General features: G+C 33.9%; 1 protein-coding gene across 1 annotated transcript; it reads left to right on the plus strand.

Annotated features, from left to right (window-relative positions):
* Positions 1-9,668: 9,668 nt before the first annotated feature.
* Positions 9,669-92,755, plus strand: Tis11 (Tis11 zinc finger protein). The gene is made up of 2 exons (XM_088236974.1): positions 9,669-10,222; positions 88,257-92,755. The coding sequence occupies exons 1-2, from the start codon at positions 10,163-10,165 to the stop codon at positions 88,878-88,880; spliced, it is 684 nt and encodes a 227-aa protein (XP_088093100.1). The 5' UTR covers positions 9,669-10,162; the 3' UTR covers positions 88,881-92,755.
* The last annotated feature ends 51,424 nt before the right edge of the window (positions 92,756-144,179 follow it).

The raw sequence follows: 144,179 nt of genomic DNA on the forward strand, positions 1-144,179 counted from the left end.
TGAGACACAGAGAAGCGATGAATATTCAGCGGTTTTCTGAGTTGGAAACAACCAATGAAGACTTGTGGCTTAAGCTAACCTACAATGACACGATTATTTTTATCTGTGTGGTTTATTTTCCACCACAAAGTACTGTAGAATCTTTTAAATTATTTTTTGATAAATTGTTATGTAATTTACATTTACTTGTTGATAAGCGTGTCATTGTGTTGGGTGATTTTAATTTGTACTCTGCACGAGGGGGGGAGGTGGATACTGACCTTTCTTTCCTCTGCTCTGTGCTGAAACTCACTCAATACAATGGCATTCTTAACAATAAGGAACGAACGCTAGATTTAATTTTCTCAACAGTTCCGATATCCATTTTTCGAAGCGAGTCTCCTCTCACTAAGGAGGATGCTTATCATCCTGCATTGCTTTTTCAGTACAAAGTTAAATCTCTAAACACACGCACCGCCGTTCCCATAACGCATATAACATCGGAAAGGGGATGGGATTTTACTAAAGGTGATTTCCGCTCCCTTTATGACTCCTTTTTTAATGCTGATTGGGACGGCATAATAGATTTAACTGATGTTAATGAGGCTGTTCATTATTTTTATAACACTGTTTACAATTGTTTAGATATGTGCTTTCCGAGGAAACACCCGGCTGTGAGTAACAGGAGATATCCGAGGTGGTTCTCTCGTGATATTATCAGTGACATCAGAAAAAAACACGGATACCACAAAAAGTGGAAGTCTTCTGGTGATCCATACTACTACTCTCTTTTTAGTAATCTTCGAACCGAGGTAAAACAGAAAAGAAATGCAGCCTTTGACTTTTATATTTCCGATATCGAATCAAATATCTTGCGAAATCCCAGTGACTTTTGGAGATATATTGGCTCTAAGCGCCGGGATGGAGGGATCATGGACTCCATGACCTGGAAATGTCAAGACGTTCAAAATGTGGATATTGTGAATGCTTTTGCTAGTAATTTTAAATCTGTTTACTGTTCTACTCCGAATAAAGAGGTGCATCTAAATAAACAAAGTTCGTCTCAAGGCTCGCAAAATATTTCAATAGATTATTTCAGCGAAACTGATGTCTTCAAATCTATTAGTTCTTTAAAGAACACTTGTTCACTTGGTCCCGATTTTGTTCCAACCGCTGTGCTGAAGAGTTGTGTACACATTTTCAAAAAACCACTAACTGTTATTTTCAATCTGTCCTTAAAAACAGGTGTCTTTCCGGAGTTATGGAAGATCTCCAAAATTTCTCCAGTGTTTAAAAAAGGGAATAAAACATGTATCGAAAACTATAGGCCGGTGGCAATTTTATCTGCTCCTGCAAAGGCATTTGAATGGTTGATATATCATTTTGTCTATCCCCAATTAGAACCATTCATATCAAACGAACAACATGGATTTCGGCCTGGGCGTTCAACCAATACAAATTTGATGGTGTTTACGAATTTTGTCACTAAGTCACTCGACAAAGGTGCTCAAGTAGACTGTTCGTACAACGATTTTTCCAAAGCGTTTGATAAGGTAGATCACCAACTTTTGCTTCTGAAACTTCAGAGGATTGGCTTTAGCGACATTCTTCTGAAGCTATTCACAAATTATCTTACAGATCGTAAGCAATATGTGTCATATGGACTGTATCAATCTGAAACATTTAATACCTCTTCAGGGGTTCCTCAAGGATCTAATTTGGGACCATTGTTATTTTTAATCTTTATAAATGATATTGGTAAAGTCATAAAATTTTGTAATTTTCTCTTATTTGCTGACGACCTAAAAATTTTTTGTGAAATACTGACTTCTTCTGATTGTATTAAACTTCAGTGTGACATTCAAAATATAATTCAATGGAGCAAACAAAACAAATTGTTCTTCAATGTTTCCAAATGTTTTGTAATGGCATACACAAGAGCATCCAAAACAATATACTATCGTTATCTCATGGACGGAGTAAGACTTGAAAGGGTTTCAACGTCCAGAGATCTCGGGGTGTTGTTTGATGCTCAGTTATCTTTTAATCTTCATATAGTTAATCTATGTAATGACTCCCTTAAAATGCTTGGTTTTGTTCTTAGAAATGCCAAGATCTTTTCTAACACTCAGATTTTGAGGACATTGTATAATTCCTTGGTAAGAAGTCGTTTGGAGTTTAGTTCCATTATTTGGTCGCCACATGAGACTCGATACTCTTTGATGGTGGAGAGAGTGCAGAAAAAATTTCTGCGCTATCTGTACCTTAAAGAGTGTGGATATTATCCTTGGCTCTTCCCAACTGACTTTTTACTGGGAATGCTAGGCTATCAGTCATTATGGAGGAGGAGGGACGTTCATTTGGGTGTTCACTTTTTCCAGGTGATCGGTGGTCGCATACATAACTCAGAAATTCTGATGGATGTAGGTCTGTTCGTACCTGATAACTATCTTCGACAAAGACAGCATCGATTGTTTTACCTACCGCGATGCAGAACCAACCTGCCAATGGTTATGCCGGTTGGTAGGGCAATCTTGCTACTTAATCGCATCGCCTCGGATGTCGACATATTTCACGACAGTGGGCCTTCCCTTAGGAAAGCACTTTCTAACATTTAATTTTTCTTTTTACATTTTGTTATATTATTTTAATAACATAATTATCTACTGTAATTTGTGATTTATTATTGTATTTAGAATGAATTGGGTCTTTTTCTGTAATGTTCTAAATATCTGAATAAATAAATGAAATAAATAAAATTACCCGAACCTTAGAGACCCATAACGGTTCATTTATGGTCGAGTGTTTGTGATGGAATAATAAAAGACATGTTATTTTTTAACTCATATTTAAGAAGTAGGTTCTTATCGCTTTATTTTAAATTAAAGTATTTTACATTTAAACATATTTATAACATTTAAAAATATTTAGTACTTAGTGAATTCACCTTTATTTTTTATAACATGTAAAATTCTATTATTTAGAGAAGCGTAAAGCGAATCTAAAATTTCTGATGTTATTTCTTCTTCCCAAACTTGAATTAGGTTTTTTTTAATTCCTCAATGTTTTTTGATTTTTTTTTCCCGACTTTTTTTTTCATAATCGCCCATAAATTTTCTATCGGGTTCAAATCAGGGCTATTCCCGGGCCACGTCAACGATTTTAAGCCAATTTTCTCCTTGAATTCATTGATCTATAAAAAAACAATAAATTATTTATCATGTGGTCACAAAATGCATTTAAAAATATATATATTTGTACTCACAGTGCGGGCTCTATGGCACGGCGCAGAATCGTCCTGAAAAATTGGGTCCGCGGTATACTGCGTAATGTCCTCGATTGTTGGAATAATATGTTTTTTTAACACTTTTTTGTACTGAATGGCATTCATCGTACCCTGTACAAAATTTAGAGGTCCTAAACCGTATGCTGTCATGCACCCCCAAATCATCACGTAGGGTGAATGTTTAACGGTTCGAGTGACGCACGACGGATGATATATTTTCCCACGTTTTCGTCGAACTATCTTTCTGCCGTCTGGACCAAAAAGGTTGAATTTTGATTCATCAGAGAAAAAAAAATTTTGCCAATCCTCCAAGGTCCAATTCTGGTGCTCTTTCGCCCAATCCAGTCTAGCCTTCTTCATTTTGTCCGTGAGTAATGGTTTCTTTGCGGGACTCCGTGCTTGGAAACCATGCTCCAACAGCCGCCTGGACACTGTTTTTACTGAAAATGTTGATGTGCTGGTAGACTGCACCTCTGCGTGTATTTCAGGTGCCGTTAAAAATCGATCGCGCATAACAATTTTTTTTATTAAGCGATCATCTCGGGCAGATGTCACGCGCCCCCGTCCGCTTCCTTTTTTCCGTTCTATGGATCCAGTTTCTTGGATTTTTTTTAATAAAAACCTCACTGCACCTTCTGAATACCCAACTCGACGAGATATTTCACAATTAGATATGTTTTCTTGCGACAATGTGATTATTTTGGATTTTATCGCAATCGACATTTGCTTTGCACTTTCCATGATTGTTGTGTTATGTTCACTCAAACGCGGGTAAAACAAGACTGTTGAGACATTTTAAAATGTAAATATTGTAGAAAGGTGACACATAGTGTCCTTAATTTATTAAACAAAAGAAAGAGGTATCGATAAAGGATTTCTTAGAAAAAGGGTTCAGTAAAGTCAAGGGGCGCGGTAGCAGGTAAACTCGTAATTTTTTTTGTCTTGCGGTGTATATCTAAGAAAATATGAAGGTGGGTATCGTAAATATGGTTTAATATTTTTTTACAATGTTTCGAGTGCCTCCAAATGTTTGCAGGCAGGCTGGATTTCCTCCTTAGGGAGTTATTTAGATCCAAATTTGTTGCAACAGAGAGGGAAAACATTTTAGAGAAGGGAAAACGAAAGAAAATTATTTTCAGGCGTTGCCTAGTAGGTGATATGGTTCAGCCGGATGAATCTCGCCCACATGATAAATGTTTCAGCTCTTTTACTTCACAAAAGTCAACACATGGAAGAGTTGAGGAAATGTGGATGTTCAAACACGATTTGCACGTCGAAGGGATCCGGCAAGGCACAAGAAGAAGAAGAAACATAAGCAGAATGGTGAATGTTATATAGTGCGTAAAGTGTCCATTTGAACAGGCCAACGGCAGGTCATGAGTCATGAGCCCGGTAAATGCCTAGAATTCCATTTTCTCTTCTCGAAAATGTGTTTCCTGTCTGTTGCAACAAATTTATATAAAAATTTATATCTATCCCTAAGGAGAAAATCCAGCCAGTCTGCAAACATTAAGGCAAACATCGTTGAATTAACTACCTGGTAAAAGAAGAAGTATAAAAACTGGAAAATTGTTTTCAGGCGTTGCCTAGTAGGTGAATTGGTTCAGCCGGATGAACTTCACCCACATGATCAAGGTTTCTGCTCTTTTACTTCACAAAAGTCAACAGATGGAAGAGTTGAGGAAATGTGGGTGTTCAAACATGGGCAGAATGATGAATGTTACACAGTGTGTAAAGTGGCCACTTAAACCAGCCAATGACAGGTCATAAGCCCTGTAAATGCCTAGACGTCCATATTCCCATCTCAAAAATGTTTTCCTTTTCAGTTGCAACAAATTTAGATTTAAAAAAATATTTAGAAACTAAATAATCTGTAAACGTTCTCCTTCGGTTAACATTAACGTAGTCAGCGAAATTATCCGAATTGTCTCCATTTGCACTTTCACGATTTTCACGCTTGCCTGATGATGATTTGTGCTATTTTCTAAGTCATAGCATCAAACCTTGGATTTGCGTATTGCCCAGAGAAAAAATATTTTCTTAAAAACCGCTAACTTCGTTGGAAATTGGAAATGGCTCCGAAATTGAAATATTTCTTTTTTTTCCATCATCATCATCATTTCGTTTTCGCAACAAATGGTCATAGGGCACTGCATTGGTACAGAAATTGCGGCGTATCTTGATATTTTTTTGTTACATAAAGGGAAGCTGATCAGTCTTACGCTTCGGGTACCAGTATAGGGACTATGAAATATTCTAGTGTAAAAACACCTTTTTTTTTACTTAAAAAAAATACAGTATTCTCGAAACTACTGTCGGATCTTTATTTCGTAATTGCGAAATTACATGCGTTACTCTCGTTATTAAGAGATTATTTTCTTTTGTTTGCGAGAAAGAAAGTTTAAATTGGTGCATATTCCCTTCTCAAAAATGTTTTCCCTCTCTGTTGAAATGAATTTATTTGTGAATAACTACTTAGGATGGAATTCCAGCCAGTCTGCAAGCATTTGGACACACTCAAACATTGTTGAAACAACAAGCTTGTTTGCTTTTAAACCGGTCGGTGAAAAATAAATATTAGTGGTTAAAAACAAAGTTGTTTTATTTTTTATTTATTTTTTTAACATAACATTTATTCATCGAAATCAGTAGTACATAAATGGCTAACCTATGAAGAATTGGTCGATGGTAACTTAAAAATGAAACGCAGGGCGTATGTCGATTAAGGCTATAGTCTGGTAAAACGCACGCAAAATGAGGAAATCATACGATTTTGCCATTTTAAAACGAATGTTTATTTTAATCGCGCAACAAAAATATTTAAAAAACCATAAATTAGATAAAAACAATACTTTTTAAAGGTATTTCTATTACAAAGTATACTTAAAAGTTTTATGTAACTAAAATATAATTACTTTTAGACCGGCAGATTACGTCATTTCAAATTCAGACTAAATTAAGGTTTCTGGGATTTCAATAAAGACTAAGTATTGAACTAATAATCACTGTAATAATTTAAAGATAATAAATTGAACATTAAAGTGGCCGAAACAAACTATAATTTTTTTGTTTTTGAAAAGAAATACAAGCATTTTAAATCACATACATTTTTTGACATTTTCCTTTTTTTCTTCGTAAAATTATGCCTTCGGTAATACCAAAAATTGAAATACCTAAAAGTAATTGTATTTTAGTTATATAAAACTTTTAAGTATATTTTTTAATAGAAATACCTTTTAAAATTATTTTTTTATCTAATTTATGTTTTTTTGTTATTGCGCGATTAAAAAAAATCATTCCTTTTAAAATGGCAAAATCGTATGATTTCCTCATTTTGCGTGCGTTTTGCCAGACTACAGCCTTAACGTCTAATTCACGTTCTCATATCTCCGTAGACACCTCGATCGCTTAAATCAACCAACTCGTTCCGGAGATACGACTGAACTGAGCGCGCGCCGTGCCCATACAAGCCCAAATTTCGGATCGCAAAAAATTTCCTGTGGTCAATTAAATGGGCTATCTAGTTATTGTTTTAGATATTCTGTAATTACAGTTTTTGTACGCCTGGCCTTCGAAAGTACACAAATATTGGTAGCGGCAAAACTTTACACAACACCGAGAACAAACCATAAGATGTTTATTCGCATTTACATAAAAAAAAATTGTATTAATATTCGTCGACCCTGCGGGAATTTAACCCGGGAACTCAAGCACGATAGGCATACTCGCCAACGATTAATCTACGGGCGGACATATCTATACTCGATTTCATTTTTCAGTATTTTTACCTAAGAGCCGCCATCGAGTCGAAAAATCTCGTTCAAGGGTGAAATTCTAAACGCTCTCGCGGCCGTAAAAAACACTTTTATGTCGCGGATTTTGTATGTAAATACGCGAGATAAAAGTGTTTTCTACGGTTGCCAGAGCGGTTCAAAATAGCACCGCAGAAATAATCACTGACGGATCGGATTCTGATTTTGAATAATGCGTAGTATCAAACGGGATATTCAAAATTATTGTCTTTTAATACCTATCATTATGTCCAGATACTTTTTATGATCGTAATTAGGTATTATAATAATTATATTGTTTTCAATACATAATTGATTTCCACAAATACCGTTATTATTTATTAAAAAATACTTACGCACATCTCAAAATAATATCTAAAAATAAATTTAAACACTCACTAATTTGTTTAGTGTCATAGATATATTAATTAATTCTATACAAAACACACGAAAGGGTAAAACCTATATAACTGGGTATATTACATAACAAATTTTATTGACTAAAAGATCTTTAAAAAGTATTGTTTTTATTACTATCATGGACAACTTGTACAGCGCCATTTTTCAATATAATACCTCAAGCGCACTTTACAAAGGGATTATATAGAAAAATCAAATTAATTGAAACCTTTAAATTTGTAATTTAAGTAAAACAATTTATTTTGTTATCACATGCTACGTATTTATTCAAATGATTGAAAGAACAAGTGGGTTGTAAGTTTTTCCGAAATATTACTTTACTCACACAGCCTCGCATTTGCATGTTGGTGTAGTGAGTGTCCCGACGAAGATACGGGTACGTCCCGAAACCGGTAGACTAGAAAAAGTCGGCAAGTGGATAGATACTAATATTAACTAACATTAGTTAAAATGTGTGACTACAATGTCAATGCTTGAAACATAAATAATATGGTACTTTTTTTTTTTTCAGGAAACATACATTAAAATTTAGTTATTTATTTATTTTATTATGATTATTTTTTTTGCATTTTACAACAGTTATACCTACATTAGTTAAAAATACAAAAAAAAATTTCATTTACACAAAAAAAAAACTCACAAAGGCGTGGCCTGTGTGTACATGATTTTATAGAACTCATAATTAGACTTAATTTTAATGGACCAATAAAGTTTCCATATTATATTATATGCTAAGGTTATTAACTAACTATTTTTATTTTTTCAAGTACAGTAATAAGGGAAAAAAATATAACTGAAAGCACTTTCAAAATAAAATCGATGTAAAAGAGTTATGTTAAAAGTATCTAGTTAGTTTGTAGAATTAAAATGATAAAATAACTAACTAAAAGTCATTCAAAAATGCATTAGTATATTACAATATTTGAGTGTGTCCAAATGCTTGTAGACAAAATACTGGATTCCTTTGTCTTTTGTCTCCAAACATTTGGACAAACTCAAATATTGTAATAAAACCAATTGGTCCAAGAAGAAGTTTGAAAACTGAAAAAATATTTTCAGGCGTTGCCTAGTATGTGAAATAATTCAATCAGATGAATCTCTTCACAACAATAAAGGTTTCAGCTCTTTAACTTCACTCAAATCAACAAATGAAAGAATTGAAGAAATATGGATGTTCAAACATAGGCAAAATGGTGAATGTTACACAGTGTGCAAAGTGGCCACTTAAACCAGCCAATGACAGGTCACAAGCTCTGTAAATGCCTAGACTTCCATATTCCCTTATTTAAGGTATTTTTCATCCCTGTTGTAATTTGTTAATTTAGCATTAGTATATAATATACCAAATATAAATTAAAAATATTATTATCATGATAAATTTTTGAACACGTGTAAAAACAACATTAAATTTTAATTAGTATGAATGTATTATTGTTTTTTCTTTATATATCCTATGTTTTTATTTTTCTTTTTCATGTACTCGTATTTAAAATTATACAAACTCCTATGAATAAACAACTAAAACAGTGTAAGTCACTCTCCAAGCACAAGAGTCTCTTTTTTTGGAGAGTTACAGTTAGAACATTTACTAGATGTGTAAAAGTAGATATGTTTAGAATTTCACAAAAACATGTACTTTTTATGAAATTTAATAAAAAAAAAAAAATTACTTATAGCTTTCAATTTTGTAATATGATACCTTAGAGTAATAATTATGCTGTGTTACTTTATTTTAACTTTATAATTACTCTAAATATAATACCATAATACGGAGCTTTGTAAAATTAATTTTATACAATATTTTTACGAGTTAAAATTTAATTTAAAATATTCATTTTGTCTTCAATAATGCTAAGGATTTATTTTTATGATTTATGTGGGAATGGTTGCTAAGTTTTTTATTGTAGTATTATGGTATCTTTATTTAGTAGTAACAGATTATTTTTTTCTAATTTGTTCACTCACATTGTTTATAAATCATATTTATTTTGATTGCAATATTATAATCATATTATAATGATATTATTTGAACTGCAGCTAAATAATGCATAGATTTATGATCAAATCATAGTTGATCCGAACGTGGTGCACGAACGCTTCCGAAGTTGCCCGAGGCTACATTGAAAACGAATCTCAATACGCAGCGTGCGATCGTCACAAGACTTCGCTCGGCGCTCCGTCGCTCAGCGCTCAGTTCGCGAGAGAGCTTGATACGGAATAGTTGTGCGGTCCGGCGTAGCAGCGCAATAAGGCAAAACAAACTCGATTTTTTAACATTTAGAAAGCAGTTTTTTTCGTTGTATTTGTCATCCTCACGCGTTAAACGAGAGAGAATATTCAAATCGCTGGACGAGACGACTGGCCGTAAAGACGCGCGCTGACGAAAAGGAAAAAGTGTATATTAAAAAAAAAATAAACATTCTTACATTTTGCCTTTTAGTGAAAAAATTGTGATGTCTATAATGTGATTTCACCATACGAAAGAAAACCGATTTGTTTCCGTGATTTTGGTAAAGGACCAAAAACAAAAGGAAACTGTTGTCCGAATCTTTTCTGTGGTTAGCAGTTTTAGCATCCTACTTTTAATTATACAAAAATAAAACTCGTGCAGTTGGTTTCGTGCTTCAGTGCAAATTATTTATTATCTATTTCTTCTGACAATTCTGGAGCTGAACCCGATAGTACCATGTCTACCGCTGTCATGCATCAGTCGGCCTTCTGCGATTTTGGCGAATTTCTCATGATGGTAAATACAATTCACTTAATACATATTAAATAAGTATTTATTATGGTTCGGGGAAGAAAAATCGTCGATAGAATTGTACAAAACTGTCGCAAATTCGAAAAGATGGCCAGAAGCCGGTAATATTGTTTTTGCGCACACGAGAGGTTTGCAGTCTGCTGTCACCAGTCGGATTTATACTATTTTAATAATGTTACAAAAATTACAATACAAAGCACATACGAATCTACAATCATTATTTAATTAAATGTTGATTTTAGTATTGTCACATTTTATTTTGCAATTGACAAATGCGTTTTAGCGTCATATCGCATGCTGTGAACTGTCATATTTGTTTTTAAATTTGTCACTTCAAAAATCCTAACAATCCTGTTTTCACTGTAAACTTAAAAAGTACCTACCTATTTGTAATATTAAAATGTTCAAAGGCCCGGTTGTTTCATCATTGTCTAAGTAAAAAATTGGAAGTGATGTAATAATTTTGAAAAAATATTCTTTTTTTTACATATTTTGTTTTATTGTTCCTTCTACTACTGTTCGAACAACCGACCCAGAATTGTTTTTTTTAAATGCCTTTCGCGTAATCAAACATTTCGAATTTACAACCGTTTTCACGTGCGATTCCTCCGAATTTGTGTAGGTGGCACCACTGCTTGCGAAAATACAATCATAACCTACAAACTACACTTGCCTGTTAAAAAAAAATATATTTCGATCCTTTTGTAGGCAGGTAGGAGGACCTTTTCTCTTGTTCATTTTATGGGTACGCATTTTTTGCTGGTATAGAAGGGTCGCATATTCGAGCACCTTTTTTTTTTCAGCGTCCATTGTGATTTCCTTTTAAATTAGGGATTCGTTCTTACGTTTTGCGTTATATGCGAGGGAGATGTGATTTGTATAAATTTAATATAGCATTATAAAAGACGGTTATGTTATTGTTGTTGGGTTATATTGAAAACGTGCAGGTACCTTTTTATAAAATCAGGTGTTCCTAAAAATTGAAAAAGCTACCTATTTATAAAGGCAATACTGCCCCGTTAAGATTATAGGTCGTATCTGCTAAATTGCAAATTTTACAGTACATACTGTTTTATGCTTTGTCAAGCTGAATTCTTTTTTTAAAAAATATTTCATACTATCATATTTTTGTTCCACACCTAATGGTGCATAGGGCACTGCGTTGGTACACCAATTGCAGCGCATCTTGTTCCTTTTTCTTTTCTTTCATGAAGGTAAGGTGATCAGTCTTACGCTTCAGTTACCCATCCGGGGACTATGAAATATTCTAGTGTGAAAACACCCCTTTAAATAAATATTTCATATCAACGATGTTGAGAATCGAACCCGAGACCTCCTGCATGGTAGGCAAACGCGCTGACCATTAAACCATGAGGTAGTTTATTTACTAAAGAATATCTCATATTTGAGAAGCAGAAATGACTTGTTGGTAAAGTATATATGTAAGGCTGTCGAATATCTATTGAAAAACATAACGCAAAATCGATATTTTTCAGATACGACTTTTAGGCTTTGCAGGACAGAATACATGATGTTGTATATTTTTTTAATCTAATATTGGCAACTGTTTTAATTTTTAAAATTATTTATTATCGGCTAATGCCATGTATTTATCAATAAATATAACTTAAATGCACTTAATTACTGATAAAAATATACACCTCGAATATGCACCTCCATTAATTTGTTTTAATTACCAGATTATTAAATCATTATGTAGTTACTGTTTTTCGTGATATTTACAATCTTTACAATTTTCTTTGCCGATATCAAAAAATAATTATTTTAAAAGGTTGATTCGAATTTATACATCGGGATAAATAAAAACTTAGGTTGTAGATATTAAAAAAAACGCTAAGCCCGTAAAAAATATGTTACCACCACGATTATTCATATTATTATTATTAAAAACGCCTTAATTATATGCACAAAAATATTACCATGGGTAGAAACTTAAAAATGATATTTATGTTGTAAAAAAATACGCTGTGCACCAAATATTTTGTGCAATTTATTGTTGATGCACGCCTTGATAAAGGAACGGCTTTGTTTCGAAACCAGTCGTTAACCACACTTATTTATAACTTATAACTTATTTATTTTTATTATGGATGGGTGTATTTATTAGTAATTTCATACAACTTTTCCGAAAGATGACACGAATAAAACGTGTTTTATTTGTAAGATAATAATATTTTGTTGGTATAATCAATTATTAATTATTTATTTATTTTGAAACGTACTACGACATAGGTAAACATATTATTTATATTACTCTATCAACGTTTATTTACGTTTTTCTACAAAAAACATTGTGAATAAATATTTTTTATCTGAGTAATTACTTAAGTATGATTCGCGTTTTTTATTACTTGTTTTGTAAATGCGTTTGTGGGCAAGTTGTCTACAAATATACTATAAATATACGTGCCTGTTATACGAGTTTAATCTCCTGACGAGATAAGATAAAAAATATTTTGTAATTACCTTTTTTAAGAATGATAAAATTTCAAAAATATTGCAATTTATAATTATTTGCATCGTTTTATAAATTGTCAGTGTTACTATACTGTTTTGTTTAAATCAACAAAAAAAATATCATCATCATCATATCATAGGGCATTGTATTTGTTAACCAAATTTACCGTATTTTGATCACCTGTTACATTAAGATAAGGTGATCAGTCCTACGCTTCAGGGACCATTCCAGTGACAGTGCAATATTGCAGTTTTAACCACCTTTAAAATAATCATCATTCCAATATATCAATAATTTAGTTATCGCTAAATATATAAATTATTATGCTGTCAAATAATTTAATTAATAAATATAGTTGCATTAGTAATTATAACAAAAGGATTAAAAACAATTTAATGTAGTTACTATTATTATAGTGGTCAGCGCGTTGGCCTTCCATTCATTACATTTCGTTAGATTTGTTTACGATAAAATATAAATTTAGTATTGTTCAATCCAATGCAAACGCAACAAAGATATAATAAATAATTACGTATTTTACAACAATACCAAAAAATATATAAACAAAAAATATATGTCAATTAAAACTTGTAATACAATAATAAACATCAACAAAATGACTCGCCTACAGCGATACTTATTTTCGGAATCTCTAAGTTCAGTCATATCACTCCACTACTTCGAAAATTACACTGGCTACGTTTTCCACAGAGGGTGGAATACAAACGGTTGGCTTATGTATAAATCACTGCACAACTCTGCTCCGGAATATCTAAGAAAGCTTTGCATTCCAGATGAATTAGCTGACAGGCGTCTTACGCTTAGATCAGCTACGTCTACGACGAGAGAAAAAGTTATTATACCTCTACGCAAACAGCGCACTAAATTCAGTGAACGCGCATATGCGGTCGCAGGCCCCGTGGCATGGAATTCTCTCCCAACAGAGGCGCGAGGCTGTGAGAGTGAAGTGATGTTTCGGAAGAAACTTTAAAACCCACTTGTTCTCTAAATCATTTGAATAAATTAGTAGCGTGTGATAACAAAATATATTGTTTTGATTAAATTACATATTTAAAAGCTTCTCTTACTATCTTATTTGTTATATTTAACATAATTTTAATTACTGTCTTCAGTGTAAACAATTTGTTTGGTGTGTGCATGGGTGTCCTACACTAATATACAAAGAAATTATCAAACAAATTGTTTTATCAATAAAATAAATTAATATTGAAAATAGTGCTTAAAAGGCACTTGAATTTAACCACCCTTTCGATACAATACACACTTTCATATAACAGGTGTTTCATATAAGAGCTTATTCAGGTATTTCTATTTCTCTTTTGTGGCAATTTTGAAAGAACAGGTCTCCGTTTTTAATTTCAATAATTATATCTTAACGTCATACGTAACACGTGAAATAAGGAAAGTAAAAGCGTTTTTATAACTTGTGTGTTGTGTTGTGTTGTCCCTTGTCCGTAAATACTTAAGTAATATTATGTTATTTCAAAGGCAGGTTTTGTATACTAGCTTCGCGTGCTGCTGACAGTTGTCTATTGATTTGTTTTTAGCACTGCGACAGGCCGAGAGGCCAAATTGCAGCTGTGAATTAAAGTTAAGAACCCCATGCATGAGAAAAATAACATTTCGTTGCTTAGATTCAAAAGGACCATTACTACAGGGCCTATGAACTGTCACTGGCTGTTTTTTTTTTACACAATAAATAAACACAAGTGATAAAACAGAGTATTCAAAAAATAAAGAAAAATTACATATCAATGAAATACATATTAATAGTAAACAAAATCCCACAAAGGCATGGCCTGTTCGTGGGTATACAAGAAAATGTTAATGAATTTTTGCTCCTATAATAAATAATGGACCGTTATATTTTTGTGTAACATAAGAAAGAAAAAATAAAATACTCTGTAAAAGATTATACGGTATTTTTTTTTTGTATAGTTATTAAAAAAGGAAATAAAAAATATTTTAAAAAAAACACAAAAACATTCCTTATTAAAGGGCAACAAAATATATTATAGAAAAAAAGAGTTCATATCTTTTGTTTGAATCCTGGATAGTGCATGTTTTTCAAATAAGGAAAATTTGGAATCAATTAAATATTATCAGTAAGAAAGAATAAATTTTTGGGCCTATAAAATATGCATGTCTCTGTGCGAGCCTCGTTTTACAATGTGGTATTTCTAACCCACGATTCCTTCTTTGACTTGATCTATTTGAATTACTTGTAAATAAATTTTGGGTTCTTAAATATATATTTTAAACATTGTAAACAATATATTTGTCTTAGGTTTGTTTGTTTAAGTGGCCACTCTACACACTGTGTAACATTCACTATTCTGGCTGTTTGAACATCCACATTTCTTCTATCCGTTGATTTTTGTTTATCTTAATAACTCCCTAGGGGGTGAAATCCAGTCCTTACCTACAAAATTGGACAGACTCAAAACATTGTTGATATAATTTTTGCTTGTACGCACGCACAATGATTTATATGAAAAAGTTTTGTTACGCATGCATAAGCGAATATTATTTAAGATTTGGATGGACTGAACATCATACTTACTTTTTATTGATCTGTAAAATTTTTGAATTAGCTTATTATATAATATAGCTAAATTTTACTTCATTTTTATATTTTGAACATTAAACGCCCGTAGGCTTTTAACAATTCAAATTTGCTAAAACTATGTTTAAAAATATACAATAGAAGTGATTCAAAAGTACTTAATTTACTTTTTACAAAGTGTAATTTAATATTTGAAAAAATGATACCGAAAATAAAGAAATTTAAAATAGGCACACATATTTATGAAAACAATTATATAAATGTTATTTTATTAATATAATAATTAAGTAGCGAAGGAGTGACTAATTTAAACATTGTTTTTACTGATAACGTATTATTTTTTCATCATCAACATCATTCTCTTTCCGCACCTAAGTATATTTTTAAACAGAAATACCTTAAAAATATATTGTTTTTATCTAATTTATGTTTTTTAATTTTTTTATTATTGCGTGACTTAAAAAAAACATTTGTTTTAAAATGGCAAAATCCTATGATTTCTTAATTTTGCGTTCGTTTTACCAGACTACAGCCTTACCAGATATATCCGGCTCAACGATAATAAGAAAATATTTAATTTTAGCATTGAAAATCGCCAAGTCAATGCCTTAAATATTAAATTTAAGCTTATTATCATCGTTCACGGTTGGTCTAAACGCCATAAGCTAACGACAAACCACATAATTGCTTGCGGGAAATGGCGGATTTCCTTCCGGTCTCTCTTTCCTACTTCCTAGTTGGGCGAAAGCAACAGCGATCTCCGAGGTCTGGTCTCCTGATACATTATGGTGTCCGGTACGATGATACGCGGTCCGCGAGGCACTCGACCGGACGAGATGTGTCTCGACGGCCACACTACCATAATAAGAGTCTCCAAGGATGTAACAATGAACCCGATCTTGCGCCGCATCGCGATCAACCACACTCCTCATAAATATTCACGCTAATATTATATTTTTCCTATCCGAGTGGACGAAGAATAAAGATATTTATTAAAATGCCTTTTATATATATAAACATAAACATAAATACATTTAAGTTAACAGTGTTGTATTACAAAATTATGAAATAATATAATAACAACAAATCTGTACATATTCGTATTACACAGTTGTTTTATACATTATTCTACATAATAACTTTGAGATTTTAATACTTGACATACTTAGGTAAAAAAAATAAAAAAATATATAATAATAAAAATAAAGATAACGCAGTATTTAAATTTATTTCAACAGAGAGGGAAAACATTTTTGAGAAGGGAATATGGAAGTCTAGGCATTTACAGGGCTTATGACCTGTCATTGGCTGGTTTAAGTGGCCACTTTACACACTGTGTAACATTCACCATTCTGCCCATATTTGAACATCTGGACATACGGTTTCGGTTTCGGCTGAAAATCTTGTTTCGATCGGTCGCTTATGCTTCCAGGTTCGATTCATGACGTGGAATATTGATTTAAGATCTCCTGTAACAAAAATGGTCGAGATACGCTTTTGGCGTACTAATGCAGTATCCTATGCACCACTGGGTTTGGAAAAGGAATTGACGATGATAAAATACTTTTTTTCAGCATCATAATTTCATTATCCGCACCCAGTAGGGCAAAATGCAATATTTTACGTCCACCGAATCGAACCTTAGGCATGAGCGGATGCGCTAACCGCTACACTACGAAGTGGATTTATCTTCACTTGATTCCCTATTTCAGAATTCTTATCTGAGAGCAGTATCGAGTCGAAAACACTCGTCCAAGATTTTTGTTCTATTTCACACACAGAACTGTATTATTTTATTATAATTTTTAAAAAAAAGAAAAAAAGAAATATTTGCGTTCTTATAATTTACCCAAATATTAAAATTTTGGTGGCCATTTTCAACGAGTTGTAAATAACTCACTTTTAGAAAATGGAAATCAAGTTGGGGTAGAGTGGGGTTCGAACCTCGGACCTCTGATCCGTGAGTCCGCAACACTAGCCACGGGACCACAACCCGATTCAAACGATTCAAATAATGTACTTACTAGTTATGTAAAAGAAATTAGATTTATCTTAATTGAATTTTGATTTGAAATCGACTGTAACATGAGCTTTTATAATGTCATATTTGTTACATATTTCAACTAAAATGGAGATCTTTTAGAATAGAATATGGTGATAAAATTTCCACGGCTTATAATCCGGGCGGGATCATAAAATCACAGCGGGATCCCGAGATTGGAAGCCCTGTGTACACGTAAAAAAATGTCCGGTAATTATTTTTTAAATAAAAAAATAATATGTTCGGATGAGAAAGGGAAATAATTGTTGATTTACTTCTAACTTATAAATAATTAATCGATTACATATGTTTTAATCCCAGATGTTGTTAAATGGCTGTCTGTACTCAGACATTATCGACTATTTTCATTTATTATAAATATAGAATTTAGCACGGAAGGAAGCCTTTTTATCACGCGTATTTCCGTTTCTCAATAATAATTAAGTATGAGTAATCTTCTGTATTCCTAATAATGAATCGTTCACAGAAAATTAGTTACTTCAGGCCACCGATTGCAATAAGGCGGTACAAAATTTATTGGCATTTGTCGATATACATACTTGCGTCGAATATTATGCCCAAAATTGATTATTTTTAGTATGAAATTCATAGTGAAAACTGGGCCCGTGTTTAAATGGAAAGTTTACAGATAAGTTTGATTTTGCTTTATTGACAATTGAAGAGGCCCAAGGCCGCGATTATAAACGCTCTCTTCATCGGTACATATTGAGACTGTATAAAGTAAAATCGATATTTATGTGCGAAAATGTGTATATTTGTATGAAACTTTAAGATATCTTCGTCGGTAACCTATAACTGAACACGTTTAGAAGAAAAAATGCATACATATTCTATTTTTCATACAGAAAACTGTTTAATAAGATAAATGTTAATTTCCCATTGGAATATAGGCCCTGGCATAACGAAATAACGAATTAACATAGTTAAAAAAAAGTAAATTCTCGCATATATTAAAATGTTATTGAAAATTGGAATTAATAGACAAACTTCGTCAAATCTCTTGTCGTCTCGCTGTAATACGGGTCCAGAGGCGCAAAAGTTATAGTGCTCACGAATAATTTATTCGTAAAAATCATTTCCTTTAGTCATCTTCAAGGTCAGCCATTAACCATTAACGAGATCCGCCTCCGTTTGCTGAACTTGTAAAGAAAAAAATCTTATTTCATATGAGTAATATGAAAAAACTTACCTTTTTATGAGAGGTTAAACTGAGTCACACATCTGCTAAGTCATACAAATTTTATTTATTTATTTATTTAATAAGGAAATCATACAGTCTTTATATAAATACAGGATACAAAAGAACAATTAAAAAAAGTAAGACTAATTACAGATTTCACACTAATTTATTATGAATGCAGGAGGAGAGGGAAAAAATAATAATTAAATTCTAAAAAAGTGAAAATATAAATATTAAATAAAAAGTACATAAAAGGGAGAAGACATTGTATAGCTCCAACTCTACTTTCCTCCCTCTCTATCTGCTTCCATGAACATTTGTATTTCTTAGTAAAAATTCACAACCAGCAATAATTAATTGCAGGTATTCATATGAATAAGTATAAATTAAGATTTGAAATTAAAAGTTTAAATTAAAATCAAAAGTAAAAGTTTAAATTAAAAGATAAAATTTAAAATCAATTTAAAAGTTAAAAGTCAAAAGTCAAGCAGGAGATAAATTTAAAGTGTCTGTAACAGATCTGATAAAAATATGGTATTTACAATGTAACATGTCGATGTCACTAAAACTGTCATTATAGGTAATCTGTATTCTTCAAAGAGTGCTATTTTTCATATAATTAGTCATTGAGTTAGGAATGTCGAAGAGTACAGATTGACGAGTTCTACGGACAGGGACTCGATATGAAATGCCTCTAACAATTTCTGGGCAATCAATTAGGAAAATCAAATTAATTTTAATCATGATACCTGGAATATAGGTAAAAATAAGGAAAATATCATTATGGTAATAATTTAACAAATCATTGCCCAATAGATTATAGGAATCGTTATGTCAATAAACAATTACCATACTTATTTATTGTGTATGCAGACAATTGGTAGAATTCCATATTTAATTTGGTAATGTATCCAAAATAAAACAAGTTAATTGGATTATAATTCTATTTTATTTTTAGATATACAGAGGGTATATTGTGACGCGTTCCGTCTTGTTAGGACATTTTCAAACAAACTAACTTAAACAATGGCGTAATCTGCCGGTCGAAAAGTGATTATATTTTATTAAAGTGATTATATTTTATTTATACAAAACTTTTAAGTATATTTTTTAATAGAAACCTTTAAAAATTATTGTTTTTATCTAATTTATGAGTTTTTTATATTTTTATCTAATTTATGTTTCAAAATGGCAAATCGTATGATTTCCTAATTTTTCGTGCGTTTTACCCGACTACAGCCTTAAGTATACCAATAAAAATATTTAATAGATAATAAGGACGTGTTTTTCTCTTTTTTTTTGCCTTTCGTTTATGATGAATGCGTTTTTTCTACAAATTAATGAATCATGTGATGTAATTTATTGCAGATTTTATCCTCAGTAAAAACCGCTACAGTCTCAATAAAACTATGTAAGGAGGAAAATTTTATCATAATTAAGAATGATTGATTCTGATAAACCTTTGTTCGTGTAATGTAAAACTACAGTTTTTTCGAATTAAGTGGGTAAGTAGAAGCCGGTTAACATTATGTTTATACCTACTTATACGTAATTATGTATTATCTTTAAAGTCAGTTTTGGTTACGTTTTATTTTTCAATATTTCCGGCGTTAGTAAAGAGTCGATTGGAATACTATGTATCGGTTGGGGCACCAAACTACTCGATTCACATCCGATCGATCTGAAACAATCAATAGAAAGGGTACAAAATTAAACAAGAGGGATCATTTGCATTATAATTTATTGCTTTGTTTCCTAAATACATTAAAGCGTGATAGAAAACTGTTTGATCTGGTCAATGTATTCAAAATCTTCAATAATATTTTAATCGGCACCTTGTTGTCGCAAAGGATAACTCTTAATGCTCCATTCAGAAACACGAGAAACTTTCAAATATTTTATTGTAATATGAGCCGGACAGTGTCTGGATTCAATACATCGAATGCAAAACCTCGGCAATGAATTTGCAGACCATATCGATATCGGGAATGTGTCACTTCCTAAGTAGAAAGAGATGATAATCGCAATATTTCTGGCATAATACCTTGTTTTATTATTTTTATTTATTATCATATTTATATACATAAAATTATACATTTATACAGTGTTGCATTGACTATCTAACTAGGGTTATTTACCCCGTTCTAAGCCAGTAAACAATATGTATTTAAGAAACAGTAATCAATACATAGAAAAATAAGGAAAGGTATTAGACATAGTAAAAAAAAATCATGGTAAAATACATAGTAAAATACATAGTTTAAAAAAACAATGTGAAAAAACATAGTAAAACATGTATTAAACACGTATTTAAAAACCCAGTAAAATACATAGTAAAAAGAGAATACATAGTAAGAAACATAGTAAAAGACATATTAAAAAACATATTTTAAAACCCAGTAAAAATATATATTTGAAAATGTACTAAAAACATATTAAATTACATAGTAAAAAGAAAACCCATAAAAAAACATTAAAAAATATGTGAAAAATTAAAAAACGTGTATATGCAGTAAAAGTTGAAAAATTCAATCAATAAAGAACTAAAAACAGATCATTACAATTCAAATTAGAACATGTGTTGGCCATCTCACAGCCACTATCAACCCTTCGGACTCTGCGACCAATTTTACTGAGAAAAGTAGTCAGCGTATATTGGTCCATCATACTCATTTAGTTGTTCATAGGAAATAGGGACTACTGACATTACAACAATAACCAATGCACCAAAAAATTATCAAAAATTCAATTTATTTGTACTAACGTATACAACATATACTATGTATGTGAGATTTATAAACTTAATATGTATCTTGTATTTTATTATTGTTTAACTATGTTATACAATTTGTACAAATTGGCTACGGCCGTTAGTAAATAAATAAATATGCAATCAATTAAAAAGCTATTCAAATTCGTAGTAAAATTATTATTTTAGCATATTTGTTGCAACTACATACGTAGATACTAACTATGCACGACACTCCGATTCCGCGTTTACATTCCTTAGCCAACAAATTAACTTGTTAAATAGACATTTTGAATACAACAATTATTCATTTTAAAACGTTCTTAAATGCATTGTTTAAAACTAATTAGGTACTAAAGTCGCAATTAAACTTTATTTTTGATGCAATTCTTTCTCTGTTTTTGATGTGTGTTATTACTATTATCTTATCTCTTTCTGAAATTATTTTTCAAATATATTTGTTTTTAACATTAATAGCATTTTTTTGGTTTAAATTCTTTACAAGTTATTTACAATTTGCTTTTTAATTCTTACATCTTTCTTATATCCATCTTTTTTATTGTCAAAGTTTCACTTTTTATTTTGCATTGCAGCATGCTTTTTTGTTTATTTTTAAAATTTTTACTTACTATGTTTGTACTAACGTGTTTATTTTTTTATAAATGCCCCTTGGGCGTATGGTAAAATTAAATAAATTTAGTAAGATTGAAATTTTTTTTTTAAAAATTAAAAAAACAAATTTAATATTTATGTGTAGGTGTACAAGATGCTATTATTGCTTCGGTTCGCGTATCTAATTTATATTATTATGTCATTTGTAATTAGGTACTTAGTACGTTTTTGGTTACAGTGTATAATTAATAATTGTATTGTATCAATTAAAACCAGTGTAATCACGCCACTAAAGTAATATGAGAATTACACATGTGTTGACCAATTATATAAAGTGGTATAAATAATTACTAATTACGAAATAATTAGACTTTCGCACTTGTAGTGAAATGTCATAAGAGACAGTAGAGCTGCCTTTTGTTACGCTAATTAAATTACTAAACGATATATTTATGTATTGATTCATAATTAAAAATAACCCGATTACAGTTCTGTGTATGAAATAGAACCAGCACCCTGGACGAGTGTTTTCGACTCGATGGCTGCTCTCGAGTAAAAGTCCAAATAATGAAATCTAGGGAAGATAAGTCCACCTCGTTGTGTCTCGTCGGCGCGTTCGACTACCATTCTTGAGGCGCTGGGTTTGATTTCTAGCGGAGTGGGTGTGAAATATTGATTTTAAAGGATTTTTAAATCGCAATATTTTATTACTCCTGGACTAGCACCTGAAGCGTAAGACTGATCACCTTACCTTCATTTAACGGATGATCGAACTACGCTGCATTTTTTGTACCAATTTCAAATTTATTTATTTATACATTACAAAATGAAATATCTTAATTCATACATAAAGAAATAGTTAAAATAATATGGTAAAATTAATAATTAATATGTTTAAAAAGTAAGAGAATCTTGTAACGTAAAACTCCCCCAGAGACGGGAAAAATGTCAATGTCCAAAGTAATATTGTTCAACATAAAGATAGCTCTTCCAACAGGCATAACCATTGGCAGGTTGGTCCTGTATATTGGAATGTGAAACAGTCTATGCTGACGCTGTCTAAGGTAATTATCCGGAACACAAATCTAATGCTCCGCATAATTTCAGGGTTGTTAATAATGCCGCGCAACAATCGAAAGGAGTGCCTAGGTTAATACACATTCCTTCTGGTCTTCAAACTGCCGTAACCGAGCATACCCCGGAGGAACTCGTGGGATAAAGCCATGGATAATATCCGCACTCCCTCATGTAGAAAAACCGAAGAAATTTCTTCTGAACCATAAGAGAGTACTCCAACTCACACGGTCCCCAAATCATCGAGCCACTCTCGAGTCTACTTCGCACCAACGAGTTATAAAGAATTCTCAGTACTCGTGTACTACCAAAAACCCTAGCAGTACGCAAGACGAATCCTAACATTTTTAACGAACTACTACAAACTGTTTCGATCTGATCATAAAATGTCAGGGAACTGACAAAAGTGATGCCTAGATCTTTAACCTTCGAAGTCCGCATAAGATTCTGGTCATTCGTTCTGTAGCGGAAAAAAGGCGTTTTGTAAGCCCTGGTGAAAGACAGAACTGGGAGTTTTGAGATATTGAACAGTAATTTATTTCGTCTGCAGTGTCCTGTGCACCTTTGGGTGCGGTAAGGGGGCTGATGATGATGTAATTTAGCTGAAAGAAGCCACATAATTTGAACTGTTCACTGTCACCATATACTATTATAGTCGGTTAGGAGTAGTGAGTAGGGAGTAGTGACGCCAAGATGTACGTATTTGTATAAAACATCGCATTTATCTTCGTACTCTGAATCATAAAATAAAGTGTTGATAATATTATTTTGTAGGTATGTTCTAGAATGTTTTTATCTTGTTTTCTTTTTTCTCCTATTTTTAACGCGAATAACTCATTGTTCGTATACTAAAGATAATTATTTGTTCAACTGCAAGCCGTTGAATTTATTGTATTGTTTGCTTCGTTCGTTTTTATTCCGAGCGTGTTGTACGCTGTACGAAATACCTGACGACTTCGCTCGCTTTGTTTACGGCAGGTACTCGATAACTCGACACGGCCCACTCGAATGTTTGCGTTCCGATTTAGAGCTGGCGAACGGAATATGTAAATGTGATTCGATTGTTAATAAACTCACCCGAATGCGAGATTATTACATTCCAATCTGAAGTTGATCGAGTAATTAAAGATGATTTTATTTGTAACTCCGAGTCGCCTTACCGACCGATTCCCCCGCCGCGCGCCGCCCTCCCCGGGCGGCGCCTTCCCCTGCTCGCTCCGGGTCCTGACCAATATGGCCGCCGGAGCTGAACGCCGCACTCTTAATTGTAAACCAGTCTGTTGGCTTTTTTATTGCGCTCGAAAAACCGCAGTCACGGCTTTGCGGTCCAGGGCTCACGAACGCTCCCTCCCCTCCCGCCGCTCGCGGACTACGGACATTCGGGAAAACATGACCCTTCGGTAACCCGAACGAAATGCGAGAAAGGGAGGAGAGAGATCGTGCGAAAATATCAAAACGATTCTTCGAAATCCCTCATTGTTTCTTTCCTCGTTTCCTTTGTTTCGCCTTCTCCGCTCTTTGGGAGAGTCAATATCGTCGTTGTATATCTTCAAAGGCCCTTTCCTCAACCTTTTGTTTTAGGTGTCTGTCATTAGCGCGTTCGCGGTGATCTAATCTATTAATCACCGAGATACACGAGGTCTGTTTCGAATAAAACGCGGATCGAAGTCACGATAGTTTATGACACTGATATCTTAATCGAATGGAAGCGTCAAATATCCCCGGACAGGCGCGTTCTGCGCGAACTCGTCGTAAAGGAGTTTTACTGGTCCGCGGGGTGCTCACCTATCCGAATGCACGCAGCCGGGAAACCTGATCCCCGAGTAATTGCGTTTCTCGGAAAGGTAACTCGTAGCGGGCACTCGGCTCACGCGTGTGACTGCCGCGGAGACCGGAGACCTGAGACCGACCCTGGAAGCGGCAGGAAGAACCGGTTCCCGTTTGGGCGCTCAGCCCTGGACCTGTATAGGCGTAACAGGTAGCGACTGCTCCGCGATAAAAATAAAGCAATTACCGACGGCCACGAATATTTATTATTCTCACAATGCACCCGCACTCGACCGACAATTGCCGTTTTTGTTGGCTGCTTTTACTGCATATCGAATATCGCACGGTCTCGCTAGAACTTGGCCGTTTTACGACAATTTCGTATTTTTATATCGTCAGTCGTCACAGCTCAAATATAAGGCAACTGCGCCTTCTTGCTGTGGTCACTCTTACGTTTCTCCTTTGTATTACCAATAATGGCGATGCTGGGCGTCTTAAATTACGGGAAGCCATTGTGGGGGTCATTCCGGGTTCAGTTTATTATGTTGGCATATTGTTCATCGTGGCTTTATTAGTTGACTTTGGTTAAAATCACATTCTCTCTTCTCTCTCCGTGTCCTCCGTTGTCGTCCCTCGCTTCACGGGCGATGACTTCAATTTTCCAGCAAATGGCGTGTGTTTCCGAATCCCCGGCGATCTTGACCGAATTGCCAAATCAAACATGCTCGTTTCCTGTCGCCGGATTAAAAATATTAATCGCCAATTCCCGCGCAGAAGCGAAAAATAAAAGTCATTCGGTAAAATAAATAAAGAAGCGTAACCGCGAACAATGGCGACGATCCGACACGCGTCAGACAATGCGGTGTCCTCCGAAGAAATCAAAAGTAATCTGGAGGCTAGCTAGATCTCGCTGTACGAGTATTTCTCGCAGGCCGACTGCGGAGTAAGAGGCGAGTACCTAACCCAGTACTATTATTCTTCGGTAAGCCGGTCAGGCTCCACCGACCGCATCACCGTCGATTTACTTTACGCCTCGAATATTGTCAGCTCTTCTACGGTCTGTAGCGTACTTTTACGAACTTTAGCCATTTCTTCTTCTTAATTTAACGAAATAATCGAAAACGAAACGGTTGATGAATACTCGATAAACGTTTAGACTACGAATACAAAATATTTACCACGTGTAATTATTGTATTGCGCGTTACACGCTCTCCATAACAACATTAGAACAACCATATAAAATCACCCCAATTTTTACGTGGAATTTTTCGTTCAGCGTTATTTATTCGTTTATTGTTATTTCCATTGATTGCTTTCTGTTAAACAATATGCAAACGAAAAGCCTAATAAAGCGAGAAATTAATTTGCGCAAGCCAAACGCAAGCAAACTACCGCGGAAGCATTATTGTATTTTTTCTTTATATCGTAGTATGTACGTTTTGACGTAATCGTAAATAAGCGCCACTCGTTTTGATATTTTACACAGACAAACAATAATAAGATACATATATGTTTTATTATCTCATGCACGATCATATGTTGATATTTGATCTAAACTTTAACCTGTTTTGAGTGTTCATGCTCATCCTTAACTCGGTGAACATATTAGCACGACCGGCACGTTTTATGATTTTATTATTTTTTATGTTCATTATTTGTATCCTGGTGGTTACTCAATCAGCCGATGAATGCACCAATCACGATTCTCCGATATTTTTTGTCGCGTCCGGGTCACTTTTCAACCGTTTAATTTATTTCAAGTTAATCGGAGATTAACTATTTGATGTTATCAGAACGAACGCGGGAATATGTATGGAGTTGCTCATAAAGCGTCAGATATCTCGAAACATTTTTTAAATTAGATTTTTAATGCAAACTTCATAAGAACCCATAAATTTGTAAACATATTGTTGACATTTCGTAGATTACGTAAATCGATCAATTAGACTAATAATACTTTCAAAACGTCTTAAGCCTATCTAAAAACCATTAGTTCTTCAACGAATGATATTTAAATTAACCTCATTTTGCAATAATTCAGTCTAATAAGCGATACCTGTAATTTTTAGGTTCATTTCTACAGAATGGCGCCGGCGATAAAGAAGGGCTTATTTCGAAAAACCACAGCCTAATGTCTCTTTGTTCTAATTACGAAATTCAAAATTCACCTTGTATTTTGTAATGGCCACAGTGCATGGGCGCTACTTTGAAACTTTATAATTGTTCCAAAAAGATGTTAGGAAAACTTTTGTAAAACGGGGTAAATTGTTCAAAACTAAATCTATTCATTCATTCATCATCACATTTGCGTAATTCAATATTAGAAGTAATTATATAAAGTTAGAATCTATTTGTGGTGAAAATATTAACATGGCTGGTTAAGTTAGTTACATTTTTTTGTGTCCGTCGTTGAAGGCAGTCATCCCCATGCCCGCATTACTCTAATGACATTTTAACACAGTTGATTGTTAAGTCTGCCAAACCAGTTATTTCTCTGAGCGATGGAAAAATACAGGACGGGATGTGAACGGGTGATCTTGAACGTTTAAACTGTACAATACTATTTTTTTGTTAAGTTAATTGACATTTAATAATGTACCGATAGAAGAATGACCCCACTCAGATATATATATTTATATATAAATATATATACCATTTGGGTGTCATGATACGTAAAGTGGACAACATTGGATTGACTTTTAACAATTCATATATTATTTCTAAAGATTAAGATCTATTTTCTTACTTTAAAAAAAAAAAAAAATCTTTAAACTATTATTTATGTTTATTATTTTATACGTATATTATTATGTCCGTACTCTTTTTATTTGATTATTAATTCAAACTAATGACGAATGAACTAATTAACTTTATACGCTTAAATTTTAATTCAGTGTTAAACTATAGCCGTCAGTAACATGCTTATTACTTACTACATACTGATCAAATTTATTAGGTACTTAAAAATATTACAATTTTGCGTAGAAAGCGGTCTCTGGATAGCCATTCAGGATCGGGACACAGATGTTGAAAGCAAACGCTTATTTTTAAGCAATAATTTTCCCCTTTTCAATATCCCTATACCCGCTTCGCTTGCTTTGAAGAGTTCAATACATAAGTAACCATAATATTATTATGTACGCGCGTCTGTATAATAAAATCTCGTCACAAATAAAATGTATTGGTACCCCGGGGCATCCCAACGAGACCCAACCGCATGCCGAGTAAAGAAGATTTCGAAAAAAGCAACAATTCGGGAAGATGGCGCAATTCGAAGCAGTACGCGAAGACTTGTTTTTTTTACTCGTTGTCCGCAATATATGGTCTCAGGATGTCTCGGTATGGTCGTTGCGCGCATGCGTGGTCTCGTAACACACCAGTTAGGCAGGTTTTGTCTTTGTTGACGCTGTCTCTGGTGTTGAGACAAGACTCGTTATTTTTTGCGTATTACTTGATTTTCGGATCGACAAGTCGCCATCTTTTTTCACGATAAAATTACCATAATTTGATAACGATTTTTTATCAACTCCTACGCGTTTTTTTCCGCACGAAACTTGTGCTATCACCATCTTAAATAAAATAATAATAACATGTGGATCGTATTAGTTTTCCACGTTTTTTTCTTTGTAAGGTAAATAGCGTGCTTCCTGGTAATACTTAAACTCGCTTCGTGTTTGTATAAAACGGCTCTGAGATTATAATTATTGCTCGAATTATATTGATCGAATATTGACGTCATAAGTAAAATAGCCGCATCATATAACAATATAATAAAATAATTTTATATAAGTATATATTATGCTGTTGCGCTTTTCAAGTCTAAAAAAAATACTAGAAAGCAAGCAATCGAATATCAATAACATCTTCTTTCTTCTTCTTATTCTTCAGCCTTATTCTCTCCACTGCTGGATAAAGATCACTTCTAAACGTCTCCATTCCTTCCTATCACCCGCCTTCGACATTCACGTTTTACCGGCTATAGAGGCAATGTCGTCGACCCATCTTTTCTGTGGCCTTCCAACACTTCTTTTGTTTGCCCACGGTCTCCACTTTATTATTCTGGGTGTCCACCTGCCATCATTTTGCCTCGCCAAGTGTCCTGCCCACTGTCATTTCAATTTCGCTGCTCGATCCATGATATCCACGACTCCGGTTCGGCGCCTTATTTCTTCATCTCTTACTCTGTATCTTAGACGTACACCGACAATCTGTCTTTCCATGGATCGTTGCGTGTATTTTAATTTCTGGCTACTTTTTTGTGTTACAGACATGGTTTCTAGTCCGTATGTTGTCACCGGCAATATGCACGATTCATATACTTGTCTTTTTAAGCATATAGGGACTTATTTATTTTCAAAAATATATTTTACTTTGCCGAAAGCAGCCCAACTTAGCCCAACTTAGCCCAATTCTTTTTGGTGACTCCGCTGTCTGGTTATCTGTACCAAGTTTTACTTTGTGTCCTAAATATATGTATTCATCAACCACTTCGATTTTAGTATTGTTAATGAAAATTTCTCGTCCTGTTGGACTCATAATCTTTGTTTTACAAATATATTTTTTTCCAAACTATAACATAAGTATTAGAAATAAGTCAATTCCTTAGATACGAACGGTTGGAACAAAACTGGAAATAAAAAAATATTGATGCAAAAAAATAATTTTACCAGTGTTATGACGTTTGTACTCAAAATAACATTTCGATTACTGGATATAATTCAATATTGGTTGTACTAAACAATGAATAATGTATGCTCTGAACATATTTTTATAATAATAATTTATCTACGATGGTTTATGTTTTTATGACGTTTGTCTCGACTTGTTTCAATAATTATTAATCAATAATACATATTTATATTGCATAATAACAGCTGTTTCCACTCGTAAATAACTTCGTGACTCCTATTTTTATTAATTGGTTCTATTCCTCGCCCGAGTCTCAGCAAACAACCATTCATTATTAAATTACATTGAATTTACTATATCTACTTGAACGGTATATTAACATTTCACGCATTCAATAAATACAAATAGCTCGGTGTTAAAGTGTACATGATAAATATATTTGTTGAGTATCTGTTATTGTTGTTCTTTTTACAATAAAATCAAAGTATTACACCAATGCATGAGTTGCCATGGAAATCTGATCCGAAAAGTCTATAAAAACACCCAAACAAATTTTTAATTAAGTAATATATGGAAGTCAGTAGCGGTCACACATCTCAACAGGAAAAAATGCGCAACGGTTTGTCATGTTCATAATACTAGACACTCCAATAAGGATCAGAGAGGAGTTAATACTTTTTTGGCTCAAAGGCAGCAATACTATATCGGCCCGAGGATATATAACCTTATCCCGGATTCATGGAAATGTGGTGGGATTGCCAGGCTGAGGAAGGTGTTGACTGCATTTTTAAATCTGTATTGGTCAAAGGGAGTCAGAGAAATTGTGGTCCGATGTAGAAAAATGTAAGTTGATTTCTTGTTTTACTAGTAATGACTTAGAATTTAGAGTTTTTGATATTATTTATTGTAAATTTATTATCTACTTTAAAGACTGAAAAAGCGCACATAATAAAACTGTAATTAGTTTTTAATATTATCATAAAATACATCATTTACTGCCTTAGAACGGGGAAGCTATCCCTAGTTAGGCTGTTAAGATGAACCACCAGCAAAAATAAAAAATACGTATGTTTACATTTACTACTTAATTAATTTGTTGTATTAATAATTCATCGTAAATTGCTGTAATAAATATGTAAAAAATAAATAAATTCATGATATTTTTTTTTTGTAAATTATCCTTCAAAAATGTAAATAAATCATTATATAATCAAATAATTCGCGATCCCGCGGTGTAACGGCTAAGACAAGACGTTTGCTCCAAAAACGAATGGATTCTGAGTTTGTTTCCCCGAGAGATCACAATAATAGAACGTTTGTTTTGTGCTGTGTAATTTACAACTAAGGGCATCTTGGCCTATATTGTTTAAAAAAATGGTCTTTAGATTTTAACGTTCTTTCGGATACTGATGACTTTTCGAACAGCAATATAGCGTCCAACATCTAGGCTGATTTAAGTTTTATTGTATTTCTACTGTACCGCAGTTTCCATTTGCGCTTTTTTACGGTACAAAACTTGGACAAGTTGGCAAGATTTGTCAAAATATGTAAACTGCTGTTTTATTCAATAATAATCATGTGTCTTCGTTTTCTTTTCTAATTATGTTGTAAGATGTTTTTCTTAACTCTTTCCAAATGCAGTTCGTTCCGCTATATCGATGTTTCAAAATGGAGTCGCATTTTCCGCCAGAACGAATTGACGATTTTGCTATTGAGTATATTTTATAACGTAAATAAAAAAAATATACTAAAAAAAATTAAAAATATAATAAAGAAAACAGAAATGGAACTATAAGTAAGAAGTAATCAACTGCGTTTGTTTTTACTGCCAAAACAAATAATTACACTAAAAAAATTAATAAAAACATTGAACACACTTTTTCATCATTTTATTAAATAATTATTTGATTTCCTTTAGTTTTCCGTTTGGTTTCATTCATAATCAAGTATCTCCGTTTTACTATAAATATTTTAACAAAATATCAATCAACACAAACATTGTATTCAACAAGTATTTTAACAGAGACACATAACCTTTTTTGGGAAGGTAATTTTGAAATTTAGGCAAGTATCGGGCCTATGACTTGTGTTTAGCTGGGTTAAGTGAGCATGCTTACTCCGCATGATTTTGTTAACTTTATTTTATAAATAAGTAAACGCCAATGAACAAAACATAATAAATGATTTATTGTTTGTATATCTAACAATGCTTATTTAAAAGGGTGTTTTTACACTAGAATACTTCATAGTCCCTGGACTGGTACCTGGCGTAAGTAAGTAAAACTGATTTATTTTCGTACTTACTAAAACGTTCACCGAACATCGGAAAGATTGTAGCCGTTTACCACTTTCGTTTTCAGTGGATTCGGGTTTCGTGCTTACTCCTGGCTGCGTTGATGTCGCCCGGGTCGCCGACCCGGAGTCTGATTTAATTTACGTTGGGTAGTGTAGGTATAATGTGTGTGTGTGTGTTATGTATTATCTCGCTCCTTTCTCGCGCATGCGCTTATGCACGGTCCCTCATATGATATAAAATTTCTGCATTATCAAATTTATTTATCTTAAAGATTTAATTACTGAAAATTGCATTTGGACTTAACAAAACCTACCAAACCGCTTAATTTGTGGAAATCAGTAGTATATACACATATTGTTGGTTGATTAAAAAAAAAACATATGATTGTGTCTATGTAAAATTGTGTATTTTGTGCATTAAATAATAAATAAATTAATAATTTCATTATAGAACAAAATTTTGATAAACATATATATTTTTAAGAAGTAAAAATTCACTAAATTACTTACCCGATTACTTGAAAAATGTGTATGCTTATTAAAAATATTTATTCTTTTAAATCTTTTTTTGGACCCTGGACGAGCGTTTTAGACTCAATGGCTACTCTCAGGTAATAATCCTGAAAAAAGAAGGTGAGTCGAGATAAGCCCGTCTACCGTTAGCGCTTTTGCCGACCGTTCACGGTTATTTTGATTCCTGGACTGGCACCCGAAGCGTAAGACTAGAGTTGGTGTAGCAACGTGCCCTATGTATCATTAGGCACCGAAAAGGAAATAATGATGATAAGGAATTCTTTGTTAATTAAAGCCTAAAATTTGTTTTTACAATGTGCGGACCTTAAGAGGCCACAAGACCTCAAGAACGGATCTGGGTAAGCGGAGGGGGCATTAAATATTGACTTTTTCTTGTTATCTATAAAATGGTCTCCATCTCGGTTGAAATATGGAAAGGCCTGTTTCGAAACGCCAATCTGGCGACGCAACACGCTTCCCACGCGTTACTATCGAGAAACGAACATACACTGTACGACAATCGTAATTACAATCACTCGTTACCAACGCAACGTAACACTCACTTATCGTGACGAATACCGTGAAATTTATTATAAAATATTTATTTATTTTCTATTTTTATTTATAATAACTCAAACAATAAACGAAACATAAGGCAGTGGTACAATAATTATTATACGATTTTTGAAGTTTGGATAATGTTCATCATCAACGGATCAACGTACAAATATATATATATATATTTTTTAATGAACAAGCTTAATTCAATGAGGAAGTTCAGTGGTTTATTAAAAATATTTTTTCAGGAGCATGTTTTTTTTTCATTTTCCTTTAAAATCATTGATGTTATCGTTCTTTGGGGTATTTTTTGAAATTAACGATTCAATTACGATTAATAGCATTTTTTAAATGATTAAAGTTGTTAACAGGAATATATTCGATTCTTGTTTTAAGTATTTAAATGGGGGCTCTCTACCGGTGGCCCGCGAATGACTTCTTCAAGAGAGAATTTCCAGCTTCAAAAGCATTACCAGTAGCACTAAAATCTGTATCAGACTTATTTGTAAATATGCTAAAGTCATCAAATTAATCGAGACATCTGAAACCACGCGCAAGTGAGCTAGTTAGTAATATTAAGAAAGACTCAAATATTTCGACCAAGTGATTTATTGAGGGTTGCCATATGAAATATATGACAGGCGCCTTGGCGCAGTTGGTAAGACAGCGAACTGTGAAAGTAGCGTCGCGGGATCGATTCCCGCCAGCTGCAAGAAAAAAAAATCCAAGAAATATATTCTTCAATTGGTCTGGGTGTGTTGTGGTATATTTTTCACAACTTCTTTATTTGTTCTATTTCCAACCGGCTGACTAGTCTCTAAAGAAAAGGCTTAGCGGGTAATTCCTTTTTTTTAAAAATATATTCGACTTAACATTTCTGAAATCTGAAAAATCCGACAAGCTCAGGTATTACCTTAATTGATTTATATATAAAATAAATTCCATTTTATCAATGCAAGAAACTCTTCGCACACACTTCTAATAGCTAAAATCTAATGAGTCTGGTGCAATTTCGGGCAAAAATGCGATTAGGATTTGTTTTATTCTGAAATTTAAGTTGCAGTATTTCTAGATTTATGTGTGCACCTTTTCTTTAACTGTCATGTAAAATGTATATTTTGTAATAAATCGTTTTTTATGTCCGTTCGATTTTGGCGCACCGCAATTTTTCTTACGATTAAAAGTACACTGTGACTTTGAAAATGTTGAGAACCGCTGATTTAAATTATGCGCTGTGTTTCCGTACTAAAAATGACCCGCGGGCGCTCGAGATGTGCCTCAGAAATGAATCATATTGTTTCGTCGAACGAAAAATAACATTATTAATTGCAGAATATAATATAATCAAACCGTATTGCTCCTTTGGGTCTGCTCACCGGACCGGACCGGACCGATTCACACAATGTTACTATCCAAAACGTTAATATACCTGCCGACAAATTTGCATCGTTTTTTATTCCACTTGGGGTCTTTTTTCATAGTTAATCCCTACCAATGAATAATATATACCATCCATAGTGATAATCCAATAATAATAATTTAAATTTTATTTTGGAAGCACTAACTTTGTGGTTATTCATTATGATAAAATAAATAAAAACAACCTTGTTTTTAACCACTTTTTTTTACCGACCGGTTTCAAAGTTATGCGAGCTTCTTTATCAAGGTATAATCAAATAATAAATTCTATCTTATTTCATTTTATCAGTATTACGCTGTGTATGTTAATAAATCTAAGCTAATAAATCAAAATTTTCCGTCCAACCCGCCAGACTTTAGAATGAGCTACTCATTCATATAAATAATGCACCTTCTCTAGCCACCTCCAAGAAACGCCCGAAACATTATTATATACCCCCAGAATCCTGAACTCCTTGAGTTTTTTCTGCTTTTTTTTCTCAAATGTATTTTTTATTTATCCCTTTTTCTTTCCTTGATTCCTCTTTCTCTCTCCTTCCAAACTCATTGTCTGATCCCACATTTTCCTCATCATTAAATACGTATAACATTATGTACTTCTCCCTGATTCAGAATATCTCCGTTCACCCTGATCTCACATTTAGTTATATTTTCATCCCTTTCAAATACCATCACTTTCGATTTATCAACATTCATAAGCAAATCGCTTTTCTTGCATACATCGTAGACTTTTGTTACAGCCTACAGCGCTTAATAAATTCCTGCATAATATGTTAGACTGTTAGAGTATGGTTTAACCTCTGCATGGTTAGCAAAGATAGATATATAGATTGAATACAATAACAACTGATAAATTGCTCGAATACACCGTCTAAATGTTAGAAGCATCATTATTAAATAATTTGAATCGTAATTTTCGTTTTCTTTGTGGGCTCGCTGTTTCTATGTATCTCTTTTGCGGTAATCTCGTTTCCTCAATTTGTCAGCGTCTCGGGTTACCCGTGTTCATCAATCGCGGTTACTCTATCGTGACGTGTGTGTTGTTCTAACCGAGGTATGAAGCAGCGGATCGGCGGATGGATGTATGGAACCGCGCGCGGCCATCGCGCACACTGGCGCTGACGGCGCGCGGAGGAAAAATAACAATTATGCAGCTGTGGGTAATACACCATACGCCACTTAATAATTACACCCAAGGTCGAAACCACAAAGAATACCCACCTACTGAGACATGAAGATTAAACTGATCTCTTGAATTACGTAAATAGCCTTCACAGTCTGTTATGTACGACTAACACACCATGATTCCTCTTTCACAATGCTTTTTTGCATAGAAATCTGAGAAAAAAAATATGTATTTTTCAGTAATTACCGACATTTTTCTCAAATTCATTTTAATAATAATAATTACAAATGTAACATAAATTATTAACAATGGCCACAATCCATTGTGGTATCTATTGAATTATCTACCCACTACTTACTGATTCCGTGTTATGCTCGTAACCTGCATGTACATTAGGGTAGGCCGATATTTTTTTTTCCGAATTTTAAAATGAAAGGTCTTAAAAGTTGCCCCTTGGATTACTTTGAATGCAAAAAATATTAAAAAAAATATTCCATACTACTTTTGGCCCTCAACTAAAGCTTGAAGTTTTCGAAAGAGTCATTTCGTATTTAAGTAAGAAAATCAGTCCAATTAAATTTTATAATGTGCATTAAACCTTATTCAATAAACATCTACCTACCAGCCAGCGGGCCACATGGCGACGATATCTACCTACTGTCTACAAAAGCTTCTCTTCGGACATCTATCTCCCTTTGTTAACCATGGAGTTGAAACAGTGTTTGATTTATTTAGTATTTTATTGCTTACTTCTTGGCATGAACACTTGACCAATTTACTACTATACTCTATTTTTTATAAATTTATTGATATTGTTTTAACTTTGCTGGAATTCCTCTCGTCCATGCGCTTTGTAGCTGCACGATGATTGGTTATCTAGCTTTCATATATCAACTTTTAAATACCTAAATTTTGTAAACGGGGTCTAGAATTCCAATCGTCTATGCGCTTAGTAGCCCCAAGGCGTGTTGTAATCGTACTCCTTTTTATTATTCATATTATTATTATTTTTTAATACACTAAATTTGTTTGTCAATTTTTAAAATGTGTAAATGGGAGCTAAATTTCTAACTGTCTATGCGCTCTGTAGCTGTAAGACGTCCTGTAATCTAGCTCCTATCTGTTATAATTTTTGATTGATCTTAATTGAAAACGAGGAACTAGAATCCCAACCGTCCATGCGCTCTGAGCTGCAAGACGTACTGGGATATTTATTAATTGTACAGCGCCCTTGAGGTGATTTTCACAAAAATGGCGCTTTATAAATTATCCAACAATAATAATAATCTAAGAGCGTGAGTTGCACTTTGTTTTGTAATAAATGGGTAGCATTGTTTTCGTCAATATTAGCCAGGCGCTCAATGAAATCAGTTCCGCGGAGTGTAAACTTTTTGCATTCCGGTAGTTTTAAAACGTGTTCGAATTTATAATGTGATTAAGTTATTATATCTTTACTAACAAAAAGATATTTTATCAATATAGATAATTAACAAAATATTTAGTTATTAACTTCAAACCTCGGTTAAGGGCCAAAACTAGTATGGAGTATTTTTTAAAATAATTTTCACCTTCAATGTGATCCAAAATACAACTTTTCAGACTAAAAAAATAAAAAAACTTCATACATCATCGGCCCACTCTTATGAACATGTATTTTTTGTACTTTATATCGGGCCTTACATAAAAGCCTATTATAAAGTTACGCCTTGGCATAGTGGTAGAATAAGAATGGTAATACCATCCTTATTGTAACACTGTAATAAGGATGACATTTCCATCCGTATTCTACCACTACGCCCAGGCGTAACTTTATACCAAGTTTATGAGTAAAGCCCTTGATCTTTTTGCTGTCTGCCCACTGCATCGGTGTTTCATTTGCAGCGTGTCTTGATCATTTTTGTTGCATAGAAGGTAAGGTGATCAGTCTTACGTATCAAGTGCCTGTTCAGAAAAAAATAAAATATTTCATGCCCATCCTGCCAGGAATCGAATCTAGGACCTCAGGTAGTAGGCGAACGCGCTAAGCGCTAGGCGAAGCGGACTTTACATCTTAACTCGATTTTTACCCGAAAGTAGCCTTTGAGTGGATAACATTGAAATACAGTACCTGGTCTTTAATAAAGTACATCGAACCTAAGAAAGAGACTGCCGACTTTGTAGAGCGTCGTCTCTGTCATTCATCCATGTTGCAGATACCGAACTCTTGGGAGCGTCGTCTCTGTCGCGAAGCCAAAGTTAGCCGATTTGGCCGGCAGTCTCTTTCTTACGCCCGATGTACATTATTTAATGCCGGGTACTGTACACACTTCTGCATATGGGTACTCATTTTGTCACTCTGTTATTTTTAATTTGTTGTTAAGCAAAACAATTAAATTATTTTGGTAGTCATTTTTAAGACTGACAGCTGTTGATATAACGCATTTTTCCAACTGTGTAATACAGATTGATAGCTTTTTGCAACAGTCATGCATTTTATTATATTAGAATATTTCATTATATTAATTATTTGCTGACCTCGCCGCGCCGCACAGTGTTTCGTTTCATACAAGCTAGAAACTAAAAATTCTGAATGTACTTTTAACTCACGTATGCGATTCATTTAATCCTAAAAAGAGGTTTTTTTTATTAAATATGTAATAATAATTCGTTTTATAAAAAATATGTCACATTTTGTTATTTAATAAACGAAATAAATTTTCTGAAAATTGATATCTGCATCCAATAATGTATTTAAGGATCATAAATAATTGAAATTATTACTTTAATTCTATTGACTGATAAATCGGTCAACCTATAAAATAAATCATTGAAAATTATATTAGATACTTAGGCATAAAATAAAGATTTCACCCGAGAGAACTAATCTGCCTTCACTTGTTTTGTCAGAATAACCATTTTACAGCTGATTTTATTATGTTAAACATGACAACTGAAAGGGTTTAAATAAACTTAAAAGTTTGGCATTCTAAGGAACACAGAAGTGAGGCAACGGACACAGCAACCCTTGGTATCTACTGTCATCCAAGGCGTTTTGGCTGGCAAGGCCATGTACTACGTATGCCTTCCAAAAGCCTTAACCATGCTTGCCTATGTTACAAGGCATCAGGTTCTTGGCGTCCTGGTCGTCCACTGTTGACAATTTGTGGGCAGTTTGCGTCAGAGTTGCGGTACGTGGACTTAACTTGGGAGGATGTACGGGAGGTCGATCGCTTGGCCGGAGGCAGATTATGGAATCCATATGCTCCACATAGGGAGCGGATATGGTATGATGATGATAAAACTTAAAGGTTTTTAAATAAAACATTTGTTATAAGTGATTTTCAAATAGATGTATTTTGAGAAATATAAAAAGAGCATGTAATGTAGATAAGCCAAAGGAATAAAATTCTTGTCGAAAAACTCTATTAATACTAATAAGGTTCATTTCACTGGATTTGGCGCCACAAATATAACAGGACATGGTTGACTTATTTTCAGCCAAAACGTTGCAAATTTTACCATCTACCATTGTTAAAAGCATTTTAAATTTTATGGACAATACTACACCTCCAATATTAACATTAAAATTTTCAAGTTTTTCAATTGCATCTTGAAGTTTTTCGATTTCAGACTTAGTAAGAATATCAGTTTCTTTGGCGAAAATAAATTTAAAAGGACGACAATAAGAGGTTGAGGAAGGGCTTAAATTTTGCCAAATTACTATATTAGGGTCATCATTAAGCCTTAGTTGTATTGGAACGAATGACATAATAAATAAAAATTCATCTATTGCATGCTCTGTGTAAAATTTCTGTTTATAATTACTATGTCCCGAGCTTCCATCTCCACCCCACTTGCATATAAGAGTCAGTACAGAACCTGAAGGAACTCTTTCTTTTAAGACTTCTGATTCTACATTTAGCAATCGTTCCACCGTATGATTTTAAATCACTTGTAGCTGGATTTTTGCACTAGTTTCCGTTGTTTTGACAAATTCCTTGCTCAGGCAACATGCTTTTTTTGTTTTTCTTAAACTATAAAATGCCGGATATATGTTGTGGTCGGTTTTTATGGCATTTTTACGCATAACTTTGTAGGAATGCGAAGATAATTTACAGTCAACGTATAAACTTAGCGCTTCCTCAATTGTCAATGCCCGCTGTTTGTTTACTTGTTGACGTTCCCTAAGTATTTTTGCTACTTCATTGGGAGTAGCTTTCAAAATTTTCTTTAGGAGATCGGCAACTGTGCGTTTTCCTGATGCTCGAATAGATACCTGCGTGGCAAACGAAAGTTCTTCAGATGTCTTCGTACTCACTAAATCACGCACTTTTGTCCTTTTGCACTGATCACTGCATGCCCCAAAATCCTTTGCGGGCCTTCCAGTAGACGTAGATGGTTCATTCATGTCTACTGAAGGACTTTGTCGAAAGTTTTCACATATCAAAATATTTTCACTACCGTCGAGCCATTCAAATTTTTTTTAACAAATCTATCTAGTTTACAGCCAGATTCGGTCCATTTTCTGCTTATATTTAAACAAATAAGCTTAATTAGACTTTTAACAGTTTTTCACCACTTGCACCGAGTTCGCCGACTTCAAATTTACTAACAATATTATTTAACACTCCTTGAAGCCTTTCTTTCTTCGTCAAACTCTTCCACATCACGTACAATTCTTGCCTGGAAATCTCGTATCTGGTACCTGTAAAATAACAAAATAAGATAGATGCAACTTCGTGCGGTAAAATATCGAAACTGTAATGAATTAACAATAAATTGGTCTATTGAAAAATAAAAATAATATTTTGCTACTTTGATATACTCTCCGAGATAAATTCTCGAGAAGTTAGAAATTGATATTTTTTTAACTACTGAAAAATACATAAGTTAAATTATTGTTTTTTTAAATGCCTAAATGAAATACATTAAAATATTTAAAAAAAAACTATACAACATACCTTCCAAAATAGCTTCCATTTTTTTTTTAATCGAAATAAAAAACTTTAAACTTGATAAACAACCTTTACACGTCGGACGCCAAAATGCAAATAAATGTAATTAGGCTTTCAAAAACCAATTATCCGACTTTCATATTCTGGTATGAATCACCCTAAGCATTAATCACCCCAATTAGGCTTACAATCGTCACACTAACTATCTGGTAATGCCCCCATGACGTCATCGTTTAAGAATTCAAAAGTGACTTTTTATCTTGTAGCTTGTATGGGTCAAAACACTGTGCGCCGGTTTACGCGTCTCATAACACATTACCTAATTCACGTACATACGAATATTCCAGTTCGTGATTTAACTTAACTACGTGTTAAATGCATAATTCGCTGTCAAAATAATATGTGTTTATTTGTAATTTTTAGAATTTGGAACGTAGACCTTTATACCGGTATTGTCATGTCCGTCTTTTGTGAGAACGCTTCATTTTACAAGATATTGTAACTTGACGACGTTCCTTTCGGATCTCCATTGGCTTTATACTGCAACTGGCAATATCATTTTTCCGCTTCTTCTCGTATTTCTGTTTTCATTTCGGTAACCTCGGACTGATTTATTCAACTTAATTTATGAAATGGTTATGTTAAACCTTCAGTAAATGCCAAAGTGTTCACAGTTATGTTCGGCCCTTCATTGTTACGACTTACGACGCTGAAAACCTTAACCTACAAAACGATCCATTGATGGTATTCCTTTTAAATGAGAATCGTCTGTTGTGTTCGGATTTTCGTAATGTCTACCTTATTTATGTGTTTGTGGTAAGGCACAACTTTAGAGAGGTTCTCGCAAGGTTAACCGGACAAATTCACGTCGTTTTGTCATAAACCTGAAATTCTGTCGGGATTTGGAAATATGTATAACTCTCGTTTCTTGATATTGTTACCGCGTGGGTAGAAACTCCGCTCGCGTGCGTGTGTGCTAACTCCTAACCGCAACTTAGATTTATTGTTATTTAATTGTTTTCCTATACACATTATGTTAGCTGCCCCAGATTATTTATTCTTGCGAATGTAGGCAATTTGGTAGGCGCTTAGGCATTACTAAATGTAACAATGAAAGGGACGAGGTTGTCAATTTTTTTAAAGTTCGAGATTAGCATTTAACAAAAATTTACAAATCTGCTTTCCTTCCATACTTTTGCTTTTATTTGCTTTTTATATATCTTGATATTTTTATGTTTTTTCATTATGTATAATTAAATTTAGTACGTACTATTATTTGGCATATGATTTATTGCTCCTATTTATTATATTTCTTACTATAGTATTGAGAGAGTTTCTAGAAAACATATCTCAATTATCATTTCTTTTTCTGTTTATTTTAATGATACTCTTATTTTGTTATTTAATACTAATATATTTTACTATTATTTTGTTGATTTTAATGATACCATTATTTTGTACATTTGACTGTGTGTTATTCTTAATTTATATAATTTATATTTTTTTAATTATTTCTGATTATCTTTTTTGCATTGTATTCTTTTGAATTTTATTATTTATTACATTTACCTTTTTTCTAGATTGTTATTCTATGTCATTATAATTTAATCTAATTAATTTTACTATGTATTTTTATTGTTATTTATTGTGGCTTGAGACGGGCATAGCCTAAAAAGCCTTAATAAGTTCATTAATATTTAAACTAGTGTAATTTTGAATGAATAAATAAATAAATAAATGTCTGAGTATGTCCAAATGCTTGCAGACTGGCTGGATTTCCTCCCTAGGGAGTTATTCATATTTAAATTTATTTCAACAGAGAGGGAAAACATTTTTGAAAAGGGAATATGGAAGTCTAGGCATTTACAGGGCGTATGACCTGTCATTGGCTGGTTTAAGTGGCTTCTTTACACTTGTTTAAGTGGACTCCTAAACCAAAGCTCCGAGGTTCAAATCCCACTCTACCGCAACTCGATTTCTATTTTTCTAGCACAAGTTATTTACGACTTTTAGGAAATGATTTGAGTAATTAATAAGAACTCACTATTTCTCTTTTTCAAAAAACTGTTCACTTTTCTGAAGTAAAATAGCTGAAATTTTATTGATTTATGTGAGATTCATCCGGCTGAATTGTTTCATCACTAGGCAACGCCTGAAAACACTCGTCAGTTTTTTTTACTTCTTTTTAAGCGGTTAGTTTAATCAACACTGTTTCGAATGTATCCAAATGTTGGTAAGCCTGTCCGCAAACATTTGGACTTACTCAAAACGTTGTTAAGTCAAAAGTCCCTTATATGTTTGCTCTCCCTATAATATTAAATTTGCCTTATTAAATTTTATATTGCAGTCGCGATAACCCGAACGAGGCCATCACTTTAAGTTATTTCCTTGATGTATTTGAGTAAGTTGTTCACTGCTTGTCCGTCCAGTAAGAATACTCGTCGTCGGAAACGATAACACGAAGAGCGACAAAGCTTTAGGAAATAAACTAAAACACCAAATGCGGAAAGTGATAAGAAAAACGGTCGTGTTCAGTGTACGTGTATAGCAACATGCGCGCATATTTTACAACACACCCACATAAATGATAACACCGAATCAATCCGCTTCTATTGTTGGCAAGCGATAACAAATAATAAAAACATGGACGCAGCGTTGCCAACCTCCATCATGCGAAAATCGGTAGGTACAGAAAAATACATCGGTAGATTCGGTAGATTCATTGTCCTAGGGGCGGAGGTAGTGGCGGATGTAAAGTGGCAACATTATCGAGTATTCTTTTTTAATCAAAAACTTTGTTCCAAATACGGGAAAAATTCTAATGTACGAAGCCCATGTAAAAACTAAAATATGTTCTATGCAACTACTATGGGGAACAGGAAATCAAAATGCCATAAACAGACTACAAGGACAGCAAAATAAAATATTAAAGCTAATATTTGACCCACCCTTTCTAACAGCAACTAAAGAACTTTTTAAACAAACTAAGCAATTAAATTTAACTGAACTCTTTGAACTAGAATCCTTAAAATTTATTCATAAATTAGCCACTGATGTAATTGCAGACGAAGAACTGAAACTTGAAAAAAATTGTAGTAAACATGGACACAATACGAGCATATCAGAAAAATATCATATTCAACCTTCTAAAGCGAGACAAGGACAATCGAGACGTAAGCAACCAGAGACTGAAATTATACAATAAACTACCAGACACAACTAAACAAAAGACTCAGACAACCTTTACAAAAGATGTTAAAAATCAAACCAAATTGCGGCCCCCTTGGACTGATGGCTGACGCTTGCCTGACAATCAGAGAGTTCCGTATTCGATTTGCAGTGATATCACAATAATTTATATATTTTTTCACGTTTATCGTAATTTTAAGCTTAATGATGAAATAATAACTACTTATCGCTGAAATACGTGACTAAATTTGAACCGAAAATAGTTACAGGTTACAAAAACGTTTCATTATTGTTATGTGATCTGCTGATATTCCATTTAATAAAAACGAAAGTTTAAAATTAAGAAGAGAAATGACATAATTTTAATTCATCAACATAGAAAATAACCGGAAATCACTATTTACCAATAAACGTTTGTATTTTATGTACGATTAAAGCATAAATAGTAATTATAATAATAAACAGATGACAGAAAAAGTAGCTTTCTGAGCAAACAGAAAAAGTGAGTATATGGTTTATTATTTTATAAGTGGATTGCGTATATTGGGGACGAATAAACAGTAAAATAATATTATATTGAAGAAACGGAAATGTTTAAAAATCGGTAGAATTTCGATAAAATTCGGTAGAGTTGGCAACGCTACATGGAAGATTCCTGATTTAAACGTTCCTACACAACTCGTGTTTTTAATATTAAGTTCTTGCCATATTTTCACCGAAACGATCGAACATTCAATTCGTCGTGTTATCTCTCGAGATTCAATCAAATATGTAGGCGTTAGTTAGACTGTAGAGTCGAGTCCTTGAATCGCGGTCCCGCCAGACTAGCCGGAATCGCTTCAGCTGGAATATTCCTTTGTAGCATATCAAAGCGCAAATGGCTGTGCAGAAATTCAAATTGATCGCCATCTCTCTGACCTCTGGCACCGATAAGCGCGCATTGACGTCAGGGCCAGTGGAGTGTTCCTGATGCCGATAAGCGAGGTCGAGATCAGGCCCGGGTCATCTGGGATCTCGCTTTCCAAAAATACGGAGTCAAATGTCAAGAAAACTGTTACAACATTGTATTGTTTTCTTTCAAACTGATAATAGCGTACGACGCTTAGCTGAACACATATTCCGAGAGAAAAGCGCAAGTTATTTTAACATATTCAAATAGTGATTTAGATAAAGTTGAAAATAAAATTATTTATAAAACTTCTTGGTTTCGTTTCGATTTTATTTCATTTGACCCACGAGCGCTTTTTAAATCAAAATAGTAGTTTCTTAAATTCGGAAACTAAAGTGTTTTTTTTTTTTTTTTTAGAAGTTTATTTATTAACCTTTATCCGTGATTTTTTAATATCCAAACCTTGAAACAAATATTATGAAAGTTCAAAATATTGTAAAAATAATACCAGTCCTGAAGATGCCTTAGGCGAAAGCGCTCGTTGGTCAAATGAAATAAAAGTGAAACTAAACAAAGAAGTTTTATTTATAATGTTATCTTAGTCATTAACTATGGAGTTTTATCAAGAAATATCTACAAAAAAACATCAATATAATAAATTCAAATAGCTCTGTGTCCTCAGATCGGCTAGAAAGAAGACAGAAACATATATCATGCAATCTTTTCTTTGGAATGTCGTTCGTAAGTTCTGTTTTCAATTCGCTTTGGTGTAAATGTATACATTATGTGCTATGATATTTTAGCAACAATATATTCTCGTTCAGTTATCTGTCTCAATTATCATTAGTATAATATAATATTATGTATTTGAATTCAGGTCTTCAAAATTTGCTTCGACAAATTTATTTCCTGGCTCGGTATTCTATGTTATTATGTACGTGTAATGTGTATTTACTAGACGTGTGCGTCGATCAAAATCGGCGGAGGCGGTGTGAAGCCTTCCGATAGGACGAGAATTCCCCAGGAATGGAGGACATTGTAAGTCCCCGCAACTTACCCGGATCCGTTTTAGAGGTTTTGTGGCCTTTTTTTAGATTCGCACATTGCAAAAACAATTAAGATTCGCGTTGTTTAGAATTCACATTTACCACTTTCGACGCTGTCCTGCATTTCTTGAAAGGACTGAAGGACAGTGAAAGCTCTCCCTTCATATACCCGAAAGCCGTTTTAAAGACCGCCAGTCTTAGTATCGATTTCGCTTATACTAAAAAGAAAGGTTTTTTCCAATAAACTAGAGTTGGGTACTCTTAAAATTTTATTTTTTAAACCGCGTTTTTAATTTAACTCTACTTACTCTCACTGCCCTTTTTACTATGCGTTTTTTTTCCAATTATATGGATGATCTTTGTCGGATATTGTCATTCTTCCTGATGACCATGTTGCAAACCCGAATGGTAGCAAAATCTTCCCAGGAATGAAGGACCGCTCAAAGTACATGTCTTCTGCTCAAAAAGAATCATAGTTAAGCACTTTTAAAAACATTGGGCGGTGCACACGTCTAGTATTGACACACCCGTGTATTTGAATCGTCGACCCCGGTACGATTAGTGATCGCCCCGGGCTAACCTAGACCAGGCTAAGCGATGGAAAAACTAGTTTTTATATTATAACTAAATCACGTAGAAACAGGAAGCCGTCGCGAATTACGATCCACTTTTTTCTCAATAATAACTATGTAAGCTCGTATTATGTATTCGCTTGTGTCGCGTGTTTGTATTTATAATTGTATTTCACTGATGTAATATCGATTGCTGTGTCATGATTAATATTTTGCTAACGCTAAACATTAAATCGACTGCGATACGCTGAACGACTAAACTCTGAGCATTTTTTCATGGTCAGGGATGTTTTCTCGCTATCAGATTAGTCTCTCTCGTTTACTGTCTGCATCGTCAGACTCGGTCGTGATAACGAAACTGATGACAAGTTAGAAATACGGCGTGAGTTTCTCTTCTGTATTTAGTATTTACACCGTTAAACGTGGCCCTGATCATTCGGCCGAGTGACAAAGATCGGTGTGAAAAAATCCATCATCTCGCGGCCGAGGAGTGAATGACTGATATTTAGAAAGTAGTCGCGGAGGAAAGCGATCTGCTATTACTGCCGGTACGGCGTGGTACGCTCCCGCTATCTGCCTTCATCTGGTCTCCCCTCCCGTGCGAGTGGCTGCTGTCGAAGGTCGCACGTGCCGACTGCTGACGCCGACTGCTGACGCCGACTGCTGATCTGTGGCCTATGGATACGAATTCTGTTCATCCACTCTGACGATCCTCTAGTGTTGCTATATATCTATTTTAAAATAGGCGAATTTGTTTTGGAAATTCCACGTGACATTGAGAGTCGAATTTGTGTTAACAAAAGAATGTGTATGAATTTGCATCGCTAATTTGGGCGCGATAATAATAGTACTCGTGGTTACACACAACAATATTTACGATAGTTGCCGGTAAAAAAAAATTGCTGAAATCAACAGTACATAAAAATTGCCAAAAACGATTTTCCTCAAAGCAGCTTAAAGAATATTAAATACATTCATTACTTATATTAATTTTATGACGAATACTACTGACGGTCGTGATAAGATTCCAGTTACTTGGTTACGTCTTTCGAATCGCTTCGTAAATCTCACAACACATGAAATCCATGAAAACTAACACCCATCATAGCCTATGATTATTTGTTGAGAACAAAATCGTGACCAAACTCTTCACATGATGTGCCGTCGGCCATGTTCGTATAACTTGTTTTGGTGCTGTTTTGTATACTTTTAGGTTCACATTTTGCGCGGCGAAGCTCGACATTGAACCTCGGAAGTTCAAATGCAATGACTTTGAAACTTTATTGTATACTTTTCTTAAACATGTACCCCGATGAAACTGCCTTTTTTATATCATTTGTAAATTTTATTCATAATTTATTTTCTGACTGTAAAATGCCTAATATGTTATTATAATGTAGCGGTTATTACGACGCTTTGTACCAAAACTAATAAATTATTCGTTTTCCTCTGTGTAGCTGTCGCGTGTTCAATATTCCATTGTATATTTTGTGCAGTTCATGTGTGCGTGTGCGTTCTGCGGTCATACTCCGTGGCGTCCTACTTACCCGTTCTACCGAAGCCCTTTCTCGGCTCAGCTCGGAACATCACCAGAAGACCCTTCCATGAAGACTGATTCACTCGCACCCTATGGCAATTAGAAATGCCTCTTTCTGGATAATATACCCACTGCACACTTTGTTAATGGCAGCATTTGATAATATAATACATTGTATAATAGGTTCTTCAAATAGCTTAAAGATTAATATGGTATAAAAATTAACACCTCAACGGGTTTATTATTGTTCGTACGATAAGACTATTAAAACAATTGAATCGACGCGTGTAAAGTGGTTGTTGTTTTGCGTATTCAAAAGGTTTTTTTGTGATCTACCTTCATGAGCGCTGTCTGGAACGTATGGTCAGCAGTCACGGACGATCTTTTGTTAGCGAGTCTATTATATGTTACGAATGGCCGCCATTTTGTTCACGGTAGTCGTGACCACTTGTCTTCCTAAAGTGTGCCCAGCGGCTGGTGATATAACCGTGTGGGACTCGGATTAATCTTCGACTGTCAATGTCGAGGATTATTTTTCGTAGATGCTAATCTCGATCGACGGCCACTTATCCAGTCACGAACTGTTGCACTTGTTACTCTCTTCGGCGTATTGTTAATCGGTAGTTTGTGGCTGGCGTGCTTTCCGTGTTCCAATTTAACCTTGAAACCCTTGATTCATGACACCTGTTTAATCTGCGCTTGTATTAGAGGATTTGTCATTCGTTTCCTAATACTCCGCAAATCGAGCGGGCGAGCGTCAGCTTTAAGTTTTTGTGGTACACATATTTTATTGTTACCCGCTTGGCCGCATTGTTTTTTTTTTCTGTATGAAAACTCGAATTCCGTGTATCAGCATCATGTACGCGGTTCTGTTTTCTATTTTCATTTCCACGTAAGTATCGCTTTTGCGACTGGTTTACTACTGGAGCCTTTCGATTTCCTTCCGTTCTGCGTGGCTAACGACTATTTATTCAATTATCTCCAGTCGATCGGCGTTGTAAATACGAAGTGAAAATGGCCAGCCCACGAACGCCGCCTAATAATAATCTGGGTGCATTTAACCTACCTATATATACCTTTTAATATTTCACCGTTTTTGCTTGTATATGTAATTTTTAATACTATTAAAATGTTATTTGTGTTTTTTTCTTTTTATATACTTTTTTTGGCTTGTATACATAATTTCAATTTTTTTCAACGTTTTTGATAAAAAAATTAACCTGTATTGGGTGTGCGCATATTTTGTTAATTAAAAAAAATGATTTTATTTTGTACTAGTTCAGTATGTATATATACATCCATGTAATTTTTAAACTTTTTCAATTTTCTTTCCCAGATTGCATAATGTAAACATTATTTTGAATTTATTTCCATGCCTAGTATTCTGTTTATTCTGTTATTTTCAAGTATTTTTCATACCCTTTTTAATTTGTAGTATATCATAATTTTAATTTTTCTGCTTTTGTTAAATAATATTATAGTTTAAAATTTAAAAACGTCTCTAAAAAAATTATTATCTGTATGTCCCTAAATGAGTTTTTTTTTAAAAAACTCCTTGGGAATATTGTATATAATTATGTATAATATGTTTTCAATATAATAAAAAAAATAAAAATAAAATAAAAAAAACCCTCCCCCCCCCCTCTGGCTCTGGCTCTGGCTCTGGCTCCATCTAGTTACGAACGTTGTCGTCGGATTATTGCAATGGCTGTAGTGCATTTCTTCACACTATCGAAGCTGGTGCACGCTGTATAACTCGTTTACGTGAAAACTTTCCCTGTCAATATGTTTGCATTCGATCGGCTAGAGTAACTCTCCTTTCTCGGTTCGCGGAGTATGACCCAACAGCGACCAGCCGCAGCGGCCCGACCGCTCGTGCTCTGGGAGGAAGGTTCAAGCAACCGTCATCCACTTTTTGTATTTTTATACTATCTCGATCAGATTTCTCTCCATCTACGGTCGTTTCTGTGTGATGTAACTCTGAAAACGAGTTTGGATTTGTGTCTCCGAAGTACTCAAGTGTGGTAGTGGTATGGTGAGGTCACCTCTCAGGCGCCACACAATTTACGCGGTATTGTCTATGGGTAGCGAATTAACATTTATAGCCTATGTCGGTTATCCGCTGGAAGATTTAATGTACCGGTAAACTCATGGTACATAGGGAACTGCACTGGTATACAAATCGTAGCGTATCCTGATTGTTTTTGTTATATGAAATTAAGATGATCAGTCTTACGTTCTATGAAATATTCTAGTGTAAAATCATGTTTTTTCAAATAAATATTTTATGTCAACCATGCCGGGAATCGAAGACCTTTTTGCATGGCCAGAAAAATGCGCTGACCACTACACCACGAGGCCGACAAAATAGTAAACTATGTAAATATAAATACGGTAGATATTTTTTAGTTGTTACTAAATATTGTTACTTGCTTCTGTGTTTTTGATTAGTTAATTCATTAATTTATTAAAAAAAATAAAATTAAGTTACATTTGAGATATATTCATGATTACTATTTTGATATGAACCTCATTGTTTACGAAAGTGAGTATGAACATCAAAAATGTCTTCGTCGGTAACCTATAATTGAACATATTTTGAAGAAAAACTCAAATTCATATTCTGCTTTTCATACAGAAAACTTAATTTTACTTTGTAGATAACATTGAAGATATATGATAACTCTTTGTCGGGGCCCAGGGCCGCGATTATAAACGCTATCGTCATCGGTACATATAGAGACGGTATAAAATAACATCGATATTAATGTACGAAAACGTGTATATTTAAATTCAAAGTACCTTCGTCGGTAACCAGTAGCTGAACTAAACATTTTATATTTTTCATACAGGAAATTTTACTTTGCGGATAAAATTGAAGATAAATTTTAATTCCCCGTTGGAATACGGACCCTGAAATAGCGTTCAGCCAACAGTTTCCTTGTAGTATCGTGATGATGTTTCGACCATCTGTAGCGATCCCAGTTGACCTCAGCCGGGTGACCACGAGGAAACGCGCGGTTTGCGTCCGCTCGATTTTTCTTATGTTAATATCCCGGTCACCTATGGCCGGCCGCGTTTACAATCCGATCAATTCAGCGTTCCGGATGTTTGTCGGAGGCATTGGTTATGACCGGCAATGAACCGCGTATGGTAATCGGCCGGGCCGCCATGACCTTGCCAATGGCAGTTGTCAACTGAAGCCGCCAGCCTTTTTACATTTATTATTTATTATCAAATGACACACCGGCCCGCCTAATCAATAAAACATAATGGGCGGCAATCGCTCCACCTGTCTTCGGAAACATACCTACGACGCATTTTAATTTCGCGATGTTTACCAAGCAATCTTCCCTATATTTCCATGGGTTTCCGCGTTTTGTATCAAATAGTATAAATATTATCGCTACCCTGGCATCCGAGGGTGATGGTTGATACGGGCCCAGGAGCCGCAGCCGCAGTCATTAGCCACATGTTTGCAGTAACTGGTGAAAGAATACCGGATGCTGAATTACCTAAAATTCAATTTTTAATTCAATTTTATTTATTCATATATATGTGTATTACAAAATGGCATATCTTAAATCATACATATAGAAATAAAAAAAAAATCTGAACCCTCTCCACCATAAGAGAGTACTTCAACTCACACGGTCCCCAAATCATCGAGCCACTCTCGAGTCTACTTCGCACCAACGAGTTATAAAGAATTCTCAGTACTCGTGTACTACCAAAAACCCTGGCAGTACGCATGACGAATCCTAACATCTTCAACGAACCACTACAATAGGTACCCTTCGGTTATCGTCGTCGCTTTCGTCTTCTTGCTGACTACATATAATAATACCATGTAAAAATAATGCAATATTTGTTTATTGTTTACTTTTTGTGCCGTTGTATCATGTACACTTGTCAAACTTACTTCTTTGCTTAGTGTTTTTTTTTCTCTTTTTCTTGTTAGAAAAAAATATGTTTTTATGTTGGTAGATTTCCATTCGTCCATGCTTTTTATAGCTGCTAGACGTTTTGTATATTAGGTTTCATATTATTTCAATGAAATTTACTACAATTATTCCTTAATTTTCAACTTCAAATAGAACCCCAAGGACCAATGCGCTCTACAGCTGCAAGACGTGTTGGGATATTTCGGTAGTCAGATGGCAGAAGGGACCATCTGTATTTTTATCTATGTTTAAGTTTTCAAAAGTTTTAATTAATTTTAGTAATTACACGCAGAAAAAAATTATAAAATCAGCGTCATTTAAAATGGTAATTTATTATTGAAAAGCAACACTAAAGTATTTTAGTTTGCGTATTAAAGTCTTGAAATTGAGACGTATTTCAGCTTTCCTGAACATTTTTGAAAATTACAGATGGTCCCTTCTGCCATCTGACTACCGATTTATTGTACGCGCCCCTAAGGTGATTTCAAAAATGCACAAAAATGGTGCTCTAAAAAATTTCCAGAATAAATATGTAAATACACCGAAACGTGTCCATGCCCTTTACATTTAATTAGTTCAGTTAAAATATACAGCATTTATTAAAAATGTCTTCTTTTTCGGCCGCAGATTTACGTACTTTAGATAGTACAGTGGTGCCTCACACAACGAACTTAATTCGTTCCAGGAGCAAGTTCGTTATGCGAAAAGTTCGTTATGTGAAACGCGTTTTCCCATAACAATACATGTTAAAAAAAATAATTCGTTCTGTAGCATAAAATATGGTAAGATGACATAAAAAAAAGATAAATTTTTTGTTATTATTTTTATTTAGATACATCTAAAAACATAATGAAAAAAACACACATTTTTTAATTTTAAGAAATAATCGAATCTTGCACATCTTCATCCATTTTCCGCTTTTTGGCCGATGGTGCAGTGAAAAACCTGTCCAAAGTCGTTTGTTTCTCTCTTTTCTTCAACATCTGCCGGAAATAACGGACAAGAGTATCGGAGTACAGGTCGTTGATCCTGTTTGCTTCAGCGGAATCCGGATAGTGGGCATTGGTAAACTCCTGAACTGCTTTCCATTTGACCAGGATGTTCTTGATGTCAGCAGTTGGAATTGGTTGATTGTTTGATTGTTGCTCCTCGTTATCAGATGACGCTTCCCTTTGAGCATTGTCCTGTTGTTGGGCCAGAAGTGTTTGGAGCTCTTCAGTTGTCAGCTCTTCTTTGTGTTCCTCAATAAGCTCCTCTACATCCTCTTCAACGATTGCTGCGACACGTGCGTAAGTTAAGCGTACTGCTCAGTGACTAACGACTGCCTGCGCGGAAGGATGCAATAAATCGGCAGTGATCGTGTGAAGTGGGCGACTTCGTTGTATGAAGCGAAGTTCGTTGTGTGAAGCGAAGTTCGTTGTATGAATCGTGAAATGAACGAAAAGGAAGTTCGTTGTGTGCAGCGTTCGCTGTGCGAGGCGTTCGTTATGCGAGGCACCACTGTATGTAAAATTAATTTTAATGTGATTTCAGCCCGTATACATAGTGCAGGATGTGGGATGAGTTAAGTCGGTTCAAAGATATTCTTGCGGTATCTGGTTTAAAATGGCTAATATACCAGGCCCCTGACCATGGAGCTTTGCCGATATGGATTAGTTTTGCCATATTGGACACTAACAACCAACAAAACCTTTGGAGTGGTACAAGGTCTTCCATTTTCAGACAGTCATCGAGTCTATCGTGTTTTTTATGTTTGGTAATAACCGAGACCCAAGTAAAAAGTAGCCTGCAATTTCCTGACAATCTATTTCGATATTATTAATCATTTTCGGCAGCCTGCTCTCCACACGGCACACCGCACAACGCACACCGCTTCTCGGTGTGAAATCTCTTGGCGATGTCCACATTCAAATATTTGCTCTTCGAAAAATACCTAAGACAAGACTCGAAGAGACTTTGTAATATGGTGGTTACCATTGAATGTATGTGCATAAAGAAAAATACCAAATAATAAATTGTACCGAGAAAGGTGGTTAGATTTCGGCATCACATATTGTATTTATTTATTTAGAAAACATGTTTGACCTAATTTCATATACTTGATTTTCAAAGGAGTTTTTGGAAAATCGTATTTAGGAACAAGCATACAACAATAATTAATTTTCGACGTCAGAATAAAAATGACGATGTATTTAAAATTAACAACTTATTTGAAAAAGAAATATGTACAAGAAACGTATTTTTTAAATAAATTTCATATATTTTTTTTATGATACCTATACACATTACATATTCTCAGGATAAATTAAAGCAATATTATTTATTCGAAATACTTAATAAAAAAATAAGTTTAATTTATGCGTTCTTTTCTTATATTTCAAAATTGGTGGTTGTCTAAGGGCCAGGTGCATAAAAAAAGTTAGGTTAAATAATTGTTGCGTTTTTTGACAAAATGTGCAAATGAGTTGTTTTATTTTTTTCGTGTGACCTCTTTTTTCCATTTTGTCGTAAACGCAACAATTATTTAACTTTAAACTTTATTCGAGTTAACTTTTTTTATGTAACTCGCCCTAAATCCCCGTCTGAAAACTGTTGCGAGGATTTGGTGCCAAATTCCTTGACTTTACTGCCGCTATATGAATTTACATTTAAAAAAAATATTTTTTTTAGTACGTAGTTAAATTGAATATAACTCGGTTATATAGTCACCATATTATAAAGTGCATATACATAATATCGAAAGAGTTAAACATAATTTATTACGTTTCGTTAATTTTATATTAGGTATTCCAGTTGGACATATTTATTCAACATCATTCAATAAATATTTAAAAGTACAAACCTTAGAAAATACAAGAAAATTTAATGATTTGTTTTTTTTTTATATGAAATTCAATATTTGGCTGTTTCCAACTGTTAAAACTAATTAACTTGCGAGTGCCTGGCCGGTTACCCGATTTAATAAACTCTTCTATGTAAATATATCTACAACAAACTATAGTGCGCACTCGCCAATGAGGATGAATGAATACGCAAATGTTATAGATATATTGAATATAACACTTTTCAATTTTAAAAGGCGGTATATAAATTTATTATCTTTAAATTTAAATACCTAAATAATACAATGAATTAAATTATGTACCTTTTATTAATGTATATCTGTATTCATACTTATAATTTTTTTAACTTCATTTAATATATCTGATGGGAATAAATGCCCTTCTATTCTCTCCACTGCAATAAATATATGTGTACTCTATGTATACACATATATTTTTTACTAATATGTAAGATGGTTTTTCATGTATATTTTTTTCTCAGTCTTAATTAATTTTTATTTTTTGCTACTTTTGTGTACAATACACGTCTGTCTTTATATGTATATATGTATTTTTATTTTTATACTAATTAACAAACAATAAAATTGATTCCCCTAATCAATTGAAAGACTTCCATTCCGTGTGCCATCTATACCGACAAGACAAAGTTTTGAAACAATCTACAATACCAGAATATGCCACCGATATAACAATAGATTTACCGAGGCTGATATTTTTTGTGACAATGTGTGTAAATTTAGGTAAAAAATCATAGAAATATTGAGAGAAGCAGATATTTAACTATATTATTATATACATATTTTTTTATTTCTTTTCTTTTATATTTGTTATATTTAACATAATTTAAGTTATCGTATTAAGTGATTTTTTTGGAGCGTCCTACACTTAATATTCAAAGAAATCGTCAATATTTGTGTACATACTGTTTGTTTACCCAATAAAATAAAATACCTATGTTAAACATGTAAAAGCCTACAAGGCATTTAAATAAATATGTACATGTGTATATTTTTTTCAATATTTTCGTCACTCGTTCACAACTTGAGAAGGTGCGCCAGAAATGTATGAACAGCATTGCTAATATCCCACTCCGCAAATTTTGCATACCTACTTCTACCCGGTCTACGGTCTACCTACTATCTAATACTCCCGGTACAAGAGGTTTTCGCGTTACAAAATGTGTTTCTGGTGCAATTATCTTTGCCCACGCATGATGCCTTGAAAGTGATGCTATAGTAGGGTTGCCATATTTTCTTGGGTCTGATCGGGACGTTCTGGAATACGGATATGTTGTAACAAAAAGGGGTAATTTTATAACGAATTTTCAGAAATATAATAGAAATGTTTTTCTTAAATTTTATGTGGTGCTTCTTGCGGAAGAATGACGGCTGTCCATATTTTTTCTATGATTCCAAATTAACACATTACTGCAGTATTGATTATACGGTCCCTGGCAGCAGACGATATTTTTTTATCGGTCCTTTTCACTGGGCCAACATCAAAGATATAACTTTTTCCATTATGATTTTATGAGCAGGAATGGAACTAAAATACTCGCTCAATTTCAAAAATTTACAAAAAAAAAACATTTTCCTTTCACAGAACCTATCAACTTCCCCTATATCGAGGCAAGATCAGCTTCTATAAAGTTCTTAAGATATATTAATTGCTGAAACCATTTGCCACCTTATTTTCACATTCATTGTCCGTACGGCTGTGATTTTTGTTGATTAACAGCGTTGTACTGCGTAAGTTTAAATCGGGACATTATAGGTTTTATCGGGACGTAGGGACAGAGGGCTCAATAACGGTGACAGTCCCGATATATCGGGACGGATGGCAACCCTATGCTATAGTCGTCTTACGACGCGCTTAGACGATGCAGATTTCAACATGTAATTTTCTAAATTGGCGAAAATTGTCCAATGATTACACCGATAACTGATTTACAATCATTCAATTATTTTCATCGAGCACATAGCAAACCGAAAATTATTAAACTTTTTTATATTCTGTTTTTATAACCCACCTCTACTCGGATACGGTGCTCCAAACTCTTTCACTATTCGTCACTTTCTATCATTCGTATCTTCGACTTGACTCATTTAAAATTAAATAAAGCCTCGGTTTTCTGATCCAACGCTGATCAAACTGACATTATTGCAATGGACGCGTCAAAATCATTACCATCGTAAATTTGACTATTGATCCCATCGATTGTACGACTGTCGCCGTATTAAGGATACCCACAATCCGCCCACGGAAGACGATAATATCGAATAAACGAATTTTAACGCGCAGTTCCTATTGTTTTGTTTTCGTTCTGTCGGGACTTCGGTCCTTCGGTCGACTCGTGTCGTGAATGTGGCACCGGCGACTTCATATGGGTCGCCTCCGACGAAGTTGACCCACATGACTACGACCAAATGAGATAATGGTTGAGAAATGCGGATCATCTTTGATCCAATAACCGAGAATGATTCTTCGTACAATGTAACATCGAAAATTGGAACATCTCGATCGGACGCGCATTATCTAAAGATCGCTTCGTTACGTTGCCGAAGAATGGCGTTAACGTTCGCCTATTCGCGTTTTCGTTTGAGACGATTTCTGCGAGGGTAATAATAGACAAAATAATGTGTATACCTTCGGGCGTGCCGAATGATTTCGCTCTCAAACCTAAAAAGCGAACTGGAGCCACCGAGTCGTGTAGCTCCGCGGAGCCTGACATCGCGCATAGCAACAGCAACAGCGTTCAGGCAACAAGAGCGTTCCGGCATAGCTGGTTTCACTTTCACTGTTCTCTGTTGCGTAAACTCCTTCCTCTCCCTTCTCCGCTCCCGTCTCTGCCCCGCCGCGGAGCGTACCGGCTGATGTAGTCTGCAATCTGCACGGGTTGCTGGTTGTTGCCGGACTCGGCGTTAAATAATATGGCGATGATTCGGTTCCAGAGTACACGGTCGGGCGATCCCCTATTGACACCTTATTACCACCCGCCACACATTGAGGCCGCTGCGCTGTTTGATTTGCATTTGTGACATGACTGAATTAATTTTCTACTTTTTTAATGTTACTCAACAATTTAACTTTTGCCGCTCCATTTACAATGCTATTCTCGTCCAAATAACTATAAACACGCAGTGCACTCGATTGTCACACGCCATGTCTCAAGTGTGCGAAGCGAGTTGTAGATCGATTATATCACAACCGTAATAATCAATGCGCGTGCGTGTTGAATTCTTGTAGATGCATACGCTGTAATTAAAATTTGTGTAACAGTATCTGAAATATTTTAAACTTCCGCATTATGTTGTACGGGCATCCGTTTGGATAATTATTTCCCGATTACGTTAGGTTCGCCGGCAGAGAAAAGTATGTAAAACGAAAGGGAACGTTTTTTAGTTTCGTTGGCTCGTATGTATTAGTTAGAATGATAGAAGATACCCTTCTTTCGATAAGAATTCAACCACAATTAATTCTTATCGTGCGAAAAACCAAGCCTCATTTCCTCGAGACAACCGAAGTCGATAAGGCGATTGTCTATAAGAAACCGCAGTTTCTGATTAAATCGTATCAGCGCACTTTCATTCGGCAGTACCTACTTCAAGATTGAGTCATCGTTCGCTTTAGGTTATTCTGCGTATTAATTACCGCATTGTATTGTTATTTAGTCGGTGTAAATGGTGATACGCGATACTCGCATCTTTATTTCACCCCGTAACGAACGTGATATTAAGAGAATACGACGTTCGCCCCGAGCGGACGGAAGCGAGTACTATGCTCCGCTGAATCGAGCCACCTTCGCAAGTTGTTAGTACTGCAGATACATATTATATCAGTAGACGATACGCCGTCTCCGTCTTCGTACTCTGCACTCTGCACTCTATATTCTGCACGTGTTCCTCGGGCCGCAGTCTGCAGTCCGTATAGCTCGGCTGCCCCCGTGACATCCTGCGAGGAGTCACCACCCAGAACGACGTCGACCGGCACACACTAATTCCCTCATATTGTATTCGATCATTATTTTATCCATTCACCTTTCCTTCGTGCAAGCAATTTATTGAAACGCTTAATTTCCATTTCTAGCGAAACTCCCTCGAATATGTAGCATTTATTCTTCTGCAGGTATGGCATAATAATTTTAATTCTAACGCTGTTTTTTTATCATTGTAAATTGGTTGATAATTGCTAATTACATACGCTCGCCATACTTTCGCTAGAAAAATACTAACACGCTTTTAATGCAATTACTTCTCGGAGTAAGTAGGACGTGCCCCTCGCCGCGATGTCTAAAATTACCCTTTCTAGTCGCCATCTCTGTTATTATTCATAATTAATACGTATTATAATCGCCATTTTTCTCAGTATTGTGTGTTTATTGTTTCCATCGCAAACGTGACTTGATTTATCGGCCCGATCGAGCGTGAAAATTACAAGAAAGGTGAGTTTTTTTGTATCCAATAGCAATTTCTGATAAAGATAATGTACTCAATTATATCTAATTTTGTTTTTTAATGGTACTCAGACACTAATTTAGCCGATATCGATTGATAACCGTCGCTGAAGTTGTAGACACAATTTACAATCGTTTAATCGTTCTATCATTGATTCCTTACAAATTTGTTTTTGTGCGTGTAGCTAAATATAGGTACTGTGATTTTAGGTTTCCCATTCTGTAGATTTTTCTTTAGACTCGCGAGTGTAGTTGCATTTTCAGTTTTTTTTTGTTTGTTTATTCATTGTTAACTGATATAGTCGCAGAAGACTGGAGTTGGAGTCTCTATTCGTGCGTCGCGCACTTTGTAGGGCGTTATGGTAACCGATAACCGCGCATCGCTCTGCGAGCCATTCGGATTGTCAACAGTCAACTCGTTTATTAATTCTGATGGCGTCAACTCAATATCCAGTCGCTCGGTTACCGAACTGGAGAAGAAAACCACATTACTTTCTTATGTAATAAAACGTATACGACTCGAGGCATCGCTTTTAGTTGACGCAGTAAAACCCACAGATCCACAACCATTAAAAGTTTTCGAATTGATAATAAGCTTTTTTCTTTTAAATTACTTGTAATGGCTCGGAGGCGTGTTGATAGCGCCTACTTTGTTCCGAGAACCCTGTTTATGGGTCTTATTAAATCATCTTTATTATTTAACTTGAAGGCACAGCGCTCGCGGAAATGTGGGCGGGGCTAAAATCATACAAAACAGTCGGTTAATTTTACTTCGAATTTGTCGGGAAATTAAGCAAATTAAGTTTTCTGTATGCAAAATAAAACATGTTTACAATTTTTTTTCTTAACATGTTCAGTTACAAGTTACTTTAAATTTTCATACAAATAAACACATTTTCGTACGAAAATATCGATGTTAGTTTATACCGTTTCGATATGTACCGATGGGGATAGCGTTCATAATCGCGGTGCTTGTTTAGTTTCAGTCCATATTGGCGCTAACTCGCTCGATAATCAGTTTGGTTTACCGCACCGGGACGTGTGGGAGGCTAGAGATACCATCGCTCGAGGAGAGGACGAGGAGCGTTGGCCTCGTGACCAGCGTCCAGATACTGCCGAACCGCAAGATTAATGTGTATACATTACCATTCACAAAGGTCAATCGGGTTGACATTCGCCATCTTGTCATTCTCGGACCCACCGGTCCTAATTCACGATGCTGTTATTAGTTATTACGGACAACACGGGCCATATTTTTATATATTGTTTTCGCAAATCTTCCGAACCTTACTTTACCTATGATTATTTTTAAACAATCGACAGGTTAATTAGTTTACCCCTATGGATTGGTACTAGTAAATTATAAACAGTTATTTCATTTCGTATTTCAACTACAGAAAGTCTTAAATTTTCACGTCCGTTAATTTGCACAATTAGATTTTCTGGGTTATATTGTGCCGTGTGATGATGGACGCTGTATTGGGATTAGAAACGTTGGAAAAGAGTGCGAACGGCACACGGGAAAATGACTCAAAAAACCTCATCGTACAATAATGTATTAGGAGTACAAACAAGTCTCCGCCGTTTGGCGAAAGTTGGTGCCACCAGTAAGTTATGGTTAAAGTTGTCAGATGTATAACGCCATTATTGTAAGGTGGACATCTGTCAACAATATAACCTTAAAATATTAGTGAATCTTTATCAGTAGAATAATACATATTATTTTGTGCGTGAAAATGACGAGTTTTGAGCCGAATAAGAGTCATTTGCGGGAACTTTGAACGCTGATTTTCCGCATGTGGGGTGCTGCTTGCCATGCATAAACGAAGGCTTTTCTGCACGGTATAGTCACTGGTGATGAAAAATGGATCCACTATGATAATCCAAAGAGGAAAAATATCATGGGAACATTGGGGACCACCTGGGTGTCCTTTAAGATCTACAACTAAGCCAAATATTAATGAAAAAAACTCTTGTTGTGTATTTGGTGGGATCAGCTTGGTGTCGTGTATTATGAGTTGCTCAAACCGAACGAAACTATTACTGGAGCTGTCGACTCGACAAAGTTATTCTCCTGCATGATAGTCTCCTGCTCGTCCACATGTTGCGGCGCCGGTCGAAACCTATTTGGCAACACTCAATTGGGAAGTTTTACCCCACCCGCCGTATTCACCAGACATCGCCCCTTCGGACTACTGCTTGTTCCGATCGATGGCACATGGCCTGGCTAAGCAGCACTAAGGCAAATGCGCTAAAGAGTAGACCACGAGGTGGACTTATCTCCACCGATTTCCCTTTTCAGGCTTTTGACCTCGTCCGGAGTTCTGATTCTGTTCCACCCACAGAACTGTATCGATTGTTCCGCGCGAGCGCGTAAAATTAATTCGCTGTTGTTATTACGGCGAGTAATGTATGTAACGAGTTTGTTTTCTCCGATACTCGTATGGCGCGGTGTAATTTTTACAAATTGTGATTAATAGTTTCCAGTCGTCTAATGTAACGCGAATCCCATCAGCAAAAACTAGGTAGCATAATCCTTTTTGGTCTAGCAATCTGAGCAGTATTGTATAGAGCCGGAGAGTGGTGTGACTGCCTCTAGAAACTAAAAAACTGCGTAGTTTTTTGCTTCGTTCTAGAATTGTCAGTTTTTTTTAGTAGGTCCGACGTCTCAAGGTCACTAGACATGATGTAATTAACATTAGCTTGTTCTTCAGAGTGGTCGATCTTTTCTCTGGCTTTATTCAAAGCATCAGCGCGACAGATTAATCTTCTGATCGAACCATATAACTTGATGCTAAACAAGAGTCTGCAGTATATTTTTTCACTCAATTTCAGTACTTTATTATTCCTGTGTATAAGTACTTATCGTCGCCTTAATTTGAATACGACGCAGTCTCTAAATGATACCCTTTCAGGAGACAATAAAATCTTTATAAATCAGTAATTTTTCATGAAACTTTAGTGGTTTTTGTTCTTAAGTTATACATAATTTTTAAGTGTTTTATCGAAACAAATGCAAACTTCTGTGCCACTGACCACCTAATAAATAACTCTTCATCTTTTAAAAACGCGTTATTCGAAAAATGTGTTTTTAGCTCTTTTCTGCCAACATTTTTTTCGTTCGATTGACAGAGATACCTAGATGCCATTTTTTACGGTGAAAAATATTCAATCATAATCTCAAATACGGAAAAAAATTACTTACGTTGTATTCAAATTAGGGCGATCTAATAGTATTTCCAGAATTAAGCTGATAAAAATCGCGACGAATACTAGATTTGCGCACATTTGGTTTGTATTTTTTTGCTAATTTTCTAGATAAAACGGCCCCATAATCAAGTATTTACTAACATATGTTTTTATTGGGTTCAATAAATTGATTGCCTCGAAAATCTGAACAGTTTCATCTGATTTTGTACTATGCATAATCAAGAGCGTTCCTGGCAAAATTTTACTATTGTTTTTTAACTTTTTTTTTTGAAATTTACTAAGCATGTCCCGAATATGTCGCGAAAGCAAAACCGATCACCGGTTATTCCAAGTGTGTAGATTTAAATATCACTCTTCTTTAATTTCTATAATACATTACAATGTACTTCCACGAAAATTTTTACTTACTAATTTGATTGTTTTTACCCTTTCTTTATCATAACTCTCCGATTCCGCGTTTACATTCCTTATCCAACAAATTTACTTGTGATATAGGCATTTTTAATACAACAATTATTTTTTTAAAACGTTCTTAAATGCATTGTTTAAAACTAATTAGGTACTAAAGTCGCAATAAAACTTTATTTTTGATGCAATTCTTTCTCTTTTTTTGATGTTTATTATTATTTCTCTTATCGTATCTCTTTCTGGAATTATTTTTCAAATATTTTTGTGTACCATATATTATATTATTATCTTATATATTCTCACTGTTAACTAATTTTTTTCATTTGTTTTTAACATTAATTTGTTGATACCATTTATACGTAAAAAAATATATATTTTTTTTCGTTTAATTTTTTTATAAGTTATTTACAATTTGCTTTTTAATTCTAACATTTTTCTTATATCCATATTTTTATTTTTTTTATTTTGCAAAGTTTCACTTTTTATTTTGCATTGCAGCATACTTTGTTTTGTTTGTACATGTTTACAAAAAAAGTGTTGTTTCTTTTTAAAATTACTCATTTAATTTTTGTAAATGCCCCTTGAGCGTATTGTAAAATTTAATTTCATAAAATTAGATAATACGAAGGCAATGTGATGAGAAGCTTTGTCAGTCTGTATAAACTATGAATATACACATTTCAACTTTGTCAAGAAAACAAATCAATCATAAATGGTAGCTTAACACGCTCTTCGCATCTTTCTCTAAAGCTAACTTTTTTTAAGTATTCGTTTGGTAAATTTTGTTTCAGTAAATCGGTAATCTGTCGAAGATAATTTTTTATTTAGTTAATTAAAGTAGTTCTATTTTTTTTATTAATATAATGTTTTGAATCAAATATATCAAGGGACGAACAAATTTTGTTATATTCTGTGCGGCTACGGTTAATGAAGGAATTTTGAGCGAAGTTATTGAAGGGTACAGGATTGTAAAAAAGTCTGACTTGTCTGGTAAATCTGGTAGGGCAGTTTAAATTGATGTTTTCCAAGAGATAAGTACTTTCAATTATACTATTCAAGATCTTAAATAAGAAGCACATGTCCGAAACAGTTCTTTGTTTGGTAAGAACAGTCAGACTATGGAAATGGAATGGATAATGGAAATGTTTATTGCAATTGTTTGCGATGATTTTCATTAAAAGGGCGCTATATATGCTTAATATTGATTAAAACCATCTATAATAATAATATCACCGCGGTTCTCATTATCCGCCTTGCCCGTCGGCGCTTTCATCTTCGTGTATCCATTAGTTACTGCCGATAAATTGCAACGGGGGTGTTCGGTCGTTGGCCGATTGCCGATGGCTCGCGGCTCATGGCCGATAGCTCAAGGACGAAAGCCTCCTCTCCGCCATCGAATTGTCTTCCGAATTCATTGCTGTCCAATCCACGTTGTTTTCTTGGATTTTGATTCATCTTACATGTTCATCTACCGAGAACTGAAATTGTAAGTTTTAATAAAATCTTCCGAATTTTTACCATTCGCTCATATATGAAATCGCAATTAAGTTTATAACTTTTGTTTACTCGTAATTAAATATTTTCTTCTAGCGCAAGTGTCTCAATTTGTATTTTAGGTTGATGTAAGTTGTCTCTAGCTAAATTTAGATCCTCCCGGCCTAGTCTTGTTGGGAGTCTAGTAGTTCGTGCCTGTTTTTGTAATAATGGTATTTTTCAGTTTAATTTGCTTTCACCTTGTGTAAATAATATTATAGTATGATATTTAAGATTGCCGTTAAATATGTATATTATATTATGTAATATCATGCCGGTATCAGTTATTTGCGAAATTTATTTTCGCTATCTGACTATGCGCGAAGATAATACGCGTACCTCTTGTATTTTGCGATGCCCTCCCGTTTATAATATTTGATAGCAGTCGCGGTTCCTCTTCCTGGTTTTCCTGTATTATTTTTATGATACCCGGAATACTTTTTTTGCATTACTTATAAAACTCCCGCGACCGCTCGACCCGGTTGTCCAGAATGCATATTCATGTCTGCTTACCGAACAACCCGCTGTGACCTGATGAATTTCCAGCTATTAACATAATTGCCGCGCTATTTGAGAACCCAGTGCTCGTCACGAGCTGAAACTAATGCGTTGCAATAATGCATGCTGATTTACCAAAAATATTTGCCTACTGCTTATAATCGGCGTATTTGCTTAACCTAACCTAACCCGCGAGTATTCGATAAACATTATTCGTACCTATATTGAATACACGCATCGCGAAACTATTTGACCGTGATATTTATTCAAGAAATAAACATTCAATTAGACGATTTAGTCATCTCATTACGGAGTCATCTGGCGATTTGACGTTACAGGGATCGGAATTAATTAACAACACTTCTCTAATAAAATAAATCATCGGAGTTACGTGGCCTGGGATGTTTTTTTTGTTGACGAGTGTTCTTAACGACACTGTGTAAAAGGACGACTCGACAGCCGAAATCACATTGCAGGCAAATAGCTGCATCGTGGCGGCGCGCGGTAGAATGACCTAGGGAACTAGGCGTGTGCAGTGTGCATTCCTCGGAGCGGAAGTCGGTCTATCAATCTGAAAGTAAACATTGCTCCGATCATCTGTAGTCTATTTGTGTTGAACCCGCGGGACTGCCCTACCGGAACTAATTTGTGCATTTCTCTAAATAGATCCGTGCACTTGCGCGTATTTAACGAATTTCCGTTTATCACCCGAGCTTTTAAAAACGCGTTCATCAGACGCGTGCGGTGACTTTTATCGGCAGGGGTGCTGACAAAAAATAATCATGTTCTTATTTTTAGTAGGTATGATCGTAGATATACATACAAACTTATATCATAAACTTTACACATCAATCATTTATGTTGTATATGTTTATTTATGGTTATACAAAATTTTGATTTGAATAAATTCTCGGTGTGTGATTTTTACATCCACCATTTTCTATAAATTCAGTATTGCATATAATCACTTTCGTAAAGCGTGCTTGAGGAATTATGTTATACGCTATTTAAGTTATCCATTACAGTAGTAAAAAATAATAGTTGACGATCAATAAATGGACAGAGTACAGGCGCGTCTAGAGGTAAAGCTGTGGGTGTTTTTATTTTCTTCTTCATGTGGACATCACCATTCAGCCTTCAGGAGGCCGTATCGTTAGCCAGCACTTCCGCCTCCTCAAACATCAATTCCGCGTCCCTTAATTCCTCCGAATAAAGTTGAAAGATCACCATCGACGGTCTTCCAGGACGGTGCCCGTAGGTGTGAAAAGGAGATAAACATTAAAACACCAAAAAAATTACCAGAGACAGTCGTTCTTAAATTTAGGTCAAACGTCAATAATACGCTACATCAAACTTTATGCTAAACGTTATTAGAGCCGTTTTTTCTTTGCATTATACAAATTGGATGCTCTTATCTCTCTCAAGTCTCGTAGGAGAAATCTAAAACGTAATGAACCTAAAGCGCGTGCGCGAAAATCCGGACGATTGCTATGGGGACTAGACGCAACTTGACAAGCAGCATCCCGCGTATACAATATATTGTTTTCAAATTTTCAAGGGATGAGCCGCATCCACAGTACTATGGACGGAACGCGCCTGGTTTTCATCGCCTAGATTGACTCGGTAGTGACATTTTAGTCTCGAGTTTACTCAGTAGTAAATAACGTAAGCCGTGTAAGTGAAATAACGTCGAATACAAGACGTTGGGTTTTTTGCGTTCATCACTCAATATTGAAATATGATCGTGCCGGACAACTATGCATAAGATTTATGACTCGCAGAGAGAGATGTCGGGGACATTTTTTCCCTGTTTACGAATAAATAACAAAAGAACTCTCCTCCATTAGAAGTGTCTCGACGGCAGAACATATTCGCAACTCGAGTGCCGTGAAATTTCCAATTTGAATGTTTTTGCCTGTTGTGTCGTACAAGTGACTTTTTCTTCCGTTTCGCGAACAAAAGAGAGGAGAATATGTTTTTGACATCGGGTAACAATGAGCCGGTGATTTGTTGAAAAGATCATCGCACCTAGTCGTCGCTTGGGTATTTGTTTGTTATGCAAATATCGCTAACGATCCAATCTTTACCCGTTTGTTTCGCACCTTGGTCAAAAAATCTCGTGTAGCGAACTCGCCTCGCATCCGCCAAAAGATCGCTGCACTCGTGTTTGCCTGTTTTGCGTAATGGGCCCTGCTCATAAACTCGGCACAAAGTTACGCCTAGGTACAGTGGTAGAATACGGATGGAAATACGTAAGTGAGGCGTGGGCCTCGATTATGATGGGAAGATAAAGACGTCATACCTTCACCTTGACGGTATAATTGAAAATAAATTCCCTTTAGCGATTACAAAGATATACTACCGACCCCCCACCTTCAAGTCTTGGATAGGTACATCGATATCAAACAAGGGGAAGCGTACGTCACGGTACACATATCTACGCTCTAAAATGACAGCTTCAGTATGACGTCATAGTTAAAGATAAAAGCCTCCTGACCGACTACAAAGATATACTACCGATACCCCCACCATCAAGTTTTGATGTAAGTACATCGGTTTATACCGACGGGTCTAGAACCCCTCGATACGTTTATCTGTGCATTAAAAGTGCCAAAACTTTTGTTCCACCGAACAATTTTTCCTTAAATTATAATTCATTAAAAAAATATATCGTTTATAGGGTGGGACTTTGTTTCTTAAAAGCCTATTAAAAACATGAGAGAGAAATCAGTAAATTTTGAGGTCGTTTTAAATTCCGACATAACTGTCACTTTCGGAAACGAGTGGCTAGATGCAGTAGCTAGACTAGCTAGATGCTCCCCTATTAACATACAAGAGCATCTAGCCGTAAAATGTTATCAATGTGAAAAATACTTTGAGTTTTTATACGTATTGAGACGTTAAAGGAGCCGGCTTTGTAGTCGCTCGGTAGATAAATACAAACGTTCGTTAAGCACATCGTCTTGGCAAGTGTCTAAAATCTTTAAAAAATCATGCTCAAGCGAGCTTTTTTGCTTGAATTGGGCTTTATTGGAGTTTATAATCGCTTTGAAGTGGGCACTTTCTATCACAGAAGCCTATTTAAAATATAAATGAGAACTGTTTTAAATGTATAATGAAGTAAGGAACGCGGACTAACTTTTGCGGTCATTCACTGGTTCTTTTCGATCACATGTCGATATGGCAAGTAGGTAGAACATACCGACGAAGATACAGATAGTACAGAAGTTACGTATATCGTCTCGATATATACATATCAAGATAGCGTTCATAATCGAGGCACTGATAAGTAATAATTGACATCTGCAAGAAGCCATTCGACGTCTGTTTAGTGTTTAGTGCAATAGTGATCAGTAGTAGGCGGAAAATTTCCTTGTGGGGTTCTCTCTCTTAGCTTTGATGCGTAGTGTGGAAGCACCGCGGTACTTACTAATGACTATTAGCAACATGTGAACCCACATGGTCAGCGGTGCGTTCAGCCGTTGGTTCGCGATCACCCAACGCGGCTGCATTACCCAACAAGAAGAGCGCAGCTCTGCGCTGTAAGCCTTATACTGCACAATTACCGCCAGCAATCGTCGTTATATTCATTACTGTAATAGTTCTACAATAATTAAATAACTCCATACGCCAATTACGATACAAAAACACTCGAGATACACAATACTGTATGTTGCGCGCGTAGTTTCGTACACTATTACCGACTCTAGCGGGCTACATCGAGCTATTTTCACTTTTCATCACCATTCTCAGTGGGTTAATCGATTTAGTTTGATGTAATACACTAATCTCGATCGATTTTATAACATCTGAACCAGTTTTCCTTTTATTAATGTATATTTGCGTTTCCTCATCTTTATTACCTAGACAAAATTAGTTAGAATACTTTCGCCATGGTAGACCCGTCGGACAATTTCTGAAATCATTTTGCGAATATTGTAAAACGAGGCTAGCACAGAGACATGCATATTTATAGGCCCAAAATCTTTTAACTCATTTTTTACTGATAATATTTCATTGATCCCAAACTTTCAAAATTTTCCTTCTTTTAAAAAACACGCACTAGCCTGGATTCAAACTAAAGATATTAACTGTTTTTTTTCCATTTGATATTTTGTCGCCCTTTAATTATAAGGAATATTTTTATATTAAAAAAAAATATTTCAGAATATTTTCTTTTCTTTTTCTTATATATCGCAAAAATATTATACCTGTCTATTTTTTATAGGAGCAAAAAATTTACAAACATTTCTGTATACCCACGAACGGACCATGCCTGTTTGTGGGATTTTTTGTTTACTATTTGTACTGTCAATATGCATTTCATTGCTATGTAATCATCCTTTATTTTTTTGATACTCTGTTTTACCTCTTATGTTTATTGTAAAAAAAACAAAAAAAGGTAATAAAAATAAAAAATCTTGTCGTCATTATAAATTATCAAATATTTTCACATATCCGCGAATAAGTTTTTCGTAACTATAGCTACATATGTATTTATTTTACCTAATAACATAAAACATACATTTATGAGGAGGGAGCGACCCATGCCCGGGAACTTGTCCCGGCTCGTTAAAAAATTGGGGCACTTTTCAAGAGACTGCCGGCCTAATCGGCTTTGTAGAGCGTCGTCTTTGTCATTCATACAGATACCGTAATCGTGCGACAGAGACGACGATATACAAAGTCGGCTGTCTCTTTCTTCAGCCCGATATACTTTATTTATTGCCTACATATAATATTTTACAAAATAACAAACCAATTACTCGAACCAAATTTGCATGCATTTTGAAAAGACTTCAGACTTCTTCACTTTTACGGAGAAATATCTCTTAGCCAAAGTTGTCATACTTTTTGGTAAATAGTTATTTATGCTAAAGGAATATCTCGTTATTATTTCTCGTAACATATTAAGTATATTTATTTATTTATTCTTTCTCAATTTATGTGAAAAAAACATACTCATGTATGTACCAATTCTCAACTTGTTGCAGTAATTATTGCATTTTATTTTTTGTCTTCTTCCATAATATAAACCTACATCTCTATTTTTTAAATCTAATGTAACTTTTTATTTTGTTTCAGGTAAGTTCGTGTTCTGGTGACTGGATTATGGTGAATTTATTTTTCTTGAAATAATATAACGAACACAAACAAATAGTAAAGGTAACCAAAATATTAAATATCTTAAAATTGTCAAATATTTGAACGAGTGATCGTGGCTTGCCTTGCACTCGCTTCTCGCCTGTTGCCTGTGGGTGCGATACCCTACCGATACCACACCATATACACACAACTCGCATCTAACTTGGTACGGGTTTACCTACATAGATAGATGCAACAAAAAACTAAGATTAGAAAGTATACATTGTACTGTACTATTGGGGATAGTTAATGTGATTTTTATGTGATATGTATTATTATTATTATTATGGATAACTTATATAGCGCCATTTTCGTAATAAAATACCTCAAGGGCGCTTTACATGGTGATTCTATCGTATCGATATCGATAACTGTACGAAAGAACTGAAAGGTTTAAGAATGGGATCAAAAATGGGTGAATTAACTGTTAATTGTCTTTTGGATGCTGATGATGCCGTGCATCTTGCTAACAACAAAAAGGAACTGCAATTCTTGGTAACAAAAGTCCACGATGCATACAAGAGAATCGATTTGCTGATGAATGTCGATAAATCGAATGCAATGGTTTTAAAAAAAAAAAGAAAGTATTACTAAATGGGGTAATACTAAAACAGATAGAGGAATTTGTGTATCTGGGAAGTATGTTTACTAGGGGCGGAATGACTGAGGAAGATGTTGAAAGGGGGTTGAGTGCCGGGAACAGAGTGAACGGTGCACTTACATCAATCTTGGTAAATAAATAATGTTGGTCGCAAGAGGCAAAATTAGCCGTTCACAATGGAGTTCCGGAGCAAAGTATGGACTTGGAAAAACAGGGATAAAAGTAGGTTGAATGCTGTCGAAATGCGATCTCTCAGGCGAATGTCTGGTAAAACTATGTACGGTAAATGCACAGATGTCGAGATCCGTACATTATGTCGGGCTGAGATAAGCACTATCGACAAAATCAAGAAAGGAGCTCCACGTTGGTTTGGACATGTAGAGCGAATGGACAGCCAAAGAACGGCTAAAAATATTTACAGTGCGAATGTTGATGGATGCAGAAATAGAGAAAGACCGAGAAAGACATGGCATTTGCAAATCCAACAAATACTTGAAGATGGACATGTTAAGAGTTTCGGAAAAAACCTAAAACCCACTTCTTCTCTAAATCATTTCAATAAATCCGTAGCATGTTTGACGCAGTTTTACTTAAATTACAAATTTTTAATGAAAACTTTAAATTTATTTATTTATAGATTCACTTTGTAAAGCGCTCTTGCGGTATAATATTACAAAAATAAAGCGATATAGTTATCCATAATAATACCACATTAACATGGGGCTATTAAAAATTTAAGCGCACTGTATATTGAAACTTTGCACATGGGTGTTTCGCACATTTTCGAAAGTGGAAACATGCATATTATTAGGGAATCCTAAAAATAAAAATTCTTCCGTAAACATACATTTTAATAAACATCTTATATTATAATGAAAGTTTTAGAGAAATACGCATTGGTGAACCAAACGTCATCTGGCAAAGACGTTATTTTAGCTCATGCCGTTCAATTTCGTATGTATGTTATATATTCCTTTAAATCTAACGAAAACTAATTCCCGTGTTTTGAATTCCAACGTAGATAGACGCATCTGAATGATAGGAAACGCAGGTAGCCGAGGGTGTAGATTCTACCCCTCATGATTTATTCATGCCTCTCCGTCTTACCTGTCTAGTTACACATTGATCCTTTAATCTCCTCTGGGACGCTTACCTGCATCTCCGGACCGAGGGGCTTTCACAGTACCTATGGGATTACTCCCACAATACCTGGCACTACCTTAGTGATGAATTGGCGTCTAAGATAACACGTCTACATCTTGCCCGAGGGTAGTTTAGTCTGGTCCCCAAATTAATAAACAAAGGAAAATGCGTCCATTTTAAAAGGATGGCTAAATTGCGACGATACCCTTTTAGTATCGCGGATAAAAATGAAAACTTGATAACTAACTCACAATATTTTTGGAATTAAAAAACTATACAGAAATTCTCGCTTGAACCCTCAAGGGATTTCATCATGATTGAATGATACTTTAACAGATTATTAAATCGTCAATATTCATGAATCACCTTGACATTCTGTACTTATACATACTCAAAATATAGTACGTAAATGTTGTCAATGAACTCTATGCTTCCCAATAACGTATAATTAAACAGTCGAGTTATATGCGCGTAATAGATGGCTTTTCAATTCGTAGATAAGTCTTCCTTACCTGTATTCACTTACAGACTTCCGTCGTAATCTGACGTTACTACGCAGAAAAATTAAGTGATGAGAACATACATATTGTATTTGAAAACGTTCTGTCACGCACACGGACAAAGTTTATTACAAAATTGAATGTACTGTACTATTATTTTAAAATGTAAAATTCCATTATTATTTTTTTTATGTATGTTACGTTATTTTTTTACTTTTCATGCTTATAATGTGGATATAATATTTATTTTATTCATTTTTTTCCATTATAAACAATGATTAATAATAAAAATAATGTGACCTCACTGGGGTTACCCGTGCCGAGGACACTTAACAATATGCTTTTTTTTAACATGTGAGAATATACAAAGAAGATTTAATATACAGAGGTAATTAACAAAATGATCAGACAGTTTTAAACACTACGTATTTATGTTTTTATTTAATTCGTGTATACCCATATTATTAATACTATAAAAAGCACAATAAAAGAACAAAAACGTCACATAAACTATACATTTGTGGAACAGTTGATTTAATATTGGTTTGGGCGAATAAGACAATCCATTTTACTTATACTCTACTCCACTATCCATTTTTTTATAGCCTTTTTGAACATTTTATCTTTACTAACTGTTTTAATGAACAGTGGAAGTAGGTTGTAGATAGTTATTGATTTGTTTACTTTAAAAAAACAATATTCTATTAAATTAACTTAAATAAAAACCTAATTTAGTTGTTATGTTTATAACATGCAAGGATCGGGTGGAATATTTCGGCTGTGGCCGTTTAGGAGCTTCTTCGCATTTGCTCTAGTGACGAGGAAACCACGGAAAACTCGTCAGGAGAAGGCGGACTGTTGTCATTCGTCAACAGGCCTTCCGATCCACTCGAAGGGTGTTGGCATTTGGTGTCCTGCTATCATTTATACCTTTTTTTGCCTTTACTATGCATAATGTTACCCCTCTTGACAAGTCCTCGTGGCTAATCACTATATGAACATCGTGTAAATCCTCATTTAGGCTTAAGCATCGCGCCTCCAGTTGCATTCTCTGTAATATTCTGATTCCTTGGAACTTGGGTAAAGTTAAACTTACCATAATTATAAATCTCTTAAAAACAGTTTCTTGTCACTGTCGCGTCGGGAAGAGGAGAGAGGGAAGTCAAATAAATAAAATAGATTAAACCCCGAAAGTTGCTTTATTATTTAAATATTTAGATACACAATCCTTTCTCATATGTATTATAAATGCAAAAGTGTGTCTGTTTGTTTGTGTTTCTTTCACGTCGCAACGGAGCGCCCGATCGACATATTTTATTACATAGGGATACCCGGAGAGTTGCGAAGTAAAATTGGATACTTATTTTTCACCCCGAATCAAAAGTACAATGAAAAAAAAAAATCACCAATGAGCAACGATATTTGAAAATCAGTAGGCGGTAAGGTGGGATGTCAAAAAGAATCAATTTAAATAATGACTTGATTTATCTATGGTTATTTTGGTTTGATTTTCGTTTTAGTTTTGTAGTAGGATTTTGGATTTTTAAATAGAATAACGAATAATAAACTAACGGATTGTCTTTTTTTTGCATAGTGATAGTTGGAGGACCGGCAATCGATACAGCCTAATTTTTATTCCGAAAAAATACATAACAAATACAACGACAAAACTAATTACTTCTTCCTAATACCACGCGGGAAAGCCGCGGGTAAAAGCTAGTCTGGTATATTTAAAAGCAAGATTTAAAACAATTTCTTTAATCTGTTTAGATTTACTAGATGTTCAAATATTATCAAAGTAATTCTAGACAAATACGTTAAAACTATAAATATACATGAAAAAAAGATAGGTTAAAAGATAATTTGAGGCCCTCAGTATCAAAGATGGCCAAACGCTAAAAATAGTATCAAAAGCGGCTAACTGCATATTTAATAACAATATTTTAAGTTTGTCCAAATTTTTATAGACAAGGACTGGATTCAACTCCCTGGGGAGCTGTTTACATTAACATGTTACAAAAGAGAAGAAGAACATTTAAGACAAAGTAATATAGAATTCTAGGCAGTCTTCTCTTAAATGTTCTTCATCTCTGTTGTAATATGTCAATATAAACAGCTCCCCGGGGAGTTGAATCCAGGCCTTGTCTACAAAAATTTGGACAAACTCAAAATATTGTTGATAAATCCACCTGGTCCATGAAGAAGTATATAAATTGAAAAAATAACTTTTCAGGCGTTGCCTAGTATGTAGGTGAAATAATTTAATTAGATGAATCTCACCCGCATAAATAAAGGTTTCAGCTCTTTTACTTTACAAACATTAACAGATGAAAGAATTGAAGGAATATAGATGTTCAAATATGGGCAGAATGGTGAATGTTACACAGTGTGTAAAGGCCACTTAAACCAGCCATTGACAAGTCATAAGCCTTGTAGATGCCTATAGTTCTTTATTACCTTCTCTTAAATGTTCTTTGTCTCTGTTGTTGTAAGCATATGTAATACTTCATAAAAAAAGCTTTAGCGTTCAAAGTGTTGATAGCACCAAATGTTATCAAATAAAAAATATTTTATTAGTGCTATTACGGATTTTCGACATTTAAAAAAAAATAGGTTCGGGGTCGTTTGACCATCTTTGATACTAAAGGCCTTATTTATTCTAAATCTCAAATTTGACTCAAATTAACTATATTCTTTAAATTACTTGATTGTATTGTACCAATAGTACTTCTCGCTGGAATGTACCTTTTCCAGAACTTTAAAAAGTTTTTTTTACTTTCCGCATGGCCGGGACAAAGTGCCAGATCGGGACCGATGTATCGAATCGGGACAGTCCAGGACAGACAGTCAGGGACCCACGTAAGCCTAGGCATATCGGGTCGGGACATTCTCAGCCGACAGATCCAAGCTGACGTCCACATTACCGGCCCCCGTAAAACAAAACACATCTCTGTGAAGTGAATTCGCCCATTATTTACCCATCCCATGTTTCGATAAAGATCGATGAAATTTTGTGTGAGTGTTTAAATAATGATAGTTTTTGTGGTATTAGAATAAATGAATTTAAAATGGCGATTTGACAAATTCGTCACGTAGCGCCGTGCCGTAGCCGTGTGTATCTCCTTAACCCTTTGATCCCGGAACATAGATCAAGTACCTAGAGTTATTGGATTTTTAAAAAAAAAGTTATTTATAACTTAAAAACGATTTTTTTTCATGTTTTTTTTTTTTTAAACTCTTGATGAAAAAAAAGTGGCGCAAATTTGTTCCGTCAGGCAAAAAGTGTTTTTTTTCAAAACGAAATATTGTTAGTAAACCAACATTATTATCAAACAACAACAATATTGCAAAAAAAAAAAAACTAACCTGCTATCATAAATATTATCATATTGAATTTTGCACACAACCCAACGAGTGATCCTCCGGAGTAAATACAAAAAGTACAAAAGTAATTTTTTTGCAATTTTAGAACCTAGTTTACCAAAAAAACCAAGTCCACTTATATCTCAAATTGTATATTGATCAAGTAAGTCTATGAACATCTGCTACAGGAAATATTAACAAATTCTGGCAACTTAAAATTATCAATAAATTTACAAAAACAAACATTGAGCATAATAGTAAATTTGTAAAGTGTTCGTGTTAAAAAGTAAACAGTAAAAAACTTAATAGATAAAGCACCGTTTCAACACCATGGATACCATAACAGATAAAAATATACGAAGGGTAGCTTTTGTAGATTTTGGGTAGCCACTAGTCACTGTCGCAGTTTCGCACATGTGCAAACACATGTTGTTTCCTAAATTCCTAGAAAATGGTCCGGTCCACGTGTAGTTGCCGCAAAATAAACTTAAAATCTAAAGTGCACCAAATAGCAAAACTGTTAGTTTGTGACTATGTTACAACTTCACTCTTGATTTTCCAACAAACAAGAATTCTGTATTAGCCAGTTTTCCTTGTGTGCTCACGATATGAGTTATTTTACACCAGGAAACATTTGTACCGCCAGTGAGCAAAGGGTTAATAAGCCGTGGTTGTTTATTAAGCACAAACAGGACGTTGTAAAATGCCTTTCAGTTTAGATCGATACAACGATTATTCAGTCTCCCCGCGCTGCGCCGATAATATTTATTTACGAGTATTTTTAGTGTGTGAAGCTCGGCAAACAAACACAATGTTTACAGGTGTGTTATTATATTTCTTCGACAAAATATTCCGTTTATGGGAAGACTTGATAGAAACCGGATTCAAATCGTCTAAAGGACATTAAATCAATCCACGTAGAATAATACCATACGATGTACGTTGTTGTTGGATAGATTAACAAATCGTCACCATGGAAAATGGACGGTTCTTCAAAAAAATATTTATTTATTTATTTACATACATAATTTTACTGTACATTATTTGAGACATAAGTCCCAACTCCATGGGATAAAAGTCCTGTGTTGAGATGGGATTAGCAATTAGTTGACACAGACACAGGAGTATATCACCACAAATATATATCACCAGAAACATAAAAAATAATTTTAAAAAATATATATGGCACATCAATATGGTAAACAGTAAACTCAAACATTCGGAAAATCATCTAGGACTCCTAGGAGTTTCCTACTCAAATCCCTCCCACTAAGGAAAATCCAGTCCTTAACTACTTTCTTAAACATAGTTTTTGTCCTTGAGAGCTTAATACGCTCTTCCAAAATATTGAACACTCTCGGTGCGATAAATGAGAATTGCCTCTGAGCAAAAGTCGTACGGTTTTTGGGTATGACATAATTCATGCTCTGGGAAAACCTCGAACGGACATTTTGCTGAGACCTCTCCTTATTGTTCGACCAGAAGTTTGTAATGCTGATACCTTGTGAGACATATTAATCGGGTGTGTTTATTAATTATGTAAGGCGTGTTGTAATCAAGCTCTAATATAATTATTAAAATGTAATCTTAATGGAAATGGGGAACTAGAATCCCAACCGCCTATGCGCTCTGTAGCTGCAAGGCGTGTTGGGATGCTTATTGTACAGCGCCTTTCAGGTGATTCATACAAAAAAACGCCTTCTAAATTATTCTAAATAAATAGATAAAAAAACATTAATAGATAAAAAAAATAATTACAATTCGTACGAGAACGATAGAGAAAATCTACTCCTAGGTCAGCATTTCATTCAGGCAGAGGAAAATGAAATCCGGCGCACCCCATACACTAGATTCGGAGATTGTGCTTTTGCCGTTGCCGGCCCCTCTGCCTGGAACCGATTGCCTTCAAACGTACGAATCATCGACAGTCCCAGCCAGTTCAGATCCCAAAAAAATCTCACTTTGGTTTGTCATACCGTCAATTTTAAATCAGAAAATATAATGTATTACATTAGCTTAGTTAAAATGTAAGTTTAAGTATACAATATTGTAAAGCGACCTTGAGGTGATTTTTTAAAAACATGTCGCTATATACATCAGCCAAATATGATTATTATTATAGAGGAACGAGTGTTTTGCACATTTAATACTAAAAATCAATTTACGCTGCTGTTGTCGAATGCAGAGCCCTATGCACCACTAGGTGCGTATATATTTTTTTTTTAAATGACAATGAATAACAAGTCAAACCTGTTGTGTCCATGTTTTATCTGCTATATTTAGAAATAGATTCAACAGGCCATACTGACTGCCTATCGTGTTCCCTTTGTTGCGCACCCTCCAATCGGAACATCCAATCGGCGGCCGAGTCTCGGCTCCCGACGAACTGTTGCTTCGCGTGCCGTGATTGTCTTCACGGCCGAGCGCTTCTGATTGGTGGAGGGTGACCCCCCACCCTTCCTCCTGCGAGGGGAGACAATATACGTATAGGAGTGATAGGGGTCCCCAATCCTCACACCCTCCCAACTCCATATCCAGCCACTGGTACATTTGATAAAAATAAATTTATCATTATCTCTTCTTCCGCATTTATATCGCCTTTCCCGGTGATGTGTGGCTAGTACACATTGCATCTAATAACTTTGATATATCTATTATTTCTTCACAGTCTCAATCCTGGGGATTGGTTCACAGCAAAGTCCCGCATCTCGTCCTCCACAGGTCTCTATTCTCTACAGCCCCCTCTTCAGCTCGATATATGAGGCGCAGTTAAAATCCTCACACACTGTGCCCCTTTAGCGATTCCCTCTATTATGTCATGCGGGTGACCTTCATGGCGCATAATGTGACCGATCCCATTGGGCTCGCTTCTGAGATGGTTTTGATTGGGTGGCTCCTTTCTTCGACTCTGCTGAGAACTTCGTCATAAGTGATGTGTTCTCCAGGAAATTTATAATATTCTTCTGTAGCACCACATCTCAAAGGTCTCTAGTTTTTTTTATCTCTTTCGGATAGGCACCATGTCTCACAACCGTACATCAATTATCCTCCATACATGATATGTCTCGGCAAGTTGCTTGCGGAGATTTAGGCTTATATTATTTGACTCGAAAATCTTTGCTTTTTTGTTGAACGCAAACCTTGCTTGATGTATGCGGCAGTCGACTTTTCTTTAAATATAATAAATTCCGGGTTAAGATGTTCGTTATTCCTCCGTTCAACATTTACGTATCGTTTATTTTTATTAAATAATGTATACTTATTAGTAACAGAAGAAAAAAGTTATCACAAATCAAAGATAAATTACCAATACAATAGAGTAGAAGTTTTCTAATTCGTCGCATATCGCGTGGTATGAAGTAAAAGAGTACCGAATAAATAATTGTCTCTCACGCTCTTTACGTCTCACACGAGCTAATGGTTTTTTCGTATCTTTAACAAATGGATTAAAAATATCATCACTTTTGACTACTTTGAACAATTTAAGCCATTGCCTGTGATTATTTCGTTATTCCTAATCTCTCTATTTTTTAATGTGTATATAAAAACATATTCTCGTATTTTCCGCACTTTAGATTCTACCATTGGTGTGTCCCTATCGTTTTTTTTTTGTTGATAAATTGTCTTTTAGAGGAGCTCATATCATCATTCCCTTTCCGCACCTATTAGTGCATAGCATTATCTTCAAATTTATCCAAGTTAAGTTTTAAGTACAATTAAATTTTCTGACTACTGAAAATAGAATAAGTATTGATCCCACACCAGGCAATGCCCTATCGTCATTCGAGCAAATGGTGGATGTATCTTTTTGGTTCAGCAAAATTTTCTTAAACCAAAGACGTGATGGGATATTAGGTTGAATGAGAGCGTAATGTTTCCCCTTTGAATTTGTAACTTGTTCAACATGTTATCACGTATCTTTTACAAAATATTGGTTTCCGTTGTCCTCTTAGCTATACCAGATTAAATTCCCTTTTTTATATACCAACTTGTAAAAACAATTACACCACGAATTAATTCATTAGACGTACCCGTAGAAATTAAAATAGAATCAGTATTGATGTAGACATTTTTAACTGCACGTTGCATTTGTACGGAAAATTTCTTCATGAGGTCGATTATTTGAGCATCGGGATAGTTGCTGAATGTGCATCTTGAGTGGTTTATGCTTTGTATATGTGCCACATGTAATTGTATATGTTTGTGTATGTTAATATGTGCGTTCATGTGTGTGTGCGTGGATGGCTCGGAGTGTGCATTCGGTATTTTTATTTATTTTAATTTATTACCTCCATGGAAAACGCAAATGTTAACAATTATTCTTTTCTCACTTGAAATTATTATTTACTTTTTTGTCACATTTAATGTTTATATCTTTTGCATAATTTATGAAAATTTAATTGGTCTTTTTATGTTAAAAAATGATTTTTTATTACTTATTATGTATGACTGTATGTTTTCTGATTAAATATTTAAAGAAATAATCTAAAAATTTTATATAATAAAAAAATATTTTTAAAAAGTTTTAAAAAAATAATGATCAAAACCATTCAATGAAGGGTAGTAAGCCCTGCCTAGAATTCCATATTTCCTTCTTAAAAATGCTGTCCCTCTCTGTTGCGATACATTTTGATATTTAATTTGTGAAACAATTTTTAAAACCTACTTTTTTATCCTCAGTCATATGAAGTTGTATGCATAATCAGAATTCCTGACACGAGAGGAACAGAGGTCAGACAGCAGTCTATCCACTATCGAGTTAACTAAACCTCCCATCGAATCATGTCTGTTATACCGTGAAGTGAAAACGAACGCGTTTGGCTCAGTTCTCTACTCCTCCTCTACCAGTCATTTGACTACCCGTGGCCGCGATTACAAACGCTATCTTCATCGGTACATACCGACACAGTATACTTAACTTTCCTACTAGCTCTATCTACCTCGGTATGCTCTCCCGACCTGTATCTGCGTGTTTTCATTACGTCATCTCAGATGTCATATGATCGAATTTAACCAATACATAAGCGCGGAAACTTTACTCCGCGTTCGATGCTAAATTGAAATTAGAGTATTTCTCTTTCGTATTTTAAAATGGCTTCTGTGAAAAGCAACCGCTTCAAAAGGATTTAAAATTTAAATAAATGACCGTAGGAAATTATCGCTTTTTTCACATTTTAAAGTAATAAATGTCTATGAAATACTGTCCAGTAAATAATATTTTTTTGCTAATTATCAATAGAATAAAAAATACTTTCTAATTTGTAATTTTGAATTCCCGCTAAAACGGTCATTCCATTGGCCACTCCCCCTAATACGTCATGATTCATGTTTATTTGTTCCTGGCCATTGAAATTTGTTCATAACAATATCACGAATCTTGACGTCACAACAACCAAGGCCAAACACGTCGCATTTTTCAAGCAACGTATTTTTATCATTTTTTTTTACATTTATGTATGAAAACATTTCTCCACAATATCCATATTGATTTCGAAACTACAATTTATTATTCTAGACCCATTTCATATATTTTTGACGGTATTCGTAGTATGTGATATTTCCTTATTAAAGCAAAAAGTCCTCGCTTGAACATGATTTTTAAATGACATTTGACAATTCCCGAGACGGTAAGTCAAGTCAGTAAAATGTAGAAATATGCTTTTAGAAAGATAGGAAAAAATGTTGAAATAATTACATGTATTTATTTTTCATAGTGGCGATCTTTTTACCAAATATAAAAGGTTATACGTCAATATATCAGCATCTAGCCTCATTATATCTGCATCTAGTCGGTTTGTTTGTGTTGCTAGGTATGTGTGCCGTGGGGTATTTAAGCTTTCGGTACATACCGACGTACCTACCTCAAAACATGAAGATTTTTTTAATCTGAAATCGATATACACCTATTTTCTCACTTTAAACCACTATGTATTAAGAAAATGTCTAATCTAACTGTACCTATTTAAAAAGGTTTTACATATTTTATTTTTTTGTTTACTTTCATATTATATTTAGTTTCTCTTGTTTGAAAGAAGAAAGGGGAAAAGGTTATCTAGGGTTACTCTGTTTGAATCCTCTGGCGAAAATACTTTTTAAGACCGGTAGTGTTTCTTCGTAATCGCTCGGGAGAATTTATCTTTAACTATACCGTAAAGGTATGACGTCGTTAACTTCCTATTGTAATCGCGGCCCAGGACTCGGCACTCGGCTCATAGCCAATAACTTTCCATTAAGTGGTAATCGATTCGTTTTCATAATACGCATCATTAAGCGCGTCCGGTTTTTATCCAGTCGAAATTGCATTCTGACAAGATTCATAATATTTCAACTACCTGCGATCGCCATAAGAAAGACCACTTTTTGTGTGGTGATTTTCTAACAATATTGTTTCTCGGATGACTGACATGACTAATAAATACGCCGCGGTCGTATAAGTTATTTTATTTTTACACTGCAGTTTTTTGATTTTGCGTAAGAATAGGAAAATATTACATAGGGTAGACTAGGTAGAAGTAGAAGAATTCGTGTATCTGGGAAGCGTGTTCTCAAGAGATGGAAGCGTAGAAGAAGATGTTGAAAGGAGAGTTTTTTTTTTTTTTAATTCCCGCCAAACTGCAAAAGCAGTTTTTTTGCAGGGATTTCTCTCTTTAAGCATTTTGGTAACACAATATAATTATGTTTACATAAAAAAAATTTAAAATCTTAAATATATCAATAAAATAAAAGTTTAAAAAAAATTAATACAAGTAAATCAAGTCTTTTTTAATACCGAAATATATATTTTAAAAAAACAAACACTTTTTTTGACACTGTTTTAAATAGTTTGGTTTCCCAATTTTTTTATTTTTTTTACGCACTAAACTTAGAATTTAAGAAAAAGACTTTTAAAACTAATTTTACTTTGTTTTTATTTATATCACTATTCTTTATTTCGTCCGGGAGTCTCTTTACTATGCGAGTGAATGCGGGTAACAAAATGAACCCAGCACTAAGCACAGTAATTGCTAATAAAAATATGTCAATCGAAGCTAAACTGGCAGTGCATAATGGAGTTTTAGTCCTAACACTTATGTATGGAAGTGAAACATGGAACTGGCAGGGAAAGCCGAGTGAACGCGGTTGAAATACGATCTCTTCGACGAATGTGTGGGAAATTAATGTATGACAGGTTACGAATGATGAAATCAGGCGAGAGTGTAATCATTAGTCAAGTATAATTGATAAGATTAAGAAAGGGTCTTTAACTATAGAATCACAATGTAAAGCGCCCTTGAGGTATTATATTACGAAAATGGCGCTATATAAGTTATCCATAATTAATTAAATTGCTTGCAGACTGGCTGGATTTCCTCCCTAGGGAGTTGTTCATATTTAAATTTATTTCAATAGATTTCCATATTTCCACATTTGGACATAATCAAACATTGTTGAATTACTGCCTGGTAAAAGAAGAAGTATAAAAATTGGAAAATTGTTTTCAGGCGTTGCCTAGTAGGTGATTTGGTTCAGCCGGATGAATCTCACCCACGTGATAAAGGTTTCAGCTCTTTTTTTTTTCACATTTTTAGAATGTGGTTTCTACCAAAAAAGGTTTTTGGTATCATAAATGTTGTTTTTTTTTGTTGTATGCGGTTCTATACGTTAATTCTGTACAATATAAATATACCCTTTAAAGAAGTTTGTCATTTTTTATATTTTTGTACGGTTTAATGTTATATTTAGATTGAACGAACGACTCTGATTAATCGATAGTAAATTCAGTTCCTTTATGCAACGTGGAACCCTCTCTTAGATGATATTATTAATTGCCGAGTGTCGGTTGGACCTAGAACCCCGCCCAGGCATTTGATTGTGTCCCGTCCGCCGTCTGTAATTCCCATTACCCGCTCCGATGGGCAGACGAGAATGTCCGCGGATGCCGCATCCAGACGTACCCGTCCTCCCGCACTGCCGACTGACGACTTACCAGGGCAACGGTCTTCCTGTCGGCATCCACCCATCACAGTGCACCGAGGGATCGAATTAACGGTGTATATTATTATGAACATGTGTTTTTCCGTAAACAAATCTGTCCGCCCGTTTCGATCGCCGCTCGTAGGCGGAATAAATTGGACGTAATTGTTTTCTCGCGTTTATTTTGACAAACAATGTTGATTCCTTCGGATTTGTAGACACGTGTGTCTTCCACAATCTGTTCTCTTCCATTGTCTCGCGGTGAGGAAGTCACCGTTTAACTCGTTACCCTGTCTCTTATTCATTCGTTCCTTTCGATTCCTTATCGTTTTATTCCATTCCCAATAATTACATAAATCCGACTCGACAATTTTGTAATAATTTTGAGACAAGTAATCAGTAGCTCAATCACAAATAACTATCGACGTGCTAATAGAATGCTAGAAAACATATCTCAATTATCATTTCAATTTTGTTTTTATATACATATTCTTTTTCTGTTGATTTCAATGATACTCTTTTTTTTTTAATACTACTGTATTTTACTATTATTTTGTTGATTTAAATGATACCATTATTTTGTATATTTGATTATGTGCGATTCTTAATTTGTATAATTTATATTTTAAAAATTATTTCTGATCTTTTTTGCATTGTATTCTCTGGAATTTTATTATTTATTACGTATACCTTTTTTGTAGATTGTTATTCTATTGCATCACATGTCATAATAATTTAGTATTTTTATTGTTATTTATTGTGGTTCATTAATATTTATTAACTGGTGTAATTTTAAATGAATAAATAAATAAATAAGCGACGTGATAACAATTTCTTACCATGGTTGTTCATCGTATTCGCGATCACAATGGAACACCTAATATTAAATGTCAAAATATTTACGTTTTGCGCAATCACATATTTGAATTTCACCGGTATAAATATGGAAAATATTCCGAAACTGCTATTTTTATTTCATTATTAGCTACAATATTTTGAGTTTGTCCAAATTTTTGTAGACAAGGACTGTATTCAACTCCCTGGGGAGCTGTTAACATTAACATATTACAACAGAGATGAAGAACATTTTAAAGAAGGCAATATAGAAGTCGTCTGGGCATCTACAGGGCTTATGTGGTTTAAGTTGCCACTTTACACACTGTGTAACATTCACCACTCTGCTCATATTTGAACTTATATATTACTTCAATTCTTTCATCTGTTGATGTTTGTGAAGTTAAAGAGCTGAAATCTTTATTTATGCGAGTGAGATTCATATAATTGAATTATTTCACCTACAAACTAAGCAACGCCTGAAATTTTTATTTTTTCAATTTCTATACTTCTTCATGGACCAGGTGGATTTGCCTTCTTTAAAATGTTCTTCATCTCTGTTGTAATATGTTAATGTTTATTATTTATTATGCTATTCATTGCATTTAGCCGGCGGTTGGCAAGCCAATGTCAAGAAAAGCAGTCGCCATAGTAATTGTAATTTAATTTTCACTTTTTATTTTAGATATTCTTTACTATTATGCAAATGCAATATATTGTATTATTTTTTATAGTGAACGCCGATTTTTCGCCAATGAACTGTATTTACTTTCGAGGAAAACAAAAAACAAACCGACGCGAGCGTCGACTTAGAGATTACACACGCGTTGCCTTATGACTGCGATAACTTAAGCATGTTTATTATTGTTTATTTATTTATTTTTTTATTGAAGAAGGTAAAAACATGAACAGAAAACACAAAAGGAAAAATAATGAAACCCACTAAACCGCGAAACCGGCTTGTCAGCAGGTTTCTTATTTTTCCTTTACAAAGAGAAACGTTAGAGAAATTATATAAATTTAAAAAGTAATATAAACATTATTAGGAACAGCATACCTAATTTTCCCACAAAATTTATTTATTAAAATTAAAATAGATGACATCAAATGATAATCAATATAAAGCTCTGTTACACATTAACCATTTAATTATTTTTTTCTTAAAATCTTTGTCAACATTTTCTTTTAAAATCATCTTAGGAATCTTATTAAAATTTTTAGTAATTGTATAAAGAAGTGTTCTTTGGCCATACTTGTTTACAAACATCGATCAAACATTGTGATCGCTCGAATGCTTAGCATTTTTTTAAGCACGTCGATAGTTATATGTGATTGAGCTACTGGTCAGTTTTCAAAAATCTCTAATATTTTATACAATTTCGAATCGAATTAAATTGTTTTGTATCTGTTCCCGATTTCCCTCATCTGCGTCTATGTGCTTCCTAACGTGACTGCAACTCGGTGTATTTGCGCCGATTTGCAACGTTGAGAACCTAACTTTAGTTGTAAGTAGCCGATCTGGTACCTGATTATTCTCGATTTTAATTGGATCAAACTACATAAATTTATCTTCCGGTTTGTTTCGACGCAGCCACGGATATCGGCGTTTATCGGATTCGAGATCGATCACTCGCGTAAGCTTTCAATGTCGGGTGACAGCGTGATAGTAATTTATTTGACTTAATAGTATTTCTTCGACCACGCCTCTAGAACAGCATTTCGCAGAATTCAAAACCGCCAATTATTCACTGAATTGGCATATTAAACTCGAGTAAGTAATACTTTAAATGTTCGAGTACACCCACGTTAAATGCTAATGGTTTTTTCCTGCGGACTTCAATAAACTTAAAACAAATTCGTGCCGCAAAAGTAGACATTAAATCATTTTACTTATTGATAATGTCGTATTATTGAATTGTCATTGTATTCTCTAGTGACATTCTCCTAGCCTATTCTCCGTTTAATATTTACGCCAAGCGGTTCCCATTATGTTCGTAGCTAAAAGTAGTTTCTATAAATCCCTTTCGTTTCGGTAGCTTATGAATTTAAGTTGTACGCTTTCTGTTACTTTTCTGTCGAGAGTCAAGTAATACGACCGCAGTTTTGAAACAAATATGCATTGCGTGGGTACGTGGCTTTATCCGAAACATGCTCATTAGATTCTGCCTATAGGTTGGGTATTGTGGAGTGAACTCGCGAGGCCGATGAATAACCCCGACAACATATTTTATACTCGTACCTGCATAATAACACGAATGGTATTACACCGTTGGTACTTTCAAACACCCCTTCGTTCTTCGAACATTTAACATTTTAACAAGACAAAATGTATGAGGAATTCGCCCAATCGAAATGTGGGTTTTCATCGAGGATGTTGAAAAATTTAACATCTTAGATTCTAAGAAGAATCAGTTTGATCACTCACTATCGTGCGTGGGAATTTAATACGCTAATATTGAGCACCGTGTACAATATACGTATTATTTGTGGGGTGTGATTCCCTCATTAACATAACCAGTTGCCGCGCCCTGTCGGCCTGTCCTCCCTCTGTCGTATCTGCCAACCGTGACTAAAGTTCAGATACGAAGAGGAATTAAACCACAAAATGCATCGATGTACATTGCCGGCAAAGTTCTGCGTGAGCACACTGCAGAATCGAACGAAACTCGGGTAGAAGACCGCAATTCGGTTATGATCGGCCGTGCTAATGTATTCCTTATTGTCCTTTGTCTGCCTCTAGGGGCGACGTGCCTTTACCACATAGCCATTCCATTCGTATAAACGACACTCTGAGTTCGGTACTTCCACAGTTGACAAGTTTTAAAAAACGTCTTTAAACAAAGTGGCGTTGTTTTTCTTCGGAACAAAATGAGAAGCACACGTCGAGTTATAAATATTTAATCAGCTGGTTCAATGAGCCCTACCGATGTGCCTCGAATCGCTGTTGAAGTGATCTGTAGAAAGTTCAGTCTCTAGAGCTGACGCCACGAATATTGTTTCACGAAGCCAAAAGAAATTGGGAGAAATCTCTTCTCTCGCGGCACTTCTCACACCTCTGCCGCAGCAAAAATTTCATTTGGCGACAAAATCGTTCTACACTCAGTAGTTGCAATGCCCACCATTCATTTCATAGTCGGGTAACTACAATATATATATTTTTTTTCTCGATAAATATTACGTCAGTATTCGCCTACGAAAAGTACACTGGCTATCAATTGATGAATTATTGTGAATGTTTCGAATATTTTTTGTTATTTGTTTTTTTATTTTTTTGTACTCGCCTAGCCCACGCTCGCCCGGCTCGTTACTTTCTCTCAAATACAAAAATGTATCGCACAGTTGCGTGTTTTTTTTTCCTTTAAATATTGTATTAAAATTTCACATCATAACCAAATTGGTGCACCTCAGATAGAAGTGATTGCTCGCTTAAATTATCACGACTTTCTAGAATATTCTCGCGACTATTTATTTGTGACCTTTAATTGTTTACTTTCTGTATTAATAATTTTGTTGAACTTGAATTTTCCCCTTAGTAATTTTATTTCGTAAATATTTTCAGTAAACGCGCGTTTATCGGTCCGTTCTAAAGAAAGCTGGCAATCGTAAAATACGAGCGCAGCAATAAAACGCTAGTCACTGCGCCTTCATAGTATCGGAGACGAGAAACTTGAAGTGAACCTTTGTTGCATATGGCGTCGGAAGTAATGCGTAATCTGAACGCTGATTATGTCAATCACAGAAGTTTCTCCGCATAATTCGTCTATTGTGTGCGGCGGAGAACTGCACGCATCACTCCGTCTCCCGTCCCATAGTACCATCTCGAACCCATATTATAGTCCGTCCCGTGTCGGCCACCATTGTTCTTTCCCCCTTGTGGGGACAATTGTCCAATTGTCTTTGGATTTGAGATCGAATACAGTTTTAGAAAGTTCATTATTGTTGCTTGTTACACACGATATCAGTGTCGACTTTATTCTTCTTTATTAAAAGATAGTAAATTTATTACATAAGTATTCTGTTAACTAAATCTTTACTTTTAAAAATCTAATCTATACTTACCGCGTTACCATGTAAATACACACATATTTACGACTTTATACATTAACTGCACATACACATACATTTTATAGACACGATTCGTTGAATGTGTTATTTATTTTACTATTCAATTGTATTTGTATTTTTCTGAACCATTTTTTAGTAATGATCAGTTGCCAATGCTAATCTCCCTGAGTAAATAAATAATTTTCATTACGAATATTCTTTGTATGAATTAATAAATAAACGAATCTGAATTAATAAATTTCAATGTTTTATAAATTGTACATAGTAAAATTTAACATAGTTTAATTTTTCTTTTTTCTTATTTTCAGAGCCAAGGTGCAGAGCAAAACCAGCATGCAGTTCTTTCGCGGGCATGTTCCTTGGGGGGGAACAACCCTAGCGCGATAACCTCCGCCGCCAACCTGCAGCAGGCGCTCAAGGCAGCTGCGGTGGCGATACAGCACAGGCGCCTCGAGCGTGCGGTGTCCGAGCCGGCCCAGCTCCAGCCGCAACAACAGCCGCCCAACGCCTCCCGCTACAAGACCGAGCTGTGTCGCCCCTTCGAGGAGGCCGGCTCCTGCAAGTACGGGGACAAGTGCCAGTTCGCGCACGGCGAGCGGGAGCTGCGCAACCTGCAGCGGCATCCCAAGTACAAGACGGAGTTGTGCCGTACCTACCACTCGTCGGGCCTCTGCCCCTACGGACCACGCTGTCACTTCGTGCACAACGCCGAAGAGGCCCGCTCCCGCCCATCGCTGCCGCCGACCCCGTCCGGCTCTGGCTCCTCACTGTCGCGCAGCCCCGCTGACTCGGTGTCCTCGTTCTTCCCCTCCTCGCCACCGCTGTCCCCGCGCACATCTCCCTCGCCGTCGCTGGAGGAAGCGCGGCTACCCGTCTTCAACCGTCTTGTGGAAACCGCTATTATGGGCTTCGGCGACATGGCTTTGGCTTAAGCGCACTACTCTGCCGGCCGAACGCGTTGATTCCAGTTGTGCGAGATCCGGTGAAGCGAGGGCCGTCGAGACTTCTACCCTAGCTGCCGCGGCGTGCCCTCGCTCCCTTCGTGATCGATTCGATGTGATAAATTGTCGCCGGTCGGGGTCGGATCCGTCGGATCGTGTGACCGACCGACTTATTCGGCCAAAACGATCTTCGACGAATCCGGTCCCAGCCTCAACGGCAAAATCTTTTGTAATTATTTTGTTTATTGAACATTCGCTGTTGTTTTGCAAAGTTAGACTATTTATTGAACGTAATTGTGATTGGCGAAATAAACTGTCGATATAAATAGGGTCCTCGGGTTTGAGAAGCGAATGGCGCGACGCAAGATCGATCTCGGTGCAACGGTCCGACGCTACTAGATGGATGGAGGAAAGAGGTGTAACCCGAGACCGCGGTGCGGTCTCCTAGTCCCGCCTGTAACCCTTTGACGATGTCGGTGATGTGTCCACCGATGTGACCAATTTCAGAACTAAACGCTTGTTGTTTTCGGTAGACGTTTTCTTGTACATATTTTGACATTTTTACCAAATAATGAAAGTTCCTCACAACTGACGCGAATAAACTTTACGAGATCCATCGATTTGTTAAATTTTAATTTAATATTTTAGTTTAAGGTTAGATGTAGCGTTAATACCTAAACTGAGATTCACGAATCTGTATCGACCTGACCAATGGGGGAGCGCGTGGTACTGTTGTCGTACGTGTATTCCTACACTACACGAGCACACGCTCACATCCCAACCCTTTGTTTAAATGCCGAAGTACTACGCATCGTCGGAACCCTTCGCTTCTCAAACCCTGCGACGTTTAATAATAATAATAATAATACGGTGCCTTTTGTCGAGGTTTAGTTGTGTCTGAAGAAGAAAAAATTACATCTGAAATCAACGCATTCGCTGTCGAGTGCTCGATCCGCAGCGGCCCTGTGTTTTCCGCCCGCGGTTGGGTCTGGCACCCCTCTACCCGGTTACTGGTGTATGGTGCACTTCACTCGGCCACTGAAGCCGCACTGGGATTCGCTGCGGTGTGAAGCGAACATTCATGTTGTTAGTAGATCATTCACATTTTTATTATACTGATGTGTGGTATTTATATTATTTAAAAAATGTTTTTTTATCTTTTTTAATTATTCACTTGAATTACGCGAAAGTGTCGTGTATGGCACGACCCTAGGTTAAATAATTTATGATTTTTAATTTAATTAATGTTACTATAACTTTACTCAATGAACGGACTATACCGTGCCTTAATAAGAAAACCTGATGCCTTATGATGTAATATTGTAGCGATGTTAAAATGTCTTTTTTATAATTATTGCGTTAGCATTTGGATCTTGCTATAATTTAATTTGTGTATTGTTTTCGAAGACTTGAGTTTATTTTATTTTATCTTTATTTGAAAAAAAAATATTTAAAAATTATATAACAAATGTGTGCAAATACAATCGTTTTGTATGTCTTCCAATGAATAAAGTCTATATGAATTTCAAAATGCACAGTAAATATTGTTATAAATCTATTTCTACCTATGAATTAATGTATAAGATAAATAGTATTCTATCAAAAATTATTAACATACAATCCAAAATCTTCCATCGGTTTATAACTAACGACGAACCATTAGTTAGTATTAAGTAGAATCACACCCAACCAACCACATGTTAATCCCGCACATGGCTTGAACCTCTCCGTTTGATTCCTCACACCTCTCTTCGTTCGAGTGATCTCTGTATTCATTTCGGGGGACTTTAGTTTTACGTTTTTATATTGTCGATCGAAGCTTTGGGCCGGAAGTAGGAGTAGGAAGGCGGAAAAGGGCCACCAGGAATCGGTGCTCGGAATTCTGAATGTTTAAATACTGGCGTCAAAACCCAACGCCGCTATCGCCGCTCTGGACTCCACCGTATCTTCATCCGTCGCCGTGCACCCGAAGTCGCCTATCTGACAACTATTTCCAACCAGTAAAAAGACTCCTCGAAATATTTCTCATTTCTGTGTATGGCGACGATTGAACGATGTCTCGCGTAATTAGAAAATATTATGTTAATATTTTTTATAACTTAAGAGTTTTTCGTACTCTACATACATTTTACTCGGTTAGTTTCTGCTGGATCAATTCTGGTCACCTAGTTTTTATGCTGAAGTGTCAGGCGCGGTAATTGCGTGGGACTTTTTAAGATTTATAATAAATTGACGCTTAAAACAATTATTTATTTAAATTATTAACTTTGCGCAATCATTTATGTTCTCGTGTGCTCGGTACTCGTTCGCGATGTTTCTCGTTGTACATACTACTATATATATATTCAACTTCAATCTTCTAAACCGACTTCATATCCGTCAATTATAAGTTGAATTTCGCCGTTTCCGTTTTGAGCGACGGTTTCCATTCTGTACATTTATCTTGCATTTCACAATAATAAGCTTAATATACGAAAACGTATGTATGTACGAGTGATATCCTTAAATTATTATTTATACGATTATTTTTTGTTTTTATTTTTTGTTAATTTAAATTGTTACGTTAATTATCCGGGGGCGAAATCAGGAGACTCGTCGAGTCGGGGGAATATTTAATTAATTTATTACACTTATTTATTTATTTATTATTATATTTTCAGTTGTGAAAATTTTAATGTACTCGGAGATTAGTATATCTCTCTAACGATATGGTGGAATTTATTCTCTCTTCCTAATTTTTATCGATTAAATGAGTTTGTTAATCGTTGACTTTTGATACCGTATCCGATAAGAGTTATAGGCCGCGATAACCGGCCTAGTAACAGATTCGCCCAAGTCGAGAGTTGTTCGGTCGAGAGACAATGAATTAAAAGTTAGTTCATCGTACAATTTGATTTTCTGATCTAGAAAATAAACTAATCAATTGTTTTCATTGCAAATACTATAAATGATTATTTAAATTATGTAAATTAGATTTAATTTATTGTGAAATATGAACCCCCTCGCCTTCGAGTCTCTAAAGCTCTCGTTGCACTTGATTAAATTAAGTATTTTTTTGAATAAAAGTAATATCCTTTCACATTTGAGCCGCCAAATTGTGCCAGTGTTATCGAAGACCCTTTTGCTTAAAACCTATTTATGCTAATTATAGTGAAACCTGTACATATTGTGAGAACTTCAGTGGTTTTAGAAAATTATGAAAGTTTGTTAATATTAATTTTAATTTGATCTTACTTTAATACCGTCTGTAAGTTTTTTGTACTTTAAATAAATTTATAAAAACTATCTTTTCTTTTTTATTTGAATTTGGATTATTTAATTTAATTTGGCCACCTGAAGGCGATTTGAGTTTTAATAAATTGCAATATAGACCGTGATTAAATCCTTACATGTATTTTCCGACAACGTAAAAAGATATGTATTTTTGTATCTAAAAGTGAAATTTACTGAATTTTATTTCCCGGGTGCAACTGCAACTTGTATCTCACCCGATAACTTATTTTTTTACACAATTTGAATATTTTTTATTCAAAATATCTCCCGTGACTATATTTTTACACTCCATAAGACCTTTTCATATTTCGTTCTATGGGACCAATTATTTTAATATGTATTAATTATACTTTTATTTTGGTTACTCTTTCCTATAAGCAAATATGCGAATATCTTTTGGTTAATTAAACAAATAACATTATATATCGTCAGTCATTTTTGTATTTTAGGTTATAAAAATATTATTTTATGCTATTTAATGTTTTGTAATTTAATTTATACTTTTAGTCTTATGGTATTTTGATAATTCTGGTATCTCATGTCTTTTTTCTGAATTTTCATGAATAAAAGACAAAATGTCTGTGTATAAATTATACCGTTGTTTCATTTGGTCTAACTAACTAACTAACTAACCATCACGCCATTTCCCCAGAGGGGTAGGCAGAGAGGATAGAACGCCACACCACTCTGTCCTGGCACACTTCCTTTGCTTCCTTCACATTCATACATCTTCTCATGCACGCACGTCGATTATTCCGACTTTTCACATGACCACTTTCATTTGGTCATTTGGTTTCATTTGGTCGATCCTTAAATTTTATTATGGCAAGTGTAAGTGCATAATATATATATTTTACATAAATCGTTGTTGAAAGTAAGCAACTGGACACTATTATTCTCTTGTCAAAAGGGCGGGTTGATTCTGGAAATAAAGTAAAGTTAAATAATTGATGCGTTTTCGTCAAAATGATTGTTAATATTGTTTTTTTTATGCAACCCATTTTGTCCACCTTAACCAAACATTTTTAAAAGTTTAATATTTTGTAGTGCAACTGGCCCTAACTGGTTGTACTGGCCCATCAAAAAGGGTCGGGTAATTGTCATCATGAATTTTTTGGAAAATCTTTTTTTTTATTAAAAAAAATAAAAAAGGAAGGTCAAAGATAAACTCTACCAACGAAGCGGTACGCACCTGGCGCACCCAAGGAAGCGGCTGGGTAGGGGAGGGGTGACGGTTTGTGTAAGCGATAATAGTCTGAGACATTAAGGATTGTCATTTTTAAAAACAAACAAACCGTCACGCCGTTACCCGTAGGGGTAGGTAAGGAAGATAACACACCAATTCATTCATTTTAAAACTTTATTAATTAATTTTTTTTTATAAAAAAAATAAGTTTTTGATAAAAAATATTAGAATTTTTTAATAAAATTTACCACCGGGAATATTTCTCTGATGTTTCGCAGTCTGGCTCTGAAACACCGTGCATAGTTATTTATTTAATCAATATACGGCCTAAGCCAATTACTACAGTTATATGAATAAGTAAAGACAAGAAACTGAACAAAAAGAACATAAAACTACGTAGCAAAGACAAACGAGGAAAGTAAAATAATGGTATGCAATAATATATCACATGATCAACGTATAATATTCCTAGATAAGCCGTCTAACCCATCTTCATCCTAAACTGAGTTAATGGCGAATAGATAACGGGAAAACGGGATGATCTATCCCAAAGAATTCCAAGTTATGCGACGAACTGACTATTCAACACATTAAGACAAAAACAAAAGATTTGATAAATAGCAAATTTTGACTTTTTGTGACATGGTTGGGAACATGAAAAGAAATTGATTGCAATAGAGATGGAACATCATTTATAGCAGAGCTGTCCAGAGCACGGCCCGCGGCTTATATTTGTGCAGCCCGCTACGTGTTTTTTTTTTTCTACCGCAAATACGAAAAAAAATATTTCGTAGAACATTATTTTAGCAAGAGGCTAAATTAGCAGTTCATAATGGAGTTCTGGTGCCAACCCTAATGTATGGAAGCGAAGCATGGAGTTGGAAAAAAAGGGACGAAAGTAGACTGAATGCTGTTGAAATGCGATCCCTCAGGCGAATGTGCGGAAAAACAATGTATGATAGGTGCCCTAATGTCGAAATTAGAGCAGAATGCAAGGCTGAGTTAAGCATTGTCGACAAAATTAAGAAAGGTCTTTTGCGATGGTTCGGTCATGTGGAGCGAATGAATGATGAAAGAACGGCTAAAAAGATTTATGATGCGAATGTGTCTGGTTGTAGAAGTCGAGGAAGGCCGAGAAAGACATGGCATGATCAAGTACAACAAATTCTTGAAAGTGGTCATGTGAAAAGTCGGAATAATCGACGTGCGTGCATGAGAAGATGTATGAATGTGAAGGAAGCAAAGGAAGTGTGCCAGGACAGAGTGGTGTGGCGTTCTATCCTCTCTGCCTACCCCTCCGGGGAAATGGCGTGATGGTTAGTTGGTTAGTTATTTTATTTTTATGGCATTCCAAATAAATTAATGAAATTGTAAACAAAAGGAGGATCTATCGCATTTAATAAAACTCGCAGTTCTTAAAACACGTTTATTTCAATAAGAGAAACGATGGACGGAGCAACACAACAACGATACGTACGCGGTGAGTTCTGCAGCAGGAGAGAGAGAGGGTAGAGCTTAGAGCTTCTGGCTGCTGATCCTAGCGGCGGCGGAAATGTCCAAGTGTTGCCATCCTGACGGGGTTACCATCGTTATAAATTATTTATTCAAATGGCAAAAAGTTTTCTGTCACTATTATTAAGGGAATTCCCGAACTGTGTATTATTTCTCTAAACTAACGAATCTTGCCTTAAAAATATGTACCTATGTAAAAGTGCTTGATCAATTATGAATTTGATCAAATCTAAATATAGGTCTTCGTTGTCAAATAACTCATCTACACACGCACTGCGTCTGGCAACAACTAATATTGATGTTATTGACAGAACTGTAAAAAAAAATTTAACGAAGAACTAATAAAATTAATTATTAGTTCTTTATTAATAAATCAGGTTGTGGTTCCGTGGATAGTCTAAAGTCTGTGGTTCGAATTCCACTCTACCCCAACTGGATTCCCATTTTCTAATAGTGAGTTATTTACAACTCGATGAAAATGGCCTTGAAAATGAAAGATTTGGTAAATCATAAAAATGCAAATACTTCTTTGTCTAAAAAAAATAAATTATGTGGTAACAATTATTTATATTTTTAAATTGAAGTGTGTTTCTGCGGCCCTCCGATCGATTTAGTTATTTGAATTGGCCCGGGATCGTATCTGGTTGGACAGCCCTGACTTATATCATTAAGCATTTTTGGCGTTAATTTTCAAATTTGGAAAAAAACTGACTAAGCTCATATTAACATCTAATACTAGGAAACAAATAAATATAATTTAAAGAAATGCAAGAAATACAGTATAAAATTTGATCATCATCATCGGTGGCGCTACAGCCCGTTGTAGACCCTGGCCTCCTCCAGAATCTGTCTCCATTCCTCCCTGCACCCTGCGGCTCTTCTCCAGTTTGTCAGGCCAATCGCTCTAATGTCACTTTCCTTATTGTCCAGCCATCTTAATTTTGGTCTGCCTCTGCTTCGTCTGCCTTCCGGGGTGGAATAAAGAATCTTTTTTGGGGTGCGATCATCGTTCATTCTGTGCACATGGCCCAACCATTGTAATCTTCTTATTTTGATGAATTGTGCAATGTTGGGTTCGCCATACAGTGCCTCTAATTCATGATTAAGCCGTCTCAACACTCCGTTTTGGTTGACAGCGCCAAATATCTTCCTTAATATTTTTCTTTTAAATACTAATACCATATTTTTTCATCAGTAAAATTTAATTCAGGCAGCTTAAAAATGAATATTTATAATATAATCAAACAGTTTATTGCACTCGATCCACGAAGAATGGTCATACATAATTTATTATCCGTCACACAGCAAACTTTGGGAAGGAGTGTGACGGTAATTCTCAAAATTCGAGTAAATTTACCCTGATTCACTAGGTTTGTTTTTTTTTCATATTTCCTGTAATCGAGATAGCAATTCTAATGTTATAACTACCAAATAATAACTAAAACCAAAAAAATAAATAATCAATTTATCACTCTGAAACCTAAATTAAATCTGGCAGAAAATTTTCGTTAATTTTTTTTCTTGTAGTTTAGAAATGATTACTTGGCAGTAATCATTTCTAAACTACAAGAATTGACATTTAAATGTATTTATATTCGGTTTCAAATGTGTCTTTTTACTAGTGTATTTTCATTTGTATGGGAAATAAACAACAGTTGCTAAAATCGAAAAGTAAAAAATAACAGTTTTAATAAAAATATGTATAAAAAAATACTTAAACTTAAACATTTAAATTTCATCAAAACAATGAATTTCTTTGTCAACAACAACAAACCATCACGCCGTTTCCCCGTAGGGGTAGGCAGAGAGGATAGAACGCCATAACACTCTATCTTGGCATACAGACTTCGCTTCCCCTACATTCATACATCTTCTCATGCACGCACGCCGATTATTCCTACTTTTGACATGTCCATCTTCAAGTATTTGATGGACTTGATCGTGCCATGTCTTTCTCGGTCTTCCTCGAAACTGCAGAAAACTGCATCCATCAACATTTGCATCGTAGATCCTTTTAGCCGTTCTTTCGCTGTCCATTCGCTCTACATGTCCAAACCAACGCAGCACCCCTTTCTTGATTCTGTCAATAATGCATGTCTCAGCCCTACACACTTCACGGATCTCGACATTTGTGCACCTATCATACATCGTTTTACCACACATTCGCCTAGATTTCTTACCGTCCATGGGCTCTGTAGCTGCAAGACGTGCTTTAATCAAGCTCCCATCTGTCGTCATTTATATTGATCTTCTAAATTTGTTGCAACAGAGAGGGAAAACATTTTTCAGAAGGGAATATGGAAGTCGAATTTAAATCTAAAGAACTCTCTAGAGAGGAAATCCAGTCAGTCTGCAAACATTTGGACATACTCAAAACATTGTTAAATTGATCTTAATTGGAAACGAGAAACTAGAATCCCAGCCATCCATGCGCTCTGAAGCTGCAAGACGTGCTGGGATATTTATTTATTGTACAGCGCCCTTGAGGTGATTTTCACAAAAATTTCGCTGTATAAATTATCCAACAATATATGATGTCGAAAGCGATGTCCGATAACTAAAGGGTGGGTATTGTCAGTGTACACCCATCGAACACAGAATGTATGAACATGTGGACATGCACAATCGGGTTGTGGCCCCGTGGCTAGTGTCTCGGACTTACGGCTCAAAGGCCCGTGGTTCGAATCCCACGCTCCCATTTTCTTAAAGTGAGATATTTACAACTCGTTAAAACGACGAAATTGACGTTGACGAAACTCGTTGACGGAAAGTAATTTCGCCTGAGTTCGATAGGGATCATGTTAGGATCTGTGTTAGGATTTTGCCGGTAGTGTCTTGATAATTTGATGTTCCACTATGATTTGTTATAGATACGTATTGTTTTTCTTCTGTTGATTGAGTGCATGTTGTATAGGGCAAATTATTCTAATGTTTCCTATATGTATTTGGGTTTCGTGTCGTTTGATTGATTTGTTTGTATTACTACGTTCTTCTTCTTTTCCGATGCGGGATCTGGAGCGTGCGGCCGCAATCTCAATTTGGAACTAACACTATATTCCTCCACTGTCATACTGGGAAATTAGAAAAGGGTGATTGTGCTGACCATGTGTATTTGATTAATCACAAACTGACAATACTGCAGTGAGGGGTACAATGAAAGTTTTTAAAGTTTATTTGTTTTGTTATTTTCGCGGTTTGATTGTGAAGAAATATTAAATTTTCGTTTAATTAGTTTAAAAAAAAAAATTGATATTGATTTGCGAAACTGAAGGAAGACTTAAGTCTTTATGAACAGTTTCGGGAAAGGGGTGGATGCTTTCATTGTAACTCGTTAAAAATGGCCCTCAAAATTTGATATTTGGGTAAATCATGAGAACCCAAATATTTGGTTTTAAAAAGGAGTAATATTTTTTTCAAAAACCATTTTATTTTTCTTTGGTTGGTTGGAAGAAATTGCCATTTGGCAATAAGCCCGCCAATGTACAAAAAACATTATGTACAAAAAGTTAAATAAATAAATAAATAAAACATTGACATTTTTTTTTGAAAAAGAAATCAACTAAATATCTTAACTATGAAGAGGGGATGGGTGGGGGTGGAGAAAAGAAAACTCGAATTATCAGGAAGTGAGATTTCAATCGTGATTCGAATATGAATAAAGTGCATAGGTATTTAATTATCAATCTAATATAACTTCTGGTGATAAACGATGATTTATTTTGAACGAGTCAATAGTCAACAGTCGTAAGTACCTTGGGGCTTAGATGATAAGTCCCAAGGTAGGCATAATGAAGTGGTTGGTAAGGTCAACAGACGAGGAAATCGTTTAATCTCGAGTACAGATTTAGTCGAATGCCTAAATATAAAGGAAGCGATATGAAAAAGGAGTTATGGCTTCCCAAGTACTGGCCGTGAACTAATCGTAAGTCAGTGACTTTAGTATTATCGTTCGAGGTGTGCCCTTAGCTCGTACGCTGGAGGTTTATAGCTACTGGTGGATTTTTATAAGCTGGCGCGTACGCTATACTCACACATACGCATTGTGTAGTCTCCGCGAATAAGCCCGTGGTATGACATCGCACGGCATACGCATTATGAAAATAATCTCTGTCTCTCTCGCGCTTATGAGCGTGACATAGACAACTATTACTTTACTAGTTGCTAATATACACAGGATGCTTCTGCGTTCGTCTGAATTTCGCTACGATTCTTAATAGTAAAAATATAGATTCGATGTCTAGGTATTAAGTTATGGACTAAAACACTGGTTTATCAATATGTATTTTCATGTAATCAAATCATTTAATTTTTAATTAAATCAAATTATCTAGTGCTGGCGCTTTCGCAAAACTTACACAAAAACATTTTTTATGTACAGAATATTGATTTGAAAATCTTGATACTATATATTATTTTATTAAATGTTTTTAAAAAATTCCTTTGGATTAGAGCGAAAAAAAACAACTACTTAAGAAAAATTAATATACATATTTACGAGTATTCATAATTTTAAACAAGCATGTTTTTTTTATTTAATATTTTATGTTCATTTTAATAATAATGAGTAGAAAGTAATTTAAATGCACAGTTCAAATTATATCGGAGAAAATATGTAATCACATTTATTGATAAACAATAAATCTTGATATTTATATGCTTAAAATAATCTACACAAGTTCGCATTCTAGTTCTAGAGTAATTGACTATAAAAAATTACATTTTTTCACATTTTAATTGCCCCTAGATATTGGAAGGACTATAATTAGTAAAATGCAACATTTAAAAAATTATTTGAAAAATACAAAATAATGAAACAAAGTATTTTAATAAATTGATATTACATTTTCTTAACCGATTGTATTTTTTTTCATATACACAACCACCTAATCAGAATCTTATCTTACACAGAATTTTTAAAAAAGTTGGCACATTTAGTAAAAATTTATAACAACATTCTTATTTCAACAGAGAGAGAAAACATTTTCGAGAAGGGAATATTGAAGTCTAGGCATTTACAGGGCTTATGACCTGACATTGGCTGGTTTAAGTGACCACTTTACTCACTGTGTAACATTCACCATTCTGCCCATGTTTGAACATCCACATTTCCTCAACTCTTCCATCTGTTGACTTTTGTGAAGTAAAAGAGCTGAAACCTTTATCACGTGGGTGAGATTCATCCGGCTGAACCAAATCACCTACTAGGCAACGCCTGAAAACAATTTTCCAATTTTTATACTTCTTCTTTTACCGGGCAGTAATTCAACAATGTTTGATTATGTCCAAATGTGGAAATATGGAAATCTGTTGAAATAAATTTAAATATGAACAACTCCCTAGGGAGGAAATCCAGCCAGTCTGCAAGCATTTTTATTTAATTAATTATGGATAACTTATATAGCGCCATTTTCGTAATAAAATACCTCAAGGGCGCTTTACATGGTGATTCTATTGTTAAGTTAATTAAATTGAAGCTTTTAAATTTGTAATTTAATCAAAATAATTTATTTTGTTGTCACCTGCTACGGATTTATTCAAATGATTTAGAGAACAAGTGGGTCTTAAGTTTTTTCCGAAACATCACTTCACTTTCACAGCCTCGCACCTCTGCTGGGAGAGCATTCTATGCCATAGGGCCTGCGACCGCAAATGCGCGTTCACCAAATTTAGTGCGCTGTTTGTGAGAGGTATAATAACTTTTCCTCTCGCCGTAGACGTAGCTGATCTAAGCGTGAGACGCCTGTCAGCTAGTTCATCTGGAATGCATAGTTCCCTTAGATATTCCGGAGCCGAGTTGTGCAGTGACTTATACATAAGCCAACAGAGTTTGTATTCGACCCTGTGGAAAACGTAGCCAGTGTAGTTCCCGTTCTATTTGGACAACATTTTCACACTAAAACATTTATAATCAACATCCTGTAGATTTTAAATGCGTTAGTGTGAGTTTTCTGAACACGCCAGCTTAAGTCAAACCACCAGTTACTTCAAGTGTTATGCCCGTGTAACGAGACCTTTAGATAAAACAATCAATTATCTTATAAGAAGAAGTAAAACGGACGTCACTAAATTAATGTAACATATACCAAAAGTAAAGAAAGAAAAAAACGCAATATATCTTACAAGGGCCTGTATTACAAATTACAATAGGAACAGTTGTTATCTTCAATTTTAACTGTAAAGTAAAATTAAGTTTTCTGTATGAAAAATAGATCGATACTTGTTCAATGAAGAAGTTCAGTGGTTTTTTAAAAACAAGGAGCTAGACTCCCAACCGTCCATGCGCTCTGTCGCTGCAAGAGGTGCTGGGATATTTATTAATTGTACAGCGCCCTTGAGGTGATTTTCACAAAAATGGCGCTAAATAAATTATCCACCTAGATATATATATAACTGAATGAGAATAAGGGAAAATGAACCTCTGACGTCACACGCGGAGTTATCTCCGAAATACAAAACTTTAAAAAATCATAGCCTTGATAATACGATACATTTTTTTTTTAATTGGCTTGGTTATTAGACTATTAAGTCTGACAACAATTTTTACTTTTTTAAACACAGAACTTCCTTATTTAAAAAAAAACCTTCTCTAGGATAAAAGTAAATAAACACGTGCAACAAATTAAAATGTTCTTTCGAATCCCACTCTACCCCAACTCGATTCCATTTTCTAATAGTGAGTTATTTACAACTCGTTTAAAATGGCCCTCAAAATAAAATATTTGGGTAAATCATAAGAACGGAAATATTTCTTTAAAAAAAATAAAAAAATTAATGCCCTGCAAAACGGAAAATAATGATTAGTTGTTGTTGAAATAATAGGAAATTGAAAGTTGCATTGATTATACTATTTATTTTCTTCGTAATGTTATGTGATAAACACTTTCTATAACTTGTAGCGGAATAATCAATAATCATGTAAAGGGGTCAGAAATTATCGCAAACGTTTCACTAAATTCGTTCATTTCAGATAAAACACCTCACACATACCGTCTCCGGTTGAATTATTGGTAACATTTTATTTTGAAACACTCGAAACTATGTGTAGGTAGGTATGTATTTATTCATATTTTTTTCCATTATAAACTATGGATTAATGATTAAAATTGGAGTTACCCGTGCCGAGGACACTTAACAATATACTTTTTGAAAAATATTTTTACATTTGAGAATAAAAAAAAGACTTAATAAACAGAGATAATAATGTTGAAATGCGATCCCTCAGGCGAATGTGCGGAAAAACAATGTATGATAGGTGCCCTAATGTCGAAATTAGAGCAGAATGCAAGGCTGAGTTAAGCATTATCGACAAAATTAAGAAAGGTCTTTTGCGATGGTTCGGTCATGTGGAGCGAATGAATGATGAAAGAACGGCTAAAAAGATTTATGATGCGAATGTGTCTGGTTGTAGAAGTCGAGGAAGGCCGAGAAAGACATGGCATGATCAAGTACAACAAATTCTTGAAAGTGGTCATGTGAAAAGTCGGAATAATCGACGTGCGTGCATGAGAAGATGTATGAATGTGAAGGAAGCAAAGGAAGTGTGCCAGGACAGAGTGGTGTGGCGTTCTATCCTCTCTGCCTACCCCTCTGGGGAAATGGCGTGATGGTTAGTTAGTTAGTTAGATAATAAACAAAATGTTCAGACAGTTTTAAACACTACGTATGTATGTCAATAATCAATTTATGAACATCTTCATTACTTATATTACAAAACGCACAATGAAAGAACGAAAACATAACATATGTAGCTATGCGTTTGTGGAGCAGTTGATTCAATATTGGTTTTGGCGAATGAGACAATAAATTTTACTTCTACCTAGCTCCACTATCCATTTTTTATGGCCTTTTTTAACATTTTCTTGTTACTAATTGTTTTAATAGATAGTGGAAGTAGGTTATAGATTTTACTTGAATAATACTTACAATTCCTTTGTCCGAAAGTGGTATTAGTTTGTATTTGTTTAAGTTATCTTTGTGTTGAGGATCTAGTGATTATATTATTTGTATGTGATGTATTGTAGGGGTTATGTCTTCTTTAGTTTTTGAATCTGTGAGTATTCTTTTAGCGTGTAATTGCTTTGGTGTCATAAGTTGTGATATGTGGAATATTTTTTGACTGAGTATTATTTTAACTATGGATTTTTGTTCAACAAATACACTAATTAAAACTGTGTCACTCGCACCACCCCATACGATTATACTATATACCTTATCTTATTTTAAAATGAAGATCTGAATATTTTTGTAAAAAGGAAAATAGTCGGGTTTACGATACTAGAAATAAACGTAAATTGACAATTCCATTGCTGAAAAATCATTTATATAAAGAGGGCCCATATGCATGGCTGTAAAAATGTTTAAAAATATTTTTTTTAAACAAGGAATCGCAGTTATAAATTAATCTTAAGAGGACATTTCAATTTCTTATACAGTATACAATACAATGAAAAATAAGTTGGACGTGTGCACTTATTAACTTAGATTTATTCCTAAGAGATTATTCGCTAAAGTTTGGAGAGTATCATAAAAAATGACGATTTTGTTATTTTAAAAGTATACATTATATTTCCGACACATGCAGGCCATATGCCCTGTCATTGACTGGTTTAAGTAAGGTTTTAGCTCTTGTACAATGTATAAGAAGCGATGTCCGTAGGTAAAGAAAGAATGATATATCGTTCTATTTTTTCTGCCTACCCTTACAAGAAAACGACGTGATGGTTTGTTAGTTTATAATTTGCGAACTATTTGTTATGTGTAAATCATGACCACATTCAAAACTGATAACTTTAACAACCAAAAAAACGTATGGTCTTTTGACTTTCTTCCCTTAGCTGATACATGACATATGACCCGTATTCAACCAGAGCCGTACACGAACCTACCCTAATTGATTGCCCACCCCAAAGCGAATACCTCTTTTGCGATAATACTCATGTACAATTTTAATAATGTTTTTTTCTCGTTGATGCGCCGAGCTGTACAGTTATATTATAAGGAAATACCATTAGAAATAAGACAACAAAAAAAATCATTTGATTTAAATGTAAGATTAGCAGCTCTTAAAAAGTAATCGTATGCGGGTTGACTTTAAAGAAGTTTTTTTGGTTATTTGAACGAAAATCATTGTATTGAACTGATTTTTTTGTTTACAATGAGTAAGTGCATTAATTAAGTAATTTAGCATCGACTTGACCCTTGTGTATCTGTTTTTTTTTCTCGGGATTATTCTTGGACCTTTTTTTTGTAATAGAATTTGTTTAAAATGTTTTGATCTCTGCAATTTTTTTCGTGATAGCTTTCAAGTGCACATATATATTGTTTAGAAATGTTAATAATTAGTGGTAATTAGATATAAGTTAATATTAGCACATTAATTTGTCATGTTTGTACTAGTTTAAAACTAAATTAATTTAAAAAATCTATTTCGCACCCCTCAGAACAGTCGCGTGGCAGTTTTTTAATATTTCTTAATTAAAAACGAATAATTTATAAATATTTAAAAACGATATATTTTATTTAATTTGAAAAATTAATTCAATAAAGATACATACAAGAAAACATACAATTTGAAGGTATTTCTCGATTCAATTTCATATGCATATGTACACAAGATATATAGTACTTCATTTTTTGTTTTATTTTTTTATTTCTTATAAGTTGTACACGTGTTTTAAATAACTAAGATTTATTCGTATAAAAAAAAGACGATTTTGTTATTTCAGCAGTATATTTAATATTCCCGACACTTGCGGGAGTGCGGTACTCGTATGTAGTATTTCTTGAAAACAAAGGCAGTTAAAATATGTCCCGATGTTAGAGTGTTCTCAATTGCGCATTTATTTATATTTTATTAGGGCGGTTAGTTTACTTTACAGTTAAATATTTTATACTGGTTTTATATCGGAACTACGCGACGATAAATAATTACTTATTTATTAATTTATACATACACCCTCTGGGCATTTTTTAAGGACATTTTTATACATAGAAAATTAATGGAAAAGAAAGTATAAAGACACAATGGTAAAGAGTAGACTTGGTGGGAGTAGAAGCGGGAGAGAGGTGTTTATAATTTAATTTGATTCGGTGGATCGTATGAAAGAAGACAACTTGTTATCAAAGAAATCCAAACTGGTATGTTTGTTGGCAGACCTAAGAATTCTGGGAATAGGGGAATGAAAACCATAGTTAGTTCTATGGCTATCGGTATGAAAGAGTAGGTTTTGTCTGAGGTTTCTAGTTGAGATATTTAATTTTTCTGAGCTCGGTAGTTCAGGCGCAATAAAAATTTAAAACATTATACCAAATGAAAGAGAAAACACGTTTAGTTTAAATGACAAAAGTAAATTTTTTAAATATATATAACAATAATAATAATAATGTTTAGATAATTTATATAACCATTTTTGTGAAAATCACCTCAAGGGTGCTGTACAATAAATAAATATCCCAACAAGTCTTGCAGCTACTGAGTGCATGGACAGTTAAAATTCTAGACCCCATTAACTAAATTTAGATATTTGATAGTTGATAACATTTACATAATATGATAAAAATAATATGATAGCAAAAAGTCTTGCAGCTTCAAAACGCATCTACAAATGAAATTTCAACAACATAAGAATGATTTTTAAAGTTAATAATAAAAAAATATTTTAAGAATCGCAATTATAATACATTGAGCAAAGAACTAGTAAGTATGGCAATTAAGTGAACATGTAACAGCACAAAAGTAAAATATAAAAAACTAAACAAAGATACCATTCCTTAACTTATTATTAAGGATAACAAGACAATAGACGATACTCAAACTAGTCCCTGTTTTATTTTGGTGTGCAGTAAACAGTACTAACATATACTTGTACACGCAAAAATATACAGAAAGTAGAAAAAAGTCAATAGAAAGCAAAATATATATTTTTCAATATATATTATAGGTACATAACATGTTATCAAGCAGAAATATTTCTTTCGAATCACAAACATATAACCTTTACCATTTTGTTCTACTTTTGGTCCGCATTTTTAAATTTGATAAAAAACAGACACAAATTATGTTAAACCTAATACATAAAATCGAATATTAAATACATCGAATGGACAAATAAACAATAATCGAATACTGTTGACGTTCTGTTTTACAAATCTGTTGCTTCTGATTTCGTCAGCCGAATTATAAGCCGGCGAAACATGTGCCAAGTTTTGTATTTTTCTTCGATATGGGAGACTTGACGTTAGTTAATTTTATAATTGAACGTAGTTATGCAGAAAGCAGCCAGCTATGTAAAAGTGAAACCGAGATAATAGCACCTTTGTGAAAAGATTGAATGATCAAATATACGCAACAGTTGGAATGTTTTTTTACTTTGAGAAATGATAAATAATGCGTACATTCGTTTTTTTATAACACAAAAAAGAATTTAATTGTGTATTTAACCAGTTTTAATGATTTTTTAAGTCTGGCTGACTACACAACCTGAGATGTGCATTCAGAAAACAGCCAACCCTAGTTAAACTCTGATGTGTGTTCTGTTTTTATGTTTTGAACATATTATTTTATAAAGTTTATATTTGAAGCACTAACTTTGTGGTTATTCATTATAATAAAATAAATAAAACAACTTTGTTTTTAACGAATAATTTTTTTTTTTTTTTCTTCAACCGGAATCAAAGCAAACAAGCTTCTTCGTCAAGGTTTACGTAACTAATGAATTAATTCGTATTTTATTTTTATCATGTACTCTTAATACTACACGTGGACCCAATATCGAGTCGTTTTTTCCTTATACGGGTGGTAATTTGATATCACTATTTTCGAAGTTAGACAGGAGAGGACTAAAAGAAATATTGTTTATTTGGTTATTAATTATTTTTATCTTATTATGAATCGTTTTTTTAATTTCTAAGATTTCTAAGTTGTCTAATTTTAATATTTTATTGTCAACATGAAGTACTTTTAATCCAGTGTCTTTATTGAAGTAATAATTATTTTCTATCAGATGATTTGCGAATTCAGAAAAATTATTATTAGTTAAGCATCTTAAGTGTTCTTTTACTATAACGTTAAAGTTTCTTTTAGTTTTTCCAATGTAGATTGAATTGCAATCGTAACAATTTAATTGGTATATCACAGATTTATTATATTTTTGTTTATATTAGGGTACTTAATTGTAAAGAATCATTTAATTCATTAATTATAACAACTATAAAAATAATTTAATTATGTGTTAAAGGAATTAAATGACTTTTTCAAGTCTGGCTGACAACACAACCTAATTAATGCATTTTGCATAAAACAACCAGGTTGAATGATGCCTCATTTAAATGAATGAATGAACTTTGAAAGTATTATTTATTTATTTATTTATACGCCCAATGGTCATTTTTATGGACACATTTATGCATGGAAAATTATTATAAAAAAACTAGAAAGACTCAATGGTTTATAGTAGACTTTGTGGGAGTGGAAACGGGAGAGAGGTGTTTATAATTGCATTTGATTCAGTGATCGTTTGAAAGAAGACAACTTGTGACTAGGTGACATTCTGTATTAAAACAAATTATGAATTTAAAAAATTGAAATACTTATGTGTTTATCCGCTTTTATTTATTTAAGAAAGTAAAATTCACCATCATCATTCCCTTTTGGCACCTAATGGTGCATAGGGCACTGGCTTAGCACACCAATTGCAGCGTATCTTGATCATTTTTATTACATGAAGGTAAAATGATCACTCTCACGCTTCATGAAACATTTTTAGTGTAAAGAGGCCCTTTTAAATAAATATTTCATATCAACCATGTCGGGAATCGAACCCGAGACCTCTTGCATGGGAGGTAAGTGCGCTGACCATTACACCACGAGGCCGACTAGATTTCTGGAGGCATTAATCCTCCTATCAGCATTTATACCGTAAGATTTTTCTAGTGCTGTGGGTGTTTTCAGCAAGTTGAGAAAAGCTGTTTTTACGATCAATACTTTTTTCAGAACCATCACGCCGTTTCCCCGTAGGAGTAGGCAGAGAGGATAGAACGCTATATCACTGTCTTCGCATACAGACCTCGCTTCCTCTGCATTCATACATCTTCTCATCCACAACCGCCGATTATTCCTACTCTTGTTATTTGCAATTTGATTAAAACAATTTATTTTCTAATCACATGTCATGATTTATTCAAATGATTTAGAGAACAAGTGAGTTTTAAGCTTTTCCGAAATATCACTTCACTCTCACAGCCTCGCACTTCTGCTGGAAAAGCATGCCATGGCATCGGGCCTGCTACCTGCGACCGCAAATGCGCGTTCACTGAATTTTGTGCGCTGTTTGCGTAGAGGTATAATAACTTTTTCTCTCGCCGAAGACGTAGCTGATCTAAGCGTAAGACGCCTGTCAGCTAGTTCATCTGGAATGCATAGTTCCCTTATAAAATATTCCGTAGCAGAGTTCTGCAGGGATTTATACATAAGCCAACGGAGTTTGTATTCCACCCTCTGTGGAAAACGTAGCCAGTGTAATTCCCGAAGTAGTGGAGTGATATGACTGAACTTAGAGATTCCGAAAATACGTCTCGCTGCAGCATTTAATACAGATTGATGGACTTGATTGTGCCATGTCTTTTTCGGTCTTCCCCGTTTTCTGCATCTATCTAAATTCGCATCGTGGATGCTTTTAGCCGTTCTTTCGCTGTCCATTCGCTCTGCATGTCCAAACCTATTAAAACTAAACCAAAACTATTTTCAGAAAGTGATTATTAGAATTTGTATATCTGGGAAGTATGTTTACTAGGGATGAAAAGACTGAGAAATATATTGAAAGGAGGGTTAGTGCAGAAAACAGGGTGAACGGAGAACTGAGGAGGCTAAACTAGCAGTTCACAATGAGTTCTAGTGGCAACTAATGTATGGGAGAGAAGTATGGAATTGGAAAAATGATGATGAAAGTAGGTTAGATGCTGTCAAAATATGATCCCTCAGGAGAATGTGAGGTAAAACGATGTATGATAGGTGCACAAATGTCGAGATCCGTGAACTGTGTAAGGCTGAGACATGCATCATCGACAGAATCAAGAAAGGGGTCCTGCGTGTGTTTGAACTTGTAGAGCGAATGAACGGCGAAAGAACAGCTAAAAGGATCTACGATGCGAATGTTGATGAGTGCAGAAAACGAGGAAGACCGAGAAAGACATGGCACGATCAAGTCCATCAAATGTTTGAAGATGGACATGTCAAGAGTAGGAATAATCGGCGTGCGTGTATGAGAAGATGTACGAATGTAGAGAAAGTGAGGTTTGTATGCAAAGATAGAGTGGTTTGTTTGCTTGTTTGTTTGATTATTACAGTTTTTTGTATGAAAGCGGCGTGGCTGTTTTGGCAGAGCAAAGAATTGACTTTACGCCACCCGATAACACCAATACCTTATTTTTTCCAAATTGTTTACTGGCTGCTTTCTGCATAACTACGTTCAATTGTTTGCGGACCTATTTCAACATGTCCATACATGTTTCTGTATTTTTATCGTAACCAGACGTTCGTTTTATATTTAAAAACTGACTCTGCAACTCATTTGGTATGCGTATTACGTTTATATAATGTACAACTAAAGAAGTATACATATGCGGACGTGGTAAAATTATGTCGTTATGGATATTTTTTAATACACATGGCACGTAGTGAATTTAAAAAAAAAACATCTTTAGGAGAAATAAACATTTTAAATATTGTCATTTCATTTCATTTCATTTCATTTATTTATTCAGATATTTAGAACATTACAGAAAAAAGACCCAATTCATTCTAAATACAATAATAAATCACAAATTACAGTAGATAGCTATGTTATTAAAATAATATCTTAACAAAATGTAAAAAGAAAAATTAAAAGTTAGAAAGTGCTTTCCTAAGGGAAGGTCCACTGCCGTGAAATATGTCGACATCCGAGGCGATGCGATTAAGTAGCAAGATTGCTCTACCAAACGGCATAACCATTGGCAGGTTGGTTCTGCATCGCGGTAGGTAAAACAATCGATGCTGTCTTTGTCGAAGATAGTTATCAGGTACGAACAGACCTACATCCATCAGAATTTCTGAGTTATGTATGCGACCACCGATCACCTGGAAAAAGTGAACACCCAAATGAACGTCCCTCCTCCTCCATAATGACTGATAGCCTATCATTCCCAGGAAAAAGTCGGTTGGGAAGAGCCAAGGATAATAAATAATAATAAAAAAACAGAATTTTGGAAAAAAATTGATCGGAACCAGCATGAACACGATCACAATACTAGAGAAAAGAACAAAATTAGACTTCCATTTAGGAAAAAGGCAAAGTCACAAAATTCAATTTTATTTAAAGCAATTAAAAAGTATTACGAAATGGAAAAAAATATTTATGAAGAAAAAAACATATCAAAATTTAAAATAATGGTCAAGACATATGTGATAAACAATTTATAAATTAAATATATTTGCAATTAGAACACACATAACAATATGTATGATATGTGTGCCCTACTTTAAGATTTAAATTAAAAAAAATAAAAAATAATATCCATACTATTTTAGGTACACATAGCGCAGACATTTTTTCTGCACTCTCTCCACCATCAAAGAGTATCGAGTCTCATGTGGCGACCAAATAATGGAACTAAACTCCAAACGACTTCTTACCAAGGAATTATACAATGTCCTCATAATCTGAGCTTTAGAAAAGATCTTGGCATTTCTAAGAACAAAACCAAGCATTTTAAGGGAGTCATTACATAGATTAACAATATGAAGATTAAAAGATAACTGAGCATCAAACAACACCCCGAGATCTCTGGGCGTTGAAGCCCTTTCAAGCCTCACTCCGTCCATGAGATAACGATAGTATATTGTTTTGGATGCTCTTGTGTATGCCATTACAAAACATTTGGACACATTGAAGAATAATTTGTTTTGTTTGCTCCATTGAATTATATTTTGAATGTCACACTGAAGTTTAATACAATCTGAAGAAGTCAGTATTTCACAAAAAATATACATATAAGGGCGGGCATATTGCCTTAAGGCAATTTCTTCCTACCTACCCAAAACCGTTCAGTTTGAGAAAATTATAAATACTAGAAAATATAATTTGTCCTGTAAGAATAGAAGTTTCCCGATAAAATGATACATTTTTTCAAGATAAGAAGTAGCCTGTATCGATTGCCTGTTCTTCAACTATCGCTATATAAAAAAAAATCGACGATCCGTTGGTCTATAGCGACGTAATATCGTTATTCTGTTTTAATGTGAATTCATTTTTTCGCTGAGAATTATCCTGAGTGATGTTTTTTTCGGGATGAAAAGTATCTTGCCACACTTGTCAACTCTCCGGCTATCCCTATGCAAAATATCACATCAATCGGTCGCTCCGTTGCGACGTGAAAAAGGATTATATTTTCCATTCAGAATTTTCTCGAGGAGTGAATTTTTTTTAAATGAAAAGTAGCTTGCGTCACTTGCCGAATCTCCCGCTATCCCTTTGCAAAACATCACGTCAATCGGTCGCTCCGTTGCGTCGTAAAAAAAAGGATTAATTTTTCCATTAAGAATTTTCCCGTGGAGGTGATATGAGTTGACACTCGTCAACTCTTCGGCTATCCTTATGCAAATCACGTCAATCTGTCGCTCCGCTGCGACGTGAAGGAAACACGTACAAACAGACATACACACTTTCGAATTTAGTATGGATGGATTAAAATGATCAAGATACACTGCGATTGGTGTACCAAAGGGAATGATGATGATAATGTTGTGAATTGTGACGCTTTCCGGTTTAGTTAAGATAAAAATAAGCCGGTCGATATTCACGAATATATTATTATATTCTCGAACACAGAGGCGCCATTTTTTATCGAAGATCAACAAATAAATTTAAATACGAACTACCCCTAGGGAGGAAATCCAGCCTGTCTGCGAGAATTTGGACATAATCAAACATTTTTGATTATTTAACGTTTTTTTTACGTTTGCCGAGTAAAAGTATCTATTTAACTATAGTCCAGTGAGTAGAATTTTTTTTTTGTGGTAAAACATATCATGATGTTACACAAAATTATCTTATTCGCGCGTTATTATTATCATTGTTCGCGGTCTGGTAACATCACGCGACCACTTCACGCATGCGCGCAGGCGGGATGTCAGACTTTTGGACACAGTGAGATGTATGCGAACATGATTCTACGTGCCTTCTGGTCTATTTTGATTCTATGGATATAATACTAACATTTCATTTGTACTCGAATTTTAGTTATAAAACTGTAAGATGTTCTTTTGTCTAATTATATATAAGGATCTATTTTGGGTCGACTTTTATATGTATTTTATGTATTAATGACTTATCACTGTACAATTTTGAAGAAAAACTATTATGTATTCCGATGACATTGGACTATTCTATAAAAATCAAACAGAAGTATTAACAAACAATGACACAAATGAAGACCTCAATCGTTGTAACCAACGAAAAATGACTCAATTGCAAATAACGTTGTTTGCAATGGTGTCTTTTCGTTGTTGGATACGACGAAATATGTTGACTAAATGGGAAAACACAAAATTACTTACAATTAATGAAAAAAAAGCAATATTATCCATTTTGAATCTAGAAAAAAATTACATAAAATAGATGTCTTCATAAATGATGAACAACTAACTGAAATTAAACATATTAAACACTTAGGACTAATAAAAGACAGACAATTTACATGGACTATTCAAATCAACAATTTAAAAGCAAAGTGGCGACATTATAGGGTCCTTTTTTTAAATCAAAAAACATTGTTCCAAAAACGGAAAATAATATAATGTATGAAGCCTAAGTAAAAACAAAAATATTTAAGCAACTATTTTATATGAAACAGGAAATTAAAATGACCTAAACAGACTACAAAGACAGCAAAATAAAAAATTAAAGTCAGTAAATGACCTCCACTAGCCACGAGCCGTCTCCGCGAGGGTATGCGAAGAGGACAGAACGTAGTATCACTATGTCTTTGCATACGCACCTCGCTTCCCCTCCATTCATCTTAAAAACCTATTCTTCTTTTATTATTATTATAGATAACTTATATAGCGCCATTTTTGTAATATAATACCTCAAGGGCGCTTTGCAAGTGATTCTATTGATAAATGAATTTAATTGAAGCTTTACAATTATTTAATTTTTTTTAGTTAATATTTTTTTATTTTATATTTTTATGCATAAATATATACTATTTACCGAAGTATTAGTTCTAAATAACAATACATATAATAATATTTTTATCATTTTATGTTATTCGTAATTGTTTTCTTAGTTTTTTTAACTGGTTCAAAGTATTTCTAATACCGAATTATCATTTTTTATCGATAATTCTATAATTGGTAATTTTTTATATAGTTTATCTTTTTTAGACTTTCTTAATTGGTTAATTAATTATATTGTTTTAAATGATCTGTATTACGTATAATTATGCATACATGTATGTATATCTAATTGTATTTGTAACTAATATGTAAAAGGCACTACGTGCCGTTTATTTCAATAAAATTAAATTTAAAAAGAATTTTGTCATCACATGCTACGGTTTTATTCAAATGATTTAGAGAACAAGTGGGTTTTAAGTTTTTTCCGAAACATTACTTCACTCTCACAGCCTCGTTTTTCTGCTGGGAGAGCATTCCATGCCATAGGGCCTGCGACCGCAAATGCGCGTTTACCGAACTTAGTGCGCTGTTTGCGTAGAGTTATAATAACTTTTGCTCTCGCCGTAGACGTATCTGATATACGTGTAAGACGCCTGTCAGCTAGTTCGTCTGGAATGCATAGTTCCCTTAGATATTCCATGCAGCGATGTGCAGTAATTTATACATAAACCAACAGAGTTTGTATTTCACAATCTGTGGAAAACGTAGCCAGTGTAATTTCCGAAGTAGTGAAGTGATATGACTGATCTTAGAGATTCCAAAAATAAGTCTCGCTGCAGCATTTAATACAGACTAGGCGAGTCATTTAGTTCATTGGTAGACCTGCATAGATCTAGACACTACAAACGCATTTATTATTTGTGCTTCTAAATCTGCCCGGTAAATAAAGTAAATTTTAAGCAAGAAAGTGTTTTATCTACTTGTCGACGTCCACTAACGCCGAGTTCTAAAACCATTAATACTTGTGATACGCGATAAACGATAGATAAAAATGAAAATATTAGTACGATCGAATTTGTCTGAGAATAACTTTCAATGAATTTTTTTATGAAATAATGTCTGTACAATTTTTCAAAGTCAAATAATTAAATTAAAACTCTTCTGCTGACCTAATTGATAAACGCAATCTCAATAACTCCACTAATTTAGATAAATTTAATGTAAAACAACTCTTTTTCTGATAACTACCACATGTACAAACATTATAATTATATAAACATAATAAAAGTAATACATACGTACGCGCATATCGAATACATTAATTATTATCTATTTTTTTATTACTAAAAAATATTATTTTTATAATTGATAATACATTGTATGTTACATTATTTATAATAATATTATCTATACCAGAATAATTTCTTATTTATTTATTTATTTATTATTAAGGAAATCATACAGTCTTTATATAAATACAAGGTACAAAAGATCAATAAAAAAAGTAAAACAAATTACAGATTTCACACTAATTTATTATGAATGCAGGAGGAGAGGGGAAAAATAATTTTAAAAAAGTAAAAATATGAATATTAAATAAAAACTACGTAAAAGGGAGAAGACATTGTATAGCTCCAACTCTACGTTCCTCCCTCTCTCTCTGCTTCCATGAACATTTATATTTCTTTGTAAAAATTCACAACCAACAATAATTAATTAGACGCAGGTAGTAGATGTACATATGAATAAGTATAAATTAAGAGTTGAAATCAAAAGTTTAAACTAAAATCAAAAGTAAAAGTTTAAATTAAAATTGAAAGTTAAAAATAAAAGTAAAAATTAAGAATCAAAATTAAAAAGTTAAAATTAAAAGATAAAATATAAAATCAATTTAAAAGTTAAAAGTCAAGCAGGAGATAAATTTAAAATGTCTGTAACAGATCTGATAAAAATATGGTATTTACAATGTAATATGTCGATGTCACTAAAACTGTCATTATGGGTAATCTGTATTCTTCGAAGAGTGCTATTTTTCAAATAATTAGTGATGGAGTTAGGAATATCGAAGAGTACAGATTGACGAGTTCTACGGACAGGGACTCGATATGAAATGCCTCTAACAATTTCTGGGCTATCAATTAGGTTTTTAACAATTTGGTAGATAAAACTCATATCCAATATGGTACGCCGAGTTGCGAGATTTTGAACCTTGTGAAAATTAGCGGACTCAGTCCTACTTGAAAATGAATCATTATTTTTAAAACTTTATTGTCTAAGAACATAGTTTTGAATATGTTCAATACAATTTTTGTAATTATTGTATTGAGAATTCCAAATCGGCGAACTAAACTCTAGGACACCACGTACATATGAAAAAAACAGTTTTCTTAATGCGTCAGTTCTTGTGAAAGGTTTGGTTGATCGTATGACAAACCCTAACATTTTGTTAGCTTTTTCCATACATAAGTGTTGGGACTAAAACTCAGTTGTGCACTGCCAGTTTAGCTTCGATTGACATATTTTTTAACAATTACTGTGCTTAGTGAGCCGTTCATTTTGTTGCCCGCATTCACTCTCCTTTCAACATCTTTTTCTACTCTTCCATCTCTTAAAAACACGCTTCCCAGATACACAACTTCTTCTACTTGTTCGAGACATTCGTTGTTTACATTTATTATGCAGTCAGTAACCTCACTTCCCTTTTCAAATACCATAACTTTTTACTAACTTACGTTCATCGCCAATTCGCTCTTCAGGCGTATATCGTACATTCTAGAAACTATTTGTTGCAAATCATCCTCGCTGCTTGCTAACAGAACTGCATCATCAGCATACAACAAACAGCTTACTGAAAAATTCTCAATTTTTGCTCCAATATCCATACATTCTATCTCTTTCATACAGTTGTCCAAGCCTATTACACAACCATGGTGACATTACACATCCCTGTTTCACGCCTTTTGAGATCGCAAACCAAGATGTGAATTCCCATAAGGGATATTTTATAAATAACATTTAAATTTATTTCAACAGAGAGGGAAAACATTTTTGAGAAGGGAATATGGAAGTCTGGGCATTTACAAGGCCTGTCATTGGCTGGTTTTAGTGGCAAGCATTTGGACATACTCAAACATTGTTCCCTTATTAACTCTTACACACACTAAACTCTCCTCAAAGAGAGATGATACTGCACGTATAAGTTAATTGTTTACTCCATACTTTTCCAACACGCCAATTTCATTCCATATGAACCCTAGCTAAATACATATCTAAAGCATTTGTCCAGGGGGCGTACCAATGCAGTTCTTTATGCACTACTGGGAGTGGATTGAAAAATGACGATGATGGTAAATTTAATTAATGCGGACAAGGGTTCGGTGACTTTATTAAGTTTCAAAGCCGATCCACCGACTGAACATCATTATGATGAAATAAGAAGCTATTTCGTAATCGGTCGATTAAGAAAGCGACTCGCCACACGACACGATGCACGACGCTTTGCAACTTGGCACTTGGCTCACAAGAGATGGCTTTTAAAATGGAACTTTTCAGGGACCTTATTACGTAACGTGATTCAAGCGCAAATAAAACGAACTTCTAAAGTGCTTGAATTAGCAATGAGGACGAATGGTGTAAACTGGTACAAGGATTTGTTGATATGCTCCACTCTTAGCTATTTCTAAGTGGATGAGTTTTTGTACCTTATTTTCCGACTAGTCCCCCTGGGCCGCGATTACAATCGGAAATTAAGGACGTCATTCCTTCACCATGACGGCATAGTATATTATAAATTCTCCCGAGCGATTACTAATTGTCAGTTTTCAAATCGAACGGCTGGATCAGAATTACACGGGCTAGATCAACACCGACATACATGGGTGTTAGGTAGATGCTGCTTTATTAACATAAAGTGGCATCTAGCCGTTCGGTTTGAAAATTCCAGGTAATTAAAGCGCATGCGTTAGACTAGACCACGTTACCTTTGAGATTTAGTAAATATATTGCCTGTATGAAAAACAAATATATTTTTTTATTTTTTTCAACATTTTTTCTTATCTTTCTTAGAGCACTTATCGACATATCGAAAAAGCCGGCTTTGTCATACGCAGGTAGATAGAGATAGTACAAAAGTTAACCATATCGTCTGAAGATCTGTCAAATGTCAAGTAAAAATCATGTTCGAGCCAGCAATCTTTGCTTCGATTGCGATTTATTTTAATTTTTAATCGTTTTGAGCTGTTTTTTATCACAGAAGCGTATTTAAAATATGAAAAAGAAATAGACGAATAAAATAAAAGCTTTTTCTACGGCCGCGAGAGCGTTTGGAATGTCACACCTGAGTATCTACGGCCCATTGTTTTGCTAATAACTATGGCTAACTTTGTGATAATCCTAGAATGATGTTTGTCAATATGATGTCATTACTTTGAGATTACAGTATTTGGCCGAATTCACACCGGTCGCGGTCGTACAAATCCACTTGACACGGTAAAATTATGGTGGATTGATGCTTATTTAAACACTTTTTTATATTCATGGTGCTGGTCAGTACGTTTACCCCCCATGAATAAAAAAAAAACCACTTTGAAAATTGATCCATCCTTTGTAATTTTATCGCGGTTTGTGGGATTTTTACAATGGGCTGAAAGCCAATTTCAGTCCATTGTAAAGGCCAACTTTAGGTAAATAAAAATGTACATATGTACATTTTAATCCCAATGGATAATTGACATGATAACAGTAATTGTAAATTTATCAAACCAATTATAGATCTATCAAAAATTTCTTCACAACAGTGTTTTTTGTCGTGAAAGAACTTTTGATGAGGAATACTGTCTCCTGCATTCTCTCAAATTATAACAGTTTTTTTCATATCGTGTGTTCTGCAACTATACTCAAATAAAGAAATATAGTGGAATACCTTGCGCAATGGAAATTTACTTCAAAAAGCAGTTCGCACAAACGTGCGTAGAACTATGAACTTATTGCGTGACAACTTTGGCGATAAAATTTATCTTTCTATTAATTGTCCGCGATCCTGTGATTTGACGCCTTTGGATTATTTCTATGAGGCTGCGTTTATTCTATGATCAATGCCCATGGAAACAAAGCAATAACCATACACAATATAGCAGACACCAGAGCAACTCGATAAACTTGAACGACTTCAGAATACATGCATAAGGTACATTTTTGGTCTTAGGAAATATGACCACATTTTTGGTTATCGTAGGCAACTGATATGACTAAAAATTAGACAGCGGAGAGACTATCACTCCCTCTCACTTCTGTTCAATGTACTTCATAGTCCTAACCCTCCTATATACCTGCGTGAAAAATTTCAACGCTTGTTAGTTCATGGTTTACCTCTTCGTTCTAATTCTCAAGGCACTCTCTTAATACCCGTCCACAATTCATCTTTCTTCTAGTACTCATTAGTAGTAACTCATATAGTGTCCATGCGGCTCGACTGTGGAATCATCTCCCATCCAGCATCAAGATGTTACTACATTATCTCTGTTTAAATCACGTCTGAAGAAACATCTCCTTTCGCTTCCTTAATCTCTCCTCCTTTCCTTTTTCCTTTTTTTTCCCCTTTCCCATTGAGTAATAGTTTTGATTTAAGGTAATTTATAAACAAATACGTTTGTTTCTATTTTTATATTAAATTTAATAATTTTTTTTCTATTGAATATGTTCTGTCACTTGAATTATAAAAATAAAACTTTTATTTTAATGGTTGGTTGGAAGGAATTGCCATTTGGCAATAAGCCCGCCAATGTACAAATAACATCATCTACAAAAAGTTGAATAAATAAATAAATAAAAGTAAATAAAGCCAGATTTTGTTAGAAAAACTGCCCATAAATGGTGCCGACGGAATGCTCCGCATAACTGCTGGTCGCGGAGGACATTAATTTAAGTGACCGACCGAAACAAGATTTCAGCCGTAACTGAAACCGAATTTCGGCTTGTTTTAGTTACGACAAAAACCGAAACTTATTCGAATAAGTTAAAAGTCAGTACAAAACGCACAAAATCGAACGTTTTTATTGTAAACCGTATAAGTTCATTAAACAGGTGTTATATAAAATACACAATGTAATAAAAAACGTGAATTTAATGAGTAATTTTTTATATTTTTATCACTTTCTGGGTCCCGACTACAATGGGAAGTTAACAGAGTTATCTTCGACTGTCTATAAAGAAAAATCGACATTTATGTACGAAAATGAGTATATTTGCATGAACATTCAGAGTGTTTTCATCGGTAACCTATAATTGAACACGTATAATAGAAAAAAATGTATAAATTTTCTGCTTTTCATGGAGAAAACTTAATTTTAACTTCCCATTGTGATCAGGGCCCTGGTTTGTTATTATATTAGCACGCTGCGTGAACTTTAATATGCAAAAAATCGTAAAATCAGTTATTTTTATTTTTTTTAATGTCTGGCAATGGTAATACAATAACGAATTATTTAAACGGACAACAATCCAATATCTTCCATACCAAACCATGCAGTGTTTTGATTATCATATAAAACATTGTCGTTTATGTAAATAGGTATTTGTGTGGATGTTGGAGCACCGGCGCGGCAGCTGGCCGGTGTAGAGGAGCCAAATAGCCCGCGACAGTGGCATGCTTCTCTGATCAATATCTGCACAGAACCTATATGTATTATATTACAAATATCATGATTTTTTTGTTATAATTATTATTGATTTTTCTATTTATTCAAATATCTCTGCAAACATTTATGTGTGTGATGTGTGTGCGCAAATATTATTAAAAATACAAACTACTGTAACTAGAACATAACACTCAAACTTCTATCGGTCACTAATTTATTTGTCTGATATCATTCCTTAAAAAAAATGTGGTTTAATTCGTTCAAACACTTTTAATTTATTTTATTTGGGAAATGAATAGTTCTACATTCATATTTATAGTAAACAAACAGATATAGTAATAATAATAATGTTTGGATAATTTATAAAGCGTCATTTTTGTGAAAATCACCGCAAGGGCGCTGTACAGTAAATAAATATCCCAACACGTCTTGCTGCTACAGAGCGCATGGACGGTTGGGATTCTAGTTCCTCGTCTCCAATTATGATATATTACAATTATGATATATATGAGCTAGATAACAGAACGTCTTGCAGCTACAGAGCGCATGGACAATAAGAAATCTAGCCCCTATTTACATTTTTATTTACAATTTTTTATTGACCATGAAGTTTAGAGTTTAAGTGATATTTTAAAAACGAAATAAAAAGCAAATTTATAAAATAAGAATTTGGATAACAACAAGTCTTGCAGCTACTGAGCGCATGGACGGTTGAAATTCTAGACCCCATTTACTAAATTTAGATATTCAATAGTTGATAACATTTACATAATATGATAAAAAATAATATGATAGCTAACATCACAAATAATATTGCAGCTTCAAAACGCATCGACAAACGGAATTTCAACAACATAAGAATGATTTTAAAAAGTTAATAATAAAAAATAATTTTAAGAAACGCAATAATAATACATTGAGCAAAGAACTAGTAAGTATGGTAATTAAGTGAACATGTAACAGCACAAAAGTAAAAAAAAAAAAATCTAAACAAAGATACCATTCCTTTACTTATTATTAAGGTTAACAAGACAATAGACGATACTCAAACTCGTCCCTGTTTTATTTTGGTGTGCAGTAAACAGGATCTATTGTCTTTTTCCTAGTAAATAACTGTAAAAACACTTGGTTCACATTTGGCTGTTCCCTTGGAGATGATAGTAGAAACGCATCTGTGTGCGAAGTGTAGAGTGTAGGTACCAAGAAATATATCCGCTTCTTTTTAATTTTGTTTGTTATTACTAAACGCATGTTTCCCGCCTGAAATTTCTGATTATTATTATTTTACTTTGATTAAGATGTCAGATAAACTTGTGTATTACTTTTGATATTCGAGTAATTTTACGTGATACAGGAAAAAAGGTATCATTTGTATTTTTAAATGAACATAGATAGGTAGCACTATATCATACAGAAATTGTTTTCTAATAAAATTTCGGCACTTGATCTTCACAAATAAACACTTTTTAAACAGTTTTAACAGAAGCACAGTTAAAAAATTACGAGAGTTTTTGGCGTTTGAATATATTTTGGTGTGGTTAGGTTAGAACAAGGCGTTGAATATAATAACGTTTATAAAACAATGTTTTAAATTAATTATCTCACTCTTTGTTTATAGCATATCCACACCTTAGCGACTTAACTCAATGTTTATAACAATTTAACATTTGTGTATTTTAAACTAAAGTTGCAGAGAGGAACTATATTTCACAACTAGATTTCCACAAAGTTAGTAAAGAAAATATATTAGATATCAAATAAATACATATAAGTTTATAATAATATTTTTTAACATTTTTTTTAAAAACAGTAAGTTATTGTAAATTGGGCGGGATTAGGACAAGAATGCGGGAAAAAAGGATAAGGAGGGGAAGGGAGATGTATATATTTATTATTATAATGTCTACTAAATTACATAATTCATTTTTAGTGTAAATTTTAAATCTGAAAGAGTGATGTTTGTGTAATCTATATCTTTAAATTTTGTATTGTACACTGAAAAAGTCCTACGAAAAAAGCATTTTTAACATACGATGTTTTACTTATTGGTACATGAAACAGGTGGTACCGTTTACTCATCCTGGCTGGCACATGTATTGTTATTAAACTGAGTAGTTCTGTACAGTCAACTATTCCTGTCATAATTTTGTAAAACAGTAGTTGGTCCGCACACACTCTGCGGTACTGTAGATAAGTGATTCTATGGAAGGTGGAGGCAGACAGAGTAGATACATAAGAAATACCGGTTTTGTATTTATGGTACTTTATAAATTTGTTTTGAATATTTTCTATTCTTGTTATATATATGGCTTACTGGCATTTTAAAAACAAGCTCATTGTTTTTGCTTCTTTTTTTGATTCATGTTTAAAAAACACTCGGTTCATCGCTTTGCCATGCATGTAAATGCACTGCTGGAAAACTGACGAGCTGATCAATACAATAATAAATAATTAGCTTTGTGTGGATATTGTCCTCGCTTGCGGTTTATTGTGCTGAGTTCAGTTTTGTTCTGTGACCATGCAGCATGCAGCCCATTATGCTGTGCAATATATTGCTATGCAAACGCTACGATTAGCCTCGGCACAACAATAGTTAGTTAAGAACATTTCAGTGTAAATGACCGCCCTTATCGTCAGGTCTCATTGAACCAGCGATAAAGAAAGTCGCGCTTTGTTGGTATGCAATTATTAATAACATGGTCAATTGTTTTTTAAATTATGAATTATAGTCAAAAGTTACCTTTTCCGAAGCATCCGAATTGTAGTATTATACAAAATTTATTTATTTTTTATTTATTATTTTATACGTACATTGTTACAAAAATGGCACAAAAAACACTGCTTGTACTAGGAGTAGGCTCAGTATATGAAAGGTCGGCAAGCCAGAAATATTAGTATGCCTAATGTTGCAATCGGTTCCTATATGGGCAAATGCCGAAAATGAAACCGATTTGTTGCGGCAAATATGGTTTTCGAATATGTTTCCCATAAATAAAAATAACATTAAAGAAACAAAAAACAGTTATAGCCCAAAAGAGAAGATCGGGAATAATCGGCTAGTTTCTTGGCTCACCGCAGGCGCTGGGCGCGCTTTCTTAAAATCAATATTTATATTAGGATAAATATAAAAACGATGAAAATGATTTAAAATAAATGTTAATTATTTATTTGTTTTTTTGTAAATAAAGTTACAAAAAAACATTATTATAGTTGGTCAAATATAATGGTAAGCTGCGCATAATCGCTTCCATACACGGTTCGCCCCTGATATATATACATATTTACATTTTTTTTTTGCATTTTATGTTTTATTTTTATGTTATTTTGTAAACTTGCCAAACACAAGAGCTAGACTCTTTTTTGGCAAGTTCAACCTTAAGTGTTCCATTTTTCTACTGAATGTATTGTTTATTTATGCTAATAAAGGTTTAAAAAAATAAAATATATATATACACTTATACATACATAATATATATGCACATACAAAAATACAATACAAATTTATAAATGATTCAATGGGATAGCATAATGTTAAGATGACTATCCTCAATAAATTCTCAGATTGCTTACTTCCAATGTCTGTCAACCAAATTGTTATTCTTTTTTTCAATACGGATGGTTTATCAGATTTCCAAACACACGTGCAAAAAAAACAAAATGCTCCAAATATCACAGGTAAATATTCATCATCTTCTTTAATCATATCCACTCCTAAGTGGAGCATGTGGACATCACCAGACGCCTCCGGAAGACCTATCACTAGCCAGCACTTTTGTCTCCTCCCACGTCTGCTGAGTTCCTTAGTTCGCCGTCGACGGCCGAAAGATCGTCGTCGACGGCCTTCCAGAACGGTGGAAACCCGCAGGTGTGAAGAAGAGGTAATTTGGGTTAAGGATCTCCAGCTGTTTCCAAGTCAGACCACCGCCAATTATTACATATTTATAAAAAAAATATGTTTGAATTCTTGCGATTCTTTATTTTTATTTACTACCGAAATAAAATATTTTATTTACAAAAGTAGTAACAGTCCTCATTAGGGAAACCTGTTCTGAGGAGGACTGTAGTGTTAGAATTATTTTTTTTACGTGTTTCACATTTAATTAAAATATGTTTTTTTATTTAATCTATCCTAATTTTTTGCAATCATATATTAATTTCTCATTTGAAATATTGTTTGTTATCAGTTAACGTAATTTTATGTATAAGCATAGACAATTCGACAGAAAAATAATCCTTTTAAAATACATAGTAAAAAGAGAATACATATCAAGAAACAGTAAAAGACAGTAAAAAATCACAGACAGACAAACTCAAATATTGTAATGAAACCAACTGGTCTAAAATCAAGAAATCTAAGAATTGAAGAAATATGGATGTTCAAACATAGGCGAAATGGTGAATGTTACACAGTGTGTAAAGTGGCCACTTAAACCAGCCAATGACAGGTCATAAGCCCTGTAAATTCCTAGACTTCCATATTCCCTTATTTAAGGTATTCTCCATCCCTGTTGTTATATGTTAATGAAATCCAGTCTTTTGCCTACGAACATTTGGACAAACTCAAATATTGTAGTAAAAATAATAATAATACTTGCAATGGTACCTGAAGCGTAAGACTAATTTTCTTACCTTCATGTAACAAAAATGATCAAGATACGCTGCGGTTGGTGTTACCAATGCAGTGCCCTATGCACCATTAGGTGCGGAAAGGGAATGCTGATGATTTTGTACTTTAATAATTCGTTTAAGATGTAGCTGCATCGGATGCATGGAGCTGTTATTATATATTCTAAATGATATTGGCAACGTGTATAGTGTATTTTTTTATATTACATTTTTTAAAAAGAATTATTTAAGCATACATTTTAACTTGGGGGCCGTTTTATAAATGAGGGTTCATTTGTGGTAGAACAGTGTTCGAAACTGTTGATCAACGAGTCCACAATATTACCCTTTTTTATACAAAATGGTAAAACTGTGGCATTAGAATTATTTGTTAGAACAGAAACAGAAAACAAATATTATGTATTTTTTTAATTTTATTTTTCAAGAATTGACGGTACAAGTACCTTTTACATTAAGTATTTACAGTGGAGTATATACAGTAACAACTTTTTCAATGCTTACTTAGAAAGAACATAATTAAAATATTGATTCCACACTAAAATGTTTTACAAGTAATTGTTTATAAGCTGGAAATTTCAATAAAAATGTGTCACCTAAATCCGAATGTTTATTACCCAGCGCATGTAGACGATTCAGTACTGAATTGCTAGAATATATTGAGATATGATTGTTGCAGTGATAAAGTTGAACTAGCCTAGTCACTCTTAACTGGTACTTTAAAACCAATGAGGGCTAACATTTCAGGGCTGTCCAATACTGAATTAACGATTTTAAATAGAACTAATAAATCATTAATAGTTGTTCTGTCCCTTAATTTAATCAAATTAATATATTTAATAAATAATCATAGTTACGAAATTTATTACGTATTCCTAATTTAAAATTAACATATCTCAAAAACTTATTCTGAACTCTTTCTATGGTAATTTGGTGAGAGGCATAATAAGGGCTCAATATTGTAGAATTATACTCCAAGATGCTTCTAACCAAGGAGGTGTATAAATTTTTTTAAGTCCTTAGTGATGCGCAAAATAAACCCAAGCGTCTTCAAAGATCTACTACTAATATCATTAATGTGACTGATAAAAGACAATTTCTGATCAAAAATCACACCCAAATCCCGCATCTCAGTAACTGAATCCAATGCAGTGTTACCGATTGAGTAGTCAAATAAAATAGGATTTTTTATCCTGAAAAATCTCATGATATGGCATTTTTTTATATGCAATTGAAGGTTGTTAATATAACACCATACAGATAACTTATCTAAATTATTTTGCAATATAGCACAACATTGTTAATAGTCCTAAAAATCTTCATGTCATCTGCAAACAATAATACTTCGACTCCTTCAAATATGTCAACTATATCATTTATAAATATTAAAAACAATAATGGGCCCAGGTGCGGTCCCTGTGGAACCCCGCTAGTAGCAAGAAAAGGATTTGACAAAGTATCACAAATTTTCACTGTAAGTGTTCTCTCAGTCAAATAATTTTTAAACCAACACAGCATTGGACCACTTACACTTATTGATTAATTTGGTTTTTATTTTGTAAAGCTTCATGTTTAAACTTAAATAAATATTATAAGAAATTAAACAATGATTTGAGTCTACTGAACATTTTATTTTGTTTGTATATTTGTAAAAATAAAATAAAGTATAAATTTGTTGCAACAGAGAGGGAAAACATTTTTGAGAAGGAGAATATGGGAGTCTAGGCATTTACAGGGCTTATGACCTGTCATTGACTGGTTTAAGTGGCCACTTTACACACTGTGTAACATTCACCATTCTGCCTATATTTATTTGGACACACTCAAAACATTGTTGATTATTGTATTTATATTACACAGCCCTAAATGCTTTACATTACACCGGTCTTACTTACTTCAACTTCTTCTTCGATGGCTACAGCCTCATTAGAGCCATGGTCTCATGGTGGGTTCATGAGCTACCTGCATCGCTCCAAGCTCTCCGAGACCAGCAGCTGCCCATGCGACGATGATCCACATTTCCTCAACTTTTTCTTCTGTTGACTTTTGTGAAGTAAAAGAGCTGAAACCTTTATCACGTGGGTGAGATTCATCCGGCTGAACCAATTCAACTACTACGCAACTCCTTAAAAAAAACAATTTTTTATACTTATTCTTAACTTAAACCAGCCAATGACAGGTAAATCCTGTAAATGCCTAGACTCTCATATTTTCCATCTCAAAAATATTTTCCCTCTCTGTTGCAACAAATTTAAAAATGAGCTAGGGAGAAAATCTATCCAGTCTGCAAGCATTTGGACATATATATGTTTGGATAATTTATATAGCGCCATCTTTGTGAAAATCACCTTAAGGGTGCTGTACAATAAATCAATATCCCAGCACGTCTTGCAGCTACAGAGCGCATGGACGGTTGGGATTCTAGTACCTCGTCTTCAAGTATGATATACATGTATAACAATAATTATGCTATATAAGAGCTAGATTACAGCACGTCTTGCAGTTGCAGAGCGCATGGACAGTAATAAATCTAGCCCCTGTTTACATTTTTATTTTTTATTTTATTTGACAATGAAGTTTAGCGTTTAAGTGATATTTTAAAAACGAAATAAAAAAAATATAAGAAGAGAAGTTAGATTACAACAAGACTTGCAGCTACTGAGCGCATGGGTGGTTAAAATTATAGACCCCATTTACTAAATTAAGATATTTGATAGTTAATAATATTTACATAATATGATTTATATAATATGATAGCTAACTAAGTGAACACGTAACAGCACAAAAAGTAAACTATAAAAAACTAAACAAAGATAGCATTCCTTAACATATTATTAAGATTACATACTCAAAACATGGTAGATAAAATAAAGTGTTCCGTAGACTCAAATCAGTGTTTCATTTCTTATATTATAAAAATACGAATATTTTTATTGACTTGTGTATAAATAAAAATTACGTGCGCGTTTTGATAAATCTAATTAATATGCAAGACGCCATCAGAAAGGAGAAGGGCTATTTTAAAACCGGTTGGCTCTGTAAAATTTTGAATAAATTATCCATTAAAACTTTTCAAAAGATTCAAACTCACGACGTGCTTTAGATTTAATATGCAAAACCATCATTTTGGTGCAGGAAATGTAATTACTAATTAAGCAAATATTAATACGCAGTAAATTAGCAAAGTGGAGAGCGGTGAATCAGGCTGGGGTCCCGTGGCTAGTGTTGCGGACTCACGGATCAGAGGTCCGAGGTTCGAACCCCACTGTACCCCAACTTGATTTTCATTTTCTAATAGCGAGTTATTTACAACTCGTTGAAAATGGACAACGAAATTGAAATATTTGTGAAAATTATAAAACGCTAACATTAAAAAAAATTTTTTTTTTAATTTTTCCGTTGGAGCATATTTATCAAATTTTACCTTAAAGCTTCGACTTTTTCGCAAACAATTAACAGATACATGAATATAATAATTTTAAAAATATATATGTACAGATGGCAATCATGATATTTCGCATTATAAATGAATTGTAAATGTTTTATGAATGTATGTATATGTATGCGCATGGGTGTATGTACGTGTGCATATATGTGTGTATATGTGTATATATGTGTATGTGTGTATGTATATGTATCAAAATGTGTATACGAATAAGTTTATATTTTATTAGTCTGTGCTGTCTATTAATTTGTTTACTATTATCATATATTAGAATGTAATTGCCTAGCTTGGAACGGGGTATGTAGTATGTACCCTGGTTAGCTGGGCAAAATTTTATTTTTGATAAAAGGTGTAAATAAATAAATGGATGTTCCAACATAGGAAGTATGGTGAATGTTACACAGTGTGTAAAGTGACCGTCTTAAGAGGAAACGCGGCCTAATTTTTTTTTTTTTTTCATATAAACGTATTCTCGTATTTTCTCCCTGAATTATGGCACTAGAGCAGTGGTATTTTCATACATCATAAATATTTTACCATTGTAGTGTCTCCATTGTTATGATTATTAAAAAAAAATCTTATGAGAACTAGGACCATCGAAAAATCCATAAAAGTGCCTAGTTTTATCGGCCGTCTTCGGAAAAAAACTGAAAAGTTATTCACTGAAAATTTTTAGGTTTAAAAAACGGTTTAGTTTTGGGGTGTAGAAAACTGGACAGTGAAATTTTGATTAGTCGATTTCAGCTCGGCATAATCAGTCCGACGTGCAGTTGTCTTTTTCGCAATATATTGAGAAGGCATCTAGGACAGAGTGAAAAAATGTTTTAATACAAGTTAATTTTTTTCACATTTTTTTCTATACCGCATATCCTCTGAATCTAGTGACAGGTAAATGCTTATATTTCCATATCCCTTTTTAAGGAGTGGTTTTTATCTCTGTTGTACTTAATTTGCTAATTTGGGATAAAATTTATCGCATTTATGAAAATTGTAAACAAAATCATACGATTTGTTTTACCGTCTTGATCAGATGACTAAATTGACTTTTAATATTTAATATTTTAATCATAATGATATATTGTTATTATTTATTATTGACTTGTAATATTTGTTATTATGTCTGAAGACCTACCCATTTTTTGTTACCAAGACCATATTTATAATTATTTAATAAAATCAATAATTGAAGGAGATTATTATGATTGATTTATTTATAAACAGTATTTTGTGGTTGTCCAAATTATTGTAGACAAGGATCGGATTAGACTCCCTGAGGAGCTGTTAATATTAAAATATTACAACAGAGATGAAGAACACTTTAGAGAAGGTAATATGAAAGTTTAGATATGCTACGGGGCTTATGACCTATCAACAGGTGAAAGAATTGAAGGAATATATATTTTAAAAAATGGGCAGAACGGTGAATATTACACAGTGTGTATAGTAGCTGCTTAAACCAGCAAATGATAGGTCATAAGCCCTGTCTAGACTTCTATATTACCTTCTCTAAAATGTTCTTCATCTCTGTTGTAATATGTTTATATTAACAGAGCCCTAAAGAGTTGAATCCAGTCCTTGTCTACAAAAAATTCGACAAACTCAATATATTGTTGATAAATCCACCTGGTTCATGAAGAAGTATGAATATTGAAAAAAAAAATTTTTCAGGCGTCGCCTGGTATGTAGGTGTAATAATACAATTAGATGAATCTCACCCGCATAAATAAAGGTTTTAGCTCTTTAACTTGGCGAACATCAACAGATATGAAAATGTTCAAATATGGGTAAACTGGTGAATGTTACACAGTGTGTAAAGTGGCCACTTAAACCAGCAAATAAAAAAGTACCTAATAATCTTTTACATAATATTTTATTTTCTCTTTCTTATTTTACACAAAAATATAATACCTGTCCATTTATTATAGAAGCGAAAATTTATGAACATTTCTTGTATACCCACGAACAGGCCATGCCTTACTGGGATTTTTTGTTTACTATTTTTACTGTTAATATGTATTTCACTGCTTCGTAATTATCCTTAATTTTTTTAATACTCTGTTTTACCTCATATGTAAATTGTAAAAAAAAGAAAATTTAAAAAAATAAAAAATTTAAAAATAATGACATGTCATAAGCCCTGTAGATGCCTAGACTTCTACATTTACTTCTTTGTGTGTTCTTAATCTCTATTTTAATATGTCGATGCTTATAAACAGATTATTAGACATTTTTTGAGACCTAAGACCCAACTACATAGGACTTAAAGTCCTATGTTGAGTTGAGACGAGTAATTAGTTGGCACAGACACACTAGTAAATCACTACAAATACAGGATCAGAAACATTATAATAATATATATTTATATGGCACATCAATATGGTAAAGAGCAAACTGAAACCTTCAGAAAATCATCAAGCAGTTTCCCAATAAGAAAATGCAGTACTTAACTCCTCTCTTGAAAATAGTTTTTGCTCTCGAGAGCTTAATACGCTCTTCCTAAATATTGAACACTCTCGGTGCGATAAATGAGAGATATCTCTGAGCAAAATTCGTACAGGTTTTGGGAATGACATTATTCGTGCTCTGGGAAAACCTCGTACGAACATATTGCTGAGATCTCTCCTTACTGAAAGATCAACATAGATTATTTTGAAAAATGTACTATTTTATTTTATTATATTTGGTCGGCGTCTTGGTGTAGTGGTCAGCGTGTTTGCTTACCATGCAGAAGTCTCGGGTCCGATTCCCGACATCGCTGATATGAAATATTTATTTGAATGGTGTTTTTACACTACAATATTTCATAGTCCCTGGACTGGTACCTGAAGCGTAAGACTGATCATCTTATCTTCATGTAACAAAAAATATCAACATACGCTGCGATTCGCATACCAATAAAGTGCCCCATGCATTATTCGCTTACCAATAAAGTGCCCTATGAATGTTGATTTCTGAAATAATTCCACGCGTGACGTCAGAGGTTCTCTTCCGCTAATTCTCTGTCAGTTCTGCAGATTGGTCCGTTCACGGTAAACAAATCTTTCACAGCTCTTTTATGATTGGTTGATTCATATGAACCTATTTGAACGAATGAAAATATTATTTTAAGTGTTTTTTATTATTTGTTTCTTACATTTTCGAGAAACTTTGCTGTACAATTTCAATTTCAATTTCAATTTCATTTTTTTATTTTATACGTTTATGTATTTAAAAAAAAAGTTTCAAGGCATATATAACACGAAAAATTGTATGCTTAAATTAAAATATACAAAATGGTAAAATAAAAATACTCAGAAATTAAAGAAAAAGAATGCTATCCTCTGTGACCTTCTTTTCACTAATATTAAAGATATCCGAAGGGGTACGGTTGAGTAAAGACATTGCTCGACCTACTGGCATAACAATCGGCAGGTTGGTTCTGCAAGCAGGAAGATAAAACAGCTTAAGCTGCTTATGTCTAAGGTAGTCATTAGGAACATAAAGAAAAATACTCTCCATTACAACCATGTTGATCTTTTTACCACGGATTAATCTAAAAAAATACATGCATTTCTTCTTTTCTCCAAACTACTGTAGCCAAGCATTCCCAGTATGAAGTCAGACGGGTTCAACCAAGGATAGTATCCGCACTGCCTTATATAAAGATACCTCAGATATTTCGTCTGAACCATCTCCAGTATAACAGAGTACTTCAATTGAATGAATTCGATCCACTCAAGTTTCGCACCAATCAATGAGTTAATAATGCCAACAATTGAATGCTCCTATTTTTACCGCGCGCTAGAAAACATTTTTTGTATCCAATTTCCCGTAGGGCTGAAGTTCCTCATTCACCGAGAGCTAAGAGGCGGGCTAAATTCCTTTTTCTAAATTTTTACTTGCGAGGTTTTTATTTTAAATTTTAAATTTCATTGATAAAACCCTTACGGGTTACATACATTAAAATTCATATTCTACTGTTAATGATAATATTTTTAACATCTTTTGTAAAGGTTGTCTGAGTCTTTTGTTTAGTTTTGTCTGGTAGTTTATTGTATAATTTCAGTCTATTGTTTTTTATTCTCAACTGTCCTTGTCTCGTTTTAGAAGGTTGTGTATGATATTTTTCTGATATCCTCGTATTGTGTCTATGTTTACTACAATTTTTTCAAGTTTTAGTTCTTCGTCTACAATTACATCAGTGGCGAATTTATGAATAAATTTTCAGGATGCTAGTTTAAAGAGTTCAGTTACATTTAATTGCTTAGTTTGTTTAAAGACTTCTTTAGTTGCTGTTAGATAGGTGAGGTCAAATACTAGCTTATATTACTTAAATATTTTTTTTGCTGTCTTTGTAATCTGTTTACATCATTTCCTGTTCCTCATGGTGGTTGCATATAACTTTCGGTCAAAGAGGATTGGCCTACTACTCGTTTAAAGTGTATAATCTTCTTCCATTGTCCATAAGGACAATTAGTAAGTACCTCCAATATAAAATTGCTATTAAGAAATAGATAGTGGAGGTGGGTTGCGCACGGATCGATGAGTGGATCAAGCCAAATAGATCAAAAATTACAATATTTGAGTTTGTCCAAATGTTCGTAGACAAATGTTACACATGTGACGAATGTTACACAGTGTGTAAAGTGGCCACTAAAACCAGGTCATAAGCCGTGTAAATGCCTAGACTTCCATATTCCCTTATTTAAGGTATTCTCCAACCCTGTTGTAATTTGTTAAGATCAAAAATTGTTTCCCGATTATGAAATTTTGTCTGCCAGTTTATTTGAATTTTTATTTTTTTTATGATAATTATAGTTTATTTTGCTTATTATGTTTACGGTGATAATTAGATAAATTAGAATAATGACGTTTTTATTTTATTTTTATGTTAACTATGTTAAATAACTTATTTAAAGCATGTTTTATTGCACTTATTGTAAAATGTTTTCCTAGACCCTAGACACCACAGTGAACATTGTTCTGTATAAAAAAAATTAATACAAAATTCTAAAAATATAAATAAATATCATATTTTTGTTTTTACATTGGCTTCCTACATTATACGTATCTATTTCTGGATCTATTTCGCACAAAGACTTGTATTATTCATTCCGCGCAGACGCGAACAAACTTATTCGTCATTATATCGAATAAAAATACGCTTAACCAATAAAACGCAATACGCAATGAAAGTATTTTTTGTGTTTTAAGTAGGTCACAAGCGTAAAGAAGAAACGACGATATAATGTTGTCAGAACCAATCTAATATCAATATTCATATCTTTTGACATACTGTTAGCGGTAGGTACACCTCAGTTAAGCTTCTCGTACTTTTCCATGATATCAAAACGGGTAAATATATTGTTATTCTACATAATCTAACTTTATATAATGCCCCCCAACAAATCGCTTTTTTACAGGGTTGAATTGGCGTACTCGGTGAAGTGAAAAAAATAATATTTTTCAATCATAATGACAGTTTTGTCCGAAAATTTGTTCGCCGACATTTTGTCACCTACTATAAGGAAACTTGGCCCGTAGGGAAATTGAATACAAAAAATGTTTCCTTAAATGCTAAAATTAGACTTTCTTAAATATTAATATATTACAACAGAGATGAAGAACATTTAAGAGAAGGTAAATGGAAGTCTAGGCATCTACAGGGCTTATGACCTGTCAATGGCTGGTTTAAGTGGCCACTTTACACACTGTGTAACATTCACCATTCTGACTATATTTGAACATCCATATTCCTTCAATTCTTTCATCTGTTGATAATTGTGAAGTTAAAGAGCTGAAGCCTTTATTTATGCGGGTGAGATTCATCTAATTTAATTATATCACCTACATACCAGGCAACGCCTCATAAGCCTTGTAGATGCCTAGACTTCCATATTACCTTCTCTTAAATGTTGTTCATCTCTGTTGTAATATATTAATATAAACAGCTCCCCTGGGAGTTGAATCCAGTCCTTGTCTACAAAAATTTGGACAAACTCAAAATATTGTTTCTTGAATATGTAAGAACTTCTTTAAACGATTGGTTAAATATGTGCGGTGCAGTGCGGTGCGTAGGTTTGCTTCATAATAGGGAAATATCACAAAACAGACGACAATAAAATTCTTAAAATTATTCAAAATACGAATGACTGTTTGCTGTTTCTGTATTATTTTTTTTATACGGAATAATGTTCCCTCACTGGGGTCCCGTGCCTAGGGAAACATTTTACAAAATGTGAAACATGCCTAAGATTGGCTATTTAACAAAGTCAACATAATATAATATTGTTCCTATAAAACAAACCTTTTGAACTTTTTTAAAGATGGTGAATGGTAATTATATTTATTTATTCATGTATTTTATAATATAATTTTATTCATGCATTTCATAATATTTAATTTTTAATTTAATTTTTAACTTAATTTTTTTAATTTAATGCACAAAATACACAATTTTACATAGACACAATTATATGTTTTTTATGTCCCGACTTGTTAGAAAATTCCGCGTTAAGTCGGAACTCTTCGATATATAAATATATAAATAATGTATGAAACAGCACTTATGAATTTCTCGTTGTATTACTGTAGAATGTTTTATTATTTAAACTTTCTACTGAATATACTGTATAATTAATTATAATTTAGGTTTATCTTAAAACATAAATTTAGGTTTAATTTTTTTTTTATAAATCTTGGGTGTAAGAAAATTTATGTTTTTTAAAAAAAAAAATAAGCCAAATATGTTAGTATTATAAATGTTTGCAAAATGCAGATTTGCCGTCTATGTTAATAAAATTAAAATAAAATAAAATAATAATAACACCAAAAAAACGTGATTAACCTAATTATAATTAGCATAATAAACAATAAAAAACTAAAATAATCGTAAAAAACATAACCAATTTATATAGAACAAATTTTATAAACAGTACACACATTTTACCTAGCCTAGCCAAAGCTTGATCCACTCATGGATCCGTGCGCAACCCACTTCCACTATCCATTTCTTAATAGCAATTTTATATTGTGAGAACTTACCAATTGTCTTTTGAAATGAAATGAAACCTTTTAAATATTTAATGATTTCATTTGATTAAATTTCATTTTTACATGAATTTTTATTTGTTTTAACTTCTACTGAATGTGTTATATATTTTTTTGGTTCAATTTTTGTTTCTACTTCATAGTAATGTATGTTTTTTTTTTTAAAAAAAACAAGTATGTTTTTATAATAAGTTTTGTAAAAGGCAATTTGCCGTAGGTATATGTTAATAAAATAAATACATTGAATTAATGCAGCTTAACTCCTTGATCCATTTCTGTATTCACCTCACCTCGAGTGTTTGTTCTGTCAAAAACACTTTTCCCAAATAAACAAGAAAGGACAAGATTAACGAAAAGTGAATCTTATCTTCTGGGCTCGTCTCAGCTGATTAAATATACCCGGTAACGTTTTGATATTATATTAAACGTACGAGTTGCGTTATATTCTTCATTTTTTAAAAGATATCGAATGTTTATTTCCTTAGCGGTGATAAACATTTTTTTTAACCCCCCTTTACAAACAATATACGTTCCTACAGAACCCCAAAAGTTAGACATTTTAGCATGGCGCGGACGCGACCAAACACATTTCAACCAAAAAACTGTGTAGGTACTGGTGGTTTAACTTAAGCTCGCGCATTCAGAAAACTCATACTAACTCAAAGTTTATATTTGAAGCACGAACTTTGTGGTTATTCACTATAGTAAAATAAATAAAACAACTTTGTTTTTAACCACTAATTTTTATTTTTCACCGACCGGTTTCAAAGCAAACAAGCTTCTTTGTCAAGGTTTATGTAACTAATTACGTAACTAACTAAGTTACGTAAACCTTGACAAAGAAGCTTGTTTGCTTTGAAACCGGTCGGTGAAAAATAAAAATTAGTGGTTAAAAACAAAGTTGTTTTATTTATTTTATTTTATCGTACTAACGCATTTATAATCTACAGGACGTTGATTTAAAAAAAATGATGTGTTAAATTTCAACCAAATGTGATTTTTTTTTTTGAATTCGGTGTTGGATTAGACGGTTGTGTATATGAAAAAAGAAATACAATGGGTAAAAGAAATGTAATATTAAATTACTAAAATACTTCGTTTGATTATTTTATATTTTTCAAATTATTTTTTTAAATGTTGCGTTTTACTCATTATGGTCCTTTCAAGAACAAGGGATAATTTAAATTTGAAATAATGTATTTTTTATGGCCATTAATCTAGAACTAGAATGCGAAATTGTTTAAATTGTTTTAAGCATATAAATAACAAGATTTATTGTTTATCAATAAGTGTGTATTTTCTCCGATATAATTTGAAATGTGCATTTTAATTACATTATGATGAACACAAAATATTAAATTAAAACCATGCTTGTTTAAAAATAAATCCTCGTAAATAAATGACACTTTCATAAGTAATTTTTTTTTTCGCTCTAAACCAAAAGAGATTTTTAAAAACATTTAATAAAACAATATATAACATCAAGATTTTTAAAATCAGTATTCTGTAAGTACATTAAAAATGTTTTTGTGTAAATTTTGCGAAACTGTAAAAAAAATAAAAAAATATGAAATTTATAAATTGATATACACAGGCACATAATATACATAATAATATAACTATATTGTAATAATACTCCACGGATCTAGGCTTGGAGGGGGAGATTAAGCTAATTGAGAACTCTCGCCTTCCGCGCAGTAGCTAGGCTCTTTATAGACCAGGGTTGGTATTCTGAACGGGACTGCGCGCGAAGACGTCCAAAAGATAAAAATACGTTTTCTACGCCCGCTTTTGCGTTCAGAATACCACCCCGGGCTTAGAGGACGAGAAATATTAACGGGGACCCGTCACAGTGGATCTTCACAGGTCGCAGCGACGCACAGACGTCCCAAATTCAATTCTGACGGGAAATTTCTCAAATATGCAATAAAATGGTAATTAATGGTTTGAAAAATTTAAAAATACAGAAACTGAAATATTTATTGTATAAAATACTTATTTTATTAAAAAAATGAGAATTTATTGCTTTGGCTTCTGATTTTTTTATATATTTTTTTAAAAATAAAAAGCAATATTAGGGTTCTTATGATTTATTTAAATATTTCAATTTTGGTGGTCATTTTTAACGAGTTGTAAATAACTCACTATTAGAAAATGAAAATCTTATTGGGGTCGAGTGGGGTTCGAACCTCGGACCTCTGATCCGTGGGTCCGCAACACTAGCCACGGGACCACAACCCGATTCAAAACTAAATTGAATGAGCATATACTGTCGTTTAGTAAGTTTTGCGTCAACAAACAAAACTAGTGCTTTTTCAGATGAGTAAATTTTGGCCGACCTAGGAGAGTTTCTATATGCTTTTTTAAATTCTAGTTGCTCTCTTTGGAGAAAACATAATCTCCTCAATCATTTTTGCAGCATCTCTGCTTCCCGCAGATCTTAAACTAATTTGTGCAGGGTACATTAAATCGTCGCCAGACACCAACTCAAGTATAGGCTTTACTATTTTTCGCTTAGTTTTTTTCGTATGATTACCAAAAGATTTCTTCCTGCTGGTATTTCCAGAAATAGATGGTACTTCTGATATATAAGGAATCTCTTCAGAAATCAATTCAGGAAAATAAATTTTAGCATTCAACCACTTTTTTTTCATAAATATTTGTAGTGTTCTGTTATTTTCGACCCATTTCGATCTTAATGTGCCACAAAGACGCATTTTTTTTGTTTATAGACATAACGGTCTCTTTATCAATTTTTTTAAGTTGAAGTTATTGAAAAATATGAGCTAAAACATTTTTTCCTTTAGTTTTATTATTTCCCCTTTGCCATATGTCAAAGAAGATTCTTCGAGAAATCGAGCAATCTGAAATAAAAAGTAACATACATTCTAAATAGGCAATTTCTAGCAGCTAATTTCTTATGGGTTTTATAACATATATTACTCAATAAAATAAAATAATAATATTGATCGGGTGTCTCGGGGATATTTTTGCAGGCCTTCACAAACTCAAATGATAAACTTTTATAATCCGATAATTCATTGTTTTGTTATTTCCCCTTAAACCCGTAAAATAAAAAAGCAAAATTATATAATAAAGTGAATTATTAAGAACACACCTTCAATCAAAATATCCATAATGTAAAATCAAACAATAATGCTAAGGCTTTGCTAAAAAGGTGTTGTCAACTTGGGAATGCAAACGCTATTAAAACAACGAAGAATGTTTGGTGCCTTAATTGGCAACTTTGGCAACATCGCATCGCGTTAGCATTGTTGCCATATGGGTAATTGACTTGGTTTATGAAGCTCCATTTATTTATAAAGATATTATGTAAAAAATAATTGGAATTAAAAATAGTGAATAAATAACCCGATTTACCGCTAGAATTGACTTTGAAACCTCAGTGCGACTTCAAGAACTTAAAGCATACCACTGACGCCCCCCCCCCCACCTCTAAGATAAAGAATATTGTGATCAAAATGAAGAAATTGCAAAAGTGATATACTTAAAACATTTATGATACAGTTTAAAAAAATAAAAGCAAAGATAAAAAATAACAAATAAGTTATTGAAATAAAAATAATATATATAAATTAATGATGATAAAAAAAAATTGGCCACTAAAAATGAAAACAAGTGAAGAAAATTACAAATTATAAAAACAGAAAATAAAAAAAATAATGAAAAATAAACATTGATTATTGAAGGCTGCATTCAATTTTTATTTTTGTACCTTATCCAGCTGACTTCTTCCGATTCTGAGGTGTCCTACGTCCCACGTGCTGGAATGGTCAGTGCGTTTGAGTATCAAGCGAGGAGAACATCTTCCAATCAACCAGAAACAGACCACAGAAATTTGAATTTACCTATTTTACAGCATTTTGGTAGATGTATAATAGATAATTGATCATTCATCATTATACCCCAATCTGCACCCAATGGTGCATAGGGCACATTGAAACACCAAATGCAGCTTATCTCAACAATTTGTAACATGAAGTTAAGTTGATCAGTAGGACCTTCGTTTCAGGTACCAGTCCAGGAACAATGAAATATTGTAGTGTAAAATTACTTGTGACCGACCGACGATTAGTTTCAAACAAACCATCACGCCTTTTCTCCGTAGGGGTAGGCAGAGAGGATAAAACACCATATCACGCTATCTTGGCATACAGACCTCGCTTTCTCTACATTCATACATCTTCTCATGCACGCGCGCCGATTATTCTTACTTTTGATACGTCCATCTTCAAGTATTTAATGGACTTGATCGTGCCATGCTTTTTTTGGCCTTCCTCGTTTTCTGCATCCATCAACATTCGCATAGTAGAACCTTTTAGCCGTTCTTTCGTTGTCCATTCGCTCTACATGCCCAAACCAACGCAGCACCCCTTTCTTGATTCTGTCGATAATACATATCTCAGCCTTACACAGTTCACGGATCTCGACATTTGTGCACCTATCATACATCTTTTTACCACACATTTGCCTGAGGGATCGTGTTTCGACAGCATTTAATCTACTTTCATCATCATTTTTCCAATTCCATACTTCGCTTCCATACATTAGAGTTGGCACTAGAACTCAATTGTGAACTGCTAGTTTAGCCTCCTGCGATAAACAATTGTTTGCCAAAGTAGATTTCAGTGCACCGTTCACCGTATTCCCGGCTCTCTTCCTCCCTTCAATATCTTTCTAGGTCTTTCCATCCCTAGTAAACATACTTTTTTACTAAACGAATCGGGTTATGGTCCAGTGACTTGTGTTTCAGACTCACGGATCAGAGGTCCGAGGCTCAAATCCCACTCCACCCCAACTTGATTTCAATTTTCTAATAGTGACTTATTTACAACTTTAAATTTATTTCAACAGAGAGGGAAAACATTTTTCAAAATTAAAACATTTGTGTAAATCAAAGAACGCTAATGTTTCTAAGAATTATGCCTTTTTTTTGTTGTGTACTTTATCAACACTTATATTAATCAACTTGTTAGGTTTAATTTGGACGTTTTGAAGTGACTCTTGACTCATTTAAATAAGTTTCGATTTTATACCGAAACTAGAACAGAAGCCGAAATTGGGTTTCAGATAAAAAAAAATTTCGGTCAGTCACCAAAAACAACCTTTTAAATCAATATGTCGATATTTTCAGGAATAGAACACAGGACCTCAAGCACAATGGGCGGATGCGCAAACCACTGCTCTTCAAGACGGACTTATTCTTATTCAATTGTACAACATTATTTTGGTACGTGTATTTGTACATACACAAATCTGGATTTCTCCCAAGAGGGAGTAGGTATATATTTTTATTTATATCCCTACAGTGATGAGGTAGAATTTTTTCAAATTCAGGATTATGGACATACTTAACTTCAATATCAATACATAGATGGCGCTCCAACTCGCTTGTGAATGGTTTCTCGTTTAGTAACATGTATACAAAAATCAAAAATGTTACCTGTGTGGATATTCGCTAATAAGCGGAATGGGGAATGTTGTAGTACCTACTTAAAGTGGCCACTTGACCCAGCCAATGACAGGTCATAAGCCCTGTAAACGCTCGAATGTCCATAATCCTGAATTTGAAAAAATTCTACCTCATCTCTGTAGGGATATAAATAAAAATTTATTCAATTGTATTTTTGATATTTTTTTTAGGTTCTAATTCACCAAATGTATTTTTCATCCGTCTGGACACAGAGAGCTTAGATTTCCAATTGCAAATAGCACCTTGGCTTGTCGTGGTGCAAAATATTAATATGGTAGAAATGGCAAATTTGATCATTTCGTATGGCGTTAACGAAATCCGACACGCATATTGCGCAGTGTCTCTTTTTTATAAGTGCGCGCATGCGAGAGTGAGCGAGTTGGCAATATGCGGAGCAGTAAATCTGGTAAAGATGTCGAAGCAAATAATAAACAGGTTTAATGTGTTTTGGCGATTTAATTATGTTAAGTCTGTGATATTATTTGTCACCGACAGAAGTGAAAACGTTATCTGAATAGATATTCATTATCTTGCCTAGTTTCACTTTGAGAAGAAACTCACAAATTATGATTAATTAACCGGAATATCTCTTTACAAGGGGGATACATTCCACGCAGTACCGCCTAGAAAAGTATACTAAAATAAGTACAATGATGGATAGATTTCCTTGAATAAAAATCGGATTACTGTCTCTACTTTATTGACGACAAAATACAAAAAATCGCAACAAACAATATACACCATCAATAATGTTTTGAGTTTGTCCAAATGTTTGTAGACAGGCTGGAATCCTTGGGAGTTATTAAGATATTAATTTGTTGCAACAGAGAGGAAAATCATTTTTGAGAAAGGCATGTTATTATTATTTTATTTTATTCCAGTAAAATGGCTACATACTGCAGAGCCAATACTACCATATAAACATGAACATATTTTTTAACATAAACCATAAACATAAATAGTAATATTAACATAAATATAACAAAAGACATAAATATAAACATAAAATAAAAATTTATATTTGTAGCACTTATGGTGGTCTTAGCATATCCCGCCATCGCTCGAACAACGGTACACGGATCCACCCTGCAGTGGCTTGTAGAATTACGTTATTAGAGCTTTTCAGGCGTTTCCATAGACTCCAGGCTCTTTGGCGAAGTAGGGCAGCGAAGGTGTTTATTCGTCCAGCTGTGAACATTTCAGAGGCACTGCAGTACCTAGGCAATCCGAATAATTGTGTGTATAAATTATTATACGTGACCCTTAATTTATTACATTATCTTTTATGGAAGACTAGATATTTACATGGTTTATGATATTTTATGGGCTGGTTTATGTAGCCACTTTACACATTAAGAAACACTCCCCATTCTGCCTATGTTTGAAAATCCGCATTGCCTCAACTCTTCCATCCGTGACTTTTGAGAAGTAAAAGAGCTGAAACCTTTGTTGATATTTTTGTTTACTATGTTAAATAACTAATTTAAGGTATGTTTCACTTATTGTGAAATGTTTCCCACGGCACAGGACACCCCAGTAATAATGCAAACATTGTTAAAGTATAAATAAATATAAGTGAGATTCATCTGGCTGAATTATTTCACCTACTAGGTGACGTCTTAATTCAATTTTTATATTCCGTATTTATTTATTTATTTATACATCAACGGTTCAAAGAACCTTTTACAAAAAATAATAATTTATTGAAATAATCACAGCAGTGCACCATAAATATCTATTACATAGTATGAAATAATAGAAAAATTCAAACCAAACAATTTAGTGAAGATATACTACAAAAAACAAAAAGTAAAAAAGAAACATAACATCACTAAATAAAATATAACAATAACCATGAGAAAATCTTATCTTCTAAGTATAAATATAACACAGTAATGTTGTAAATAACTAGATAATAATTTAAATAATAAAACAACGTAAGTATTTAAGAAAATATAAATTTTTTGAACAATAAAATAAAAAAATAAAATAAAACAACTTAAATTAAATTAACTAAATAATACCTTTAAACCAGTTAGTTTAATCAAAAACGTTTTAAATATGTCCAAATGTTTTCTTATCTTCAATATCAGTTTATATTCATTTCACTCAATACACAATGCATTTTTTGTTTTATATATTTACAATTTCAAAAAACCCGTTAGGGTTACATTAGAAATTTTATATTGTCTAGTAATTTTATGTCTCGTCTAGTCTAGTTAGTTCAGTCATCATGTGCTTTTTCATATTGATTTTAAATTTGTCTCCAGTAAAAGTTTTCAAGTAGTAAGGTAAGTCGTTGTAGTGTTTAAGTCCATTATGTAGTGTTTTTGACTGTCCTGTGTTTGTCTTTGCCTTTTCAATATGATAGTATTGTTGTTGTCTGGTGTTATATTTGTGTATGTCAGCATTTTTGACTAATATTATGTCGTCGTCTTGTAGGTTTCCCGGTGTTATTTTGTGCACAATTTTTAAGGTCTCAATTTTAGTCAAGTAGTTTATGTCAAACTGGTGTTTTTTTGTACAGTTCAGTCGTAGAGGTCAGGTAGGGTAGGTTGTATGTTATTATTTAACACCTTTTAAGAACTAACTTATTTGATACACATAATTTTGAACCAAAGATTTATATAAAATTACATATTTTTCTTATTTTATTCATACTAATATTTCTTCCTACATATGTACAGATGCATCAACCAATTCTGTGATTTTAATTATTTTATTATTCAGTTGCGTATTTTTTCTTGCTGTATTTTTCATTATTGTAACAACATTTTTAAGGTTTAACCTAGTATCGCTGAACAAAATATCCTTAAATCATAGAATTACGAATAGTCCGGAAACCGCATACGCACATCAAACAGAAAGCGACTAAACTACTCATAAATCAGTAGGTTTACGTTTTGATCCATTGGTTTCTTTGTAGAATTCAACCATGCCATGTTGGGTCCTTTTAAAGTGTAGAAATACTGCTAGAACCTTAAAGAAACAGGATGCAATCACATTTCATGCGTAATTGGCAAATGAATGTGTATGTAACGAATGCATTACTTAAAAAATGAATTATTTTTCCTTCTGTCAGATTGTCGAAGAAACAAAATGAACATTTCGTTAGTGTTGCCAGGGTAGTCAATTTTTTTACCCTACTTTGCTCATCTAATGAGAGAACTAATAAAAATTGGATCTAGGATTAAACAACTCTATCGTGGACATTTGGCCGACATTATCTTTAAAACATAAAATATTATTTAACATGATATAAAAATATCCGTTTTATGTAAAATAAAATTTGTTTTATATTTTAAGTTTAAAAGTTCATTAATTCGATTACTTTTATTTAATGACCCTTTACTTATCTACTCTGTTGTGTCAATCAATATTTCCGCGTGCACAATAAAATTCTAGAGAAATGAACAGATTGCTTTTTTTTACCTTACATTTTGTTATAATTATTTTTTTCCCATCATGCAACATTACGCGGTGGCATTACGAATGCGCTAGGCGAAAGGGAGGCATAGTTGGGGCAAAGAATTAAAATAGTCCAGATGGATCGTAGAATCATATTTGAATACATCGGACTGTATCCAATTATGTATCCAATTATAATTCAATAAAGATTCAATAAGTCCATGTACTTGTAATTTTCTCAAATTGAACGGTTTGGGTAGGTAGGAAGAAATTGCCCTAAGGCAGTGATCGCCACACGGTAGCTCGCCGAGGCTTTTTCGGTGGCTCGCGTAGGATATCAAATTTGCCTAGTAAATTTTATTATTGAACTCCGAAAATAAATAAAAAATGTGCTGAATTTCAACGAAATGCTTTAAGGGTTGCTGTCAACGTTTTCCACATTGAAGGTTGTTCAGAGCAAATGTAGAAACAGACTCACAGATTTACATCTTGATAATTGCATTCGGATGGGAGTGACAAGGTACTCACCGA

Source organism: Micrasema longulum, unplaced genomic scaffold (assembly GCF_059751315.1).
Source record: "Micrasema longulum isolate JH-2025_06_02 unplaced genomic scaffold, ASM5975131v1 h1tg001628l, whole genome shotgun sequence".
NCBI lineage: Eukaryota > Metazoa > Arthropoda > Insecta > Trichoptera > Brachycentridae > Micrasema > Micrasema longulum.

Coding starts and splice junctions, on each gene's coding strand:
- Tis11 (XM_088236974.1), top strand. CDS start 10,163: ATGTCTACCGCTGTCATGCATCAGTCGGCCTTCTGCGATTTTGGCGAA. Junction 10,223..88,256: donor TTGGCGAATTTCTCATGATG/GTAAATACAATT, acceptor TCTTATTTTCAG/AGCCAAGGTGCAGAGCAAAA.